This window comes from Colossoma macropomum, unplaced genomic scaffold (genome assembly GCF_904425465.1).
Source record: "Colossoma macropomum unplaced genomic scaffold, Colossoma_macropomum, whole genome shotgun sequence".
NCBI lineage: Eukaryota > Metazoa > Chordata > Actinopteri > Characiformes > Serrasalmidae > Colossoma > Colossoma macropomum.
In genome coordinates this window covers 15,946,656-16,090,834 of record NW_023494794.1, presented here as the reverse complement: position 1 = coordinate 16,090,834, position 144,179 = coordinate 15,946,656, and the positions used below count along the sequence as shown (strand labels likewise).

At 39.1% G+C, this 144,179-nt stretch overlaps 3 protein-coding genes across 3 annotated transcripts; 1 reads left to right on the top strand and 2 right to left on the bottom strand.

The window, feature by feature from the left end:
• The first annotated feature begins 30,312 nt into the window (after window positions 1–30,312).
• Window positions 30,313–89,676, top strand: acaca (acetyl-CoA carboxylase alpha). Its single transcript, XM_036580364.1, has 54 exons — window positions 30,313–30,510; window positions 32,525–32,774; window positions 38,931–39,063; window positions 39,609–39,747; window positions 40,222–40,331; window positions 40,543–40,624; window positions 40,721–40,819; window positions 42,007–42,113; window positions 42,228–42,338; window positions 42,464–42,673; window positions 43,134–43,304; window positions 44,193–44,354; window positions 44,533–44,696; window positions 45,130–45,277; window positions 45,543–45,646; window positions 45,787–46,014; window positions 46,646–46,796; window positions 46,896–47,030; window positions 48,552–48,698; window positions 49,692–49,880; window positions 50,857–50,957; window positions 51,137–51,225; window positions 53,149–53,273; window positions 53,614–53,727; window positions 53,917–54,030; window positions 54,580–54,669; window positions 55,051–55,169; window positions 57,182–57,205; window positions 59,986–60,129; window positions 60,804–60,906; window positions 61,416–61,523; window positions 62,043–62,099; window positions 62,294–62,338; window positions 62,527–62,568; window positions 63,931–64,146; window positions 64,533–64,688; window positions 65,358–65,582; window positions 66,936–67,091; window positions 67,863–68,009; window positions 68,699–68,968; window positions 69,203–69,300; window positions 69,733–69,853; window positions 70,099–70,209; window positions 74,563–74,706; window positions 75,491–75,611; window positions 76,873–76,969; window positions 78,184–78,280; window positions 78,736–78,871; window positions 79,372–79,549; window positions 80,619–80,731; window positions 84,426–84,580; window positions 85,317–85,487; window positions 86,683–86,819; window positions 87,822–89,676. The coding sequence occupies exons 2-54, from the start codon at window positions 32,554–32,556 to the stop codon at window positions 87,946–87,948; spliced, it is 7,062 nt and encodes a 2,353-aa protein (XP_036436257.1). The 5' UTR covers window positions 30,313–30,510; window positions 32,525–32,553; the 3' UTR covers window positions 87,949–89,676.
• A 1,893-nt stretch (window positions 89,677–91,569) lies between these two features.
• Window positions 91,570–113,655, bottom strand: aatf (apoptosis antagonizing transcription factor). The gene is made up of 12 exons (XM_036580363.1): window positions 113,542–113,655; window positions 111,744–111,920; window positions 110,695–111,168; window positions 109,680–109,817; window positions 107,782–107,896; window positions 106,250–106,478; window positions 105,716–105,880; window positions 104,132–104,215; window positions 101,422–101,489; window positions 101,039–101,119; window positions 99,494–99,565; window positions 91,570–91,935 (listed from the first exon to the last, which is right to left on the bottom strand). Exons 1-12 carry the CDS (start codon window positions 113,624–113,626, stop codon window positions 91,890–91,892), a joined length of 1,734 nt encoding a protein of 577 aa, XP_036436256.1. The 5' UTR covers window positions 113,627–113,655; the 3' UTR covers window positions 91,570–91,889.
• Window positions 113,656–116,957: 3,302 nt separating this feature from the next.
• lhx1b (LIM homeobox 1b) lies at window positions 116,958–126,902 on the bottom strand. The gene is made up of 5 exons (XM_036580990.1): window positions 126,733–126,902; window positions 122,521–122,747; window positions 122,119–122,393; window positions 119,340–119,505; window positions 116,958–117,340 (listed from the first exon to the last, which is right to left on the bottom strand). Exons 1-5 carry the CDS (start codon window positions 126,900–126,902, stop codon window positions 116,958–116,960), a joined length of 1,221 nt encoding a protein of 406 aa, XP_036436883.1.
• Between the last annotated feature and the right edge of the window lie 17,277 nt (window positions 126,903–144,179).

Below are 144,179 nucleotides of genomic sequence, written 5' to 3'. Positions count from 1 at the left end.
AAACATCACATGTACGCCAACTTGGCTCACCAAGCCTCCTCTCCGCAAAAATGAGCGCATATGCCCCATTAGGCTCCACATGGCAAACAGAGGCCATGCCCATACAGGCAAGTCTGGGCCACAGAGCTCATTAGCTCATTGGCTGCTCCACCCTGCAGTAGAAAGGACCTTCTGCTCCAGTCCAGAGCCTGGGAACCAAGGACAAAGAAGGAGGTGGAGAAGAACCTTCATGGAGCCCATTCTGGGGGATAATCAATCACCTGAAAGCGCAATCAGTCAGACATTTCCCCAAGAAGTGATTGTGCTGGCAGTGTCTAGAGTTCAGCAAGGAGTCGTTTATTACAAAACAACAGGGTAGTTAACGAACCAGAGGAAATAGCTGGTCTTTCAAGAGGCGGCTCTTGTAGGAGACTTTTATTTTGTAAAGTGACATTTAAAGGCTAAACAGATTAGTTGCGTATGTGGGAAAAGCACACAAGGAAACAATCCTTTGCCCACTTGTTGCTACATTTTACTTGTTATGTTCATTGTGTAATCTTCTGTCAAGCATGTTGTGTTTGCATTTGTAGACCTTCGTTCAACTGTGATGAGGCCGTTCCACAATGAAGAAAGAAAAAGGTGGGTCAACGGGGCTCAACATTAACGCTCGTCCACTTGTCCAGACAATTGGAAGTTTGTGCTGGACAAGTGGATGATGAATTTACTTATCCAAACTAACAGGCTAGCAAATTATTTTACAAACTAAAAGCAGAGTATACTCTTAAAAAAGAAGGTTTCTTTAGTACAGGGAAGTGGTTCTATTTAGAACCATGAGTTCTATATAGAACTGAAATGGTTCTTCAAATTGATGGACAATCTGTCGTATATTGTTCTGTATAGAACCTTTTTGATATATTGCACCAAAAAGGGTTCTTCTATCATTACATGCTTGACCTTGTAACAACAGCGGAATCTTTTCGGTGCTATGTAGAACCATATACAACACATTCTCCATCAGTCTGAAGAACTATTTTACTATGCAAAGAACCATTAAATACAGAGCCCTGCTGGTGATAAATTAAAATAATGAGTGGCCACAACTTAGTAAGGCATAGGGATGAGATCCTAATGTGTGGCCACGACTTACTAAGGCATGGGAATGAGATAATTAAGTCATGGCCACGACTTAGCAAGGCGTGGGAACGAGATCATGCCTTGCTGAGTCGTGGTCATGCATTAGGATCTCATTCCCACACCTTGCTAAGACATGGCCATGACTTAATTATCTTGTTCACAGAAGGCCTACTGATTTCTGGAGCTGAAAACTACTTTACTACTTATTCTTAACCCCTTAAAATCCCAGGCATATTACATACCAAGGCTTATTATTCAGTGACTACAGGAACTTCAGTGCAAACTGTCTGAGTTATTGTTAGGTTATAGAAGTGTGTAATAAAACTTTAGGGCCTTTTAAGGGGTTAATTTTTAGTTTCTTTTCTTTCAGTCTCTGCAAGTAATACAGTCCCACTTTGTTTCGTTGTTAAGTTTTAGATGGAAACAGAAGGATTAAATTCTTGAAATGTCCAGTAGAAAATTGGCCAAGGAATTGTTTTTCTTAGTGGTATATAAGTAGATATAGCTAAGCAATCTCTCCTATTGGTTAGGGCTTTGAGAGCTGAAGGTTTAAATATATTACTGTCTGTGAATAAGAGCAGCAGCCAAATCGATGGGTTGTTAGAAATGGAAAACAGTGTCAGCAGCCTCTCTATTGAAAGAGTCACTGTATGCACAATATGCTAATACGTCAGTCACAAGCTTCAAGTAAAACATGCAAAATGGAATGCCTCTTAGAAGCTTCACATGTCTGAGTTTAAACTAGAATGACCAAAAATGTTTACGCGAATTGCCGTTAGCTTAGCGCTAACAACTACTCGAATCCCATAGAGATGCTAGCAGAAAATAGCATTATCATGGAGGTGTTTTTCCCTCATGTTTACCAAGTTTTGACATTTATGGCTCTAATTGAAGGCCCAGCTCTAATAGTCATTGTTCTTCAGTAATCAGTACTGAATGTAATTTTATGGCTATTTGTATGTATTTATTTTTGATGGAGATGCAAATTTTATAGGTTGTATGGATTTTTTGGATCATGTGTTATGAAAAACCTGTGTATGAAAAGAATGTAAAAAATATATATATATATATATATATATTATATATATATATATATATATATATATATATAAAGGGGAACTGGCATTTTGGGGGATTTTTGGGGCTTTTCTTACATTAGTGACAACCAGCTAGCTCATATCAATCTTTATATTATCCCTTAGGTGTAATGTATTTTTCCACCAGCCCTTTTCATAAATCTATATCCAAACTGTAAGTCATTTTCAGCTCCATCCTGCACTGCTGTATGGTGCATGTCCAGCCATCAGAGGTACAAACATGAGATAAGAAAGAGTTGTAGACCCCTGGAGGAGCACTTCTGCCCTCTGATGCTGAGCTCCTCTCTTGCCTTCATAACTCATCATTGACTGAGGGGGCTGCTGTCAGCCCCCCTCAGATAAGACAAGACATAATCACCTGGCTGGATCAAAGGTTCTGCACAGCCCTGGACAAAGAACTCACATGTACCAAAGCTGACATACCTACAGCAGGAATGACGAAGACAGGCAGAAACTGATGAGTATCAACGGGACTTAGCCAGAGGCTCTCGTGTCCAGCCACTGGCCTGAAGCTCTGGAAGACCACGGCGTGGCTGAACAGTGGTACAAGAGTGCAGGAATGGGAGCTATGCCGTTAAAGCAAGGTCACGCCTGTGCTTTCTCCAGTGGCTCCAGGCACTTTGCTTAAGAGTGTCATGATCAGATAACCCCAACGAAAGGCTGCAGGGCGAGATGGGCAGGCCAGTCCAGACAGCTCATCCTGGCTTGCTTTTCTCAGCAGCATCAGTTAAAGGGAAAGTTTAGTGAGAGTTTTACACAATTTTAACCTTATTCCAAATGTAGCTGTTCAGCTAAGACATGTTCAGTGTTTGAAGGTTGTTTCTTTAGAGTTACAAGGCTAATGTAGCTAACAAGTGATGGAAGCTAATCTTTGATTAGCATCACATATGAATCATGCATCTAAATTGTATATTATGTTGTTAAATAATCTCAGACTTGCTTATGTGGTTTCTGGTATAAAAATGGACAAAACTATAGACAAAGTTCAGGCTTAAGGTCAAGATATCCACTACTACTATTTTTAGCAGTGGTGGACCATGACTATCAGAGCTAGGCCTTCAGTTCAGGCCATAAATGTCAAAACCTGGTCAAAAAACAAGGATCTATAATAATGCTAATTTCTGCTAGCACCCATTTGGGACTCTAGTAGTATGTTATTGCTAAGCTAACAGCACTGTATGTTAACATTTTCTGGTTGTTCTAGATTAAACATGGAAATTTCAAGTTTATGAAGACATTCCATGTTTTATTAGAAGCCTGTAACAAATATATTAACATATATTTTACTCAAGAAACTGACAATAAATAACACATTTTTTATGTAGCAGTTTTAAAGAGACTCTTTCAGTAAAGAGCCTGAGCTTCTGCTGTTTACCTTCTGACTGAAACCCATTTGTTGGGCTGCTGCTCGTACTGGCACTCATCAATGGTGATCAGTAATCTAGGACTACCAAAAGGCTTAGAATAATATTCTTTCTCAAATTTCTCACAAAATTCGGCCCAACCATTGTAAATCAAAATGTGATTTGTTGATTTTGCTGTCACGTTTTAGTTATGCTTGTGGCTAATCTGTCACTTTAGGCCTTCAGCTTAGCTCCTAAAGTCCTATCCAATGGGAGAGCTGGCTTAGCTGTGTCTACCCCAAAACTGTGGAGAAAAGGATTTTAACCCTGTTGTTTTCAATTAAAATGTGATAAACAAACAAGAGCAGTACTACAGTACTTAGTTTAGTTTTCAGCATGAATATATTGTATCATATACAGACATTTATTTATGTATTTATTTTGGTCTCCACAAATCATGAGGTCTTCTCTGAAGGACTGGAAGGCACTGAGGGTTCTTTGGTTTTAGCTAACATTTCAAAGACAACAGTACATCACACAGTGTCAGACACTACATAAGCCAGTCTAGCAGCGATTATGTAACTGTCTGTGGTTCGAGGCAAGTGTGAAATGATTTAGGTATTCAGTTAGCCTTGTAGCTCTAATGCAAAACTAAAGAAGCAAACAAGACACCAAACGTCTCTTGGCTGATCATTTGGGATAAACTGTGTATTTTTTTTTACAAACTATTCCATTAGGCACCAGTTTGTGTGTGTGTGTGTGTGTGTGTGTGTGTTTGAGTCCAGACAGCTCGACCTTCCACGCTGTGCCACTTGACATAGGTTAAACACACCGTGTGTGTGTGTTTTTTAAGAGTGTGTTTGTTTGTTTAGGGTGTAGAAGTTAAGCATGTAGGCTCATGTCATTGTAACAGTTGATGGTGATTGGTGGACCTCAGCAAAACATGAAAGAGCTAAAGAGCACACACACACACTCTCACACGCACAGACACAGTGAAACTGTGTGTCTCTGACACGTCTGGACCTGCATTAAATTTGACACTGAGAGTCCAACACTTCTATTAGTCCACTAAACCAGTTTTAACACTGCAGTTAAGCTCTAATTAGCCTGACATGACACTTTAATGACACCAGCAGTCTGAAAATGGAAAGCCATTTGTGTGCGTGTGTGTGTGGGGGGGGGATGGTGGGGCAAGCTTTGGGATGTGTTTACTTGCTTGTTATAGAGATTACAACATTTATCTGTTATCTCTTAGATTACACTGACAGGGTGGACACAGCGAGAGCCCACCATTGTTATCCAGTGAAGACACACTTATCTAGCGGCCGGACAAACCTGCAAAGCCGAGACATTCAGTCTAGAAGGTGTTGAGGGGTGTCGTGTTATCAACAGTAACTGGTGGTGCCAGTGGTGTGTGAGTGTGTGTGTGTGTCTCATATCACAAGCTACTAGACTTTAGCACTTGTTTTGGCCTCATGTTAAACTTTTTTAACTATTGTGTAATTAAGCCAGACAGTGCAGGGACAGATATTGCATGTAGTCAAATACCTGTGAGGAGCAGACTGGACAGCGCAGATTATCCACTCTAATCCAGAATACTGTCATGCACCTGCATTGAGCCTTCGTAATCTCATTCCAATTTGAACAGGCTAAACATTAGCAATCTGCTACGGATAACACAAAACCTGTACGGGGGACGACAAAAAAGAATGTTGAGTGTTAATTCATCATTGGATTGTTATTAAGACAAGCATTCCCTTATTCCACAGTCACCGAGTTGTATGACTGATAATGCACTGACCAACTGGCTGTACATTTGCAAACCACATGTAATTACTGCCTTGTAAATAATCCTATAATTAGAAGAACTACTCATTTATTTCTATGTATTTGATGCTGAACATTTACATTAGTCAACTGAATGTGCTGTGTGAAGGCAAGACACTACAGTCAGAAAGATGCTGCATCTATAACATGCTTTCTCTTAATGTGTCTATATCTTTCATACATTCTTAAAAAAAGATGGTTCTTCAAGGCTTCTTTAGTAAAGAAAATGGTTCTACATAGAACCGTGAATGCTCAAAGAACCCTTTCGATGATTAACCCCTCAACAAGCCAACAAACAAATGCTGACAGGCCCAAAGTTTTATTATACACTACTATAACCTAAGAATAGCTCAATTAGTTTGTATTGGAGTCCCTGTAGTTACTGAATAATAAGCCTTTGTATGAATGCTAAGGGGTTAAAGGGTTCTTTGCATCATGAAAGGGTTCTTCAGAATGATGGAGAATGTGTTGAAAAGGGTTCTATATAGCACCAAAAGGGTTCTTCTATTGTTACGATATCAAGCTGTTACAACAGAAGAACCCTTTTTGATGCTATATAGAACTATTTTCAAAAGGTTCTATATAGAACTCATAGCCCCTTAACTAAAGAACCCTTGAAAAATCGTCTGTTTTAACAGTGTAAGGAAAGAATTCTGTGCTGGGTCTACAATGATCACAACAAAGAAAAAGCATGACATGCAGTGCACCAAAGTTTTGGCGTAAAACCTGGTATGCATCCATGGCGGAGAGGTACGTGCAGGTTGTTACAGGCAAAAAAGTCCCAGAAGAAAACTTTATGAGTATTTTTTTTACCATCTACATTGCATGTTAAACCTCATAAGACACAAGTAGGTTCACTGGTTACTTTGGATGAGAAATAAAATGGCTATATTTGCATCATAGACATCACAACTTGTGGTTCCTATGACCACCACTGTAAATAAATCTGATTGTGCATGAATGTGAGTTTCGCTCCAATGAAACCATTTTACACCAAACCACTCCGAATGATTTTGTTTACATCTTGACAACTAAATTATGCAGCAATTTTGAATTCCCTTTAAAATCTAGCAAAGAATCCTCTCCATACTCTCGCACCTCTATTGCCTAAAAGAGGCTGTTAACAGTGACGTTTCACACAAGATGGTGTTTTGATGTCTATTTGATCCGGTGCATGCTCAAAGCCAGACGCTAAAGCAAACACCCCGAATGCAGACACTAGGACTCCAAGTGAGGCATAAAGTAAAAGAAGGAAAGAAGGGGGAGTCCAGCCCTCGCTATAACAAACAGCTCCAAACAAAAGGCGGCCGCAGGCCCGTGTGTTTAGGCCTCTCACACATAGACACTCTCAAGTGGCACACAGAACAGCGAGCACACAGCGCCGTCGAAGGCGCTGAAAGGGCCTCTGCGGGAGGCAAACAGGGAACACAAGGCAGAGTGCATTAGTGCTGTTTAACCATCTCTCTCTCTACATCTCCAGTGGGGAGAGGCCTAGGCTAATTGTCTGGCTATTGTTTCTACCTCGCCTGAACAAGGGAACCTTCCTGAAAGCACAGCTGGAGAGAGTGAAAGACAGAGTGGGAGAGCCATGTTTGTTTTGTGGCCATTTTCTCTCGTTTCCCATACACTGTCATTGTGCACTGGGAGGGCCTTGTTGCCTTATTGTCCACTGGCACGGGAAGCCCCAAAGCCTGCAAGGCCGCAAGGCCAGGAGTCAGAGGTTTTGTTGGGACTCCACCTGCGCCGATACTGCCTCACATTCAAAAACAAATAATCCCTGTGCCCGAGGAGACAAAAGGAGGTGCACTAGGCTCTTTGCAAAGCTTTCATCCAAGCTACTGCTTAATGAAGTGCTGCATTTTTTGGCTCAAGTGTGAGCTGTTGTGGGTTTTTTACCTCCTGGGATACAATAATGAAGCGGCTCATTGTCATAATAGTACTGCACGAATTATACAAATATATATGTATACAATACCATATACAACAAGAACAACCAGTGGGTACACTGGAGGCTTGTTGCACTAGCTGTATCTAAGTTCAAACATAGGGTAGTTCTTGTAACATAATGTCTTTCTCTGTCTTTGTCTTTTTCTGTTTGTTTTGTTGTTTCTTTGTGCCGTGTGCTTTTGTTGTTGTTGTTGTTGTTGTTGTTGTTTTGTTCAGTGTCTCCTCCCTGGTCCGGCCCCCTTGTCATCTGCTCCACCTGTCTTTAGTCTGTAGCCCATGCCCTCTCATTTGTCCCAGGTGTTTCTTGTTTCCCCTCATTATATTTATACCCCTGTGTTTGCTCAGTCTTGCATTGTCTATGTTACCCTATTGCTGTTGCCTGTTTTCACTGGTCTACTTGTTAGGTTTGGTTCTAGTTTAGTTTTGTTTTCCTCTGTTTTGTTTCAATAAAATGATTTCAGTGAATTAAATAAAAGGAACTCACGCTTGCAGCCAGCCTCATCAGCTCTTATGTCACAGTTATAATGTAAGTTCAGGTTGACATATTACTTAAGCTAAGTAATGGCTAAATATGTATGCCTTCACCTAAACAGGTGTATGGTTGTATGCAAATGTTTGGGCACCCTGGGTGAAACTACACGTTTTATTCATTTTCTAGATGAAAATAAGTCAACACATTCTCTATACAGAACGCATGTTTTAAAATGCACATTTGCTATTTATTGCTGAATTTAACATATAGGGAAAAAAATAGTCATAAAATACAATGGCTGACACATCAAATGTAGTCTGTGTTTGTTTAAATATACATACAATTTTGAAAACATACATGCATTTGAAGGATAATGCTGATTTCCTCCTTTTCAATGGTGCCCACAAAAACTACTTTAAACTACTAATTGCTCCTCCTTGTGGAGAATCTTCAGCCTGCTAAACTGAAGTGAGTGTGAGTGTGTTGAGCTATTTTTATTATTACTTAATTTCATTTTTTTTTAAAAAATCAGAATTCAGTAATTTTGACAAAAATCCATTATAATATGAGCTGAAAATTAGTTCATGAAAAGATCATTTGTCTGTCAGAATAATGACATTCATTGAAGAATGTTTGACATCTTGATGCACCCTTTAAGCATGCAAATGGTTCTCTGAGTGTTCGTGGTTCCATATAGAACCATTGTCTTTACTAAAAACCCTCTTTTTTAAGAATGTAGTTTTAGTTTTATTTTTTATTTCCAAAAAGTCAGGTTTTAGTCAAGTTTAATTAGTTTTTAGTTTTAGTTAGCTTCTGTTTTTAGTTGGTTTTAAGTATTATAATATACTAATATTACTAATAGTATATATACTAATATTAATATTGTGTCAGAAATCAGAGCATAAATAGCAGGTGAAATAGGACTCCACTTGATATCCACTTTTAGACTATGCTTCATGCACCAAAAACACAAAAACATTTATTTCCCAAAAACATAGCAATAAAGGTACTAAAAACAGAACCAATTTTTTGTTCCCCAAAGGACATTTTAGTTAAATAGCTAAAACTGACCTTTTTAAAAGAACCATCTCTTGAAAAGTTCTTTATAGAACCAAAAGTGGTTTCCCCTATGGCAGTGCTCCCAAGAACCCTTTTTTGTTACCTTTCTTTTTAAGAATGGACTACAATTCACAATACGGCTTGATGTGCTAAATCCCCGTTTGGAGTATATAGTGCATTTTACTCCCAGCTTGTTTACCACTATTTGGCACAACCTTTCACATGCAGCCGCACTGACCATCTCCAACTGCATGCTTCAGTGCAGCTGTCAGCGATGACAGACCTGAACCATCAGCATCACTAACGCTAGAAGACAGTTCCAATAGCCCAGCTTAGCCTTGTAGGGAATGGAATGGTGTATATTCTGGCTCTTCCTTGTTAGGGACCCTAATCTAGGACCCATAGGGGGTGGCTCCAGAGCTGTTAAGAGGGTGCCCCACTACAATACACTGAAATAGGGGCTGCTATGGACCCATGTCTGTGAGTTAAACTGGGGTGAGCAATCCAAACAAATAGAGACTGAAGTTGTTAAAAAGTGCTTGGCCTCCTCATGGCTATGCTAGCTAACTGTAGTTTTATTGAACTTTTGATGAAAAACACAATACTTTTTATACTTGTATAAACAAGATTTAAAGAATAAATACAAAAGTTTGAACACCCCTGGTCAAATGACATGTTTTGTTGCTTTTCTGAGTGAAAAAAAGTTGATGCATCCCTACATATGGCAATAAATTAAGCTGTTAAGGGCATTTATTGGCACAAAATTAGGTTATTTGAAGTGAAACATTTTGTGTATTGTTGCATTTATACCAAGTTAACATTTCAGCTTAGTTCAACTGTTTTATAAGTTGTTAAACTCCATATTTAAGGTGTGTTTTAGACCCTTAGAGGGCAAACATAATAAAAATCATAACTGAAAAAGTAATTGTGACACAGCTCTGAAATTTTACATGGACGCATTAGCTAAAGTGAGGTTTTTGCTTGAATTTATTCTGACATTAATAAAAAAATTAAGTCGATGTTAATATTTAAACATTTAAACATTACATTGTATTTATTCATTTATTTATTTTTAAATGTTACTGGAACTGCGTATCTCATAAATAAACAAACAAAAAAAATACATTTCACACTCACCCACTGATTGAAGCCAAGCGATTTCAGAACTAAAACGGAATGGAAAGTGAGAATAAGCCACACACCCACAAATTGATTTCTTCTTTGTCCTTGTATAATTTGGCATTATTAACATTAAGTCCATTCACCTATTGTATAATCAATATTTCACCGCACGTGACCTGAAAGGCCTCATTCTGTTGTTTTTAACACATACACATGCACACCACCACTGTACAGGATGCTTGATTCTTATTATTACTAATAGTAAATATCCCTCAAACCCCCTGTTAGCGTATTAGTGGAGAGTATTACAAAAAAAAACACTGTGTTTTCTTATCAGCTACAGGGAAGCGCATTGCATGTCTATTGACCCCCCTAATCTTTTAATTAATCTTTAGGATTAAGCTTCCGAGGGGGTTCTAGAATCCCTAGTCAAGCCAAAAACTCTCAGTTCGCCCCCACAGACTGATTTACTCTAATGACTGGCCACTTTAAGTGCCGTTGTGGTGACCACAGTGGTCCCCCCCTGCTGAGCTAGTCCACCCTGACACCATCCGATCTAGGTTAGATCATTAGGTACTGTTTGGCTGATGATACTCCCTCAGTGTAACTACAGCTTATCACTTACTTAAAACAAAATAAGTCAGCATATAGTATAATATTCTACTAAATAGCTATAATTGCATATTATAACAGAAGTGGACTGCAGATTTGGTAGTGTTCTCTGAAGTCTGAAGTGAACCCCAACCTACATTTCTTGGGGGGTTATGGCTCAAGAAAGTTGAGAATCGATGCCATGATTAAGGCAGAACTGATGTTTTACAAATATTTTCTGCAAAGCCTTTTGATTTCTTTATTATATCTCTGTTAAAGTTATATACCTGCAAACTGTAGTATACTATTCTGAGGTTTGTGAAAATATCATGCTTATGTCAGATGTTATTATAATTAAAAGTGGGATATTATGATGTCCTCCCCACCCCCCTAAAAATACCAAGGCCTGCCCTTCAATAATTCTGCCAGCAGGTCTGATATCTGTGTATAAGTATATAAAATAACCATGGACACTGTTCAGCCATCTTTTAGCCCAACTATGCCTTGCCCTGAATGCTTTTCATGATACTATATGTAAATATTGTACATCCATAGATACTGTAGGTCAGAATAACTAGCTGAACTAGTGAAAGTGTTGAATTACAGTAAAATTCACTATTTATAAGAAATCAAAAGACTCATTTTACAGATTTTTACCATCATTGAGAAAAATATACTTTTACTGTTAATTTACAGATTTTGTCTGGTACATCATTCCTGGTATTACTATGGCAATGTTTGTGATTACTTTATGGAAGTATGTTTGTTCAAATGCTGCATATGCAGCTGACTTCAGCAGCACTTTGGTAACATTTGTGTAAGCAGTATAAACATTCTCTGTAAAAACTGTACCTCTCAGAGTACAAATGCTGTCACTGGGGTGGTCTGCCCAAGGGTACATCTTCACCTTTAGTTAGGGGACATTATTCCATAGTACCATAATCCATTGCAGTTATTTTTTAACTTTTCTACTAAAAAAGTTATGAAATTATAGAAATACGCACCTCTCTGCTTTGAAAGTGAATGAGTGTCGAGAGACACAATTGTCCATTTTCTAATTCTGTTAAAGCACTGCCCCAATCCATACGCTGACCCAAAATGTGGAACTAGACACAACCATATAATTTAAATACTGATTTTGATGTCTCTGTCACAATAATTACATATGGTATGCCATACAGGACAGGATGTTACATTGAAAAATAAAGAGAAGAAATGGAGAAAAGGAATCTGTGTCTATAGTCGTTATTTATGTCTATATTATTCTATTGACAGATAGGGCTGGGATCCAGTCTCCAGAACTGACAGCTTGGACAGCTACTTTGTCTGAATTGCTTTAAGTGATGTCAGCAGCCACAACAGCCAATCTATCCAACCTCATTTTTAAATATCCCTTCTACAGATTGCTGGAGACCTTATATGCCAGAACTTCTCTGAATAGAGAAATTCTGCTCTTTGCATAATCCAACCTGGCCGGCAAGGCTGGCCTGTTAATGTTGACGTTTAGGCCATGGTTACTTTGTGTCAAACCTGGGTCACTGTTGGGTTTAACACACAGCAGGCTCGATGGATATATACAATAACAGTGGTCTTTGTCAGCTCAACTTAATCCTAAACCTGCAAAAGGCAATCCTACAATTTGGCATGGCGGCTGGTTTTTGCGGTGTAGCTTCTCAGGATTAATTTCCTGATCAGGGATTAGCAAGGAGAGGCTCCTTGAAGGAATTAGACGCTTAAAAATCTGTTACTCAGTCTGGTACCAAATCCAATTAACATGAGCATAATGGTAAATGCCTCAGTGTTATATAGTTTTGTTTTGTCCTTTTCTTCATAAAATACAGCGTATAAATTTGACAATGTGGAGAATGTGATTTCAACATGATTACCAAGAATTTGTGGCTGTCATTTGTTTATAAGACAGTTTTGAATGAAAATGAAATAATAAACTGAATTCCTAAATGTTTCTAAGCTGGACTCTGGGCCTACAGTGAAATGAACAATGCTATTAGACGGGCATACGGTCATCAGTGGCTCCCAGCAGGCTGCTAAACTCTGCTGGATTAGCAGGACTTTGGGCCTGGGCCGGCTCATCCCTGGTCCGATCAGCTCATCTGTGCGTTTGTCTGCACTTAGGCCGTATAAAGGGGAAGTTCAGATGGCTAACATATACACATACAGTCTAGAAGATCCCTTACTTTGGCTAATTCTCTATCTGCCAAACTCAAGCCATGGCTATCAGATATGCTCAGTAACAGACAGATTAAGAAGATCAGATTAGAGTTAGGCTGCTCTGACTCCTGCAGTGCTACTGTATTCACCCTGTACTTGTTGCAGGCATCACTCCAGGGAACCAAGTTAAGACAATGTAATTGATCCCACAGGCCGGCTGGCGATGGCAGGCTTCCATGGCATAAATGTATTAGCTTCTGATTTGAAGAACGACACGTTGTGGAGTCAAAACACAGCAGCATTTGAAAATAAATAAAAAATGATAGCACACTGTCGATTAATATGCTAGATGTGGCCAGTAATGCAGTATTAAAACATTGCATTTGTGGCAAAAATCATGAAGGCTCAAGTATTAAGTGACGATGTATTAACATCACACAACATTAACCCAAGTGACACACAATAAAAGTGCTCCGGGCCACTTTAGCTATGTTGATTGCTGGACACAGAGGGCCTGGCCAGGGACAAACATTTGGTCTGACAAGTGTAGGGAACCAACATCGAAAGCCTGTAGTGTACATACAATACAGCACAACATTTATGGCCAGGAATATGTAGACACCTAAAAAAATCATACCTATATGAGCTTGTTGGGCATCTCATTATAAAACCATGGGTTTAATATGGAGTTGCCCCTCCCCCCTTTTATAGGAGGCTATAACATCATCCACACTTTTGCAAAGACTTTCCAAAAGAGCATTTGTGAGATCAGGCACTGATGTTGGATGAAAAGGCCTGGCTCACAATTGACATTCCAGTTCATCCCAAAGGTATTCAATAGGTTAAAGTCAGTGCTCTGTGCGGGCCACTGGAGCTCCTCCTCACCAAACTAGTCAAACCATGTCTTTATGGACCTCGCTTTGTGTTTCACAGTCATGCTGGAACAGGAAAGGGTCTTCCCCAAACTGTTGCCACAAAGTTGGAAACATATGATTGTCTAAAATGTCTTTGTATGCTGTAACACTGGAATTCAGGGGACCAGACCAAACCCAGAAAAAAACAGCCCTAGACCATTATCCCTCCTCCACCAAACTTTACTGTTGAATCTATGCATTCTGGTAGGAAGTGTTCTCCAGGCGTCCACCAAACTTAGATTTGTCCCTCAAATTGCCAAATACTAAAGTGTGATTCATCACCCTGGAGTCCAGTGGCAGTGTGTTTTACACCACTCAAGTCACCTCTTGGCATTGTGCACAGTGATCTTAGGCTTACATACAGCTTATGTACAGCTCATTGGCAATGGAAACCTATAACCTCCCAACGCACAGTTCTTGTGCTGATGTTGCTTCCAGAGGTAGTTTGTTGCTCTTAAATGCATTCATATTACAGTAGTAGCACTTACAGATGACCAGGGAAGATCTAGCAGGACAGAAATTTCATGGCTCCCTATGACAGTGCCACATTTAACACCAGCAGAACCCAAAAGTAAGATGTGAATGAAAAGAAAAAGAGGTAAGAATGAAAAACAAACTATTAGTAATTTACATTTTGACATCACATACTGTCAATAATCTTTTGTCTGTCTAATGTCCCAAACTAGATTTTTCAGTGGGATTCTTTCTAAAGCAAGTTTTTCCACATTACTCCATCACAGTTGGCTAGCTATGCTACTCTGGGATTCATCATGACTCTGTGGGCCAGCATAAATACACACACAGAAATAATACAAATTTCGAGATAGTTACTAAATACAGACTAATGCACAGTGTTTCCAGCCTTAGAGGAAGCTCTGCACCACAAATGTTCATATCAGCTTTCAAACACTGGCAGTCTTCAAAAATATTCCTTCACTGAGCACATAGCTGTGTGTATTACTGGAAGTGACCCAAAATGGTGCAAAAGCAATAACAGCTGTGTCCTTTTTTCTCTGAAATACAGCAAAATAGAGCTGCTAAAGTCAACCATTGCACAGCTATCCTAAGTGCTTTCTGTAGCACTCAGGGAGGGGAAACAAGAATTCAGTTATTATTCACTTATTATTGCATATATCCACTTCATATTTACACACATAATGCCTTTTGACTTCATACATATGAGCAAAAAGTATGTATTAATAAGCATAAACAAGGATGTTCATAAGCATAAATAAAGATAGGGAAAAGTATTTAGACACTATGTCACACATACACGCTGTGAAAATAACACACATCCTCTACAGAGAACACACTTCTGCACCTTTAAAGGCACAATCACTGTTTATTTTCTGAGTTTAACTTATCGGAGTGAAAATTAAACATAAAATAAAAAATGTACAATAATGTTTGCACAGCCTACACTTTGTGTTTTGTGTAATTTGACCAGGGGTCAATTAGGCTCTTAAATGTCAAACAGGTAATTGTCACTGTTAGCCATTGTCAATCCGAATCTTATAAACTTCAGGGTATTTATGCAAATACGCTTAAGCACGCGTCACTGTAGCATCTACTACCTACCATATTAGTGGCTCAGTGACAAGAGGGCAAGGCCATGGGCCTTTGACCTTTTATTTTATTATCTGAGCATGCTAGCTGGGCCTGCGGAAATCAAAACATTGCTCCGTGTTACTTGGCCAGATTCCAAGCAACTTCGGGACACGATATTAAGAAATAACAGAATGTCACAAGTTGATCTGATGTGTATGTTGTGAGTTAACACAACCAGCTTTTGCCACAAGAATGGCAGGACGGTGTCCTTAAAACCTGCCTATCATGCTGGATCAGCAGCGTGGCACTGTGGATTTTGGGCACTGACAGGTGAAAAGTTCAAAGCTATTCAGCTTGACAGGCTGGGATCCTGAAGGATCCTGCTGACTGGTATTCCTGAAATACACATAGTCCTGCTTGTAAGACATGAGGCCTTCGCACACCAAATTGCTTGAGTTTTCTTCCCATTTATGATTATGTTTAAAATATGTCTTATTTGGCAGTCTAGATAGTCTAGGCCTGCTACTTTAACAAAGTCACTTATCTGGGGAACCATGTGGTATATAACTTTAATGGAGGGGTGGGGGGCTGAGTGGACTTCTGGGGGTATTATTTTTTCCTTTTTTTCCTTTGTTTTACCATTTTTTTGCCCCAATAAAGTTATTTTACACTTGTAACAACAATAGCAACAAAATAAAACCAGAAGGGCAAAGTCTGTTGCTATAGTATCCCAGGTGGTTGCTAAGGTGTTACTAGGACATTGCTATGATATCCCAGGTGGTTGCTAAGGTGTTGCTAGGGCACTGGTATATGCCTTATAACTCCACTGTAAATAGGTGGAGTTAAACAGCTGTAGGCTGAATAGGTAGATATTTGTAAATATGATAAAATAAAGTCATTTGATTGCCAAGCTGCTGAGCGACAAGCGTATTTAACAAAAACCTCGTTATTGCACTGACTTCAGCAAAACCGAGACGTGAGTCCCGACACATTAACCGGAGGTGACGGCTGGCATATGCCACACAGCATCATTTACCCACACCCCACTAGATCCATGTCATTCCTGATGTCTATCCAGTCTCCAATCACCACATTGCTGTGGGTGTGGAGGGGCAAATGAAGCTCGACGTGCGTCAGTGCCCTGCCTCGCACGCCCAGGCCTGAATGTGCACCCGGGCGGAAATGCCCATCGCTCAAGCAGCCAAACGGTGGGACATTAAAGGCCAGTGCTTCCCTGACAGGAGCCCATCCATCTCACCACCGGGCACCAGGGGCTGGCAGTGACTGGTGTGAGAGAGGCCGTCACCGAAAGGAAAAGGCCAGTAGCCCCAGGGAGCATGTCATTCGAATCCTATCAGAAAGTGCCACTCGATTCAGTTTGACAGCTTACATATGTGCAAAAGGCAAACCTGGCCGCTAGCGAGGATCCTGTAAAAGCACGTGAGAGCACCAGCTAAAGGGGTGAGCTGAAATGTCAGAAAACGGATGCATTTCTTGTGTTTTTTATTTGTTCTTCCTCTACCTGTTCAAGACTGTAAGATCAAGGCATGCTTTGCAGTCAAATGGTTTTCATCAAGCTGCGTGTCGTGTGAGTGTTTGAGAAAGACTGCAGCAATCTTGTTTCTGTCAAGGACATTAAGCCTCATCTGAAAGTCTCTCTAGCACCACAATCCATCTGGCCAGTGTGCAGAGTCAGTTCTGATACAGAACAAAACCGATTGTACATCTAGAGCTTTTTCAACATAATTTAATCAACATGGTGAGGACTGTTGTGGACTTTAACACAACAACTCAATTATTAGATTTATTTACAGCACTGTGCAAAAGTCAGAGATCATCCTTCAAGTTTAGTCCATAAAGTACAAGTTATGTCATATGATATTTCTTAGAAGATGAAATGAAAGAAAATGAAAAAACAAGATTTTCCAAAATGGATTTCAAAAAAGAAAGAAAGAAAATGAGACCTCTAACAACCCTACAGTGCAACACCCGGTAGACCACCAAAACTGTCCCCATCAGATAAAAATGCAAAGCTTTCATCTTTGAAAGAGAGGAGAAAATCAAACTCCACTCTTGCTTCAGATCTGAAAAATCCACAGATGTTTCTGTCTTTAAAAAAGTGTTAAAATAGATTCAAACACGAAACAACTGACTTAAATGTGTCACAAGAACTCTCTAGCCCAAATGTTCAGAAGTCGCTCTTATTCAGTGATTTGACACCACCTTTTGCTAACGCCAACATTTACCAAAATGTCAGTACACTTTTAATAAACTTCTGACATAAAAGCTGGATCACTTCCTTTTTTAACAGGGGTAATTGAATCACACACACACATTTAGCTGCATATCCTTCTGGGTCGCGGGGGGAGCTGGAGCCTATCCCAGCAGTCATCGGGCAGAAGGCAGGATACACCCTGGACAGGCCGCCAGGGCCAATTGAATCATTATTTCTCTAAAAAATCAGCTAGTTGAAAATAACACACAGCTTGGCAGTTATGTGACGCCACTTCACATTTTTTTATTCTATTATATTACAGGTTGTCCATCTGACTGGACAGTTATTAATACTGAGATGGGTCTGGAGGTTCATAGCTTTGTGCCAACAGATTGATACATCTTTATCAAATGGATATTCATTCATTCCAAAAGTGCAAAAGTCAGAGACCACCCTTCATTTATTTTTTTTCTGTGAAAACGGACATTAGGTACAAGTTATTCATTTTTCCTAAAGGTGTTCTAGCACTGAACTGTTTCCTTGAACACCTTACCTAAATCATTAAGAGCTGAATATTTCAATGCGTTTGAAAAGTAGAGCACGTCTGTGGCTTTGACCTTCCTGCTGCTGCTCACCCAGCACTGTTGTCAGAGTGCTCAGGCTTTCTTTCTGGACACTATCAGTGTCCTTTACCTGACCTTCGTCTGCTGAAAGTACAAGCTCCACCACATTCCCCTGACACTCTCCAAAGCCCATGCAAAAGCACTAGGGTGAACATCATAGAAATCAATTCTATTGTGATTCCTTTCCACCATGGGATGAAATGTAATGGAGTTGAAGGTGAGACTCATCATGTCTTCTTGTTGGAAGAATAAGGTTTTGTATGTGTGCTTTGTAGTACCTGCCCTCTGTTTTTTGGCCTCAGTGGTGGTCACTTCTTTGACGAGGGCGAGCTGTCAAATGTAAATGTGATGCAGTCTGAGTGTCCTGGCCTAGATTCACTGAGGTGGAAGAACAGGGTGTTCCCCCTCAGGTCCTCCTGTCGCACCAAACGAGGCCCACTGAGGAGAGCGGTAGACCTGTTCTTTCTACTCTGACAAGTGGGTGGGGACACCTGAAGTAATCATTACCAGAAAACAATTCATATTCCAATGAATTGTCTCTGTGAAGACATACTGTACTACAAAATGATGTACTAATATGAACATTCTTGTCCAAAACTGAAATTCAGGACGCACTTTAATTATTTATAAAAATCAATCCAATTAGTTTCATGGGGCAAAACTGGGCATACAATTGAACAGTTAACATAAAATAAACTTTTCTAAAATGATTACAGTATGCACAGTATATGCATATGAAATCCAGCATCCTTGACAACTGGGAATTGTTGGTCATCCAAGGCGATGAAATCCATAGTTATACTTTGCACTTTCATTGATGTTTTTGTTTTTTTAGTAATTTTATAAACTGTGGCTACAGATAGTGTCAGTGCGATAGAAGGAATTTTCCTTTTTGCTTCTGTTGTTTTCCTGTATATTGAGGAGATTGTTGTGCTTTCAGATGGTGCATCAAACCTTCAGTGGAGAAGTTCTTGAGGGTACTCCCTCCTGTTACGAACAGGGATTACAAATCAGTTGTCTAACGTCCCTTGTAGAAACTGTAACATGGTTTCACATGGTTGATATTTTCACCATTAATTTTCTGCTGTTCACACATCCTGACTGGTGGGGGAGAGCTAAGGAAACAAACAGCGTTTTAATATTTTTATTTTCATTTGCGTTAAAATGATCCGATTTTGACACTTTGCAATAAGCCTAATGTTTTTAACTAAAATATTTTCAGTAGCCAAAATTTGAGGCGCATCTATGGAACTACAAGGAGCTAAGATTGTTTTTTCCCACTGTTTTTCACATTGTTAGCACTGTTTAAACCATTCTATTGATGTTATGTTCTATGTTCCACACTAGTGGTTCCTAATCCTGTTTGGAGTACTCCTGTTCAGCATATGTTGGTGTTTTCTTTGCTTTAACACACCTGATCCAACAAATCAAATAATAAACAAATCTTCCCTGAGTTAATGTGGGAAAACGGATTTATAACACGACAAAATGAGAGCATCACTGCAAAATGGAATGTGGCACAATGACCATTTTATCTTGATTATTTTGTTTTCATAATCGCTGGAAGCCAAAATCGTAATTGAAAATAAAATTTGATTAATCGCTCAGCCCTATTACTGTTAGCTCTACAGATTTCCCCGCTAAGCTCAAATATAATTAACATCATACAATTTTTGCCAGATGTCCTTCTTTATATCTTGGGTTTTGGAATTGCAACTATTTATTCTTGGAATCAACAATGGATTCCCATCACTTGGAAACTTGGAATTCCAAAATTTCTGTAGTCTAATAACCGTAACGAAGGGTATTCCAAGATCAGGACTGGGAGCCACTGCTATGTGCACAAATCCAAGAACTCTTGCATTCAAAGTCTGAAATGCATTGGCATTAACCCCATACTTGCTTGAGGGTCTATTCTCAGCTTTCCACACTAACAGCAGAACCTCCAACCTCCAGCAGGGCAATCAAGGACTTTCAGCAGTGTGAGCATTCAGCACTGTGCACCCCCCTCCCTCCTTCTAGAAATGGGGTGCGTTTGCTCTTTCCCCCTTTATAAAATCACTGCGGTTTTCCTCTTGTTGCAAGGGGCAGAGAAGACGGCAGCTCTCCAGAGACGGCACTGATCTAAAAGCCGTCGGATTCTGCCGAGCTTCCCCTCCTGTTCCTGCTGCGTGAATTTTCCCCTCCACTGAGCGTGGTCCAGGCACAATCTTCACTGGCTTGGAAACACGGTGAGAGGGTCAAGTACAAGTTCTTCTCACAGTCAGCAGGAAACTTCTCAAGGCAGTGAGTTGAGGGCTGGGCCAAGCATATACAGGCAAAGTGAAATCACAACTATGTCCTATTCCAGTCAGTGCGAGGCATAGGGATCTTACCTAAATGGTCAGCACAGTCCCTCACTATTCAGCTTTCAAACTTCTTGAGTGGAAAAATATGACTGAGGAAGTATATCATGATCTTTGCACATGATTAGAAATCAGCTCTTGCTCTTGTCAAAGCATCCAATATCCATCCCTCCTTCCTTTTGTTGCTCTGTCACCCAGTCACTTGAAACCAAGAGATACCCAAACACAAGGAGAATTTTGTACTAAGAGAATGGCAGCTGGAAAGAAAGTGAATAATTGATGGTGAACATTGTGGGATGCAGTATTTATCAGTGTGGAGCTTGAGGCCTAGTGTGCAGGGAGGCTGTAAGCGGATCTTTGGGGGAAAGTGCAGCGGCCATTGTCCTCAGAGCGCGGGTGCTCTTGGGTGCGCGATACCTTGCCGTGTCTTATCGCTGCTCCAGTGAAAGCAATATGCTAGACACAGTGTTGCCGACACTGTGCTCATTCACAACGACTTAATGGGGGTTTTGAAGAGGGACTGGAGAATGCTGACATGGTGTCATAGAGCAATCAACAAGCAAACATGTCAAGAACTTCCTCTAGATTTCAAGCATCTCACATATTTCTTTTTCATGTGTAATAAAGTCACTGAAATCTGAACAACTGAAAAAATGTTTTTAGATCTGTCTTATCTCTCTTTTATTAAGTACCTTTCAAATTGCACATGATGTATTTCAAAAGAAATTTTGAGGTACTAAATCACTGTCGTTTGTTGCTCTCAGTAACACTGTATTGACCTGTGGAAGATCTCCAGGGTCCTCTTGTCCTGAATTGTAGACAGGCACGTTGAGAATAACACTAACTTGCACGCACACCAAGGCCCTCCATTCATCTGTTAACTCGGTACCGATCTTTGTAATGGATCAAAAACTTTCCACGGCTAGGTGCCATTGAGTCTTTTTTGACACTTTACTTTGGTACAACAGCAAGTGCCATTGCACTATGGCTCCTTATCTCAGACTGCTGATCCATTCTATTTAGTGGGCTGTAACAGACCTTTGCCTTGCAACACAATGCTAACAAAACTTCCTAAAGGTAAAAGCTGCTATCGCAAATCCTCAAGTAACAAACCTTTAGGTCTTTTAGCCCTCCTTTCCCTATCTCACTTTCTTTATTTCGTTTGCGAAAGTGAAAGCCTATATCCGCCAAAACAAACGTTAAGCTATGGCGTGTGCTTGGCCTACAATAGGCAGGGATCAAGCTGCCTTCTTAGCCCACATTTCTCGGTGGAAAGCCGCGGCTCTGGTTACTCCCTGTGCTCCTTCTTGTTTGCCATTAAATATTCCGATGCGATATAGAGCGGAGGTGAACAGGCTGCCACTCACGCGGGATAAAGCAGTGGGCCCAATGTGACAGGTAAACAGAGAGAGCGAGAGGCACGGCTAGGGTTACGGCTGTGCTGAAGCCGTGCCACCCTCCGTCTCCGGTTCCCCACAAACGACATGGGGAGGGATCGCTTTACCCGCGGCTGCCACATGAAATGGTCCGGTCCAAGTGCCCTGCCTGCCTCCGTGATGGAATGATTACTTATTCATGGAAAGTTGTGGGGAGGGGGCAATGTGTTGTGAATGGGGGTCCTTGTTGTCGGTGGCGGTGCAAGCCACGGCTGACATAAGGGTATCTATTACCTGCCCATTCTAGGGCCCTGGCCCCTCTATTGCCTGAAATACCTGAGCTGGGCTCAGCCCTGCCTATGAGTGGGAAACAGGCCTGGAATGCAGATAGTCGATCTCCGTCGCACCCTTCGCTCTCGGCGTCGGTTTCCATCACAAACATACCAGACTGGACACAAATTTTCGCAAGACCGCCCTACTTCAGAGCACCACTGTGGTGGTAGCAAGGAGGTGAGGAGAGACCTGCTCCTGTTCCAGAGCTCTGGGGCTGTGGCCAGCAGGTAGATGGACGGTAAGATGACTTTATCACACTCTCTCCAGCCCGCCCAGGTAGCCTGACACCCCACTATCAGCCTGGGAGGATAGAAAGTTCCTCTGTGCTCTCTCTTGCTCTCTCTCCTCTGTTGCTCCAAACACTGCCACCCTGACACCAGAGAGTCTGTGCCATGTTTCGACCGTGTGAAATCTCACACTGCCTGCTACTCAGAGGGCACAGGGCCTCGGCCGTGCTGGCACAGGCAACCGTGTCCAAGCTGCCCTGTTCGAGCACCATCTTATTCCAAACCTGAATGTTAATCAGTATACAAGACACCTCAAAACTGACCTCAGGCTAGCATAAGGACACCTTCCACCAACACCCACATGAGCAGCCTTCATCATCCAGGTCCCAGAGCTACCATTCCACAAAGCACCTGTCTGTAATTTCCCCTCCATTCAGTATTTATCAGCCAGCCCCCTCTCTCTTTGCACCACTGCGAAGTCGGACGAACGCTTTAATTAAACTGGAGCCGCACATCAAAAGCCACATTCAGGCATGTCAATCAGCGTCTGCGGGACAGGGTTGAAACCGGAGTCTCGGTCACTCCCCCCCCTCCTCTTCTTATCGCAGCACAGCAGGACCGGCACCCTCTGCTCCCACTGTAACAGTCCGCCAGTCGGCAGGAACGTGTAACCGAAGTCACCCAGGAGTCATTGTGCTGGTTGTAAGCAATATGTTCCACTGTGTGACGGCCGAGTACATTAACACAGATTCTTTTCACTCTTGCGCCCTCGTTCCCCTACCGGTGCTTGTGTTATGAGCCGTTTGATTTCCAGGAACTCCTAGCCAAAAGCTGGTGGAGGTGTGATACGGGTTCTTTGGCCACACCAGGGCCAAGTGCAGGCCTAACGTTACTGCTGCCTAATCCATCTCGAATGCTAATCATGAATCAAGACTAGCAACGGCTGCAGGCGCTGGAATATAGCCATGACAAAAGTTTTCACCAAGGTCTTCTACAAAGTCACCTGAACTTACCATGGTGCTTTCATCAAAAATGTAAGACAATTAAATTATGAAATTATCAAATATAAAGCTATTTTTGACACATTTATTGCAGACACCACATGTGGAAAAAGCCAAACAGGGTTCATAATTACCAATATAACACCAGGTATAGGTTGTGGTTGGCATTTGATTTATATTTAAAAGCAAATGTGTAGTTGTACACTTTAAAATCCAAAGTAGTAAATTAAACCTATTAAATAATGAAGGTTTGCACAGGTCAGATTACCTAAAGCTATTATTACAGGCGCAGTGGACTTTGCTGACCTCTAGTGGTCAAAATTATTAATTGAATGGAGTTTTTAAATGTGTTGTGCCAGTAATGGTTCTGGAGCAGCCCTCCTACTGCATATTTTAATTTTTTCCATGCACTAAGACACATTTTAATCTCGTTAATGTCTTGTTGATTGCCTGATGATTTGAATCAGGTGTGTTTAAAGCAGGGAAAATACTAAAATCTGCAAGGGATGATGACTTCAACACCCGGAATTGTGTTCTATATAGAACCATGAGCACTCAAAGAACTATTTAAATGCATACAGGGTTCTCTGCATGGTCAAATTGTTTTTCATTATCATTTTTTGTTTTATATAATTCTTTAAAATCCTTTAAAAAATGGTTCTATATAGCACCAAAATGGTTTCCTATTGTTGTGAGTCGAAGAACCCTTTTTACTAATAGTTTAGCTACAAGCAAAATTCCATACTTCTGCTCTACACAGCACACCAAAATAATCAACCAGATGTTTTACAGTGTAAAAACCTGTTGAACAGTAGACAAAAAATATCCAGATGTCATATTACATCCTGTCAAAATCACTGGCCAGTAATATCCAGCTGCTGTCCTGCAGCGAGCCACAGGCTGGGCAAAAGCTCAACTTCGGTGGAAGAAGCTCATTATTTGTTAGCTTGTTGGCTAACTAGCTAGTGAGCTACTCAAGTTAACTTGCTAGCTAATGTGTTGATGAAGTAGCTTACACTAACATTAGAAATATGCTTGGTTAAGTGGGTGTTAGCCAACATGCTATCCAGCTACCTGAAGTGTTGCTGAGGTAGCTTTCACATATGTTAGGTAAACACAAGGTTAAGGACAGAGTTATTAGCTTCTTCGTCACCCACACAAGCTAGCGTAATTCCTCCGTAATAATAAAATGGTTAGTTTAGGGTTACTTACTCAGCCACGTTAGCATGGGTTAGGGTCCCAAATAGCAAGAGGATGAAGGGCCACATGTTGGCCTACTGATGCCGGCCCACTAGCTTTTTGCTTAGTGTTTTCCAGGAAGCTTGCGGTTAAGCAGATTATTAGACAAAATGACACTTTTCATCACTCATTTTGCACTTACAGTCCAATTTACTTCCTATCTTTCTTTCATTATCCTTTGTAAATTAGTTTAGTAAATAATTTTAATCTAGCACAGCGTCAGCAACAATACTTTCAACAAAATGGTTTTATGTTACGCCTAGTTATTCAGTTTTTTCTCTTAATTGTTTTTGTCTTAGTTTTTCTCTAAATTAGATTTGTCTTAGTTTATTTTCCAAAATAAAAGTCTCTGTGCATTTAAAATCTGTTTGAGAAGATTAAACACTAGATGTTGTACGCAGGACATTTTGGTGGTCTGAGGGTGGACCAGCAGTGGCACAGAGTCAGCAGGGTGCCAGCCTCATCAAGCCAGCAGACTGATAAATACTTGCTATCTGGGGATAACATTTTAGGTTTTGAAGTTATGATTAAGATTTGAAGATTGAAGATTTAAAGATATTAAGATTTTAAGTTTTAAACTGTGTAAGTGTAATTATGCATGCATACCTATTTGTACTAACTCAGGTAAAGTTAATACAAACTGCCTTACCAAAGCTTTAGCTCGCTAGCTAACTTAGGTCGCTTGCTAGATAGCTGGGGCTTCTTCAGGCAGTGTTCAGTTGTTGCCCATCCTGGGGCTTGGTTTTCAGGGCTGCAGCCACTGGACCAAGCAGGTTTCAAGTAAGTTTAATAGATTATTATAATTTATTTTTGTCATAATTCTTTCAAAATGTAAAATACATTTTTTCACATATGTCCAAAACTTTCCACACTTGCTTGAACTCCACATTAAGTAAGCAGGAGAATAGTCTACAGCTTTGAATGAATGTGTAGTAAATAGTGCTTAACTGTAATGTTTTATATAGCATCTACTGCTACTTTGTCGTCGTCATAATTTACTGACCTATTCATACAAGTTGGTGTGTACATTTAAAAAAAGGTATAGAAAGCAGTTTGATGCTGAGGAGCTACAGAATCATAAGCGGCCACTGGATGTCAGTGTTGGTCTATTATTCTCCTTTGAATTCAGGGAAAATTCTACTGCTGTTGCTGGATGGTGGTCCCTCTAACTGCTCTGAGTTTAAATAAATGTGTAAACATATTACTAAATCATGGGCTTTGGATATACAAAGTAAACACCCATGCTGATGAAATGTTACCCAATCAGAGTTTCTAAATTCAGAGACCATTCTGTCTACAGCATCTAATCCAGGGGTATCCAGTTTTATCCGCAGAGGGCCGGTATGGCTGCAGGTTTTCACTCCAACAAAGCAGGAGGTCACCTCATGAAATGTTTGAAGAGCAACTGATTAAACAAGTTATTAAACGTGTGCTTCAGCTTGTTTGGAGTGAAAACCTGCAAGCTGACCCTTTGCGGGTGAAGACTGGACACCCCTGAAAAACCCTGCTGAAAAAACCCAGAGGAACCATTAAGTGTTTCTGTTGTTTCAGGAGATATTGTGATAAATTACAGCAGGATATACTTTATTTAGTATGTCAGTATACTGACCAGGCGCGACCCAGAAGGATAAGCGGTTTAGATGTGTGTGTGTGAGTATACTGACCAGTATTTCTAGGACACTAAACAACTGCATGCATTGTAAAAAGACAGATTTAGACCACTTATAGAGACCCTGTGAACAACAACAAAGTGTATGGTAACTAAATAAACAGCATAGTAAGAGTTTAACAGCTTCTCTTATATCCTCTTATTGTCTTATTTAATCATGTATTTTTTATAAAATGAATAACAATAATAATAAGTAAACTGCAGTTGTGCTGTCTGTTTTACCTCGGTGTTCTAACCCCTCCCCTTTCACCCCTCGTTGCTCGCTAACAGCTCACAGAATCACAATAACCACAGAGAAAAGAAATATAGCTGCTTTTCCAACGCATGGTACAGAACGACTCGACTCTACTTGCTTTTTTTACCAGCTACTTTGTTTTCCACTGCAGATTAGTACTCCCTCAATGTAGCTGGTCATCATAGCGATGCTGCATGAAACTGCCACGGCTTGAAGGCCAAGTTCAGAAGAGGCTGATGGCAGCAAGACAAAAGACTGCTGAAAAACCAGGGGAGTTTGGGAAATACAACATCAGAGCTCAGATGATGAGACTCTGGTTGCTCAAAGGCAAAGCAAGAGGGTACACTAACCTGGTAGCTAGCGTTAGCATATGTGTTTAGCGATTCTCTCTGACCAATCAGTGGTCTGCAGTGTTTATATGTCAGGTATCAACTCAGCTCACTTGGAACCTCAATGGATGTGATACCAAAGTACCCAGTACCAGAAACCTAATTTGCCTAATGGAAAACTAAAAAAGGCGAGTAGAGTCGAGTCAAGTCAAGTCAAGCTGGTACCATGTATCTCCATATATTTGTTTTTCTTATGGGCATTTTACACAAGGAACAGTCAACAGTGCCCTAGTAAATCTGACAACAGATTTACTAGGACACATTTAGTAGATGCTACAAAATCACTGTACTCATTGTTTTCAATGGCCTGTTTAAAATGTGGTATGACTGTTTAACTGGTGAATTCTGTCCATTCCAACTCAAAACGGTGAAATTCAATGATACATGTAGTGTTTCATGAAAATGTATTTATATACTATGGTGTTATACAGTACTTTTTGCCATATTGCCCATCCATCATTGGTGTAGCTCATAGATCAGTGTACCAGCATGTCTCAGACAGTATGTCAGATCATCAATAGAAACTACAGTTCCTACCAGTCCAGTTCTTATTTTCACTTAACTCATTCTTCTCTCTACTCTCAGCTGTTTCACTATGGGCGCGTTGAGTCATCTAGCTGTTCTGATAGACGCAGGTTGTAGCATGTACCATAACGTAATACCTGCAATCATAGCACGTTCAGGTTACACAGGCTCCACCGGCTTTCCAGCTTAGCTTCTTCAGGGGCCAACTATGAGCTCTCTGCTGCCTCCTCTCTGTTTTGAATCATGGCTAATCTGTTTAAAAGAAAATAGTATTTTTTATCTGTTCCCAGTTTTATCTGCAGAACAGGTGGTGTCTGGCTGATTGCTGACCTTTAAACTGAGCTGTACCTGAACTCAAAACTGATGTTGCACAAATGCAGACTGATATTTCATGATACTTCATCAAACCATTTACCCAACAGTTGGATCTGAGCGTGCTGTCTGCATGGCAGGTCAGTGTGGACTCAGGTCAAGGTTGATTGCAGTTTACTAAATAATCTTATTCCAGTGAGTGACATTAGCCTTGCATGAAAGATGTTGTCAGTAAAAGGTTAGAAATGTCATTTCATAAGTTGCATATTCATTAACCCTTTAAAATCCCAGGCTTATTGTATACTAAGGCTTATTTTTCAGTAAGGGACTTCAATGCAAACTAACTAAGCTATTCTTAGGATGTAGAAATACGTAATAAAACTTTGGGCCTGCGGGCAGGGCCTGGACATTGAAGGGGTTAAAGAAATTTGTATCTGGATGTCTGAAAAACAATGTATCTAAGGTATTTAAGGGAGTTGTTAAGAAATGTATCTGCCATGTAGCTCGATTAAAGAGAAAACACAATCTGTGGGCTAATTTAAAGGAAAAACTAATGTTAACGATGAATACAAATGAGTAGCAACTTCATGCTAATTGGTGCCTACTACCCTCCATTCATTGTTAGCCATGTTAGCATGCTGGGTGTGTCTGTTGTGTTAAAGATGCGCTGTTCACAATTAAATGGCTGATGTGCATCTTCATTATTATCTCAATGCTCAATACTATTACTCAATTCTGAATGTAGGAATGTTTAAACTAACTTGTTTGATCACTCTGAGTAAATTCCTCATCACAGCCAAAAGCTCCACAAGAACAAAATCATCTTAAAACTCAGCTAACAATACTGTGCAAAAATCAGAGACCACTTTTTATTTATTTAATTTCCAAAATGGCCATTATGTACAAGTTATTTATTTTCCAGCTACAGGAAAAAGCAGAAACAACATTTAACAGATCTCTACACAGAAACTGCAACAACTAAATATAAGCATTTTTTTCAGTATTTATCCAGCCATGGTCTTTATAACAGCTTCCATTCTTCACAAGATTCTTGCTCTCAGTTTTTTCTAAGAAATCTGCAGGGATATTCTTCCACAGCTCCAAAGTTCAGTCTTAGAAGTTCTGCTTCTCACAATCCAAGTAATCTTAGACACATTCATGGACTCTGGGTTGGCCAGTCCATTGTCGTCTATGTCCTTTTCTCAGTAAGGGCTTCTTGACAGCTACACAACTTTCAGACCCATAGTGTTGAGTTGTCTTGTCACAGTGGAAGGATGGACAGAAACACCTGTTTCAGATCTGGAGCAAGAGAGGAGCTTGATATTCTTTCCAAAGACAGAAGCTTTAAGTGCTGTTTATCTGATGGGGACAGTTTTGGTGGTCTGCTCTACCAGGTCTTGCGTGGTTATTAGAAGTCCCATTTTTTCTGTATATTTTACTAATATTTATATAATTAATAAACTCCAGTTTTGGAAACTCGTGTTTTTTAAATAAATGAGGGGTGGTCTCGGACTTTTGCACGTCTGCAATGAGTGAATATCCATTTGAAAAGATGTATCAATCTGGTTTTCACAAAACTATGAACTTCCAGACCCATCTCAGTATTCATAGCTGTCCAGTCAGATGGAGGAACTGTAAAACTGGAATTATATTATATTATGTGTCACATAATAACTGCAAAGCTGTGTGTTGTTATCAACTAGCACCCATGTGTCAAACACGAAGCCCGCGGGCCAAGTCAGCCTCATGGCACAATCCTTTCTGGCCCGCAAAATAATTTTAATGTTCTATTAATAATAGCCCTTTTCACAATGAGCTGCACTACAACCCCCAGCATGCACTGCTACATAATGTGTGCTCTGACACCACTCCCCCAATAAAAATGTATAGGAAAGTGGTTACATCACCAAAGGAAAGATGGCAGGTGTGTAGTTCATGCAAATAGGCAGTTTTAAAAACCCTACCTCCTTTAAAGATGTTTAACCTTTATCTGTAGCTAATGTAGCCTATTGTTTTATATAAACTGCTTCTTTATATTTTTAAATGATTTTTAAATAGTTCAGGTATTCATGTAATATTTTTAACATGACCCTTTTAGTGGTTGAGTTTGACACCCCTAAACTAGCGGATACTTTTTTAGAGAAATAATGATACAGCTACCCATGTTAAAAAGGAAATGATCCAGATTTTATGTTAAGTTTATTAAAAGTGTACTGACATGTTGGTAAATGTAGCCGTTAGCAAAAGTGGTGTCAAATCACTGAATAAGAGACTTCTGAACATTTAGGGCTAGCGAGTTAATTACCTGTGTCTCCTTAAAAAAAGTTCGTAAAAAAACATTATGTGCTTCTGTGACACATTTAGGTCAGTAGTTTCGTGTTTGCATCTCTTTTACGACTTTTTTAAAGATAACGTGATGTACCTTTAATGCAAAACGCTTCTGCTGGGATCAGACCATACTGGGCATGAGCACGTGGACCCGGCGACTCCTCTATTCATTGGTCACACCTTCTTTCGTAATTTGCATGGATAAACCCGCCCCCCCCGACCGAGGCGTGCGATCTGATTGGCTCCCTCATGCGGCGTGAGTCCGTGCGGCCAAGGTCAGAGGTAGACGTCCAGAAGTAACCCCGCTTCTGTCTCGGCATCACGCCACCGTGATGTTGCTGTCAAAGGGGGCTGCGGAGTGAACGTCTCGGCCGACTGTGACAGACTAGTCGCCGTCGGAGGATTAGATATGCTATTAGCGCTTTAACCACATAGAAGAGAACCCCGTCGGGATCAGCACATCAGAATTGCTTGCCGACTCTTTTTGCACGGTAAGTGGATGAGGGGGCTGCGTTCCAATATGTGTACTTGTGTTCTAAGTAGATCACTAAGCCGGTGCCTGGAATTCGGTCCGGTCATTCGACCACTGGGTCCAGAAATGCGTACTGGTGTTCTAACTAGTGCTTAGCTATGGCGTAAACTATGGTTCCCATTGGGTCTTATTGGCTTCATACTAGTAATGCTATAATGCTCGTGCTGTAGTCGCGATTACGCTTCAACAAAGTGCTCTAATTAGAACACTAGCACGCATATTGGGACGCGCCCCAAGCGTATTACCGGTGCTAGCATGCTAGCTGGATGGTGGCTTTCCTCGCCCATCACCGGCGTTATGCGGCAGTGTTTAACACATGTAACTACAGAATGTCCGCCCACTGTGGCTTCTTTCATGTGTAGCAGTGGCTAGAAAGCAGGTTTTGGAGTGACCATGAAAGCTATGTGCTCCTTTAGTATCTCAGGAACGACATAAACGTGATTTCTAAACGTTTGACAGTGAACTCGCGCTTCTTTAAGACACATATCTGAATGTGCTGCCGTTGTCAGAGGCGCCAGATTGTAACTGCTGTACGAATTAAGGTGGAACGGGAAAATTCAGACAAGAGTCTGGTGAATAGGAAGCTGACATCGGCCTGGTCCGTAGCGAGGACACGCGTGTGTTCCTGCTGTGTCTGTGTGGACGAGTTTGTCAGGTTGAGCGAGCTGGTTTTAAGGTGTGTCCGGCGGTAAAGCAATTGTGTGTGCAGTGAGTTGGGAATACTGGTATCGGTAAGCAAGCAGAGGAGACTTTACTCAAAACTTAGCGCGGACACTGAGTTTGAACTGTCACCTCATCTGCTGTGATGTAGCAAAGAGCCAGGTGAGTTAGTGTTAGCTTAGTTAGTTAGTTAGCTGTGTTTGTTGTAGTGCTGGTAAGCAGAGTTGGCATAAACAACCCTGAGGTAAAAAGTGTTGTCAGTGCTGTGGAAAAATGTCTACCTGTAGAGCAAAAGTAGGTCCAAATAAGTGAAAACAAATGGAAATTAACAAATAAATAAATGAAAACTTTTTTCACTCAAGTATCAAGTAAGAAGACACTCCTGAAGTAGTTAGTTACTGAGTTCCCAGTAGAACTGCACTGGGATTTCTGAATCCATCCATCATCTGTTAGCATAGCAACTGAAGTTTGTCAGGCCTTAATCTTGTCTGTTTTGGATCTATAATAAAATGATAAAGCTCTAAAAGTGAGCAGTCTGAGCAACAGCAAAGCTGCTGAACCAACAGAACAATAAAATTAAACAAGAAAATTAAAAAAAGAAATTGGGAATTTAAAGTGAATGACTGACTAAAATGGAACTGAGGTAAAAGTACACGTAAAAGAAGGTTCTTCAAGGGTTCTTTAGTAAAGGCAATGGTTATATTTTGATCCATTAACTCTATATAGAACCATTTCATGCTTAAATCGTTCTTTGCGTGGTGAAATGGTTCCAGGTTGATGGACAATGTGTTGTATATGGTTCTGTAGAGCACTATTTTAAAAAAGGTTCTTCTGCTGTTGCAAGCTTAATATCGTAACAGTAGCAGAACCCTTTCTGGTGATATATAGAACCATTTTCAAAAAGGTTCCATATAGAACCATATACAGCACAGTCTCCATCCATCTGAAGAAGCATTTCACCAGGCAGAGAACCATTTAAGCATGAAATAGTTAAACATAAAACTCATGGATCCGAATAGAACCATTGCTGTTATCAGAGAACCCTTGAAGAACCATCTTTTTTAAGTGTGTGGAATTTATTCTGCTTAAACGCACTGCAGTTTAAATAAGTACTGTTATTTGAAAATAACCATGAAAATGAAATTTCTTTATAAATAATAAATAAACTGTACAGCCTGAGCAAAACTGGTGAAGTATAAAAATAGGTTAAAATAACACTCTCTTTTTCTCTCTCTCTCTCTCTTTCTCTCTCTCTCTCTCTTTCTCTCTCTCTCTCTCTCTCTCTTTCTCTCTTTCTCTCTCCGTCTTTCCAGTATTTGGAGCCTGCCAGTGTCGTCCGGCCATGGCAGAGCAGGACCCAGCTGTAGATAAGCCTCCGGCCTCTTTGGCCTCTCACTTCACCATCGGCTCCGTGTCGGAGGATAACTCTGAGGATGAGGCTCTGGGCAAGTCAGGGCTGCCCACGGAGGAGAAAGAGCGTTCCCTCTCTCCGTCCTCTATGAGCTCAGACAGCACTTACGAGATGGGATTTGAAAGCCTTGATGGACCGTTGCACAACATGAGGTCAGTGAAGTTTCAGATTTTGTGGCATGTTGCAAAATGGGGGCCAGATTACCAGAAAAAAACCCAAAACGTTCTTAAACTACGTTTTAGGATTACACTTACATGAATTTGGGTGGATTCAGATGTTTTGGGACACACGTCAAAGGCCTTGGATCATAGAGCTATTCTTACAGATGGAGATACAGATAGATATAGTGGCCCCGAAAAATATTTGGACACTAGTAAACTTTAATGAAGTTCAACAGATTGCCTAATCAAATGTTTAAGAAACTGATGGTAGATTGTTTGTGTGGAAGGAGCCTGGAGTACAGTTCAGACCAGACTGCATTAGGGATTCTGTAAAGCACAGAGGTGGAAACGTTAAAGTCTGGGACTGTTTATCTCACAGTGGTTTCACTGATGGCATCAAAGCATCAGTTGAAACTGTAATTAAAAAAAGAATTTCTTAAACGTTGGCCTCTTAGCTGATGGGACCGAATACATGAAGTCGACCCATAGAACGTGCATCAGAATGTTCCTAAATTATAAAATTTTTCCAGTTTTTTAGTATGAAAATATACATAACTGTTAAATGCACCAATGTGGGAATCGTGGGCCGTTACTGATATCCGATATTTGGCATGTACCCATCTGCCAATGCCGATACGTAAACAATTACAAAATGCAGGAATTGGGATCAGCTCCACCTGGATTACCATTATGGAGAAATGTAATATTTATTTGAGGGTTACAAATACGGTAAAATGAACAGCCCAGCGTTCACAGTCTGCCTAAACATGCTACTCAGGATAGAGTAATTATGTCATCAAAAATCGGTTTGAAATATCAGTCACACACTGATATTCACACACTGATATTCACACACTGATATTTCCACTGATGCTGGAAATATAAGCAAATATCTGATATCTAGTACCGATACAAGTATATTTCTGATATCGTTGTGCATGTCTTGTTAAATATCATTTGTTTTTGCAATGTTGGCCTTTTGTTTTTTCTCAAATGTGCTCTTAAGAACATTCCCAAGAAAAAAGAGCAACCTTCAGAACATTTTTCAGGAATAACAAACATTCTCAACTTTTATTCCTAATTTTAACTCAAAACATAAGAAGAGAACAGTGAAGAAAAAGCAGAGCATTGTTTTAAAAAATACTCTGTCCTTAGATGCCTGTCTGCATGTCATCACTGTTCTTGGCCGTCTGATTCAGATTCATTTAGATAACTTGCTTGGAATTTGGATTGGCATATCTGTGGTGTTTCATCAGGTTTAAATTGCATCGTAAAAGTTCACTGTAAAAGTTCACTGTAATTCAGTGCATAGTGAATAAGTGTAAGTCTCAATTCTGTTACGTTGTGTTGTTGATTTAAGCTGATCGGAGTCTCTGGAGCAGCACACAACCTGTCCTCTTTTGAAATGATTGATTTTCCTTGTATAGTATGGAAAAAATACCTGCAAATATGTCATTAGCTGATCTTATTATGAAGAGCGTAAATAATGACTGGATAGTTTTCTTCTCCACTTATTGATACCCTTTTGATCTAAATGCGGTTTAAACAAATGGCTGAAAGTTGAATTGTTTTTATATTAAAATTGCAATTTGAAATTGCAAGGGTTGCACTCTTAATTATAGCCTACATTATCAAGAAGTTTGTCTTAACAAGTTTGAATTGGGGCAATACAACCAAGACTTAACTAGCAGTCTGGCCCAGTATTGTTCAGCGTTCCTAAAAAAATGGCTGTTCTGGCCTTCTTGGCAATTTTGGGATTTTTCCCCAAATTTTCTCCCTAATTTAGTTGTATCCAGTTTCACCCACCAGCCTGAATCTATAATGTACCAAAAATGATCACATTTAAAATCACTATAACGATATTTCTCAGAAAAATCACAGTTACGTGTTTTCCTCACATCATTTAGCCTCGTTTAAACACTTAGAAAACACAAAGTTTGAGTGCTGACACCACAACAAGTGGTATAAAATAAATGGGCTTTAGTTTTTCTCCCTGGGTAACAGTCGTTACATTAGTTTTTTAATTTTACTAGCTTTCTGTTTAACACTATTTTAATTAATTTGCTTTATTTTAGACCGTAAAAGAAAACATGCTCCTTTATATTGAAAGCAGTTTGAAAATCTAGGTGTCCCTTAACATTTGCTGGGCACTGTATATGTCCAAGTGGAAACGTGGAGGGCGGCAGTGTAAAATGGAGGATTGAGAGTGGTGAGTTCATGGAGGTGAAGTCTCCCTCGTTAGCCCCCTCTCTGGTTCGCTGGTGTGTGTGAAAAGCCTTGGCTCAATGTTTCCGCCCACAATCACACAGGGCTTTTCTGTATGAGCAGAACTGCTGCAGCTGCAGCACCGCTCTTCCCCTCCCATTCACTACCATTCATCAGAGTTGAGCACAGTACAGTGCTCAACTCTGAGGAAACTGTGTACAGTGCCAGTCAAAGGTTTGTGTTTTTTAAAAATTCTTCACATTAAAACCGATCGTTCCGTTTAGCCCACCTTTGAGTTGATGCACTTTTGCACACTTGTTGTCTTCTCAGAACTGCTATATATAAAAATATAATACTGCGCACTATATTTAATATCAAGTCAAAATAGCCATTATGTACATGTTATTTACTTTAGGGAAGAAAGCAAAAAAAAAAAGCCTAACAGAAAATTCATTAGAAGCCTCAACAACTAAATGTGCTTTTCATTTTTCAGTAGTGTGTCCACCCTTTGTTTTATTACAGCTTCTGTCCTTTTCAGCAGACTTGCTCTCAGTTTTTCAAAGAAATCTGCAGGGATGTTTTTCAACACCTTCAAAGTTCAGTCTTAGAAGTTGGTTGTTTTTTCTGCTTCTCATGATCCAAATAAACCCAAACACATTCACTATGTTGAGATCTGGACTCTGGGGTGGTCAGTTGATTATTCTGAGAACACCAGCAGCTTTTTGTTTGATTTGCAAGTTTTTTTTTTTTCCTTTTCCTTTTCTTAGTAAGAGCTTCTTGACAGCTACACGTCCTTTCAGACCCATAGTGCTTGAGTTGCCTCACAGTGAAAGGATGGACAGAAACACCTGGGGATTTTTTTCATGTCTGATGAAAGAGTAGAACTCGATTTTCTCCTCTGTCTCACAAATAAAAGCTTTAGGTTTATCTGATAGTGATCGTTTTGTTGGCCTGCCAAGGTCTTGTGTGGTTGTTAGGAATCCCCCTTTTTTTGTTTTTTTTTGGACACACCTTCTTTTTTTCACTTATTTTTTTGCGTTTTCTCTTCTTTATGAAAGTGGATCTAATCTCTAATCTAAAAATTGAATTTTTACTGGAAGTTAAATAAACAAACCATAGTCTGTTGACTTTTGCACAGTACTCTACATTCCCCTATTGCAGTAGCTGTGATAAAGCTGATGGAACTTAAATCTTTATTTGTTGATAATCATTCGTGTTGTTTGTTATGTACTGACATTTCATCTTGTAAATATAATAGAAATTTTAGTCTGTGTGGCTCATAACAGATGGTTGTGCTGAGTGAAGAGAGACGAATGTATACATTGTGGGGGGCCAGCAAATGGTGCTGAAACTGCCACTGAGAGACAATAGGATCCGCCTCTCTCATGTGTTGCTTTCCTATTGGTTGGGAGGAGGAGCTGCTGTGAGGGATTGGAGGAAATATGTGGAGTTTTTTCCAAAAAGCGTGGTGGTGTGTATGGTGGGGGGAAGGCGTGTGCTAGTGGGCTGGTGATGATGTAACCACGCAGTGTCAGGCCATACAGAATTCAGCCAAACACACACATGCACACCACAGCGCCAGCTCACATTCCTAGCGGATCGGGAAGATTTTTCTGCCTCCTCTTCCCCTTCCTTGCTACGTGTGTGGTACAGGCTCCCCAACCACCCTGTAAAATGGTTTCTAGGAAGTGGCACTTTAGCGGCTATAATCAGAGCTGGGGTTAAAAATCATAGCGGCAGGCAAACGGATGCATTGGACCAGCAGAAGTGCTGCAATATTTGCTATGATGTGTAATATGCTGGATGGTTTGCACCAGTATAGACTAGTTTTTAAAACAATAGTTTGGAGAAAAATCTAATGTATACAGTTTTGTCCTACCCCAAATGTAGTCGTTTAACACTACATATAGCATCTGAGGTTTGCTGCTTTAGTGAAGCTGTGCAGCTAGCGTAGCTAAGAAGTAGAGCTGTAATACCAACATGCAGTGGTTAATGCCAAAACAAATTTACATCAATCAATATACCTGATATCATAACACTCCTTTTAACAAATTAATTAATTAGCACTGTGCAAACTACATGCCTAAATCAAAGTACAAAACTGACCACTCATTAAACTAAGCAGCAAAAACAGCCTGTTGTGAGTTCAGCCAACGCATTTACAGACAGTCATATGCAAAGATTTGAATACACCTGTTCAAATTACATGGTTTATTGATTTTCACTCACACTGGAGTTATAAAGAGTGTGACTGCTTTCTTAAAGAGGCATGATAAGGGGCAGCCAATCTGAACAGCTCATTTGCAGTCTTAAAGGCAGAGTAACAGCAACAGCCTGTTTAATTATAAGGAAAGAGGTTGAAAATGGCAGTGTAAAAATCTGTTATGCCTATCTTTCACACATAGACTCGCACAAACATCATAAGTGGACCTCAGGGGGGAAAAATGACATAAAACAAGAGAGGTGTAGGATATGAGCCTATGAACTAATCTCAGATAGACTTGTTTGTGTAGTTTCTGAGAACATTACTTTATAACTCGTGGCTTGACGCAAGTATGTGATGATGAAGGCAGTCAAGTTGCACAATACTAATTGGTGCAGTACAAGATTCCATCACTTGTTATCTACAGTATCGTAGCTCCAGTGAGTAGGTTAAGAAACACACTTCAGACACTCTTGGCTTGGTGTCATGACTGAGAGTTACCTGTTCAGCAGCGTTGGGCAGGAGTCCTTTTACAGTATCAGAACTCCATTAAATGCTATCTATAGCCCTCTGTATTGATTGTAACATTCTCATGGGGTAAAAAACAGGCCTACAGTAATGAAGTCTGTAGAAGTCTGTACAAGTGTTCCCAGCTGTGATGGATGTTGCCTTAATTATCACTCCGCTACATCTGAAGCCCTTATTGGAGTGGTCATCATTGAATCCTGCTGCACTGTAGCCCTGAAGTTATGAAATATATCGCTGCTGTTGGAACAAAACCTTACATCTCCAAAATGATAACTTTACAGGAGAAGGAAAAAACATACTTTTCTCTTAATGTAACTCAGTGGAGCCAGAATTGTTTCCAAGTCATTTTGGGCCGTTTTCTGCGGTCTATTCATCATGAAATTTCAACACAATGTGAAGGACAACAGGCATTTTCAAATTATGTCAAAAACTGAAAAACAACAAAAATGGAGATGTTTTGTTCTGACAGCAGCGATATACATATTTAATATGCACATGCTGCTTCCTCTATACAATGGAAAACATGGTTCCAGTTGTCTTGCTTCAATGGCAGGTCAGATCTTCTTGTCTAGTGGCCCTGCTGTAAATGTAAAGTAATGAAAATCAGTGTCTGACACCATGATTGGCTAGCTATGGACAAATAATGGATTTTTTGTTTTGCGTGACCTACCATGGAGCATCTAATAGAGAGCTTTGATTACGTCTGCAGGGCGTCGGTGTAAAGGGGTCACCACATTGCAGAAATCTCATGATAATAGCACAGTGTTAAGTTTTGTGAAATATACATTTGCAATTATTTATCATTATTTTATTTGACCAGTGCTTAGGGCCTAGAGGCAAATTTACTCTACATTATGTAAGAATGAGATTTTTCAGTGTTTTTAGAAAGCTTCATCTTTTAAATAACCCATGCTTTCTGTAGGTCATAGTTTTATTTAGAGTTACATAGAGTTTATTTTTTGAGTTTTACAAGGGAGAGTTAAGCTAAAAACTAAAAGATCAGGTTTCTGTCAGTGCTAACTAGGATAATTTTATGAAGACAATATCATTTTCTCAAATGAAGGCCTTCTGAACAGTTCAAATTTTTTGCTGTATTCCAACTCATGATATAGAATTATGGAGAAAAAAGGGGGCTTATAGCGAGTCCAGGACTGGTTTTAGAACCACTGTGCTAGGCTAAAGTAAATTGTGTTGAATTTCCTTTCTTCAAGGCCTAGTATGTCAGGGCTGCACCTGGTGAAGCAGGGCAGAGAGCGCAGACGTATAGACTTACAAAGGGACTTCACCGTGGCCTCCCCTGCTGAGTTTGTCACACGCTTTGGAGGAACTAAAGTCATCGAGAAGGTAAATCAGGCCACCACGTGTGTCCAATGAGCTTTCAGCATAAAAATCTGATGTTTACTTTTTCATTTTGCCCTGGACCTGTGTCGTTAATGTACAGGAAAAATGTGGGCTTTACAATTTCTGCCTCCAGAAGCAATCTCGAGACACTAAATATGTTTAGACTTATTGACTACATTGTAGGCATATTTTGTTACCTTTGAAATTGATATTTATTTATTTATGTAGTTAGTAAGTGAAACTATTCCTTTAAAGGAAGATGTGAACTAAAGGTGTTGTTGTGGCCAACAAATATAAAAGCTAATGGCGGCCAGTTGGTATAATCTTGGTTTAATTATGCTGACTGGCATCTGTTATCTTTTATTTTATTGTTAGCCATGTTAGTTCAGTAATACATAGTCCAGTTTTACAGATCTGAGGCCAGCTACATCCTGCTAAAGTGACATTGCTCAAAACTGGCTGTAAATTAGCACTTTTACTCTCAATAGATAATTAACATATCTGCATTTTTAACACCCTTAATTTAAACACGTATTTTGACATTGTAGGTGCTCATTGCCAACAATGGCATTGCTGCCGTCAAGTGTATGCGCTCTATCAGGCGCTGGGCTTATGAGATGTTCCGAAATGAGCGGGCCATCCGCTTCGTCGTCATGGTCACCCCCGAGGACCTAAAGGCCAATGCAGGTGATTTAAAAATTGGAACTGAAATATTTTGCCGTTCATAACACCATGATAAAGGATGTGGTTAAACAGGCAGCACTTCAGTGGAGACTGGCTTTGTTGTCGGCCTAATTAATAGAGAAAGGCTCTGCTCAGTGAGGTGGAAGCTGGATAAGTGCTTCCATGGATGAAAAGACGTTCAAATGTGTATAATTCTGTCACTGTTGTATAATCATCCTTAAAAAACAAAAAAAATCATCATTTGCACTTTATGCTCATTTCAAGTTAACCAATAGAAAGTGATGCTGATTACTTTGCATTAATGTACTACACATTTTAGAGCATTTCATTTTTCTCTTTCTCCTAATAAGTTACCGTTTTGGAGATATGAGATTTTGTTATGATAGAAGCAGCATATTACTGTTATAGAGAATATGAATTTTTGCCTTTAAAATGTTTTGAAATGTGGTGAAGTTATTTCATTTGTGATGTCCACAGAATACATTAAAATGGCTGATCATTATGTACCCGTTCCTGGAGGAACCAACAATAACAACTACGCCAATGTGGAGCTTATTTTAGACATTGCCAAGAGAATTCCAGTTCAGGTACTTAAGACATTTTTATTCAGTAAGACTGATTAGATACAAGCTCATTTACAGTACATTTACTTTTACTGTAAAATGCTGTGGAGTTGAAGTAACATGGCTGAAATATGTCAAGATTGATGAGATTTGATGTCTGCTTTGCTTGCAGATGTGTATTGCATGGTTAACATGTTTTAGTTCAATTCTCTTTTTAACCTTTTCTTCACTTTAGGCCGTGTGGGCTGGTTGGGGTCATGCATCGGAGAACCCAAAACTTCCTGAGCTGCTTCACAAGAACGGCATCGCCTTCATGGGTTCGGCTCCTCAAAATATAATTGTTTCACCTGTAGATGAGGTTTTTGTGTTATGTTGGTGTTAAAACATCCATTCTGGCTATTCTTAAATCTCAGGTCCTCCCAGCCAAGCAATGTGGGCTCTAGGAGACAAGATTGCATCTTCCATTGTGGCGCAAACTGCTGGCATCCCAACTTTACCATGGAGCGGAACAGGTCTGTCCAAGCTCCCCCTTACACACCCTGAATAAAAGCAAATGCCAGTCCACTTAATGGGGCTGCATGATATAGACAAAAATATTTGTGCTGTGATGCTTCTTTTAATCTATTTAAACCCAGTGGGGAATAATAATTATATAATGAATTAAAGATTGTTCAGCATTATTTTGACCAAAATGAAGACACTTAACATGAAGACATGTACAGAAACACTCATTTGGAGCTGTCACTGGTAAAACTCCTCACATCACAATGTACATAAGACACTGGTTAGAGGGCTCGTTTGCATACTGCAGCCCTCTTTAATATTAGTGTTCTTAAGGCCAGTATCATGATTATGATTAAATATCGATATATTGTTCTGCCCCATCACTTGCCCGAAAGTGCTTATGTAGCTAACAGACAAATAGAAGTGAGTGGAGAACTGTTAGCAAAATTAGCTATTTAAGCAATAGAACACGAGAGGGAGTGTGTTATCGCGAAATAACATCACGGCTGTGATTTGGTCGCAGAGATTATCACAGCCGTGATGTTATAGCGATAACGCACAACTTCGAGTGTTCTATTGCTTTTATACAACAGTTAAATAAATTAAGTAAGAAATACGATAAGATAAGAAATAAGATAAGAAATGTCATTTAATATGTTTTAATGTCAGCAGTTCCTTCCGCCTAATTATAGTTCCTTAACAAGCAGTTCGTTGCTACGTCAGAGTAACGAGCTCTGCTCTCTCGCTGAACATCTGGCAGGTCATTCTTCAACTCCATACACAGACCAACTGACAGTTTGGAAATTTAGTGTAGTCTCATCTTCAGAGTCTGACCAAATCGTCTGTCGGTCAAATGTGATCTTAAAAGTATCCGTTTTCTGTTTGTGGCAAAGTAACAAGTAAAAACGTTCAGATGGCTTGAGCGTCTCCTACAGCTGTCAAAGTCATTGCTTAGCAACAGCGTCTCAGCGGAGTGATACAGTGTTTGTGAAAAACCCATGATGTTATGGCGAAATAACAGCATGGTTAGAACAATTCTCAACCAATCAGCTTGCGTGGCTGGAACTAACTGTAATTAAGGCTAGTACTGATGAAAAACACTGCTGTCTAGTTCAGATCTAGCCATAATTGGATGTCCATAGGATGAATGCTGATGAGTGAATAGGTATTCATGTCTCCATGTGTTCTCCTACAGGGCTAACTGTGGAGTGGTCGGAAAATGACCAGAAGAAGCATATCATCAATGTTCCACATGAGCTCTATGAGCAGGGCTGCATCCAGGATGTGGAGGCTGGTCTCAAGGTAATAAACATTGTCACCAGCAGTGACCACTGCACAAGTAATTTACATCTTTGTGGTGTTCTACTCTTAGCCATTAGCTGCTAGCATATCTCAGTAGTTTGATCTTCCTGGCAGGCTGCAGAAAAGGTGGGCTACCCCGTGATGATCAAAGCCTCAGAAGGCGGAGGAGGAAAGGGCATCCGCAAGGTCAACAGTGCTGATGACTTCCCCAACCTCTTTAGACAGGTCAGTGGGCATCTGAAATCGAGATCTAATCAGGACAACAATGTTTGCATGAACCCAGCTGCTGTAATACCATATGCAATAAATCTTAAAATCTAATGTTTTCTTGGCTAATTGTCACATTCCAGGTGCAAACGGAAGTTCCCGGCTCCCCCATCTTCGTCATGCGTCTAGCTAAGCATGCGCGCCATCTGGAAGTGCAGATCCTGGCTGATCAGTACGGCAACGCCATCTCCCTGTTTGGCAGGGACTGCTCCGTACAGCGCCGACACCAGAAGATCATAGAGGAGGCACCTGCCACCATCGCCACCTCTGATGTGTTTGAGAATATGGAGAGGGTATGTGGCCACAAATCTTACCACAGTATATTTTTGTCTGTATGATTTTAATATTACGTTATCAATAAATATCCACACAGTAGCGGATACATAACCTTTTTTAGCTGTCTCGCTGGTTTATACTGTTGTAGGCGAATGGCTATTTACACGAGTAAAAGAAACGTCACCATCAACTGTACTGAAGTGGCATAAAAGTTATGGAATGTTTTGTATTTTATTTGTTAAAATACAGGTTTTCACTTAAAATCAACAAAACGTGCATTTTTGCAAACAACTGTATGTATCCATTGTAGCAAAATGAGTTTCTTTTAAATGGAAGGAAATGGTTTTAAATGAAAGGAAGTGGTCTTTATGGTTTGCTCCTACATTACTAGTTGATCATACTGCAAAGTACTTAAAGCAGCCAACAGGAATAAATGCCTTACTATTGTACCTTTATGCTGTTTTGTGTTTCTCTTAGTGTGCAGTGAAGCTGGCTAAGATGGTGGGCTATGTGAGTGCAGGCACAGTGGAGTATCTGTACAGTCAGGACGGCAGTTTCTACTTCCTGGAGCTGAACCCACGTCTGCAGGTGGAACATCCCTGCACCGAGATGGTGGCTGACGTCAACCTTCCTGCTGCCCAGCTGCAGGTGTGTGTGTGTCTGTTCTCTGTTCTGATCTGTTTTTTGGATGTTTTGTATGTTTAAGGTGTGTGTGTGTGTATGTGTATGTGTTATCGTGAAAAGTGACGCATACACAGCACTCAGACTTGCCACCTCATTTTTCAAGACACCTAGCATTAGCCTTAAATACCGCTGTCTCCACAGCAGCCATCAGAGCAGAAGCTTTCCCCATACACTCATACAGTCTGTGTAGTATGTAGGTCACTCGGGCCGCTGCTGAGGACAGTGGGCTACAGGGCCAGTCTGTGTGGGGGAAGGGTTAATGCTCTTATGCAACACACTTGGAGACTGCTGCAGTGCAGCAGAGGCAGAGAGAAAGGAATGATTGCATAATACAGTGAATGAGTAAGAAGGAAAAAAATACATGAGAGGAGTAGCCCATTGCATTTTATGTGTACACTACCATAAAATGTTTGAAGTCACTTATTGTATTAAAAACTATTTTATTGAGTAAGAGCTTTTACAGAGGTATTATAAACTAGAAAACAGAAGGTATTTTAAAGTACTTTAACATTTTAGGAGGTATTAAGTGATATATATTATACTGCAGTCGAGAATTTATGCTCATTACTGTCACATTTTCTGCCTTGAGATGTAATCACCATGTTTGAAGTATGAGGCGTTCTGGATAATCATTTTATTATAACTTAATTCTTGATGTTATACAGCTTTCTCAGTCATTTAGCATCATTCTGAATGCCTTTAAAATCTCTCAATTTTTACAGCTTCCTACTTATTATTATTATTATTATTATTATTATTATTATTATTTTAGATAAAAGAAATGCATTTCTGCATATTTACCCCACTTGGCAAGTGTTATCTAAAGCTTCTGTTTATGTTAATGTATATCAGATTGCCATGGGCATCCCTCTGCACCGCATCAAGGACATCCGCATGCTGTACGGTGTGCAGCCATGGGGAGACTCCCCCATTGACTTTGAAGCACTCTCTACCACCCCCTCCCCACGAGGACATGTCATTGCAGCACGCATCACCAGTGAAAACCCAGATGAGGTATGTTAGCGACAAGTCTTGGTCACACAAATTTGGCACTGAACACGCTATATAGTTTCTATAAGTATTTTGTGCATCCCGTAAGTAAAAAGCTGGATGTGGGAAATGATTCAAAGATTGAAGAGCTGTGTAATAATGTATATGTTGTTCTTCCTTGACTTCTTGTCCTCTGCTACAGGGATTCAAGCCCAGTTCAGGGACGGTGCAGGAGCTGAACTTCCGCAGCAACAAAAACGTGTGGGGCTACTTTAGCGTGGCAGCCGCTGGCGGACTGCACGAGTTTGCCGACTCTCAGTTCGGACACTGCTTCTCGTGGGGCGAGAATCGTGAGGAGGCCATCTCGTGAGTACACGCACACCTTCCAGCAACACCCTGGCGTCCAGAAACTTTTCTTACTGCTTCTGTCCTACCCCTCCCTTCCTACTGCTCCCCTCCTACCCTGGATAAACACAGAGGAATTAAGGAGAGGAAATTACATTCTAAATTCTAGTGCCATATTCTTTACTCTGTACACTGCAGTGTTACAGTGAATCCTTTAATTGTATCTCAAATAGATAATTACAAGCCTATGTGGATTTGTGGGATCCTGCTGGTGTGGCTTTCTTATTTCAGTGATGCACATAAAAGTGATCTGAGTTTTCATAGTTCTCTTTGTAGAGAATCAGCAAAAGACAGCTTTATAATGACCAGCAGAAACCCTGTTTATGATTTACATTGCGAACTAAGAACTTATTTATTTATTCATTCATTCATTCACTTATTCATTCATTCTCAGGAACATGGTGGTAGCTTTGAAAGAGCTGTCTATCAGAGGAGACTTCAGAACGACAGTGGAGTATCTGATCAAACTGCTGGAGACTGAGAGCTTTCAGCACAACAGCATTGACACAGGCTGGCTGGACAGACTCATCTCAGAGAAAAATGCAGGTGCAGATGGACTGGACAGTCCAGCACTTATTCTAAAATAACATTTGTCGTGTCATGGAGAGTCGTATTAAAAAAAAAAAAAAGTTTTTTTGAATTTGTGGTTTTTAATTATGAAATGTTGCTTCTTTGAATGTGGCATGTGAAGTAAAAGTCATGCACCATGATTGGTGCAGTAGGATGGCAGAGTAGGTTAATTTCTTTCTCTCTTTTCGCCAGTCTCACTCACTTCATTCCTTTTTTTTTTCCCTGTATCACTACAAGGCTGAGCGGCCGGACACTATGCTGGGCATAGTGAGTGGAGCACTGCATGTGGCGGATGTAAACTTCAGGAACAGCGTGTCTAATTTCCTCCATTCTCTGGAGAGGTGATTTATATACCTCTCACTATGAGGTTTACATCCCAAATAATATTTGCATCCCAAAAATTTATACAATCCCTTTTTAGAATCATGTTCCAACCCAGCAAAGCTTCCAAATTCATTCCTCCCCTTCTTTCTTACTGTAGGGGTCAAGTGTTACCTGCTAACACACTGTTGAACACAGTGGATGTGGAGTTGATCTATGAGGGAACTAAATACGTTCTGAAAGTGGCCCGTCAGTCTCCCACCTCTTACGTGGTCATCATGAACAACTCTTCATCGGAGGTGGATGTCCACCGACTGAGCGACGGCGGCCTGCTTCTGTCCTACGACGGTAGCAGCTACACCACATACATGAAGGAGGAAGTGGACAGGTATAGCAAATGTCCTGTAGTTATTTTTGCTTGATTATCCGGGATAGACAATTGGCAACGTTACCAACTATTGACAGGTGATAATTGATTAGTTATTAATACTTGTTAAACAATTTAAGATAAGCTGCCTGCATTACAAGTCACATGCATCTTTTCTCCTCTAACACTTGGTTAAGTGTTCAGCTTTGTACTTCCGAGCAGAACACAGCACGGACATTTCCACATTCCAGGTTAACAAATGCAATGTATCTGTATGTGACATGTTCAACAGACATGATGGAGCACTGAGACAGTTTGGCTGGCCAGTAAAATTACCAGACCTTAATCTCAGTTCACAGGAGCAGAAAGTGAAATGCAGGAATAGACACACATGCAAGCTCAGGCTGGAATATGTGGACAGTTAGTAGAAGAGTGGAGAGGGACTTTCTAGAGTCTAATCCTTTCCTGACAAAATTGATGCAGTCATTAAGGCAAGGGAACACATAACCAAATTTTAGAAAATAAATCATGCTTGTGACTAATTTTTGGTCTTATGAGCTAACTGTAATTAGTAATAATGCATAAATTGTCTCAGTGGTTTTCTGTGAAGTTTAGATGAGTGTTTTCAAGCCTGTACTTTCTGTTTCTTTAGGTACCGTATCACTATCGGTAATAAGACCTGTGTGTTCGAGAAGGAGAACGACCCATCCCTGCTGCGCTCGCCCTCTGCTGGCAAACTTATCCAGTACACCGTGGAGGATGGAGGCCATGTGTTCGCAGGACAGTGTTATGCTGAAATTGAGGTATGTGTGTGTATGTATGAGATATTTGTGGATACCTGCAATTTCTTGGAATTCCATATGACAGTTCTGGCAGTGAATTTGTGTGTGTATGTATTACAGGTGATGAAGATGGTGATGACACTGACTGCAGTGGAGTCTGGCTGCATCCACTATGTAAAGAGAGCAGGAGCCGTGCTGGAGCCTGGCTGTGTTATTGCTAAACTGCAGCTGGACGACCCCAGCAGAGTCCAACAGGTAGGCCAGTGTTTGTGAAGGAGACAGAAAAAGATTTGTGGCCCTATGAATTTAACTAGGGTCTTTGAACTTCCTGTTGAAAAATATATGATACTAAAATTAAGTAGAATTAAAACTAATCATGCACCAAAATAAAAGTCCTTGGCTGAAACTGAAATTCAGGATGTTGTGAGTCAGAAACCAAATCCCAAAACAGTGGGACCTTTCCTTTTATTCTGTATATCAAGCCATGCAAATGATCATGTTTTCAAGTGATCTCAGATCTGTAGTAGTGAACTTCTTGGGTGTTGTATCCCTGCTTGCCATGCACAGTGATTATAAAGCAAGTTGCTGCTGCTCAAATAGTTTAAACGTGTGTGCTGACTGGCACAGGAAAGTGAAGGGAACAGTGTTTATAATCGCTGTTTCCCCCCCCTTTTTTAATATTACAATTATTTGTGAAGTCTTAGATTTTGACCTTTCGTTGTAGATTATTTAGTCTTTGTTAATTTTGGTCAAATTTTTTTGTCCATTTTTCTTTTGGCTGAAAACCCAAAGTACTATTTTTAAAAACATCTTCAGGTGAAAGTTTTCAGTGACTAGAATGTCTGTGTATCCCCAGTTATAGTGACACACATTTTTTAGATGTATATGATTTTTGATTCTGTGGTCAAGATTTGTTTCGATTTCCATCTTTTTATGTTTAGACAATGTCTTGATTCTACAGAGCTCTACTTATGAACTACACAGACTGGTTTGGCTTATAAAACTTCACATTTTATTCTAAAACAAAAGATTGTAAAATATCGTTTTATAAAACTGAGCTTAACCAATAAAAACTAGTTAGGATGCAGTAGGAGTGGGTAACTACTGTTACACCCTTAACGTTAAGGACGTAATGTTTGACTCTTGGCCTCTTTCTGTAATCTGTTTATGAGGACAAGAATTTATATTACTGTCTATGAAGAAACATTAATTAATATATTGTGAATTCAAAATTGGCCATGACTGGCAACAGGAGAAAAACAAAGTCTACACTCGGTGATATGGGCATAAAGTCATAAAACGCTGTTGGATCATTGTGACAATGTGAGATGTGATTCCAAAAGTTACAAAAGAACCATTCAATGTTGTGCAAAAGAAAAGTAATAAAATACTAATAGCTAATTACATCACATCTACAAGCACATATTGTACACTGTAAGGCTGAAAATAGTCACTGTACTTAACTCCTTAAAAAGATCATTAAGGTAATGCAAGTTCATCGTAACAGTAGCCATTACTGCTTTGTACATTTTATACAAAACACAGAGAGTAAGAATAGTCATCACATTTAAAGCATTGTTTACAGGTTAGCAGCTCAAGCTGTGCTACCTTTCTGGCAATTTATGTATGTCATTGTGGTGCTGCACCTGCAGAAACTGCACCTGGTAATTTCATCTGTCATCACAGCCTTAATGATGTGTTTATCATTAAAACGCAAATAAAGATTTGATTTTTCATGCATCCCTAGTCTGTGCTTACTTTGTGTGTATGTTCCAGGCGGAGTTACACACAGGAGCTTTGCCCAGTGTCCAGGCTGTGGCTCTTAGAGGAGAGAAGCTACACAGAGTCTTTCACAACACTCTTCACCACCTGGTCCACATCATGAGTGGCTTCTGCCTGCCCGAACACTTCTTTAATGCCAGGGTAAAATACTCACACATCCCTGTAGACACACACATAATGACTGGCCATGAGAAGATTTACTCAGACTACAACTTCAGAGTCTCAATATAGTCTGCCTTCACACTTGCCTTCATGTTTACCTGTGCTAGTCTTAACAGTGAGCATTATTACTTACTGGGAAATAAAAAAGGCATTTTCCAAAAAACAAGCGATTTTTAGTACTGTGCCTTTACAACTGGTTTAAGATAAATGAATTCTGTTTGATAGGCTGCTCTGTATTGTGCCTCATTCTTAAAGCACTTTATTACTTCAGTATGAATGGGTGAGATTAAACTGCTGTAGGCAGAGTAGGTGGATGTATGTAAATGGGTTCGTTTTTGTGACATCACAAACAATAATTTCAAATTAATTCAAAATGTTTGCATTTTATTTTATTTTATTTTGCTACTGTGAAACATGAGTGCTATAATGTGCTATGAACATGACTGAGTGGTCTGAAGTAGGGCAGCTAGTCTATATACAACAGCAGAAGTTAGAAAAGATGTTTCTCCTTTTTCACTGTTACTAAGACAAGCCAGCATGTTTCCACATCATCCACTGAGCAGAAAAGAATTTACCTTGAGTATAAGACGAAGACCGCCTGTCATCTGAGGTTACTATGCTTTTAAATGCCTGAGGCGGGTTTTTTTTTATTTATTTTTTTTTGCATAAAAAAATATTTTTAAAATGTACCTCATTTACTACAGTTTTTTTCTATGGCACTATTCTATTAAAATAGATGACGGACAAAGTAATGTTACATCACTTCTCAAATAAAAAAAAATGAATCTTGGTGGTGGCAATTCAGAATGTAAACTACATGTAAAGCAGAGGTTCTCAAGGACTCCCAGACGGTCCGTACTGAGCTAAAACGTAGAACATGTGAATGTCCGATTTGGGCATCGCTGATCTAAAGAACTGAAGACTTACGAGGTTTCCTTTGACTGTGATATGATTCCGTGTGTATTCCCTCAGCTGAAGGAGTGGGTTGAGCGGCTGATGAAGACTCTGCGGGACCCCTCTCTGCCCCTGCTGGAGCTGCAGGACATCATGACCAGTGTGTCCGGCCGAATCCCCCCTGCAGTGGAGAAGGCCATTAAGAAAGAGATGGCTCAGTATGCCAGCAACATCACGTCTGTGCTTTGCCAATTCCCCAGCCAACAGGTACACACACATACACATTTTCATGTTGAAAACTCTTTGGCTGTGTTCACTACAATTGGCGTATTAGTATCAGTGAGTATCGATAATGGACAGATGTCAACAGAAAATGCTGTATTGGATATCAAAGGGGAAAAATGACTTATGAAAGTGGCACAAAACAGATCAGATTAGATTACAGATCAAACAGATCAAAATTAGATCTGTGTTGTGTGTTTTGTGCCACTTCAACACTGTAATGTGAACATAGCATTTCTCCTCTCGGCCAGTCGTTGACTGTAGGATGTTAACCTGAATTATGGAATTATCTATGAATTTTCCTGCTTACCTTTTTTAAATTGAGAAGAACATCATTTAAATTGCACACAGTTTATTATATTGTGTATATTTAGAGTCCGTAGTTGGTCTGTTGACGCACAGTTTGAGTTACCCATCCTCTAACCCAGTATTTCCCACCCCTTGTCCTGGAGGTAGCCTGCTCTGCACATTTTAGTGCTTTCCCTGCTTTAAAGGGAAAAGCTATGTTAAGGTAAGGGATTGTTAAAGAGCTATTTAGTGTCCTGGGACCAGGGAAACCATTAACATGTGCAGGGCAATGTGCCTCCCGGTCTTGGATTGGGAAACACTGCTTTAGCTCTTCATCAATGTTTAATTTCTGACCACTAAAAAAGAAGCAATCTGACCAATGATGAACTACTGATGGTTCAAAGGGTCAAAGTAGGAAAATGTGTTGATGCAAAAAAATAGAGGCATTAATCATTTGTAATAAAATGTTCAAGTGGCATCTTCAAAGGAGACACATGCTTGAATTGGACAGGCTCCCACAGCATTTGCCTCACTCAGTTGGTGCCAATGGAAAAAGAATAACATCTCTATGATCACCGAGACCCACCTCTTCCGAACGCTGGTCCTACCAATCCTTCTGTATTGATTGTGCTCTAGTGACTGACATTCTTCTGTTCTCTCTATTCATTGTCAGATTGCCAACATTCTGGACAGCCACGCTGCTACACTGAACAGGAAGTCAGAGCGTGAGGTTTTCTTTATGAACACCCAGAGCATCGTGCAGCTCGTCCAAAAGTCAGTGCACACACATACTCTTTTATTCCAACACATATTGATTAGCCATTTTCTTGAACCGATATTTAATGTTAGCACCATAATTTATTTAATATTGTGCACCATTCCTTTTTGGATATATTTGGATTTGTGTGTATGTCTGCACCTGTGACGACTTATGACTTATCTCTTCTCTTAAGGTATCGCAGTGGTATTCGGGGTCATATGAGGGCAGTGGTGATGGACTTGCTGAGGCAGTACTTGAAGGTGGAGGTGCAGTTCCAGCATGGTGAGATCACCTTCTTCAGTGGTTTTTAGTAGGCTTTCTTATCTGGGGAGATTTTAGGAATTTATCCTTGGGGGTGCTCAGCCCCCAAAGAAAGTGTGAGATTTGCACGATCAGAAATACTTCCACAACTGAATGCAACAGAGCACTAATATTGTGCACATTTGTGTGTGTGAGTCTATGCATGCATGTGCAGTACATCAACTGTCTTATAAAAGCATGTATTGTTTTCATGGTAGTTTGTAAATCCAATATATGAGAATTGATCAATCAGTTACTTGATCACCAATACTTCTGATTTGAACAACACAGGACAAATTCTGTGTGAACTTTATTCCCACTGACAATAAGAAAAGTTTTAGTTTTTTTTTTTTTTTTTTTCTATTCAGAAGTCAATTTTCCCTGACTGTCAAGGCCATTAAGGGTTATTTAGCATTAGAATGCTGTGGACTGTAATATCTTGCTATTGCCCATTATGAGCGATGAAGCAGTGTAACGAGCGATTTGCACAAACTAAACATTAGACTTATTGTCTTTAACAATGTAAATTTGAAATGTAAAGGCTACATGTCATCTAATATCAGCATCTGTAGGTTTATTCTTGGTTAAATGTCCTTTAAAACATCAGAATGCATAAATGCACACTCTTGACTTTTCGGCTTTACCTTTACCTTTTTGAATAATGCACATGCCATTCACGTGATTTGTATAGATTTTAAGTGTTTTGGAAATGGGGGAGCCTACTGCTAGTATGTTATCCTGCCTCTTCCCCAGACACAGCACAGCAGCAGATTATGGTCATTATTTGGCAATCCTATAGTTATCAATATCATTATGTAACAATCATTACCAATCAGGCTTTCATTTAGTTCATTTTGTCAGTAAAACACGTTGATTTCTGTGAACGTCAGTAACTGCTATGAGAGCTTAGCAACATTTACAAATTACATCAAAAGTGGCAATCATTGGGGCCCAAGAATGACACACAACACAAATGATGAGCAAAGTTTTTAGAATGGCCTCTATTTTTAATAGATGTGTGATCTTAAAAGAAGATTTATACTAAACATTTGTTGCATACCATACCGAGGCCAAATGGTCGTGTGTGCAAAATTTAACACAAAAGTCAAAATACCTAGAAAACTGTACAATTTTTTGACATGAATTGTATTTGTGTGGTTGTTGAACTCAAATGAACTAAATATCTCCATGGCAGTTACTCTGTTTTAGGCTAGGAATGAACAAGAATTTTCGTGTTAAAATGCCCAAAATTTTCTTCTAGTGATGATGGTACTAGGCCCCACTACAGGGGATTGGTTTTTGAGCCGGTCATCCTCAGACATGAGTTTATTGTCTGAGAATGAGTGGAGAACTGTAGCGCTCTGAGAACCTGATCAGTGCTGAGAGTCGGTGTGCGGCAGCTTCAGTGTTTGACAAGTCTGGTAGTTCACATTGTTGCATTTTCTTATTCTTATACGTTTTGTCCTCTGCTTTTGTACTTGATTATACATGCTGCAGAGCTCCAAGAGGTCTGAGCCAAAACAACTTATGTTCTTTAGCAGGCAGAGTGTTGTATTTTGAAGAATATTTCAAGACAGTTACTTTGTTGGTTGTTTCGAACAGTGCTGCAATAAAAGCAAAAAGCAACAGATCACAAAATGTATAATTTTGGGAAGGAATGACAATTCTGGGGGGCCTGTGATGAAAAAAGGGGGCTGATACTCCCCTAAATAGAGTCTAGAATCACCCTTCTGACTCTCTTTTACTTTGGTTTTGAGGTGCATTTCCTAATCTCTCCACTTGAGGGCACCCCAGCATCATAATTTCGTTGCAAGTTCTTTTCCACTTACTGTGCATGTTTTGTAATATTTCTCAAGGGTATTTTTTTGTGTGTGTGTGTGTGTGTGTGTGTGTGCGTTTCCTCAGGACACTATGACAAGTGTGTATTTGCGTTACGTGAAGAGAACAAAGGGGACATGGCCAACGTGCTCAACTACATTTTCTCCCATGCTCAGGTCACTAAGAAGAATTCTCTGGTCACTATGCTAATTGTGAGTACCCATTATTAACCTCACACATAGAAGTGCATAGAGAAAGGTGTAGGTATTTCCTGTTAAATGCAGTACATCTCACTATCCACTTAATTTCATATCAGACGAGACAGATGTTAATACCAGGTATAAACAGGGCCCAAGATTCTCAAGATTCTTAGCCCAGCAATTTAGATCATTTTGTAAATGTCTTGGATTGAGAGTATTAGGAAAGTGTTTCTTTGGTTTAGGAACTTGCCTTAAAGTAGCTATTGCTGACCTACACACTCTCTCTCTCTCTCTCTCTCTCTCTCTCTCTCTCTCTCTCTCTCTCTCTCTCTCTCTCTCTCTCTCTCTTCAGGATCAGTTGTGTGGGCGAGACCCTACATTGACAGATGAGCTCATGTCTATCCTTACTGAGCTCACACAGCTCAGCAAGACCACCAATGCCAAAGTGGCATTGCGTGCCCGCCAGGTACACACAAAAACATACTCAATAAACATTTCAGAGACTTTTAAATAAAACAACTGTAAAACATGCAAACACTCTTTCTTTATATAGCAGGACTATCAATTCAGACAGTTCTCTAGGATTACCCCAAAAATGTGGGTACATGATGTACGGCTAGCTTAGTTGCTCATGCCTGATCTTGACTCTGTTCAGGTGCTGATAGCGTCTCACCTGCCGTCATACGAGCTGCGGCACAACCAGGTGGAGTCCATCTTCCTTTCAGCCATTGACATGTACGGACACCAGTTCTGCATCGAGAACCTGCAGGTAGGTCTAACGCAGGGGCATCCAGTTCCAGTTGTAGAGGGCCAGTGTCCAGCACAGGTTACTGATTCTTCTTCTGTAACACACCTGCTAAACCTGGTAACAAACTGCTGAGCTGAATCAGTTGTATTTAAATAGGGAAATCACCAAATTGTGCTGAATAACGGAAACTCTTTAATATAGGGGTGGTGAACTGAGGCCCAAAAAACAGCTTTTGGCGATCTCCCTGCTCAAACGTTCCCACTAAACTTGCCAATTAACTGTTGAGTTAAATCAGATGTATTTAGGCAGGAAAATCACCAAACAGTGCAGGAATTTAGCCCTCCAGGACCAGAGTTCCCCACCCCTGCTTTAATCTAAAGCATTCGGCTACCTTGTTTTGAGTGAATACTAAGGTGCCCACCTGCTGGTCTCTTTCGGAATTTTGCCAGGTGTAATTGTGAAATTTAAAGGTCCCTTAATTAAGTCATTGATTAATTTCACGAGCAGATTGTTCAGGCTTGATTAATGTAATGTCAAAAACCACCCCCCTTTAATTTTATTTCTGTCCAGAAACTGATTCTGTCCGAGACATCCATCTTTGACGTGCTGCCCAATTTCTTCTACCACAGCAACCAGGTGGTCCGAATGGCTGCTCTAGAGGTAAGAGGAGATTCTGACATAATTTGCATGCAACAGGACCATCAAGAGATTAGAAATGGGTGTGGTTATTTGAACACTCAGATATCCAAACTTGTCTTAGTGTTTGATAACCTTAAGTATTTGAAAAAGGCATAATGAAATAAATTGTGAGCTAAATTTAAATTCTGTTTTATTTAAAAATGCATAAAAAGGCAAAAAATATTAAAATGCCTGTATCTACTAGCATTCTGGAAAAAGCACCTCTGCTTCACTCAAAGTGCAAGGGTCTGTATGTAGGTCCACATTTCAGTTCCTCAGTCTCATTACAATACATAAAATTAATGTAGTTTTGGATAAAGCCTGCTGTTTATGCAGTTAAAACCTTCCTTTGCACTCTGTCAGGTGTACGTTCGGAGAGCCTACATTGCGTATGAGCTTAATAGCGTCCAGCACCGGCAGCTGAAGGACAACACTTGCATCGTGGAATTCCAGTTCATGCTGCCCACCTCGCATCCCAACAGGTGCCCCAAGACCACCTTTCTTCCCTAAAGCTCTACCCACATCCCATCCCATCCCATCCTGTCTCATTCCATACTTGGCTATTGGCACTGTGGAGGAGGATTAAAATAAAAATGGAGGCCCTGTGAATTTAATAATATACATCACCAGTTCTGTATACACAGAAGCCAGTCTCCAATAGAAATCTCCTCCACTGTTCTGGGTCCTCTGCACCATCAACTGCTCTACCTGTGCAACATCTATACAATATATGTAGAATATTTTCTCTATCTCTGTTTTGTAAAAGGGTGTTTAAAAAGAAGAGTGGTGTTCAATACTGAAGTTTCTATTTCAGAAAGGCTCTAGACTAGCCTTGCATCTACATCTGGTAGACTTTGCATCAGAACTTTAACAGCACTTAAAAAAAAAAAAGGTAACCAGTAGGATTTGTGCCTGCTTAACATATTGACTCTGATTGGTCGCTTAAGCACTTCCCTTCCTTGCATTGCCTCTGCTAAGCACAGCTGAAAGAAATTGTTCAGCGAAAAATCAAATTTATCAGCCAAAATGTTTTTTGTGTCTGAACTTTTGCTTCTTTAGTTTTGCACTGAAGCTACAAGGCTAATGTGGCTAACATGCAATGAAAGCTTATGAATGGGAGGAATTAGCATCATGCAGACTGTATGTCTACCTCACACATTTATCTACGTTACACATCGTTTTTGAGCAACCTCAAGTAGACTTTTTTCAGTGTATGACACTTTTGTTTTTACAGTGTCTGAGAAAATATATAGACTAACATAAAGATTAAATGCTGATCTGATTTTTATGTTTTTTGTTTTTTATGTTTTAACTGTAAAATGTGTCAGGTTTGCTTGTTTTCGCGAGCAAATAAGTGTATTATCTTAAACTTTACTACTACAAAATACAAAGGGTAACATGCACTCATTGCCAAAGACATTTTAGTAAGAATGTGACTGCACTTTTTTCTCTTTTCACTAACTAGACTAATAAACCAAAGACTGGAATATCAACCACTCAGGAGAAAATGAGTGTGTAGAAGATGATGAGTCCTCATGAGTGTCTAACATTGCTGTAGTGCTAACATTAGCTTATCTGAAGAGGTAGCCTCCATCACTGATCCAGGACATGAACCTACTGATTTTTATTGCTACTGTTGAATAATAAAACATGTTTTTAAATGTGTTCTTCCACAAGCTACTATACTCATAATACCATGCTGTAACCTAAAAAAGTAAGACCACAGGCCTTTGTTAATTTCTTTAAAAATTTTTTTTTCCTTTTTCTTCCCTGTGATCAACCAAATATCCGTTCATTAGCTCTGAAAGATACTCGGATATCAAAATTAGTCATAATTCTATATGGTATGCCATTTATACAATGCTAATTGATGGTATATAAGCTTAATTACTTGTTGGCTACATTAGTCTTGTAGCTCCAGTGCAAAACTAAAGAAGCAGACTTCAGACACCACACGTATTGGCTGATCTACTACATTTAAGGTAACGGGGACAAACTGCAAATTTGATTTTTCGCAAAACTCTTCCTTTTTTCCAAATGATTTAGTTCATGACATGAAATACCAGGCAAAGCCCGCCTTCAAACCAGTGTCATTTTTGCATGCCTCACTGTGGACCTCTTGAATCCCGTTTTGTGTTTTGCCTCCTCACTCTTTGTAAGCAGGAGAGTGAACGAGGTTCTGATTCTGTCATGTCGTCTTAAAATACTGTGAATGACGCCATGCATTTACTGCATGCATGTGTGGGAGGAAGCAGTCTTTACTGAAGCTTGTGTGTGGCATAGAAATATGTAATAGAGCTCAGTTGACCTGATCAGTTAGGTCACATGGTTTTGAACTGTTGGAACATTGTAACGATTGACAAATTTAATGTTTAGCATAAAATGTAGGTGATTTTTATACATTACAGCCACACAGAACCTGACACTCAGGACTGCTTCTTGCCACTTTTGGCCTGACACTAACCGATCAGTAATCAATGTTATTTGATTGCAGAGGGAACATCCCCACTCTAAACAGGTATAGTACACATTCTTTATACTGTCAACCAATGTCTAGCTTTCTGTACAGAGTAGTGTAGATATTTAGAGATACTAGATTAGAAGAGGCAGCATGGGCAAGCACTGCTCTTGGAAGAAACTTGAATGTCTACTTTATATCTAGTTTCACTGAAGCTTGTCTGGGTGTTAAAGCTTTCTACAATGTAATAGTGTCTATGCACCATGCAAATATATGGTGGCTGCACAATATACCAATTTTCAGTGTTATCACAATATTGGCTTTTGCAGTAGTAATACTGCAGTTTTCTGGAATATGCAAATGAGCCTTTAGCTAATCCCTGAATATATTCGCATGCTGTGAGTATCCTGACCAACCTCAGAAGTTTCATATGAGTTTTTTAGGTGTTTGCAGAATTAATCAAAAATAGAGCTGTCAAATGATTAAAGTACTTAATCACAATTAATCATATTGTTTTATGGTGTTAAATTTGTCTAAAAGCAGCACATTTTCTTTTAGATATAAGAGTGGACAAAAACACCAAAATATTATTAATATTTATTACTTTCAGTCATTCAGTAACATTATTTTCATATTATGAGTGCAGGGTTCACTTGAACCTGAACTTGAAACTCATATGACTTCCGTAGAATGAATTCAGTTTCCAGTTTTCATCACAGGCATCCAGTGAGAGCAACAGTGGCTGCATGTTCCAACCAATGAGTGTATATATCATAGGTAGACTCAATAGTTCCAACTCGATTTTAGCCTCTCGACTCTTGCTGACATTGCTTGTGTTGTTACAGTGGAGACTCCTGACAGGAACTATTTCTTTCCACTTTGCTGTTCGTTTTGTTAGTTTGCTGCTTGTTCAGTTATCCTTAGGTTTCCCGCAAGCACTGTCCAGCGATAGTCTGCCGAAGGTGATGAAGGTTTTGCCTTAAAAGTTGTTTAAAATCTGTATTTAAATGAGATGACTACAGCTGCAGATTCTGTCATACATGCAAAACATACGTTTTATCAAAAAATATTTAATGAAATTTCAATTTTAAATTAAATTTCAATTTAATATTAAATATTTTTAAAAATGAACTTGCTTAAACATATAGCATGTGAGCAACTGGGCTTCACCTTAGGCTACTAGGGATGATTTGAATTGTCAAAAGAGAAATGCATTAAAAACGTTTAAGAAACAAATAGTGCTGTTAATGATTTATTACGTGAATGCATTATTAATGCATAAGCTTTCGTTACATCCTGAAACAATATGCTCATATGATAACAAACATTTCATGATCCAGAAATAATTACATAAATAAATAAATTTATAAAATAATTATATATGTGGGTGTCACCTCAAGGTCTCATGTCCAACAAGTAAATCTAGTATGATAAGGAAAAAGTGACAGAACTTGTTCTGATTGGTCAAGAGAGATGAAATGTATTTACACTTTGGTGGAACATCTAGCAGTGCTCATTTAATTGTTTTTCACAGCATAAAATTTTGATACAGATTTGGATTGTTACAAATCAGCAGTCCCAGACTAGATATAATATGATACATGATAAAAAAAAACTCACTTTGTAGCCCAGTAGTTTAATTAATTTGATATTTTTTGAGATTGGTGATCAGACAAGCTCAACTCTTTTGGGGAATTTGGTATATGGACATTAATGAGTTCACTCTGAGTATGAGTTTGCTGATGCTGCCACTAGTCCTACCTTTAAAATGTATTTCTCAAAATGAAGACTACAGCAGGAATCTGACACTAATCTGCAGTAGCATGGCTTATTGCGCCACTCTCAATGTGTACACACTGTGTGTGTGAGTGTGCGTTTGTCATTAGAAATTGTTGTCCAGATCATTTTGTGTCCGTTAGTGTGTGTGTGGGTGTGCATGCTCTGAATACTCTGATGTTAATTTAGCGCTATATAATACAGCCTAGACATCATGCTGGGTTTGAATTAAGAGTCTAATTATTGTGTTTAATTGTGACGTGCTCCCCACCAAATGTGACTGTTTGCCAATATTCTCTCAGGAAACTGTCTGTACCGCTACTGGACTACAGAACTCCAGCTAGCAGCACTAATAGTAGAGCGAGTGATGCTAGCAAAGTTAAAGCTTGCGCAGCTACAACTAGCGACCAGGCCGTGAATGAGGACAGGTAGAGTGAGAGAGTTCACTGGATTAGCTCTCTTTTAAATCACAGGTTAGCTTAAAGGAACACTGCACTCAAATATGCTAACGTTGGTTAACTTTGAATGGAAGTTAATGAGCCATCGTTAGCATTCGTGTATTAGAATTTGAGTGAAGAATTTCTTTAACCTCTGGGTGGTAATGTAGGAAGGGGTAAGGAAGGAGCTGGGCCTCTTTTTTGGTGAAATGTGGATCTTCTTGGACATCGTTTTAAGAGTGCTTTGTGGGTAAGGGGTTTCTTGGGTGTCATTTCAACTAACCCCAGAGTTACCCTTTTTTTGTGAAGTTTGTTTTGAAGAAGTCATGTGATTAAGATGGAACATTTTTACTGGTTTACGAATGTTTTACCTTTCACGTCTGATTTTGGGAGAACATATAACACCTTTTGATGTTTACTTATATTTCCTTTTTCTTTTTCGAATTGCCTCCTTACAAGCTGACCCAGCTTTTTTGAGAACTTTTAAGACATTTTCAGATTTCTAGCTGATGCAGCTTGTGAGGACACAATACTGTTCTCTCAGCTTCTCCTGAGACAAGTGCCTGTACTGGCCATGCTGTTTAATAACGCTATATGTGTGTTTGTGTATGTTTGTTGGGCTCTCAGAATGTCCTTCTCGTCCAACCTGAACCACTATGGGATGGTTCATGTGGCCAGTGTGAGTGATGTTTTACTGGACGCTTCCTTCACCCCACCCTGCCAGCGCATGGGAGCCATGGTGTCTTTCCGCTCTTTCCAGGAGTTCACCAGGTGCGTGTATGTGTGCATCTAGGTTGGTATTAGGAAAGTGTTGTTTCCCTGTTGAAGTCTCCCTAAATAAGCTGTAATAAAGACTGAGGGTAGACACACTAAGTACTAAAAAATATGTGGGATTTAGTTGTTGAGACTTCTGTGTCATTTTCTGTTGAATACATTTTCCGCATTTGCAACATGAATGACTTGTTCTTAATGAGTGTTTTGGCTGAAAATGAAATAAATGAATGAGTGGTGTCCAAGTTTCGCATAGCACTATGGGTAAACATTGTAAATCAACAAACAAAGTAAAAGATGTGTAGTGGGTGTTGTATACAGTCACACTGAACATATTGAAGATGTGAAATATCTGAACATGTGAAATAATTACTGTTTTTATTTATAAAAAATATAATATATATATATATATATATATATATATATATATATATATATATATATATATATATATATATATATACATGGCTTTATTTTATAGACTTAATAAACAGTTAAGAGAGCAAAACACCTCATTTCCGTGAGTTAACATTAGATTAAGCATTACTGGAGGTAATGGAAAGTAAGTAGAGTGATGAATAGTGTGTGTGTGTGTGTGTGTGTGCGCGCGCACTTGTTAGCTCCTTATCACTTACAAACTTGATTTTGTATATTGTCTGTTTTTTCTCTCTCAGGAACATTAAAGATGTCCTCAGTTGTTTTTCAGACTCTCCCCCCACCAGCCCCTCCTTCCCTGAAGGGGGAAACCCTGTGCTGTATGGTGAAGAAGACAACAAGGTGAGACACCTTCAACTCTAGCTTTGATGCACAGCATCTAAAGAATCCCCTAATGTCGGATGCCCAAACCAAAGAATGCCCAAATGTCAAATGCCTGAAAGCAAAAAAATGGCCAAATGGCACAAATCAGGGAGTGCCCGAACATCAGACACCCAAACTAAAGAATGCCCAAACATCAGACACCAAAACTAAAGAATGTCCAAACATCAGACACCAAACTAAAGAATGCCCAAACATCAGACACCAAACTAAAGAATGCCCAAATGTTAAACTTCCAAACCAAAGAGTTCTCGAACTAATGAGTGCCCAAATGTCAGTAGCCCGAACCAAATAATGCCCAAACATCAGACTGCCAAACCAAAGGGTTCCCAAACATCAGGAACATGCCCAAAGAATGTTCAAACCAGCGAATGCCCAAATGAACTTATGCAAAAAATAACCGAACATTAGATGCCCAAACCAAAGAACATCCAATACCAATACAAAGTGTGGTTTCTGTGTATTTTTAGAGCACTCTGGAGGAGCCAATCCACATTCTGAATGTGGCTATTAAGACGGACAGTGACATTGATGATGATGGCCTGGCTGCCATGTTCCGGGATTTCACCCAGTCAAAGGTGAGGCTTCTGACTAAGCAAAATATCCAGTTAAATACACTGACTGTCAAATGTTTTTGTGAACACCATGCCTTAGTGAAGTTTTTTTGAGTGAAGTTTTTTTTAAACAGTATTTTTCCTGTTACTTTTCAATTAAGTAAGGAAAATACTATTATTTAATCATTTGGGTACATTTGCCTTCAACACTCATGTTCAGCATGCTTCATGTTCAGAGTGTCTTCTTTGGTATGAAAAGAGCAGGCCTAAATAATGATTTGACAGTTTTCTTTTCCACACTGTTGTTAAAAGCATATATTTGCACTCTTTTTGGCCCAAAGGTGTTTTAAAAGTTTGACTGTCAGGAGTGCTGACATCCCAACAAGTAAAGAAAAATGGCAATATCTGATTAGATGTGTATTTAGTTTGTTATGTTACTGCAAAAAAGAGTTTGCTAGGGGTCTCCAAATCTTTGTAGGCTCAGTGTTTTCACTACCTGCCAGATATAAAGTCCTTGAGTGGAATTTTTTCTCTGCTCCACAGAAATCACTGCTGTTTGAGCACGGCATCCGAAGGCTTACATTCCTTGTGGCTCAAAAGGTACGGCTATCGTTTCCATCAGATGTTTTAGCATGTTTTTTCTCTCACTGTTCATTCTTTGACCAATGTCCAACCTTTACTAAAGTAATGCAGTAATGTCCAGAATTCAGACTGAAATTCCCAAATGTAGCTGTTCCACTGCATGTCTCTCTTTCTCTCCCCTCCCATTTTGCTCTCGATGCCATTACTAACAGGATTTCAGGAAACAAATCAACTGTGAGGTGGACCAGAGATTCCATGTAAGTATTCCGGCTCTCCAAGTAAGGAACAGCTCACTCCTATCCCCAGCTTGACGTCCAGATTGTCTTGATTGTCTCAAATGGTCTCAAATTATTTAAATGGATTTTTAGACAAGCTGCCACATGAACCACATGTATATGCCATGTAACAAAGTCAGCTCCTGACATTCTATTTTGCCCCCACACAGAGGGAGTTTCCCAAATTTTTCACCTTCCGTGCAAGAGACAAGGTGAGTAAATTCAATTCCATCATGATTCTGTAGCGAGCAATTCATGCATTGCCAAATCTCAAATATTGTCGTTAATGAATTCAGTTAGATGATTTTGCTCCAATTTAGAATTATTTAAACAAAACAACTTTGAACCATTTACACTATTATGTAGGGTGAACTCCCATTTCACATTTTGCGGGACATTCTCAAAATGTCCACTGCACTAACAAAACACTGTCCGTCTTCAAAGCTCCTTTTAAATTGACCTTTTTAAATATGTATAAAATATGCGTACATTCAAAATCATGTCTCACTCCAACTGTTGTGGTGATGGAGCCAAATAGAGGAAACTCCTAAGAAATAAGGAGAAATTGTAGAATTATATAGCTTTTCAAAAGTAGCCTATAGGTTAATATAACCAAATAACATAGCATCTTCAGTGTTTTAATTTAATGCAAATCTGTGCACTGCTTGTTTATATCCTCCCTTTTCCTACATGAGATGTATTCTAAGCTGTTCTCTATAGGCCTGCACTTAATAGATAATATCCCATACTGGCAATTTACAGCAAGTTCATAACAAAGTGCTGTGAGTACTGTCTACATCAGTACCCTGCATTGTCCTGCAAAAGCGGCTATGCTGTCCTTCAATTGAACCATTCTTATCTGGACACCTTACTGCAGTGGAGTATACACAGTAAAAATGACAACACACCAAGCTTTTTACAATTGGAAATCACCCAAGAAAATGAGCCAATACTTATTGTTTATTATTAAAATTGGTTATTAATTGATTCTCCCATGCTAAAATCTATTTTGTTGAATTGCAGCATACAGACTGACACATTATGATGCATCAGTGCATTGTATACCCCAACTGCCTTACATTTAGATTTTAAATTACTTGGTGTATACACTCATATGACCCTCCCCTGCACAGCTTTTCTTTGTTCAAATAGAAATAATAAACCCCTGTAGAAGTTAGAATAGGCTGGCATGTTCTTCAGATGCTTAGACTTTCTCTGATAGGCTCTCGATCATGATCAGTGATGGCTCTCTTTCGTCTCCCGGCTCTGATAGTTTTCTAAAATGGTTCCACCAAAGCTCATTACTTTAATGAACTTTTTAATTATTTTGCCCATTTGAGAGAGATGACATCCATTAGCTAGCTGTGATTACCTACATTTACTAAATCTAGCCTGCTATTAGTGCTGGGGGCCACTTTCTGCTCCTGTAGACTCACTTTCTTCGAATTTAAAATAACCAATTTCACCCTCTTCTGCTTAATTTTTTTTTTATCCCCTTTACTCATGTTTTCACTATAGTTGAACATATTCCGTTGCACAATTTGACGCTTTTTTGCTCTTGTGTATGTGTCCAGTTTGAGGAGGATCGTATCTACAGGCACTTGGAACCTGCCCTAGCCTTCCAGCTGGAGTTGAATCGCATGCGGAACTTTGCACTGACTGCCATTCCATGCGCCAACCACAAGATGCATCTGTACCTGGGAGCGGCTCGCGTGGAGGTGGGCACTGAGGTGACGGACTATCGCTTCTTCGTACGCGCAATCATTCGCCACTCTGACCTCGTCACGAAGGTGAGCACACGGCAGGATCTTATAAACAAATTTAAATGTATAGTAATGTAAATGAATTATATAGTCGCTGTTGTGACAAAACCTCACATCTAAAATAATAACTTCACAGGAGAAGGAAAAAACATGCTTAACTTTGAAAGGAATTTATAGAACTTTTTTTTTTGCAGAATTTGTATTACTGTAAGTTTTAGCCATTGTAAATAAGATTTTTTTCAAATACAAAAAAAGACTTGGGGATCCAAGATTTTTTTCTGACAATGACAGTGCAGTGGAGGTTAGGTTAGGTTTAAGTGTAAACATAGCAGTATCTGTCTATTATAATATACTAGTAAATGAGAAAACCCCTACATATAACATACACATGCTTTAACTGCTCTGCTCTGTAGGAAGCCTCTTTTGAATACCTGCACAATGAGGCTGAGCGTCTGCTGTTGGAGGCCATGGATGAGCTGGAGGTGGCCTTTAATAACACCACCGTACGCACAGACTGCAACCACATCTTCCTCAACTTCGTCCCCACCGTCATCATGGACCCCTCTAAGGTTATAAACTACAGTCCTTTACAAACTTCTTCTTGCCTGTTCTGCTTTTGCAGCTGTTATAATGATTGTAGCTATTGTATATTTTTTGCTGAGTCTCTTCAGTTACATATTCAATATGTGAACTTATTGAGATGAACATATGTATAATTTGTTAATAATAATTGTTATTTTAGTTAATATTAACTTACATAGTTATTAAAACATCTAAAACAATGTTTGGTATTTAAATCGTATTTCAATGTAAATTATAGAATACAATAAAAAGTGTCTAATTTAGATTTCAATATAAATTAGAAGCTGAACATATTAGAGGTGTTTTCTTTCAAATATTCCAAGAACAGTTTTTTTTAATAAGAGGATATTTAAAAATAATGTACCTTGTTATTTGCATTATTTTTATCAGTATATCTCCTTCAAAAATTGATCAGCACAGTGCAAGCATTCTTGATGCTTCACAGCTTTCTCAGTCATAGGTTGTTGAAATATATTATATTTTATTTACAGTTTCTTTGTTGTTATTTGAAACCTAGCACCATAATCATGCACAGTTATCTGCAACCAATTTAGTTTATATTATTGAAAACAGTAATTGAAAAGTGATTTAGTGACTGACTTTTAAATACTAGTTTATATAAATATATGTGTGGATGTGTATTTGTGTTCCCTCAGATTGAAGAGTCTGTTCGCTCGATGGTGATGCGGTACGGTAGCCGGCTGTGGAAGCTGCGAGTTCTCCAGGCTGAGCTGAAGATAAACATTCGTTTGACCCCTACAGGCAAGCAGATTCCCATCCGCCTCTTTTTGACCAACGAGAGTGGCTACTACCTGGACATCAGCTTGTACAAGGAGGTCACCGACTCTCGCACGGGACAGGTGGGGCCCAAAGACCGACAGGTGGGGCTCATGCGTCTCTCATCCCATTAAAACCCATACATACAAACCATCCAATAAAGACTGTGGGACAGAGCTAGTTGCCTCTAATAGAGTGCTGACCGTTACCCTACTGTTCAAAAGTTTGGAATTATGCATCATATCAGTAATGTTTTGTTGTATATACTGTAATAGCTGAATAATTAATTAGCTAGTAGCTTAAAATATTACTACACACTAACAGGCTTTTATTCCATAATTCAAGAATTTGTCAATAATATTGTAATTATTTATAATATACTTTTTTAACTAATAATTTTTTATTAAATAAATGTTTTTTTAAGATCACCATTTTTGAGATTTGATCACTGCTTAAAATCAGTTATAGCTATATGCATCATTCTGGATACAGAGTTTTCCTTCAATGATTACCGCAAATTATTTGAAACCTGTAAAGTTGCATGTGATTTGCATATTGTGAATCTACAAACAAATTGGTTTATATAATTCCAAATGTTTTAATGATGTACACTAGTGTTCAGAAGTTTGTAATCAGCTTTCAGTTATATATTGAAATAATAAAAATTAAGAAATTAAAAATTACATGTCCAGAATTATTAATTATTGTAGAATGATTGACAAAGCTGTATAGAATCATGAATGAAGTTATTAAAATGTAATTTGAATTCATCACATTTTAAAAGCTGAGATCAAATATCAAGGCAAATAATTTGACAAAAAAAATAGGTAGAGGGATAATTACAGTATAATATTTTTCATTTTACTCTTGAAATATTCTTGAAATATTCATGAAATATTTAGTTAAATATATCCATCCATTAAATCCACACACAACCAGTTATTATTGTGTATAAAATAAGAAAACTTGTAAGTATGGCAAATGATTCCAAGCTTTTGTACAGTGATGTAAATGTCCAAATAGTCATTGCCCTGCAACTGTGTTACTGTTTAGTTTGTGGCCATAGTGTAGTTTTGTCTATGTCTGAATGGAGCTTAGGGGGGTGACTAGGTGACTGTCCTTCAGTCTGATATCATAGTTTGCATCCTCATTTCTTTTTCTGCAGGAGACAGGGTAGGTTTCATCATCATGTTGCGTCATGTCTTTTATGTTAGAATGCGCCCTGTTATATTTAAACTTAACTAACTTAACGTCAAGCAGAAAAAGTGACTGTTTTTTTGACTGTTGGAAATCTTGCTAAGAGCTTAAACACTTGCATCCATACAGGAATACCACGTTGTTCCAACTCAGCCACTGTGGTTCCTGATCATGCACTGCGTGTTTGTGTATAAGGGAGGGGTATTGTATGTTTATTCTTTTTCCAGCTTTAAGACTTGTCTCCTTGTCTGCTCTTCTAGATCATGTTCCAGGCCTATGGAGATAAGCAGGGTCCTCTGCATGGGATGCTAATAAACACTCCCTACGTCACCAAAGACCTGCTGCAGTCCAAACGCTTCCAGGCGCAGAGTCTGGGCACCACCTACGTCTACGACCTCCCTGAAATGTTCAGACAGGTACAGTGTAAACTCATCAGGCTTGACATGGACATTTTAGCTGTTTGAATATCGTCACTGTCCAAAGAAAAACATGTTTCTTCAGTTTTTCTGATTTGTATTTTTCTGCATCAATCAAACACACAACCTTGATTTACATTGTGTGACAATTTCAGAATGAATGGACCAATAGAAATGCTCCAGAATCACTTGGGATAAAATCTCTTTACATTAACTTACATTAGTAAAAAGTAAAGAACGTTGTTGTCTTCTCCTGAAAAGTTATCATTTTGCAGATGCTTGTTTGTCTTTGGACGACCATGAAATCCACATTGATAGTATTTGAATATTTCAGTGACGAAATATATTGTGTTGTTATTAGGCATGCACTAATATGGGAGTTGGGGGCTGATGCTGATGTCCACCATCTTTCACACCTTTCATATATATATATACATGTGTATATATATATATATATATATATATATATATATATAATATATATATATATATATATATATATATATATATATATATATATATATTGTGTGTGTGTGTGTATGCGTAAATCATATGTACAGCATCGGCAGATATATGAAAGATGGTGGACATCAGCATCAGCCCCAAACTACCATATATATCCCAAATATATTTAATACATTTGTAAAATAAAGGAATATAACACATCTAAATACAACTCACCATCTCTCTCTCTCTCTCTCTCTCTCTCTCTCTCTCTCTCTCTCTCTCTCTCTCTCTCTCTCTCTCTCTCTCTCTCTCACATCCATACAGGCCCTGAAGAAGCTTTGGCAGTCTGTGGACACATATGCCCACCTTCCAAAGTGCCCACTGCCCTCTGAGCTGCTGACATTTACTGAGCTGGTGCTGGACCCACAGGGACAGCTGGTGCAGATGAACCGCCTACCCGGGGGCAATGAGGTCAGAGCAGTGTGGTTAGACAGTCTTAATAATAATAATACATTTTATTTATAGAGCAGCTCAGTGCTTTTACAGTTGAACAGTAAAATTTAAATAAAACAAAAACACAACAAAAATAGGAAAAAAAAAAATGAAATTAATTAGGTTATAGAGATACATTTTCAAATGAATTTAAAAATGTAAACTGAGATGGTCATCATTATTTTGAACCTTTTCAGTATTGCTTTTTAGGGCATAAAGGGAAATTCCACAGAATTTTCAAAATTTCCACATAATTAAAATAACTAAGGTGCAGACAGTCACTTAGAGTGATTTAATAGTAAGTGCTCCATTCTAAAGAAACAGACGCAGTTTTGCTGGCTGGTGGTGATGGGAACTAGGTGTTCAAAGCGATTATTGCCTCTAAAAGTTACCTCTCAGAATGCTATTACAATGAATGGTTATGACCACACTGCCTAATGACATACATTTTTTACAATCATTTTATGATAAAAAAAAAATGATCAAAATTATACTTACTATTAGCCAACAGATGTCTTATGGTAACAAAACCTTTTCAGCTATTTCTTTCTTACTTAACTGAAAATTACCACTGAGAAAAGCCAAATTTCAAAAAAAAGAAGTGTCCTCAAGCTTTTGTCAGGCATATAAAGTGTTTAATTATATGTTTTTTTTTTTCTGTACTGCAGATTGGAATGGTGGCATGGCGGATGACCCTGCGGACTCCAGAGTACCCTGCAGGCCGTGAGATCATCGTGATCAGTAACGACATCACGCACAAGATCGGCTCGTTTGGGCCGCAGGAGGATGTGCTGTTCCAGCAAGCCTCAGAGATGGCACGTGAAAGTGGCATCCCACGCATCTACATCGCCGCCAACAGCGGCGCACGCATCGGACTAGCCGAGGAGATCAGACACATGTTCCACGTGGCCTGGCAGGACCCGGCTGACCCTTACAAGGTGAGCAGAGAGACGCAAATGTGTTTAAGCATATGGGTTGTGGGAACTGGGAGAGGAATACCAGAATCAGAGTCTGTTAGACTGATTGGAATCCAAGTCTGAATTTGTGCTTGAAGAAATCTTTCCTTCTGAGCTTATTATCCTTTTGTAGATACAACAGTGTTTTTGTACAACAGTTCTTCTAAATAGTCCTTCAGCACCCAATAGTTCACTTGATTTGCTTGTATCTTACAGGGATTTAAGTACCTCTACCTCACACCTCAGGACTACAAGAAAGTGTCAGCACTAAACTCTGTGCACTGTGAGCATGTGGAGGATGAAGGAGAATCTAGGTGAGGTCCAGTAAACATAGCTCCTATTCACCTACCGCTTACAAACACTACAAGCTCTGGTAAAGCTTAACATAGATTTTATAAAGGCTGCGTAGAGAGTATTATAGAGCTAAGTAGCAAAGTACATGTTTATAAAAGCTACGCTTTCTGTAATAAATACAGACATTTACAAAAAGAGCAGCCTCTGTATATAATATGCATGTTTATGTAGGGTGCGTTTAGAGCAGGGGTGCCCAATCTTTATCCGCAGTGGGCCAGTGTGGCTACAGGTTTTATCTCCAAGAAAGCAGGACCACACTTTAAATAACTAATCAACTTGTGGTTGAACAAGTCAAATTAAGTGTGCTTCTCTTTTGTTTGGAATGACAATCTGCAGCCACAGCCCTTTATGGCCGCCTGATTTAAAGTGTAATAAAGATGTTGTGTGTTCAGGTATAAGATCACAGATATCATTGGAAAAGAGGAGGGTTTGGGAGTAGAGAACCTAAGAGGCTCAGGAATGATTGCTGGAGAATCTTCACTGGCCTATGAAGAGATCATCACAATGAACCTGGTACAGTAGAAATACACCCACACACAGCAGCTGAATGTTTTGCCGCCTTCCTGAAATGCTTATAATTTCAGCCTTTATTCCTCATGTTGTCATTTTCAGAATGTTTAGTATTTTTGTTTGTTTTTAATGTATTTGTTCGTTTGCAATGCACTTAAATAAAAGAACAGTTAAATGAAAGGAGAACAAATAAGCAGAATAATTTATTATAACTGTGTTACTCATTCTGTGTCTGTACTGGTGTGCAGGTGACGTGCAGGGCTATAGGAATAGGAGCTTACCTGGTACGTCTTGGCCAGAGGACCATCCAGGTGGAGAACTCCCACATCATCCTTACTGGGGCTGGAGCTCTTAACAAGGTCAGTGTGACTGGCCTGAGTCGTTTCAGACTGACCAACGGCAATGTTTGTTGGACGTGTGCTGTAACTTTGAAGGGCCCATATTGTTGAAGACTGACTTTGCTTAATTTGAAATAAGAGTTCAATATAGTACATAAACACTGTTAAAGTTTCAAAACATACCACTCATTCCCCAGTCCATACTGTCCATATATGGAAACTAAGCTGCGAAAACAGCCTGTTTTAAATGTATTGTTGCTGTGAAAACCAACACATTTACATATTTCCACATATACATATATCTGTCTATTTAGCTTACAGCAGTTTAGCTTTGCCCACTCATGCTGAAGTTAGGAGTGTTTGGACTGCTCTTTGAATGCAGCACAATACAGGACAATTCACAATACAGCCAATGAGAACAGAGGTCATTGACATATATCCGTCTAAAAGGCTCAGTAACAGAAACAGCCTGGTTAATTGTAATAGACAAAGAGAGGTTGGAAAATTATGAATTATGGCTGTTTTTGGTACATAAAACTGCACAAATATTACAAGTAGACCCAAAGGGAAGAAATAAAATGCAAGACAAATTAGGATATGGTCCCTTAAACATATTAAACATTTCCAGACCTGGTAAAATAAACAAACACGTAATCATTTAACTCAAAATTACAATTAAATAGCAAAATTTCCAAACAGACCTGTATGTTTAAATTTTCTCTTTTCAAGCAGTTGTTTGTAAAAACAATCTAATGTCCACTATTTTTCGCTTAAATATGGTCAGGAAATCAAGATATGTTTGGTGTCTGAAAAGTGCTTTTTTAGTTTTGCACCAGAACTATGAGTCTAATTTAGCTAACAAATAATGGAAGCTTGTTAGCACTGTAAGAACTGCATGCCTGAATCATCATACGCTTGCATACTAACCAGCCATGTTGTTGAGAAATCTCTCATAGACTTTTGTGGTTCCTGACACTGTATTACATACTGTTAGCTGTGAAAATGGACAAAAGTACACTGCATAGCTAACAACAGTAGTGGCAGCTGCCTAGACTGAATTTTGACCATATGTTTGTCCACTTTTTTGCAAGGCTATTTCTTTAATATACTCCTGACTAGCATTGAGATGGAAATGTATTCTAATTGGTTTTGGTCTTGGATCAACTTGCATAGCAATTGACATAGCAAAATCATTTTCCCATTAAGTCTCTTCTCATACAAATGGCCTCATAACTGTTTGCTCTGAAAGAGAGCACACATGCATAAATTACGTCGCTGGCCGCCTGATAAGGACAGTTTAATTTGCTCCTGTTTTAATTGTGTCAGTAAATTCGGTCTGCAGCGTGGTGACAGTGTTGAGTTTTTTTTCCCCCCCATCAAGCTCTCTCATCTATGACCCAGATAGATTGCTGTTTAATTCATGCAATTAGAGTGTCTGCATTTTGATAGTAATATCAAGGATTGTTATGAATTGGTCAGGAATATTATGAAATTAGTTTCTGTTGGACAGTGTCTGGGTGTGTCTTTGTTTGTATTTTTTTTTATTTTTTTATATAGAGACATTCCATTATTGTAGTAGGGAAGAGGCCATAAAGGACAGGCAAATTGGACAGTATGAAGACGACTGATATTATTGTTTGCATCAATTAGCAAAAAGCAGCTTGTTATAAAGAAAGCTATGCATCATGTATAGTGGACCAGCAACAAAGTGTACATTTTCATGATCTCATTAAGCCCCAACCTGCCTTCCTTGTCCATTCCTGGTCCAATGATACTAATAAAATGAGAAGCATTTGCACACAAGTATTTGTTTGCTGTGTTGGGCTAGGCAGAAAAAAAACAAAACAGTCTGAAATAGACCTGATCAGTAAAACACTATCAAATACGATTGAAAGGAGTTGTTTTCTGATATCTATAATGCATGGTTGAGGTGTGTTTGTTTTTTTTGTTTGTTTTTTTTTCTTTCAAACAGATTATTTGTTCTTGAGGCAAAGCATTATAATTAGCAGTAAAGCAGTTTTGTACCTAGGTGGCAGTCTGTACATTTTAATGCTTTCAGTGTTGAATTTATGGAGAGGAAAGAAGGCAGTCAATTTAGGAAAAAACTCAGAACAAAAGGAGGTCGTGGCCAAACAAGTCATATGTCCACTGCAGCATGGTCTCTGTTTTACTTAAATCAGATGCCTTTTGTTTTCTTCAGGGTTCCAAATACAATTCAAGCTTAAAATTGAGAATTATAATAGCTAGCAATAACTATGGCTGTGCAACACATTAATATATATTGTGATTAGATTTTTGCCAAGCTCTAGAACAAAATGTGCATTTTTGTTCATGAACACTTTCTTTTTATGTATCGTTCACATCTCCGTGATTACTGTAAGGCCCAACTCTCACACGTCTGTGTGGCGTGAGCGACGCGGAAAGTCATGCTTTTCATTTTGGTGCCCATGTTAACTTTCCAGCGATGTCAGCGGCAGAGCGTCCCAGATGCCACATTGAAGCAGCACTGCCTTTAGAGAATAGACCCAGTGCTATTTTTTTCTGTGCTCGTCACGCAGTAATATACACTAAAATAAGCCATGAAAATCTGGGAAAATTAAATAGAAAACTGTATACAAACTTCAAAACACTATTCATTAGTTTAATTTAATTCATGATGAAATACTAGTTGAACATTCTGTGCTGCAGAAAGATTTCCCGGTTGGTCTACCAGGCTTGAAACTTTTGCTTAATGACAAGTCAGAATGCTGTCAAGGACAAACAAATACACCGTGTACTTTAATAAATTATGTTTTTATTGAGCAAAGCGACTGATTTGGCCATTTACCCGTCTGGAAACAGGAATGTCTATAACTTTCTTGCTGCTTCGCTCTGCAGCACAAACGCTATACGTATGAAAGGCCAGCACGTTCGAGCTGTAGCGCTCACGCTGCCGCATCGCTCACACCACGCAGAAGCAGTATGTGTAAATAAGGCCTAAGCCCCCTCCTTCTTTCTTTCTTGAGTCGTAAAGGTGCCATAGCACAAATAAAAACAGCCGTGTTGGCATTGAATTTGCTTGATGCCTCAGGCAGGTGGAAAAAGACATCATTATTAAATCACATTCTGCATTTGTCCTGTTCCTATTTTCCTGTTTCCTTTCCCATTTAATGTAAGCAGTGCCAAGTGCCTAGTCCACTGTCTACTGATCATACCACTGTGTGTTCTGAGCCACAGTAGAGCATGACTAGGGTGATTCTTGCATGATCACTGGATCTTCATGGTATTAAAAGAGTAAAAGATGGAGAAATGCATACAGTACTGTGCAAAGGACAGACAAGACTCTTCATTTAGTTAATTTCCAGTTAAAACTGTCATTAAGTACAAGTTATTCATGTTTCAGAGTCAGGAAAAAAGCACGAAACTTTTATTTAATTAAAATTACACAGAAGCCTGAACAACTAATATAATATCAGTTTTTTTCAGTATTTAATGTGTCCACACTTTACCTTTATTACAGCTTCTATTCTTGCTGGGAGACCTGCTTGCAGTTTTTGAAAGAAATCTGCAAGGATCTTTTTCTACACCCTTCCAAAGTTCAGTCTTAGAAGTTAGTTTCATTTTCTGCTTCTTACAATCCAAGTAATCCCAAACACTTTCAGTGATGATTTGGACTCTGGGGTGGTCAGTCCATTGTTCTGAGAACAGCGGCAGCTTCTTTGTTTGGTTTGCAAGCGTTTTCCCTTTTTGTCTATTTCATTTTCTCAGTGAGGGCTTCTTGGCAGCTACACATCCTTTCAGACCCAGAGATTGTGTTTTTTTTTCGATCTGAAGCAAATGAGGATCTTGATTTCTCCCTAGCTTTAAGTGTTGTTTGCCTGATTGTCACAGGTTTGGTTGTCTGCCAGGTCCCCTTTTCACTGGATCTTGCATCATTTTTGAGCTCTGGTTTTGGAAACTCCTGTTTTTTTACTTTTATACTTTCCTTTTCCTTATGCAAGTGAATTACCTTCTAGATAATCTTCTCAGAAACATCTGAAAAATGTGTAACTTAATAGGGGGTTTGACCGAAATTGAAATAACTGAAGGGTGGTACATTTAATGTAAGTGTATTTATTGTATGTAAATGGGCAAAAATACTTGATGTTATTTATATTCTGTAATTTCTTAAGTTTACATTTTACGAATAATCAAAGGTTCTCTCCTACTGCAACTTGCATAGCATTGTATCGTTGCACTTCGTCCTTCACCACTACAGCATAAACATACACTCCCTAGACATGAACTCTCTTTGCTGTTCTCTCCCTGCAGCAAAATAGTGTTTGGAAATTGACCTCTATGTCTCTTTAGAGAAGTTAGTGTGTTGATGTGCTCTGTTTTGCTCCTCCTTTGTAGGTGTTGGGCCGTGAGGTGTACACCTCTAATAACCAGCTAGGAGGAGTGCAGATCATGCATAACAACGGAGTCACACACACAACAGTCTGTGATGACTTTGAAGGCGTTTACACTCTGCTGCAGTGGCTCTCCTACATGCCCAAGGTGAACACCTAACCAATCTGCTCCTTTTGCTATGTTATTACACATATTTATGTGTCTCTGTTTATGTAAATTATAATTCTTGTATATTATGATTCCTAATAAAGTATGAAGGTTAATCTTTAGAAATCTAGAGGTACTGACATTTTGCCTTACGTTCAGTTTACTGTACATAATGATTTAAATGTAATCAAATATTTATTTATTTATTTATTTAATCACATAGAGAGGTAATGGTTTATATAACTAATTATGTTGTCTGCATTTCCAGCTTTTTCATGTGGAAAAAAATCATTCTAAAAATTGGTCTAGAATGTGTTTTGGAGTAAAATGTTTCATATAAGAAAATAATCTTCCACCAACTGAGCTGTAAGTGATCCTGGAAGTTCGCAGTATTCCTGCCTTAGCAGAGCAGGGTACTTTGGATGGGCTATAATGTTTCATCAGACGGAAAAGATATGCCGGAGCTAGACCATTAAGATAATAATAAATTATCTCCTCTTCTATTTACAAACATAGTCGGATTTATGGTTTAGAGTATGTAATTGTGACTGAATTAGTCTTTTTTTGAAGATACTTCATGAACTATACATCATAAGGGACCTACTATGGGATGGTTAACGTCTTGTCAGTTTTAAATGGCTTTCAGTATTGCATAATTAAGTGATTTAAAATGAACTGCGGTTTTGTCATAAGGCTAATCTAAATAAATGTTTCATAGCAGTTTGATTAGTGTCCAATACTGAATGGAGATTGTTGAAATAACCTACTGGCTGTTTCCTTTCAGAACACGTCAAGCCCCGTGCCGTTGCTGGCGGCCAAGGACCCCATCGACCGGCCAGTGGAGTTCGTGCCCACCAAAACACCCTATGATCCCCGCTGGATGCTGGCAGGACGGCCCAGCCAGAGTAAGTGCACACACATTTTAGTAGTGCTTTGTCAAAGGTTTCGGGGTAATTCGTCTTCTTTTAAAATTCGGTAACACTTTATTTGAACCCTGCTACATAACACTGACATAGCCATGCCATAAAAATTTTATGGCAGATGTCATATGCTGTCATGGGTTGTAGTGTCATGTTACTGGTATTTATGACAGATTCCATGATGTCTGATGTCATGACAGCCGATATCACATGCTAATTTTTACCATGTACTCTAGTGAGCCATCATGATCTCAAACATTTATGATTTCTGTCATGACAACTGTAAAGACCCTGTTATGTTATTAGACATAACCTGTCATGACAACTCAGGACACATGTTTATGGCATGGTTATGTCAGTGTTATGTTGCAAGTAAAGTGTTGCTGATATTCGCCTTTTTCTTTTCAATGAACAAAGCATAAAGCAGCTGTGTGCCAGTAGTTTGGGTATGTTTTACCTTCAATACCTAAACCTTACGTTCATCAAAGAGGCTTCCTTGGTCTGAAGACCAGAACGATTTTTTTTCCAGACTATTGATAAAGTACATAATGAAACTCTCTTGGCCCAAAGGAGGTTGTGATATTGTTTTGTTGGTTAGTTTCTGCAAACCGACAAAGAAAACATGCTCATCTGTATTAAAAATGTTATGAGAAGCCAGCTGGCCCAAGCATATGAGGGGAACTGTTCAATCACATTGAATGCATAGTGCACATTCAATTTTTTTGCTTTAATCCTGTAGAATTTATAGCATTCGTTATTGAATTTTATTAAGTGGGGCAGTTTTCCCAATTACTTTCTGTAGGAAATGTTAAAGCATTTGCTTGTGAATCTGCTATTTAACTGATTCACTTTGGAAGCAAAGCAGTTACTTATGTGGCAGTATTTATTATAGGATGGTGTATATAGCCTTTGTTGTAGGGCAGGAGTTATACACAGTCTGCAGCCATCTACAAGTACATGTTGTTGAAGCTGGGCTCCAGGTTCACAGAGATAAGTCTGCGATGGATGGCCCACATTTACCACAGAGAGTTTCCATGTCTGTATAGTTACGGCAGAGGGGAAGGCTTTGGCTAGAACTGAGCCCATACACAGCATATTTGAATGGTGATTTCAGTGTTTATTTTGTAGATGAAAATAATGATGAAACAGTTTATGACTAAGATGACAAAAAAGGCAACAAAAAAGCTGTACAGACATAAATATGATGACCCACACTCTCACACGCTCTCTCTGTCTCTAATTGCAGATCCTAAAGGAGCCTGGGTGAGTGGTTTCTTTGATCACGGATCCTTCATGGAGATCATGCAGCCATGGGCTCAGAGTGTGGTGGTGGGCAGGGCCAGGTGAGCTCCAGCTCATTCCTTCATCACTGTATACCAGGGATGCGCAACCATAATTGGCAGATTTTTGTTTCAAACACAAAATTGGCCAGTTTATTATTTTTTATTTTGGCTGATCTGTATTGGAATTTTGTGGTGTAAATGACTCAGTTATGCATAATTATGCATGACTCATTGTGCTAAATAGCCAGTTTCCTCTTTCTTTCAGTAAGCATGCTGTGTGATTCATGGCATTATTTAAATAGGCATTTTTGGTTTACAAATTTGGAATGCCAGTTTGGCCCGTTAAAAAGCAAATAATGTCATTTTTGTTGGCCAATTAGGTCGTAATGAAAGTGGTACTGGAATCGGCCATAAAACCTCATGACTGATGCATCCCTACCATTAAAAAACTACATAAGCTTCACATTGTATATAGAAGTTACACATACAGATCCATTTGTCTATATTCACTGTTATGATCAGTTGTCTGGGGGATACTGGTTTTATTATCCTTGGGAACATAATATGTGCTTATTTATTAGATGCTACAGCCAGTATGTCAAAAATATGGGCCAATTACAGCTATGTGTCACCTGACCTCAGTGGCCTCTGACCTCAGTGCCTCGAGGAAGTCATATTTTAAAAGCCAGTCATCAGTCTCAGGCAGAATAGCCTTAGGTTCAAATGCATTGGCTTTTGAAATAAGCACTATTTACCTACACTGGGTTTTTATTTTTCTGTGGTACCTTCAGATTTGATTGTAAACTTTGCTTCTCAGTAAAATATGTAGCCTTTTTTATAAAGACAGTTTAAAATCAAAAAACGTTCTTGAGTGCAAGTAGTAACTGGGCTACAGTAATGTGTGAACATCTAATCAATGTTATTGATAAAGTTTCATAATCATTCATTTAAGAAAGACATCCTTTCAGACAAATGACTGTTTTGGGAATACAGTGACAACAAGTGTTTATTTGGTGTGCTTCACATGCTTCAGTGTAGGGTGATCACAACCCACTCAGACAAGTAAAAATTGGTTGATCACCAGAAATCCATACTATAGTTTCAAGAATTACCCTGACTGAGCAAAACAAGCTCTAGTTATGATAAGGCATATTGTATATCTATTGAAAATATAATGAACAAATTAGTCAATTATTCATTTCCTGTGGCTCCAGCAAATAGTATTCTGTTGCGTGGGCTTCTGTTTATTACATGTTAGTCTTTTTGGTTTTCAGGTTGGGCGGGATCCCAACTGGAGTGGTTGCCGTGGAGACCAGATCTGTTGAGCTGTCCATCCCCGCAGACCCAGCAAATCTGGACTCAGAGGCCAAAGTAAGACACACAGACTCACTTTTTGGAAATTGCGGTCAATTATGATTAATTATAATAATAAACACTTAAATAAGTGTTTGGCCAAATAATCTTATTTTGGCCAAACAAAAATCCTCAGACAATTTTTGAATCTAAAAAGACATATTGGAATATTGTTTGTATTGTCTGTAAAAAAAAATGAGAATTATTTTTTTTGTGCTAATGAATTTTGCCTGCTTGCACCATCTGTATTTCACTACTGAGTGAACAGTTCCTCCACTCACATTTGTGAATTTAGTGTTTTTCTAAGAATAATTCTGAATTATACCAAAAAAAAGGTTAATCTCATCATACGGAATCATGGTGAAATTTCAGATTTGTATCATTTCCAAGAGAATCATAATCAATCTGAACTGTGAGGTCAGAAATTTACACCTCTGCACTGTGCTGAAAATAAGTGACTTGTCCCACTATAGATCATCCAGCAGGCCGGCCAGGTGTGGTTCCCCGACTCTGCTTTTAAAACAGCTCAAGCCATTAAAGATCTGAACCGGGAGGGTCTTCCACTCATGGTGTTTGCCAACTGGAGAGGCTTTTCTGGAGGCATGAAGGGTGAGTCAGTTAACAAGTAAATACGAAAAGAAGAAAATCACATGGTTTATTAACTGTTCAAATGCCTAGTGTTTTCCTGGAGCGCCTCCAGCTCTGTATATTTTGGTGTTGAAGTTATACTTTATTGATTTGCTTGCACAGGAGATTGGTAATTTTGCTGCCTAATAATACCCAGTCTGGGGCAGTGGGTGGTTAAGTGCCTTGCCCAAGGGCACAACCACTAATATACCCCATCAGTCCTGGGATTTGAACCCGTGACCTTTTGATTCCCAGCTCACTTCTCTCACCTCTCTGCTCTGGTCTAATCACACCTGTTCCAACTAATCAGCTAATTAATACTAAAATGCGCAGGACATGCATGCTCCAACCCCTGGTATAGACAATTTTGGTCAAAACGAAGACAATAAGGCTTTATAGTGTAGCTGGAGTCACCTAGAGGTTTTATGGATTCTGCAATCGATTGTGTCATGCATGAACTTAACCCCTGCTGTCACCCACAGACATGTATGACCAGGTGCTGAAGTTTGGGGCATATATTGTGGATGGGCTGAGGGAGTATAGGCAGCCTGTGCTGGTCTACATCCCGCCACAGGCAGAACTGCGTGGAGGATCATGGGTAGTGATCGACCCCACCATCAACCCACGCCACATGGAGATGTACGCTGACAAAGACAGCCGGTAAGAGCCATTTATGTGTGTGTGGAAACTTTAGAGCTTTGCACGGGTGCTTGAGTATTTCATTTAACCATTCGAGGTGCCAGAACTCAAATACTAAAATCACTGTTTGTGTATTTGTTATGTTCTAATACAGACAGACAGAGAAAATGCAAATGTTTTGAATATCTCTGGTCAAATTGCATGCATTGCTGATTAACACATCCTCTACAGAGAACAAACTTAATTATGGCATTTTCTGCTCATTTTAGTGCACAATCTTTATTTATTTGATGAGTTTCATTTTGGAAACAATTAAACATAAAAAATAAAATGTGCCTTAAGTTTTGAACAAGTTTAGTTTTAAGTTTTTTTTTGTTTGTTTGTTTTTTTACATTAAAATGTGCATAAATGTGTTCTCACTTAGAAAATCAACAAAAGATATAATTTGATGAGGGGCGCCCAAACCTTTGCATACACATCAACACTTATTATATTAGAACAAAACATGAGAAACACAAGCAGATGTAACTCAGTGTAACTCAAGCTGTTGTTAGCTAGAATCAGATCCATTATCTAACTTAGATGGATGTAACTTTTTGAAAGTTTTGAAAGCTGTTTTTTATGGTGTTTCTAAAAATGGAGTTATAAAGATTTTACATTTTTATGACTGCGTCAAAATCTGCCCTTTGTCTAATTGTTATGGAAGCCCTCAAGGGCCATGGATTTGCATGTTTTTTTACTCAGTTTTTCCGTGATAAGAAATTTTCATGTATTTTCTCAAGAACTCAAGATATATGCCATTATCATGACATAAAAAAGTTTGAGAAACCAACATTCATTTTAATGTGATGACAAATATCGCAAGATCTTGAGAAAACAAATGAAGACTCGTATGAAAGTATGTGAGTAAAACAAAAAAAAAAGGTAAATCCATGGCCCTTTAGGACTTCTGTAAATTGTACACATCAAATGCTAAAATATAGTTTGCTGTTACATAGTTATTCTAAGTTTATAGCTAGTTATTACTCTTTAATTACATGGGAATTAAGTCTACATGACTAGTTGTAAATAAGGACCGCATGTTGTGCAGTGGTGGAGTGTTGGAGCCAGAGGGCACAGTGGAGATTAAGTTCCGCAAGAAGGATCTGGTGAAAACCATGAGACGTGTGGACCCTGTTTACATGGGCCTGGCTGAGAGACTGGGTGAGTACAAATAAAGATTCATGTGTTTATCAAAACTCAAGGCCATATAAGATAATATATATAAATAGTCATTTGTGGAGTTGTAGATTTAAAGAGTTAGGAACACAAACACAATAAATGCAGTAAAAGAAAGCGGTTCATGACAGAAATGTATTTAAAATAATGAATAAGGGATGCTGAAAGAGAGACAGACACTGTTTTCTGTAACATTCTTCCTCTTAACCCTTAAGTCACTGGACAGGACACACTACATAGCACAAAACATAGCTTCCAAAAATTCAAAACCATCGCTTTTAATGAGGCGCAAAAAAATGCTGCTAATATTCTGTGTTGACGTGTGCCGCCGCTCAGCGTCTTCCGGCATGTAGTAGGTGACATGTAACTTGAAAGTTACATTTGAAAAAGGCAATCAATCTAATGTCTTTAAGATAAACAGACAAATGCTAAACATCTGTTGCCTCAGCTAACATTACAAGTGTAGTCATGTTGTAAGTTTGAAAACAGTGATTTTGTGGGGTTAGATAGTTGATACCAAATATGGTAAGACTTTCAGCATAATTTAGTTTATTTATCCTACTAAATCTATATGAGTAGCTTAAGATTCATTTAATCATTTAATGACCCTCACTTTGATGCCTTCTTACAGCTGCTACATGATGCACCATCTGGCTCATCTGGTGTGCAATCATTCATTCATTCATTTATTCATTCATCTTCTTAAACCACTTGATCCAGCTAGGGTTGCGATAGCAATAGGGAAAGCAGAGAATTGTAGACAACCCTGTCCCCCTCATTCTGGGCATCCCGAGCCGCTCCCAGGCCAATTTGGAGATAAAATCCCTCCAGCGGGTTCTGGGACAACCTCGGGGTCACGTCGTAGTCGGCCGTGCCTGGTAAATCTACCAATGGGAGGCGGCCAGGGGGCGTCCTAATTAGATGCCCGAACCACCTCAACTGGCTCCTCTTAATGTGGAGGAATGGAAACTCTACGTTGAGCATCCTCCCGGATGACTGAGCTCCTCACTCTATCAAGCCCGCCAACCTGCAAAGAAGGCTCATTTCCGCCACTTGTTACCGTAATCTCTTTCTTTCGGTCATTACCCAAAGCTAATGACCATATGTGAGGGTGGGGATGTAGACTGACCGGTAAACAGAGAGCTTTGCCTTATTGCTCAGCTCCCTCTTCACCAATACAGTACGGTACAGTGACCGCATTACTGCTGCTGCCTGTCCCAGCCTGCGGCCAATCTCACAATCCCTCTTCCCATCACTTGTGAACAAGACCCTGAGATACTTAAACTCCTCCTACCTGGGGCAGGTCCTTTCCCCTTACCTGGAGGGGGCATGCCATCCTTTTCTGGGTGAGGACCATGGACTTAGACTTGGAGGTGTTGATTTGCATACCAACCATTTCACACGCTGCAAACTGCTCTGGTGCACGCTGGAGGCATCCATGCAATGTATCCAGAAGGACAACACCATCTGCAAAACGCACAAACACCACCTTCTGGCCTCCACACGTAATGCCCTCCTGACCTCGGCCACGCCTTTACACCCTGTCCATGAATATCACGAACAGGAGTGGAGACAACGCACAACCTTAGTAGAGTCCAATACCCACACTGAACGAGACTGACTTAAAAATAGGGACCACCAACCTGGTCTGCCAGTCCAAGGGTACTGTTTCCGAGGTCCATGCGACATTGCAGAGGCGTGTCAGCCATGACAGCCCCGAAACATCCAGAGCCTTAAGCATTTCCGTGCGAATCTGATCCATCCCGTTGCCACCAAAGGGCTTGCCAACTACCACAGTGACCTCCACCAGGGAAATGGACTCTGACACCCCAGAAGCCTCTGGCCCTGAGGCATGCATGTCTCTTGGGTTTAGGAGTTCCCAAGTGCTCCTTCCACCGACCAACAATATCCTGATTCAAAGTAAGAGTTTCTCCTCCCCTGCTGAGTACAGCTTGTGCAAAGCCACTCTGACCACTCCTGAGTCACCGAACATTTGTCCAGAACCTCCTTGAAGCCAACTGAAAGTCTTTCCATGGCCTCTTCAAACTCCTCACATGCTCTAGAGTTTGCTTCTGCCACCACTGCTGTTGCCCATCTGTACCTATCTACTGAGTCGGGAGTTCTCCTGGCCAACCAGCCTCTAAAGTCCTCCTTCTTCAGCTTGGCATCCTCCCTCACAACTGGTGTCCACCAGGGGGTTCTTGGGTTGCCACCCTGACAAGCACCAACAAGCCTATGCCTGGCGGCTTCCACAATAGAGGTTTTGAGCAGGGTCCATTCGGACTCCATGTCCCCTCCAGCACATGAGAAAAATTCTCATAGAGGTGGGAGTTAAAATCATTCCAAAACAGGGGCCACTGCCAGTCATTCCCAGCACACCCTCACTGTTCGCTTGGGTCTGCCCAGCCACCAGGCACTCGTCATTGAACACTACCCTCAGGCCTGGCTCCAGGGGTAGATCCCGGTAACCCTCTCCTGGGGCAGGGTACACGAGATATTGTGTCCATTTTGGATCATCTTAGTCTGTCTCTTCACTCCAGATGTGTTTGCCTAACTAATTACATAGTTTATCACATACTGAATTACATTTATGCTGCTCAAAATGTAAAGAATGTTTTTTCCTTCCACAAAACAAGACTGTGCACACAACAACAGCTTGTCGTCAAATTCAAAAACACAATTAAGTATATCTTCTCCTACTTACAAATATACAGGTCGTGTTAAGTTTAGAATGAGCACTGTCAGAACAACCGCCTTGTAATAACAAGCTGCAGGAGAGAAATAATAAGTTTAAAATTACATAATTTCTTTGTTATCATTGGAAAAAAAAACATGATTTTTAAGAGATAAATACACTTAGAGATACTCTTTTTGCCCATAATGACTGTGCTGCTTGTTATCACTCGCTGTGCATGTGTGCAATGCCATCACCTGTTTTGGACCTTGAACCCCCATCTCCTCAGAGACACCTGTCAATCACGCTGTCCGCAAGTCGATCTCATTGCCATAACGCTTGGAGCTTCTCCTCACCCCCTCAGTCAGCCGTGTACAACCAGAGCAGCCCATTGACCAGCAGGCAGCCTCAATGATCAACTCTGACACAGATCAATTTCTAACAGGAGCCTAGAGCAAATCACATGAGCCTGTAGCCACTGCAGGGTCCAGAAGAAGGCCTGTCCAATATTATGCCTCAAGCGAATGTATGACACTGTCATCTCTGGCATTTAGTAAAAGGCCCATATTTAACTCTGTTGAGATCATTTTACATTTTAGCTGACAATTAAATGCAAAAAACAATTAAATAAAATTCATTTATTCACTGTATGCAGCTATTAAAGTAAAGCCTGAAGTGGTCAAGTTGGCTGGTTAGCTATTTTGCTTCCTAGCAGTCAATATAAATAAACATACGTCACTTACGGCTGTCTTCAACTTCTGTTGCATTGTCTGCTTCCTACTAACTGATGAAGATACACCCAATTCACATTCTGTTTAGTGTGACATAAATTGTCACAGTGTTACTGGAGTGCAAGATGTACTGTTCCTGAAAGTCAGAGAGCAAATACATTGCAGTTTATTCAGTATATGTCAGCCCAATCAGATCAGAGGTCCTTTACACATAAAAATAATGAAGTTGGACTATCAGGATTTGTCTTATCTGTATGTGTATCTGCTTATCCAGGCACCCCAGAGCTGAGTGCGTCAGATCGGAAGGAGCTGGAGACCAAACTAAAGGAGAGAGAGGAGTTTCTTCTTCCCATCTACCATCAGGTGGCAGTGCAGTTTGCTGACCTTCATGACACACCAGGACGCATGCAGGAGAAAGGAGTCATTACTGTGAGCATTTGGTTCTTTTCCATTCAGATCCATTCTGTCCACACCGAGCATCTTAAAATCCTTTAAATAAATTAGTATATATATATATTAGAAAGTTTAGATCTTGCTATTAATCACAGTTCATCCACTTGTTGTGATGTCAGCACTCACCAACACTCAAGCAGTTTAGTTATTTAAACCACAGTTGGGTCAAAAGAGTTTTAATATGTGCTTTAAATCAATCTTAAACCAACATTGACATTGTTTTACCTTTTTAGTTTCCTGGTCAGTGTAAGCACAATTTATCATCTCATTTAAAGACAGAATTTCTGCCACCTCTAAAAGGTCTTGTGGATTTTAATTACATTACTGTATACCAGGGAGCAAGAAAAATAACCAGTAATATTATGTTTAAAATCTAACCCTCGACCAACCATCACTGAGTGAAAACGCACAGCTTCCTTAGAAACCTTCCCTGATGCTGTTACACTCAGAAATACATCATAGTACAGAAGAAAATGCTTTATGAATGCTCCAAAATATTTGCTGTTTTATGTTAACAGTTTGTATTGCAGGTTTTTTTTTTTTACTTAATTGGAAAATAACATGGAATATGAAACATTACCAGGAAAATTTCACAAGAAGACAAGGTGTCCCCAAACTTTTAACAGGCAGTGCACCTGGAGAACATAAACAACACAGTTGGCTTGTCTTTGCTTGATCGGCCTCACTCTAGCTGTGTGTGTGCTGTTGACAGGACGTCCTGGAGTGGCGAACGTCGCGGCAGTTCTTCTACTGGCGCTTACGCCGCCTCCTGCTGGAGGACACAGTGCAGAGGAAGATCCAGAGGGCCAACAGTGAGCTGACCGACGGCCAGGTGCAGGCCATGCTCCGCCGCTGGTTTGTGGAAGCCGAGGGTGCCGTTAAGGTACGGAAAAACGGTTTTAAAGGGTGGGTAATTTGAGCAACGGTGAAATGAATTGTGGTAGGGACCAACTAGTATGATCTTAATGGCATGATGCAAACTAGTATGTCATAGTGTTGACCATGATTATTAATATATACGGATATCCAAACTTGTTCGTATTTGTTTACTTAATTATATTTACATTTATGGCATTTGGTAGATAGTCGAATTCTAATTTTATCTAGTTACAGAGAAGGTGAATGTTGCGTTAGGAGTGTTGCCCAAGGATTCTATTAGGTGTAGCTCCTGCCCAGGCAGGGAATCAAACCCTATTCTGCTGCATGGAGGGCAGTGGTGTTACTCGCTTACTGTAAGTGTAATGTTATTGCATCTGATATCTTGTGATAAGCGATACAGTAACATCTAAAACGTTATAATGGAAAATCATTTCAAACAAATAATGACAAATATATAAATTTGCTTAGTCTGCTGTTCTAAAATAAACAGCCTTATAGCATAATACCAGTGGTAAAATGCTAATTGTGCCCTACTAGATTTCATTTAATATTAGCAATGTTAGCCTATTGGGCCTTTATGTGGAAACTGAGAGTCCGTTTAGTTTTTCTACCTCCATATACATTCAATTAATCTGATATAGCAAACTGCCTATAATAAAGGCTATTATAAGCTCCTGTGTTTCAGTCCAGCTAGGCCTGGGCAGGAGGCACACAGGGACGCATGAAGAGGTCCTGGAGCATTGCCAAGCCCTCGAGGCAGCTCCAAAGTATCTGTGGAAGACTGTGGCTGAAGCAGCTAATGCATTAACCCAATCAGAGGCGACTATCTTAAGCCGCAATTAATCTCCTCCCTGGCATGCGCAGATAGGAGAGCAACATGCTGTTTCTTAATTAAAAGCAAACGGATTAAAAATGATTAATAAAGGCTGTTAAATGTTCCCGCCGACTAAGAGTGCAGGCGCTTTTTTTTTCATAAGGGACCATTAACGGGCCGACAAATCTTCCTGAGTCCGGCTTTGTTTCAGATCAGCCTGGTTTTATCTGTAAAGCGCTAATGATTTTTTTTTAAGCACAGGGAAGAGATTGTGATGGGCTTTTTTCCAATACAAACATTCTTCAAAAGGGGTTTTATGCTGGAGAATATGACAGTTTGAAGACGTGTTTGACTCAGTGTTTATAATTGCTTTTCACTCTCTCAGGCCTATTTATGGGACAGCAATGAGGATGTGGTGGAGTGGCTGGAGAAGCAGCTGACAGAGGAGGAAGGTGCCAGATCAGTCATTGATGAGAACATTAAATACATCCGCAGGGACCACATTCTCAAGCAGATCCGCAGGTAAAAGCCTGTTCCTCCTGTGTAGTCGCCGATGGCTTTCTAAATTGTGCTTTGATTGATTCGTTTAAGGTGTCTGTTAAATTTTTTTTTCTTATCTGTCTTTCTCTTTATATCAGGGAATAGAAAAATGAAAACCAAAAAAATTTTTTTTTCTCTGAAGTATTTGACTAATTCCACTTAGATTATTATTACAGAGAAATCTAACATTTCAGGGTTACAGATGCAGAAACCTGGATAAAATGCAGACTTTTTAGCGTAGTAGCCAAGCGTCACTTAGTGTTCTGCTCTAAAAGAATAAAGTGAGTATCAGGAAAAACAGCATCAGACATTTTCAACAGAAAACTACACAAATATATATAACAAATAAAAAAAATATATATATATATATATATATATATATATATATATATATATATATATATATATATATATGTATATGTGTGTGTGTGTGTGTGTGTGTGTGTGTGTGTGTATTTTTTTTTTCTTTGTATTTAATGTGTCCACCTTTTATCTTTTATTGCAGCTTCCATTCTTCTTAGTAGACTTGGTTGTAGTTTCTCAAAGAAATCTGTAGGGCTGTTTTTCCACACCTCCAACGTTCAGTCTTCAGATCATTTTATGAAATGTACAATTAAGTACATTTACAGTACAAATTACACTACAAATTACAATTACAGTACAAAGTACAAATTTAGTACAATTTTTAGTACAAACTCCAGATTTCCATACTTACTTTTTGACTTGATTTGTTGACATTCCCCTTCCTTATGCAAGGGGTTTATCTTTTATCAGAATTTCTCAGAAATATCTTCCGAATAACCTGTACTAAAAGGCTGTTTGACTGGAAATTAAATAAATGAAGGGTGGTCTCTGACACTTGTGCAGTACTGTATCTTCATTTCTGTGGATACACACTACGTCTATTTAGTTATCTGTCATGCTGTGTTATGGTAATGACTCTCTCTCTCTCTCTCTCTCTCTCTCTCACTCTCACTCTCTCAGCCTGGTTCAAGCCAATCCCGAGGTTGCTATGGATTCCATCGTCTACATGACCCAGCACATCTCCCCAACTCAGCGGGCCGAAGTGGTGCGCATCCTCTCCACCATGGATGCCCCTGCGTCCTCTTGAACACACTACACACACGCCGGGGCTTTTTTTTTTTATGGAGCTGCTGGAAACTGGACAAGAGGAGCCAACATGGACTACTGGAACTTTAGATGCGACTCTGTTGGCTATGATTCTGAACAAAACAGCTGTGTAAAATCATGTAAAGGCGTTTTTGTGGCACTCGTCTCAGTGCTAATACATCAATATGATGTACATTTTGAGGGACAAAGTCTTAAGTATGTTCGAATTTGTGTGATTAAGCTTTGCATTTATTAAAATAAGTGCAATTTAAATAGACAAAACAAAAAGAAATTCTATGTGAAAGTCAATCATTGGTGATATAAAGTATTTAGTTTCATAGAGTTTCATATTCACATTGTAGAAACGCACATACTGAAGAGAGAGGATTCCTGTCAAGAGTAGCTTTTCATATCTTTTCCTTAAAAATAGCAATTTGACATTGCTGTTATCTTAGCTAACGCACTTAACAGCTTACACAATGGCCAAAACATGGCCAGTTGAGGGCCACTGCTCTTATACTCTGATCTAAGTACAGCAGTGTGCTTTCTGTCTGATAGTCTCACGGGGCCAGATGTGATCTTGTAATGAGAGCCTCTGAGGATGACCATGAGAAGTTCTGGGCTAAAGGCGTGTGGGAAAGAGCCCAGACTAGAGGAGTTTTGGGGGTGTGTTTACCCTTTTTAGAGGCTGATTTTGCTGCGATCCGGCACCAGAAGTTTAAGTTGTCCCCAGATGTTACAAAATCACATCTGGCCCTGTAATGATGAATGAATGAGGTCAGAAAAAACAATCTCAGATCAGAGCAAAAGAGCAAGTTCCTTTAACTGGGGCCAAACTGGGTGCACATGTAGCAACCCTTAACTTCCACACACACTACTTTTCAAGCTTATTACAATCGTAACCCAACACACCCGTGAGTGCACCTTACCCCACCTCCCCAACCCCAAATCTAGTTACACACTGGTCACACAGTGTTTTTTAGTGTTATTCAGCAGAAGCAACTTGTATTGCTTGTTTGCTTATTTGTTGTTTTGGCCTCCTTGGTAACCACCAAAATCGTGTTTTTTTTTTTGTTTTTTTTTATGTGTAATACTACACGCACAATAAGGTGTTTTTTTTTAAATATAGCTAATTTATTAATGAAAAGTTATGGTTTAAAAATAATAAAAACAGATAAACCATATGGGATGCTGTAGTTAGATGCTAAACTAAAACTGGGTAAGTGTGCTTTGACCTTCGCACTAGAAACATAGGACCAAAGCGAAGGTCATTATTGTCTAAAACAAAATATAAAAGTGACTTTTTTGTGAGTTACATGCTGTACACTTTGTGATAAAACATTCTTCTGTTAGAGAGAAGTGATGGGGGGAAATGGAGTAATCAGTGATATGAGGTGAGTGATGTAGGTCATGTGTGCTGATGGAGGGAATGAGTGCTGGGGTCAGTCCACTGTTGTGTACGGCATTGTGAAGGTGGCAGATGCTGCTGGAGCGTCTTTAAGTTCAGCACTCGTGTAGTAACTACTTAATGGTGTGAAAGGTCAGAGGAGACGCGTTTGTCTGAAGTTTGCTTTGACCTGGATTGATGGTGAAACTGCTGAGCCTGTCTTACCTGTCTGAGACCCTCGACTAACGTGTTACTGAAGAGAGCAGGGGCTGGTGTATGTTTACTGTGGCTAACTGGAGTTGCCTCTCAATATAACTGAATAAAACCAGTTTATTAAACCTCTGAAGTGTTACTTTTTTGGGGGCTTCTAATGAATTGCTATTCTGGCCCACCAGTGCCATTTAATGAGAAATAATACATTTCACAAATGTAACATCTATAAAAAACATGAGCTGAGTATTTCACTGCCTACATTTTTCTAGAATTTTCTTTTACTCCTCTATTGATCTGTGTGCTTTTATGTACCAAAACACATCAGATTTTTGCTAAATTAATTATTAGATGACCATTTTCCATTCTTTGTTTATCCTTTGAAATTAGATTGTTTCAGTTACTCAGGCCTTTAGAACTGATATGTAAATGACCTCTGTTCTGATTGGCTGTCCTGTGTTGGGCCTCATTTAAGAAGCAGTCCAGACTGAAACACACCGTATAACCTTTGTGACTGGGTGGAGCTGAACTACTGTAGACTGAGTTGAAAAAAAAAAATGTGTGGCTTGGTTTTCATTTATGGACTGTATGGACCAGAGTGAAAGGTGCACTTTTGACACTTTAAAGCTGTTCAAATACTGCTTCAAACTATTATTACAAAAAGCCAAGGAAATTTAGATTTTCTGACAAAGTTAAATAAAATTAAAAGTGTGCAACTGTGAAAAAAGTTTAAACATTCCCTGAATAGATTTTACACTGTTCATTTAAGGTAAATATCCACTTTCTTGGCTTGAGGCTTGCACACAGTGTAGTGCACCAGACAGCAAGTTAGCTGTGGTTTTGAGGTCACAGCACAGGTGTGTTTGGTTGCTTTTGATTGGTCTGACTCATCTGCAGGCTGTTCACAAGCTCAGTGTTATTAGATTAAATCTCTGCACTTAAACCTTAAGACAATGTTATTTATAATACAGGCTAAAATTGATATCACAGCGCTCGTGATTTAAAAATTGCACTCTTTCAAATAACGATTTTGATATAAACAATCAAATTTACAGCCCTAATTTAGGAATGCAATCTGCACGATAATTATGCTGTGTTCTAACTCGGAATTTCCAACCTCAGACTAGGAAAAAACAAACAAAACAACCTCAATGGGGAATTCCTACTTGGAAAGTGAGGAAGAAAGTACCACTTCTTTACCTGCAAATGAGATTCAAGTAGGATTTGCTTTAGATCAATCAACATTAAATACAGTAGCCGATTAACTCCATAATACTGACCATAATGTTGGCTATTTTGAGAAGGTGAGTACATCATGAATATTCATCAGTCAATTCAGTCAGTCCCCAGTTTGTAGCCTGAATGTGCTGTGACTCACTTCCAAGGTAAATGCAGATTAGCTTCCAATACTTTTTAGCTACATTAGCCTCGTAGCATCAATGCAAAAGAAAAGAAACAAACATGGCTTGGCTGATTAACTACATTTGGGTTAAGCAGGGATTTTTGCAAGTTTGAATATTTTTTGCTGATCAATTCCCTCAAGTTCAGTCTTAAATGGCTTTAAATTAACTAACACTAGTAACTGACTGTAAGAAATAAGGCATTGCTAAAAAAAACTCCTGCATGCTTTCATTCAATTTTAGCCACATTAGCATTTATGAGGCAAAACTTTATAAATGCTAATGTGAAAAACCTTAGCTCCTCACCACATCTGTCGCTCTCATGCTGTTCCTCAGAGCCCCCTACTCCTTCACAGACCCACCAACAAATCAGGAAGCCAAATTGAATTGCACCCACCCAATACCCATCACAATTATTGCTGCTACAATAAGTACTGCAGTAATTCGGGTGGAGTAATTGGAGATGTGGTTTTCTCCGGATTCTGCAGCACCCCAGGAGAACTCGCCTCAATCGTGGAGAACAGAGCGTATTGAGGCCACCGTGATCTAGAAGCCTCACGGAGTTTGCTCAGCTCATAAGCTGTCAGTTACGCTTGGCCTGAAGTTTACCGTGAGGAATTAGAGGTTTCATATTTGCTGACAAAACAGCACTTTTAATACAAAGACATATTCAAAAAGTGACGTTCTGCGGATCAGCAAAAGTACAAAGGTATTTTCACAGAATAACAATTACATATCAAACAAAACAAGCAAAGTCATTTTCTCTGAGTCCCAATAATTCCGCCAGCTCACAGCAGACAGCAGCAGAGACGTGACAGTCCAAACCAACATGTTCACGCATAAACGCATCCAGGGGAGGGAGGCGCACGCACAAACTAGCGGACCTGTCCCGGGTGCAGGAAAGCTCCTGAAGAGAAGATTCTCCATCGCTGCTTAGGGGTGACATCAGTGGACAGTCTGAGATCCAAACAGAGATCGATACAGCTCTGACCTAAACACACAGCAGACGGAACAAAACTCATGTTCAGGTTTCAGAAAGATTTTAGTGTTTCACAGCAGCACAACAGCAACATTATTAACATGGATGGCAACACTTTGTTTTAACGAACACATTTCAAGGTCTAGTTCTTTGTTCAGTGAAGCCCATATTAGTCATAACTGTTTATTAACTGTGCATTAAGCTTTATTCATAATGATCTGTATCAGTTGTATTATACGTAACTATTCGTTTTATATATATATATATATATATATATATATATACACACACACACACACACACACTTTACACATATATTCCTTAAGTTTCTAGTTCTATGGACCACATCTTAAAATATTAGTGAATAAACTCTAGAAGTCACCTGATGCTATCTAGAACCTCCAAGAAAAAAGGAATAATGTTGAAAATTATGCAATAATAAGAATTTAGATTATTAATTTATGCTAAATAACTTGCATAACAATCGACAATTACCATCCTTAATGTTGTGTATCGTTACAACTAATAATGCAACAGCTACAGACTTTCACATAACACACCTCAAATACAGATACAGGTAATAATGAATACAGTGAATAAACCATTTAGAAGTGTCTAAAATTGAACAAATAATTCTTTAATAAAGCAGATGTTCAACTTGCATTTAACTAAGCATCTATTATCATTTTCCTAAACTTGACCCCAACACTAGCATTAGCCTCAACCCGAAACCTAAACCTAACCCTGGTCTTAAACGTTACCTTATATAACAAATTCATATAACACTGTAGAGAATCTGAGTTTTATTTGGTAGGTGGTTGGTAGGGTATCTATAGGGGGGGCTATCCAAACAAGGCAGAACCAAAACTGGCAATATAACACATTCAATTTAGGCCCACTAGATCAAAAATGAAACATAATTGACTTTTAATAGCCTTATTAGGCAAATTAGCATTAGCCTCTATTAAAATGAATGTGTTGTGACCATTAAGATAAAGTGCAAGCATTCAGTTACCACTTCTATGTCACATGGAAACATCAAGCTTTCATTTTTCTTATCACAATTCAGTCCAACCAATCCAATAACCAGTATGTTGCAGATAACATGAAGAAGAATGAATCCGATCAGATTCTAACACATCTAGCTTTAAATCGCAGCACAGCTTGTAGCTCAATTTTACAACGTGAATGAAAGTAAAGTAGAAGCCAAATGTAGCCTAAAATTAATAAGAACAATGACAACAATGAGGAACTAACTGATTATTTTAACAGTCTTGTACACAATACCGTTATATCGTCCAGCCCTACGTACAAGTCATGTTGTTGACTATGTGCATCAGTATCAGCTGATACTTTTTCGTATCGGAAAACAAAAAGTGGGTACATCTCTACCCATAACCCAACCTCAGAATGTAGCACTACAATCATAATCCGGTATTTTCTCCATATCTGGCAACCCTGGAGTGCAGTGGTAATGAAATTTGCCCAGCACAACAGGTTTATTAAGAAGAAAAAAAAAAGTCTTACAACACTCAAAGTTGAAGGTTAACACTAAATGCCTCCCACCTTCTGATCCGATTTGCAAACCAGATTTAATGAAAGCTGGGATTTCTCTTATATCTCTTCATCCAATCATAATGTGCCCCGACACCATTCCAATCCAAGCTGCACTGAATAACACTAAGACTGACCAAAGCTCAAAAGGCTAATCTTAATCCCAAACCCCCTCACTTTCACTCACACAATACAAAGACACAGAGCTACACAGCTTTTTGTCTGAATTCGTGCATCAGGGCTGTCTCCTCTAAGGCAACTATTAGACCAATCAGGTCACAGCTCTAGTTCAACTAAGATTCTTTCAGTCGACTGCATTTAAATCTTCCCTTATGTATTTAGACTTTTATTTATTTGTACACATGAATAACTGCTGAAACTACAGTTTGACCAATATATCGATTGGCCAATAATATTGGCCGGTGTTAGCGTGCAAATAGCTATGTTTGTATCCAAAGGTACTTTTTTTTTGTTTAAATGCTTCAATGCTTTGCAGATGTGTCCTATGTACATGGAAATCAGTGGTAATATTTTCTGAATGTCAACAAAACGTTTTTCTGTTCAACTTTAGGGGAAACATTTTTAATGATACTGAAATGTGAAAAACCTACGTTGGAAATTCTTTTTTTTTTATTTTTGAGGAAAACAATTTAGTGTCATGTGACAGATTTCCTCGAATGCCTTTTACGTCACATTATCTCTCATATAACAGTCCAAATGACCAATGTCTTCATCAGTAAGTTATGTGTCAGGGAAGCCAAAGGTACACAAACTGTGACAAACATAAGCTAACAGATGGAAACACATCAAACACTACTATCAATAAACTAATTGATTATTTTTCACTGCTAAAAGTCAGTTTGATGAAAAGAAAAAAAAAAGCTGCTGGGCAGCAAAAAGCACATTTTATTAATAATACTTTTTCTCTTTTATCGCTACCAATTTGCTCAGAAAGTCGATGGAAAAAGAGCATTGACATTAGGCTGAAACCTTACACAAGTAAAGCAAAATAGGAGTCACCCTGATTTAACTGTATGGAATTAATATAGTCAGAACTGATCAATCGGGATTACAAAAGTGCTAGTGCTGCAATAGTCATCTTATTTAAAACTGAGTTTGTGCTGTTTTATAAAAGACACACAGCCATTGACAGTCATTTTTAAAAAGTTACAGCTGAAAACTGACATTCACACAAGTCAGTAAAGCACGTCGTGGACGGGGAGAATATAATTAAAATCTAAAATATATCAACTTATTTCAGTTATAGGAATTTTTACCCTCTTAAAAACTGCAACCAGTGTTGTCCACAAAATTTCCACATCAGTCATTCCCTGAAACTCCAGACGTGTCATCAGACAAAAGTTTGGACCATGGGAAAAATAAAAAAATCGTGCTTTCTGGACAACTAAGAAAATCCTTAGTCAAGCACAGGCCCAGAATGATTGTATTCATGATGAAGCCACTAGGTGGCAACGCACCATCTACCAGCACCAGGTCATACAAGGAATCATACCAGGAGTCGCTTTAGGATCCTTCCACTAACCTTTAACTCCTAAACAACTGCAGCTACGTCCACACTCTCCATTCTAAATTATATTCAGACCGTGAAGACCGTGTGTAGTCTGCTGCTTCTGCCCTTGTTCTCTCTTTCTCTCGCACACACACGCACACAGGTGGGCCTTAATGTCCCGAGGGGTCTTGGGCCAGGCTAGCAGACAGCGTTTAATCCTCAATCCCTGTTTGAAATGCACCAGCAGTGGCAAGGATTACAGAAGCCTTCTGATTATCATATAATGCATACATTCTTATTCTGACAGAGCACAGCAAACGGCACAGAGCGAGAGAGAGAGAGAGAGGGAGAGGAGAGAGAGAGAGAGAGAGAGCACTAAAGAGAAAAAGATAGAATGAAAAAGACAGACAAGGTTGAGAGAGAAACAAGGGAGAAAGAAAGAGAATAAGCTCTAAAAAAGGAAAAGAACGAGAAATATCGAGAGTTGTAGCTTCCACTGAACTGCTGAATTCTATAGGAAAACTGAAGCAAAAAACTATGCAAATAAGCTGAGTTTCCATTGGCTCAACAAAAATAAAACTCCACATCACCTTAAAAATAGGGAGCGAGTTTACAGACACATTTTTAACGTAGAGCTTCTTGTTTTGTTTAATTTATGACTGTATTATATATAATAAGAGCAGGAACATAAAACACTCACAAATATAACGATGCAAGATCAGCTTTTACTGTCTAACATCAGTGTGATTTTTTTATAAAAGGTATGTTTTATTTCTTCATTAGTTCAATGGTACCTGCTGTCTTCTCTCATGTTTTGTAGCTAATGAGATACAAAAACGCAAATAACTAATCAATAAAGTCACTTCATTCTATATTCATTTACATGATTGTGCTTCCGTTGTAATTTATTATTCCTTACGAATGTTTGTCAGTTCTAGTGATTATCAGATTTTTTTTCCAACACAGTTTCGATCAAGTCTTTGTTTTTATTCAATATGTCAAAATATACTGAATAAATACAAACACATGGACAGAAACCCTACTAGAGACAGAGTGGAACAGGAACACATGCAAAAACCAGTCAGAAAGAAAACAAGTAACAGTGCACGACTCAAAACCCAGCCCAATGTTCAGCATCCGTACTAAACGCTGAAGGATGATCTGAAACCCCCCCTATGGAATACCTATAAAGAGAGAGGACCTCCCCTCCCCTACACCGCACATTAACATTCATGGGGCCAGTGGTGCGTGTCGAGGGGGGGGGCGACTCACAGCCGCTGTTCGGATACACTGATGGGGGAGCATAGAGTGTGTGTGTGTGTGTGTGTGTGTGTGTGTGTGTGTGTGTGTGTGTGTGTGTGTGTAAAAGGTCACACAGAATCCCACTCCTGAAAAGGTCAGTGGTCAGCTATATCAGACAATCACCATACATCATTGTTATTACAGTACTTCATTGATAACTATGTGAGAGAGAGAGAGAGAGAGAGAGAGAGAGAGAGAGAGAGAGAGAGAGAGAGAAAAGAGATAGGAAAAGAAAGAGTGAAAGAAAAGAAAGAAAAAGAGATACAGAATGAAAAAGCAGAAAGAGAGAGAAAGAAAAACAAAGGAGAGGGAAAACGAGAGAGAGAAGACAGGAAAAAATGAGAGAAAAGAAAAAAGAACGAGAGAGAAAAAGAAGAGGGAGGAGGAGAGAGAACAAGCATAAGAGAGTGAGAGAGAAAGTAAGAATGAGTGAGTATAAAAGTGAGAGAGAGAACGAGAGAAATAGAGAATGAGAGAATCTTTGGATTTTTTTCATATAAATCACTGTATGCAATTTTGAATATTTACTAAACTAATTACTGCCCTTTTCCTGTCCCAATTTATTAATAATTCATAATAGACTGATTAACTGATTGTGGAAGTAATCATTAGTTGCAGCCCTAACAAAATACGAATATCATCTTAGACTTGATATTAGCTGATACTCGATATTAAAGCACTGAAACAGGAAACAGAGGAAATAAACTGGATCAATATCTTCCTTCAAAACACTGTTTTCAGCACAACAGGAGAACTAGTTATCTAGCCTACAGATGAAGGTAACATGTAAGCTAGATACAAATACACACATATACACTACACATTCTGCTGTCTTTGTTGAGATCTTTCTCTCTACATGTTTTCTCTCTCGCTCGCTCGCTCTCTCTCTCTCGCTGGATGAGTGTGCTATGACCGTGACCACCAGGCCAGATCTATCAGTCACCTGGGCCTCTTCATAAATCCTCTCAGCTCCGGCACCCGTCCTCTCTTCCTAATCCCCCTCTTCACTCTTCTCCTATCCTGCCTACCTCATTCATTCCTCCAGCTCTGCGTTCTCTCCTCTCGCTCCCTCGCTCACCCTCTCCAACCGCATCTCAACACATCAGTGCAACCCTTGAAAATTTCCCTTGATATAATTACAGTGAGAGAGAGAGAGTGTGCATAGAGAAGTAGCGAGTAACATTTTCTGGCCACGTCTTGCCCAGCAGCAGGGGTCAATCAATCTGACGGTGTGACGGACTGATTCGGCTGGACGTCCGCGATTGGCTTGGTGTGTGGAGAACTGAGTGGTTATGCTGGAAAGCTTGGCGATGCTGCATGACTACTGGCTCAAAGAGAAGCAAACAAACTAAGAGGAAACTATAAACATATCAGGCTTAAGAAGATTTTATCGTATTGTGATTATATTATTTGACAATACGTCGCAACATGCTTTTCTGAGTGTAACGTTAGCATTTTAAAAACAATGAACAACTGTGTCGTTACAAAGGGAGCATAATTAGTCCTGTTTTAATGAAGTGAACTGCTGAATCTTTGTGCTCATACTGTTTGACAATAAGACTGTTCTTTGTTTTATTATTCTATGCTTTTTTTGTACCATTTTCACAGGTCACAGTTTTCAAGCTAGAATCAAAAACTGTACAATAGAGCCTACATTGTAATAGTGTTTTTTAGTTAGTAGACATGGTTAATAGACATTTTAAGAAAATGTGAGAAAATGCGAATCTAACCATCCACAAATGAGGACAAAAAAATGCTGGTGCATTCTGTCAGTTACAATGATGCTAAATACCATGATGCCCATCACATATCATGAAAATGTCTCTAAGTGTTGTGATACTGTATTTCTGTGACACACCCTTCAACAGAGCTCTTATTACACACTACAGAGTTCTACACAATTTCTCAAAACAGAACTTTGCCTTGTGTCAGCTGCTGGTGTCAAATAATGTTTAAAACATACATTAAAAAAAAAATACGAAATTGATTACATTTATTTTATTTCCAAGCTACACACACACTACTTGAATACCTGTTTAAGAAAATTAAATCTCCATTTTCTGCACGATCCTCCAATGCTTTGTCCAATCCTCCATCAAATTCTTATGTATGAGGAAAAGTTTTTCCATGCTCACAGACCATAAACTGCACCAGTTTCACATAAACTTTTGCCAATAAATTTGGTTTTGCTATTTCAAGTTTGTATATATAATCATTTGGGACAACAAATGACCAGGGAGTACTTGGTGATGATCAATGGAATAAGGAAGAAAAGTAACCAATACGGACCAAAAAAAATATATATAACTCATAAATAAAAGAATTTTCAAAAGTTGGCCTGACAATCAACCTTACCCAGTAGTTCACTGCTGGAGGTGCTCACTTGTAGGTCTGAAGATGTATTTGGTACAAAACAACTTCAGTATTTTTAATGGATGTCTAAGGGGAATATCTTTCTAGTGAATTCACTACTAGGTAGTGGTACCAGACTCCCCTTGTACATGTGGCTCCAGCCTGAGAGGCTAACAATGACCTGACTGTTGGTCATTTGGTATGGACACTCATTCAGGGCATAAAAGAGTGTGCAAAGAAAAGCGGATAAAGTCAAATTAAATGATATTCAAGTTTGTGTCTTTTATTATTTATTTTATTCTTTAACCATTGTACTTGTATCACAAGCTAGAAAGCAAAAGCGAATTCTTAATTCTAACCAACTTCTTATTTATTTCATTCTTATTTACTGTTTCATATGTCAAAGTGACAGCAGCAAAACTGCAAAAGTAGACTTAAATTACTTTCTTTGTGCCTCCACAAAATCAAATTAAAACCCAAATCTCAAAATTGCGAGAGGGAGCGAGTGTGTGTGTGTGTGTGTGTGGTGTGCTAATGAATGCATATCTACAGAGAGAGGGAGAGGGTGTTTGATTTGCCTGTGCTCTGTTTGAGGGGGGATTAGGGTTAGCTGACAGGCAGACACTAAAGACAGACAGAGACAGACAGAGCGCTACCATTAATTAAACACACACACGCTCCTGCCTTCGTCCTTTGCCGCGGTTCTCCTCCGTACCTCAATACAACACACTGTTAGCAAACAGCGCTGCTGAAAGAGCAGAATACAGAGCTATTCTGATAGACAGGCAATGCTTAAGGAAGTAACGCTAAAAGTACACCTGCAAAAAAGGAAATCAACGAGGTGTCACTCACCGAGCCTCATCACTCATGGTGCTGTGGTCAATAGGAGCCATAAAATTCATCAGCTTACTGTGGATGTGGAATCTGATGGAAACACATACAGTCACATAGTAAGATGAGCATGTTGGCATTATAATGAGCCTAAAAATCACTGCTAAGAAATGTTCGTTTGATTGTTTCCCTACAGAAATACATCAATAATTAATAAGGATCAGCATCACAATTCCTAACTGGATATCCCAAATATGCCTCAATATGAGTCAATATTTTGTATTTTCACAGATAACATACTTAAATGACATACTTCAGGTAAATTAAGGTTAGTAAATCTAATAAAATACTAGTTATGGACCCAAATGAACATTTCTGGCTGAAACTCAAGACACACTAGGCCAAAAAAAACAAAACTGAAAGAAAGGTGTTTGAGTGGTTTTGTCATTTTTGTGTGTTTTTTTTACTAAATGTAAAAAGATTAATGATTACAAGGTAATAAAGAAAACACATTATTGATAAAATCTACTTTCAATATAACAAAACTAAGCTGACAATCAACAAAAACAGTTGACATGAAATCAACTCAGTAAAAACGAGTGGTCATTTTTCATTCATTTTTTTTTGTAATACTTTGCACTGATCCAGTCATTCGGGATCAATAAAGTATCTAACTATCTATCTATCTATGTATCTATCTATCTATTTGTGCCGTTGTGTGCGCTGGGCCTTTTCCTTACTGCTTCTGTTTTGAGTATCGAGTAGGATGTTGTGTTTTCAAGTGGTACCAAACATGCAATGGATGAGTTGTCGTTGTACTGTCTCTGGATACTCGGGACAGACAGTCATTACAAATCTCTTGTCTAATGTCCTTCATGGTAACCGTGAAAAGGTTCCAAGCAGCCAACTTCCCCAACGCCACCCCTAAAACCACCCCAAAACCACCCCCAACCCCACTGTTGATCTGCCACTGCTCAAACTGTTTGAATGTGTCTGTGCTGACTGGTGCAGAAGAGTGAAGGTAACAAATAGTTTTTCAAAATCACTCTCACTTTCATCTTCATTCAAATGACTTGGTAAGTGTTCGCTTTTGACACTTTCTTGTAATCTTTTTTTTCCCTCTTTCAACTGAAAACCAAAAGAGCCACTTGTGACTTTCAGCCAAAATGTTTCGGTACATCCCTAGCAAACAAAGTAAAATCACTGCACAAACAAGGATTTGCTCTTGAAAGCGCTGCTTCTGGTTTCAAGCACATCTCATTGAAGAAAAAAGAAACAAAAACGGAAATAAAGGAGGCCTTGCACTCGTGTAAAGAAACATTTCAGAGTCATGCCTATCCTGAGACCAAGCCAAGCCAAAATAATGTTGCAACCATTCATTTGTGGTCTTGAGACCGGTTTTGAGTACTACAACACTAATAAAAGACACAACTGCAAGCAACTGGATGCAAATAAATGAATTACAATTAGATTCTACAATACTGCCACTCTAGACTGGATTAAGTGTGAAAAGGGTCATTCTCATATTCCATTTTACATACATGCCTTATAACGAAACATATGTACCTGATTTTCCTGCCCTTGCTGGCTTTTGTGTCTACTTTCTTTTTGATCTTACTGCGAAGTTTTTGGATCGCCAGCCACTGTCTGTGGAGAGAGAAAGTAAGTTAGACAGAAAATAGAAAGAGAGTAGCTACGTAGAAATACACGTGTACACGTCGTTTCTTTATCATGGATGTAGCTGTTCGGCAGAAACAAGTCAGAGTACTTCTTCACGCCAGTTAAGTCACTGTCGGCTACAGCTTAAGCTCAGCTTTCAGGTAAATGTTTTTTTTTTTAGTTGTTTTCCTTCCATCAGAACAAGTACTTAGTTACAAGCACCCTCCCTCCTCCTAAGGACGGGGTTTGGTCTTCAGTTTCATGCACATGCAGACATGCATGTCTCTTACCTGCCCATAGCGACTTGGTCATTAGGGTCCGCTGCACTTGTCTTGCGCTCAATCAGCTCTCGAAGAAGCTGGAACAGAAACACAAAAGAGCAAAAAGAGTGTGATCTTTAGACACAACACTTTCAAAACAGTCAGGCATATGAGGAAAGTATACAATTAGGTGGTCTTTTTTTTTTTTAAACATCACCTTCACGAAGTGAACACTTACCAGGAAAACATGTTAACACAGTTAAACCTGAACTAGGGCTGAACGATTAATCATTTTTACATCAAAATCACAATTTATAAAGACAGTAATTTTAATTGTAGCCCTTATCATCAACAGCACTCACTGTCTTAAGTGGGGAAATTTAAACTGATAACTGGCTGTAGATGAGTCAGACCAGCAGCTCTCAAACTTTTTTTTTTTTTAGACTAAGGCCTCCTTTGTAGACACTGTCACTAGAGTTGAACGATTCGAGAGAAAACACATTTTAAATCGCAATTTCGATATAAAAATAATTCATCATTCAGCCCTAAGTGCCACCGCGGCTCCTCTATGTCATTACTTTCACTGAATAAGGAGGACCATGTCTTACAGAACCCTGTCCATTTTGCTAGCCATAGCTGACCTGCACATAAATACATGGTGCTGTTCTTTGACATGACAGGTAGCTCTCTAATTTAGTGGGCGAAGCATGGCCATGGATTCTGATTGTTTGGCACACATTTCATTTTAATAGCATTTAATAACATCTACTGTTTTTAAACAAGTATCACTTATTTTAGACATAGCAGAAGCAGATTTAATATAACAACAAAATTAAAGCTTATTGAGTATAGATACAACTTCTGAGATCTTTCTGCGGCCCCCCCAGCAGACCACGGACCTCAGTTTGAGAACCACAAATCAGTCCCATCGAAACCACCCATGCGCTGTGTACCGATTTCATGGCAAAATATCAGGCCTGGACATAGATTTACACGAAATAATCACAAAATAATCACAATTTAAATTACACACTGTATAATTTAAAGTACTGGTCAGAAAAAAAGCACAACTACACATCTTCCCTCAAATCATTTAGACCAAAACAGTAAACAGCAGAAGTTTGATATAGTAAAGAAAAACGAGATGTTCAGGAAGTATCAATATAGTACCACTGGTGAGTGATTTCAGTGTGTATTAATGCTTTTTTAAAATGTTCGGTACATTTTAACAATTCAATAATAACACCAAAAATGCGCACAAAAATTTGCTCACTGACGTCATGACAAAGTTTTATTGGTGTTCATGTTAAACTGCTGGCAGCACAAGTGGCTAAGCCTGTTTTGCCCTTCTCTTTGACTTAATTCCTCTATCTGTTGTCTCCCTGAATGAGGCTGAGAGAGAGTGAGCAGCAGCACTGTCAGGATGACGCTCACTGATAAAAGCTTAGAGGAGTTTCCTCACTGCCATCCATCACTCACTGTCCCCAGAGGCCACCAACACATCCATCTCCTTTCGTGCAACACAGCCACAGCCACACCCAGCAGCTGAGGGATCTAAACTACATTTCCCAGAGTGCACCTATGCAGAAAGGGATTTCTCAGCCTCCCATGCTACACATTCTTCTTTTGCTTAAGACAGCACTACCAGGCTACACACAGACACATCGCAGGTTCAGATTGTAAATACTACTAACGAGTTTACTGCTATTGTTTCATGCGGCTGCTACAGCCATTAATGTGGCTTAAAGTTAGCAGTGTACAGCTTTCTGTACAAAGGCCTGACCGATAAACTAGCAAGACCAGTCAACATTTGACACAGATTTATTGGTATTGGCAGAAATTCCACCAATCAAACACAGATACTTAGAAGTGGCTTGTTTAATATTATAATGAAGATACTTCCCTAATATGAGGAAGCTTTTTGTGTGGATTCTAATGGTTTCAAGATTTCAAGCCAGTCTTTACAGTGACAATTAAGCTGGCAATAACTGAATTATCACCTTTATTACTGAAATATAGGCTGAACTAGTAAACATTTTGTTACAATAACAAAATATTTTGAATTCCTCCTCATCCTTAGTATAAGGAAATCATAAAAAAAAACTTTATGTGAAGGAAAAATCACAAAAAATAAGAGCTAATTATAACTAACCCAAACCAAGAAAACAGCGACCAACTCTGGGAAGCTCTGCCCCTGTGTTACAGTTTTTTAAGTTATTTAAGATCAAGTTTTTGCTGTTTGTTTTATTTCATATTTAACAATTCACAGCTGACAGCTCAATCGTATCAGTCAGTAAAGCACTGTTTAACTAAAACTATTTTTGTAATTTTTACATATTCATTTATATTGGCTGATATTATCTGTTACCAGAATTAAATTCAGCATCAGCGACAACACCGTCATGTCCGTCAGACCACAGCCTGTACATCTTCGTCAAGCACTGCTGTTTCATAAGGCATGGCAAGATCTTCCATTACTCTTTGCTTGCCTATAGACGACGGCCGCTTCAGATCCAGTCTCCACAGAGAGGAGCACTTAGTTCTAATCGTCAATAAGCCCTAACCACAGAGCCTTCATCCATCAGCCCCACTGTGAGCGGACATTAACCCCCACATCACCCCAGCATGACTAACACAGCACTGACACGATCATTTCAGACAGATAACATCCATTCTTACGCCACTATTTCTCTTCAGCTCTTTCAGAGTGAAGAGGAAATGAATGAGCATGTGCTTTTACCTGGTGATAAAAGTCATCATCGTCAAAGATCTCCTCGTCCAGATCTTTAAGATGCGCGTTAGCTTTCAGTGGTAGATCTGCTGCCTAAATGGGGAAAAAAGAGGCAATGAGACTATTTTTAATTTGTATCAATTAAAAGCGTAATTCACAGAAAAGGCTGGAAAATATACATTTAAAAGAAAATCACACAGAAGCCTCAACAACTATAATATAATGTCTTTTTCAGAATCTATGTTTCCACCATTTTCGTCCATTCTTTTTGGGAAACTTATAGCTTTTTTTAAAGAGATCCACAGGGATATTGTTCCGCACCTCCAAAGTTCAGTCTTAGAAGTTGGTTGCATTTTCGCGATCACACCCAAAGTACTCCCAAACACAAACACATTCAATGATGTTGAGGTCTATATTCCATTGTTCTGAGAAAACCAGCAGCCTCATTGTTTGATAAATACATCTTGATCTTCTCAGCAGTGTGCTTGGGGTCATTATCTTGCTGTACATTAAATGACTTCCCAATCTAGCGCAGAGGACACTGCATAAAGTATTAATATCTGTCTGTATTTATCAGCCGGAAGGATAAGCGACTTAGAAAATGTATGTCTGTGTGTGTATTTATTAGCATCCATGATGTCATGAAAACAAATCATGATTTATGATTCATGAGTCATGATTCATGAAAACAAATCACCAAATCCAGATTGTTCTACATCTCCAAACCTACACTGATCCTCCACTATGCTTGACTGATGGTTGAAGACACGGTTTAAAGAGCCTTTCATTGCCTCAGTAGTAAACTGCCTTTCTGTAAAGTTAGACTTCTGTCCATGAAACCTTACTCAGTATTTGAGATGTCCAGTTTCTGTGATCTTGTGCAACTTTTCTGTCCTTTTCTCAGTAAGAGCTTCTTGACAGCTACACATCCTTTCAGACTCATAGTGTTGACTTGTTTTCTCACAGTGGAAGGATGGACAGAAACATCTGTGGAGTTTTTTAGATCTGAAGCAAGAGTGGAGCTTGATTTTCTCCTCTCTCTCAAAGATGAAAGCTTTAAGTGCTTTTTATCGAAAGGGGACAGTTTTGGTGGTCTACCGTAATGACCAAGTGGCTATGGGCATCTGTGTCATTTTCTACTGAATATGTTTTGTACCTTTCTCCCTTCAATGACACTGAAAAACTAATTACATGAAAGGCCATTGTGACTGGAAATTAAACAAAATGCTGTGTGGTCACTGACTTTTGCACAACACTGTATATATAAAAAGACAACAGGGATCAGTCAGCGTGATCTCAATCCTAGAGTTAATGTTTTATTTGTAACATAAAATACATCTTTTATCAAAATAAAGTATTTAAAAAGCAGAACCGTTAGATCGTGCTGGTATCAGTACTGGTACTAGGTATCAGCCGATACTTAAGGATCAGATATCCCTAGTTATCAGCCAGGATAAACACAGACACAACCAGTGTAACACAACCCTTTTAAAGGGAATCTTCATCTCTAAAGACTGATTTGCAGAAATTTCCTCATTAGCCTGGGTATGACCAAGTTCTGCGGGTGTCTGTATTTTTAAAAGGAAGTCTCACCTCAGGGTCTGTGGAGTTGGGCTGTGTATTTTGAGTGGTAGGCTCTGGTTTGCCCAGCACTCTGTAGTCGGACCTGCGTGTCTGTGTGCGTTTGAGTAAGCGTTCCTTATCCATCAGCACCTGCTCCACCTGAGTCAGGATGTTCCTCTCAAAAGCTCCAAAGCCCTGAGACCGAAAAAGAAAGGGAGAGGAATGAAGAAAAGAAAGAAAGAAAGAAATCAACACACATATAGAAGCAATTAATATGAATTTCAGAGGCTCTTAATGTAATTTTTAAAAGACGTTTCTTTTTCCTTTTTATCTGCTTTTGTTTAGTTCATCCATTTTTCTGTAATTACTTCCTTTATGTTCCATTTAAATTAAATCTATTTTTTCCTGTGTTCTTCATTTTCTATATCATTTTCAATGACGTAAATCATTTTGAACTGTTCTATTGATATACAGCATTATTTTCACTATTGTTATTATTATTAATATTATATTAAAAAAATATATAGTGAAGCTGGTTTAACAAAAAGATGCTGCTGTCTTTACCTTATTTGTCTTTCCCATGGTGAGCCGCGTCTTATCGTACCATTTCTGTAGGGTGGCGTCTCGGTAGGGCCGGAAGTCTGCAAAACGCTTGGCCATGAAATCTGGATAATCTGCCATGTCCAGCTTCCGTTTAGGAGGTCTGTTTCGATTTGTGCGCCCTTCTTCATCATCACCTTCCTCATTTCCATCTTCATCACTCTTAAGCTCCTCATCATCACCTTCAGCTTTACTATTTGAGGAACACATGCAGAATGAGAGACCTATGCTACATAACCTAGCTTTAACAATGCTTAGTGAATAGAAAACCCATTATACTTGCTGATATTAATCAACATCAATACATTTCACTCAAAGGCACAGCATTCCTGGTTTAAGGAAACTTTGAATAAACATTTTTGAGAAAAAGCATACCTTAGAAGTAAGGCTGCAACAATTGGTTGACAAAAGGCCAATCATGGGGAACAAAGTCAATGTGTCATTTGTTTATCCTCTATACTGATACAACAGTTAATTCAGACTGAATGCAATGCTCTAAAGAAAGTGTAGGGGGTGATATGACCTTTCCTGTTTTACTGCATCATAAAAGAAATCGTTTGCTGCACAGACAGAACTTTGAATGATGGAGGTTCTGACTGGTGCAACATGAGAGATCAAAAAGCTTGATTAGTTCATTAATCAAATAATAGTCAACAGAGTAATTAATTCTAGAAATACGTATCAGTTGAAGCCCTAATTAGAAACACTAGAAACTGAGCAATACTGACCACAGAGCTAAACTAGAGCAGTGAGTGTTGTGTTAAAATGGCCTGCAACACTTTATTTGAAGGCAACCTATATATAGACTTCATAACACAAGCATAAGCACTGAAAAATGCATTTAAAATGTATTTACTGGAGCATTCATGAACAGCTTATGTCACTATTCTGAAGATGACATGATGTTTAATGAAGTAAATGACATTATATTGACATAAGTCACTTAGACTAAAGCCAATGGACATTGGTTCCATTCATAACATTGTTATGAAGCATCATTCCCATATAACTGAACATCTTATTTCAATTCAATAGATTTATAGGGATATAAGCAATTAATTTCATCCATGTTTTGTGAATTTCCCTGTACCACTTTATTTTGAGAGAATTTTTTTCATAAAACTGATACAGAATATGGTGATCTTGTCTAGAACCCTGCCTTTTAAGTTCTTAACAAGAGTTTTATAAATGGAACAAATGTCCATTACTTTAGTCTACGAGGATTTATGTCAATACAATGTGATTATTATTTTCAAAACTATCTTATTTTTTATTCAGCTTGCGAATACTGACATAAGCTGTCTCCACTGCCCCAGTATTACTTTTAAAATATGTTATTCAATGCTTATTCATGTGTTATGTAGTCCTTTTGTAAGTATTCTTCAAATAAAGTGTTCTGAAATGGCCACTGAATGTTGGTACAAGGAAGTGTTCCTAAACCTGGCATCCACTGTGAATATGAAAAGGATGATGATAAAGTTCTCTCATGTCTTTACCTGTCGCTTCTCCAGGTTTTGCCCTGTGAGACCGCTCTGGTGTCGGGATTCTGATAAAGCAGCAGGTCCTGCAGCTCCAGTAGAGATCTCTGGAGAGCCTTCAGGGCTTTGTGACCTGGTAGAAACACAGACAGGGCTAATGATCAATGCTCACCAACCTCAAAGGGCAGACACATGCCATTATTTGACACTTCGCATTCTCACATATCAGAAACAAAAAACAAAAGAAGCAAAAATGGCAACTAGGCACAAAACCATCCTATCTACAAAGCCTATTCCTATGTGGCTGCCAACTTGACAATTCATGTCTTGAAAAACCTGCACAAACAAACCCGCTGCACAGCTTTCACCACTCCATACATTGACGGTTATTAATTCACGTCTTAAATCCAAAAGAGAAAAAAAGCAATCCTGTAATCCATTATTATGGAAAGAGAGGGAAAAAAAGATGGGGGAGGGCACACAGATCCCATCATCTTCAACGCTAATCAAAAGTACACGCGCTCAGCAAAAGCCCCCGCCCTCCCTGCCATAGCAATGCGCTGCTCACAATTCAGGAGGACGGCCCCACATCAATCATTCGCCACCGAGAAGAGCCAGGCAATAAATATGCAAATGAGGAGCAGCCAGTCTCTGAAAGCAGGGCGCTGTGCTTAAGAAAGGAGAGGAGCGCAAATGTATTAATTGCCCATAGCTGGAAGAATCCTGAGAGAATGGCTTATGATTCTAAAGGTATGTGGGATTCTAATGCTGGTGAAATCAGTTGTGCAAAAATAAGTAGGTCTTAAACAACCATAAAGGGAAGTTTACTAGCACAACGTAAATCCCTCAGTGATTACAGATACAAAAACAAGGCAAAAAAGCTTTAATTAATTAACAGCGTAGGGGACTAAAATAGATGCAAGTGCTGCTATAGACTGATGAGCCAAAACATTATGACCTAGTATGCTGTTGATCCTCAACACGCTGCCAAAACACCTCCAACTCACGAAAGCCTGGACTCTACTAGACCTCTAAAGGTGCTCTAAGTTATCTGGCACCAAAATATTAAGCAGAACCTTAAAGTCCTGTAAGTTGCCAGGTGGAGCCGCCAAGGACTGAACTTCTTGTCCCAGCAAATCCTACAGATGCTTGATCAAAGTGGATCTGGGGAATTTGGAGGCCAGAGCAATACTTTGAACAATGTGTGCAGAGTGGCAGGGTGCATTAACCTGCTAAAAGAGGTCACTGTCATTGGAGAATACCATTGCCATAAAGAAGTCCAGCCGGTCCGCAACAATGTTTAGGTAGCTTACACTCGTCAAACTAAGGTCCACATAAATGCATGAACCCAGGGTTTCCCAGCAGAACATTACCCAGAGCATCACACTCCCTTTACCAGCTTGTCTGCTTCCCACAGTGCGTCCTGGTGCCATCACTTCCCCAGGTATACATATACCCAGCTACTAACGTGATGTAGAAGAAAACGGGACTCATCAGACCAGGTGACCTTCCATTGTTCCAAGGTCCAGTTCTGATGCTCGCATGCCCATTTTAGCTGCTTTCGACGGTGGGCAGAGGTTGACATGTGCAGCCCCATACACAGCAGGGTACGATGCACTGTGTGCTGTGACACATTCCTCCCATAAGCATCATTAAAAAATTCAATGACTTGTGCCACAGAAGCCCTTCTGTCAGCTCAGACTATATGGGATAGTCGTCAGATGAGCACTGGGCATCCTTCAGCCCAATACTGATGAATGCACTGCACTGACCAACTCTTTCATTACAAAGAGAGCATTATTAGTCCTGTTTAATTTGATTTAGTGCAGGGCAGTATGTAAAACACCGATCAAAACTTACTGTAAAGCTCATTTTTGAGCATTTTTTTTATTTGACTGAATAAATGGTGCACTCACTGTTCTTCAGTGCTCCAGCATACTCGGCCCCACCCTTGCTCTTGAACTCTGGGAAGGTGTCTGGCTGGGGAAGCTGATTGGCCATCACAAGGGCTTTCTGCATTTTGATCCGTCCTTCAAGTGATAGGTCCCAGAGGGCTGTGGAAAGGCACAAGTAAAAACATTTTACAAATAAGAATCAAGGAAACTGAGGCTTCTGCAGTCATCAAATCAATGCTACCATATTTAAAAGCAGCAGCAACACTGACAATCAATGGTTTTATTAGTACTAGCAGTATTATGATTGGCTCCACTATTTCACTGCTGTCAGAAGAAAACCTTGTATCTCCAAAATTGGAACTTTACAGGAGAAGGAAAAAATCTACTTCACTTTAAATGCAAGACAATGGAACCAGACTTTTTTCCAAGTCGTTTTGGGCCGTTTCTTTTGGTCCATTCATCATAAAATTTACACACAATGTAAAGGACAACAGGCATTTTTTTTAAAACTATGTCAAAAAACTGAAAAATTACAAAAATGGAGATACGAGGTTTTCTTCTGAGGGCAGCGATTTACATTAGTTTAAGAAGTGTGATGATGGAAAACTGACAATAATTTCTGCCAGTAAATTAGACAAACCACCACATCTGCCCCAGTATTATTATAGGTAATACAGACAATGCAGTAAACCTATTCAACAGATGTGTGAAGCTTGACACCATAACAATCGCAGAACCCTTTTTGATGCTATATAGAACCCTTTTCCAAAAGGCTCTATACAGAACCATATACAACACATTCTCCAACAATCTGAAGAAACATTTCACAATGCAAGAACCCAAGAACCTTTAAGCATGCAAAAAGTTTTTAGAGTGGTCGTGGTTCTATATAGAACCTTTGTCTTAATTTAAAGAACCCTTGAAGAACCATCTTTTTTAAGAGTGACCTTGTCATATGCAAATTTTATCACATCTACATCTGTACTGTTTTGTAACTACACAATACACAAATCTATGCCACAGTTGATACACTTACCAAGTTGATTTTTCACTGCTTTGCCTTTTTGCACCTCTTCATCCACTTTCTCCTTTGAGAACGTCATCACAGCTCCAGAGTCATCTTCATCTTCCTCAACCTCATCATCCTCATCTTCCTCCTCTGAGCCTTCATCACTCTCTTCTTCATCAGTCTCACCTTCCTCCTCATCCTCACTCTCGCCCAGGTCATCCATGCCCTCGGTAAGCTTCCTGAAGTCTGTCTCTTTAGGGAAGCCTAAGTCAGTCCCCTTCATCTTGGAGACTAAAGCAGACATCTGCGAACAGTCACCATCGTTAAGGAGGTCCTCCTCGTCGTCATCATCATCATCATCATCATCAAAATCTTCTTCTTCATCATCTTCTCCATCTTCTTCCTCATCATCCATATCTTTACCAAAATCTCCAGTTTCAATATCACTCTCCTCCTCCTCCTCATCATCATCATCTTCCTCATCATCATCATCCTCCTCAGCTGAAAAATGCAAGCACATAAGTCACGCAATCATACAAAGAAAAACTTGTCAAGAATATTTAGTTTGTTGGGTGCACAAAACATTAAAACTGGACAATATGGCAAAAGTGTAATATCACGAAACATCATGAACATGTTTCATCACAAGTTTTTACAATACATCACAATATTTATTTTACTGACATCCTGAAAGGTTGGGACAGACAATGAAGTGCCACTTTAAAAAATTACTGAAAAACATTAACAAGAACTATGATTCCAATGACTTGTATTCAACATTTCACATTCTGTGCTGCTCTAATTATGCTGTCTTCATAATCAAACAAAAGTGATTTACAATGCTAATGATAAATACATTTAATATACATATAAAACATTAAAAAAATGAGAAGAAAGAAATCAGATGCTCCTGCAGTCATTAAATCAATGCTACCACATTTAAAAGCAGCAGCAACACTGACAATCCATGGTCTTCAAAATGTGGTAAGGTTCATTGCAACCTCAATATGTGGAATTACAATCTCAATACAAGACCTTTGCTCATATTGTGCAGCTCTGAGTGTCTTTTTCCATACCTGAACCCTCTAGTTCTTTCCGCAGCTCTTTGCGTGATGTTGCCTTGCCACGGTAGCGTTTATCCGTGTCTGCCAATAAAGTGCTGGCACGCTTCCGTAGCCCACTAGATGGGAGATCATCATTATCATCATCATCATAACCTTCATCAAACTTGTCTATGACTTTGGCTTTGGTCTCTGCAAAGACAGAAGCATTGAACTGCATTTAGACCACTTGTATTTTAGACAATGTTTGGAACAACCTCGAAATGGTACCAAGGCAGATGTATAACAACTTAAGGGGGAACAGATTAGACAATTAGCTGCTTGTATGTTTCTTGAACTCCACTGCAACAAAGGCAGCAACTGTGTGAGACACCAAAAAGCATCATACATGGGTCAAGTAATTACAAATGAAGAAACAGAGTTTTAGCTGGAAAAGCTGTGATTACTAGAGCACAATGGACTCATTCTAACAAAAAGGCATCCACACTTTTTATTCAAAATCATCATCACTATATCACCTCTCCTGTTAATACTCACTGTGCAATATATCATAACCTGCTGCTGTAATGTCACTTTCACTGTGCACATTACACTGTAATATTGCTGCAACTCCAACTTATGTCTATATTCATTGTGCTTTTAGTCTACCTCATACAACTCGGTGCCTGCTATCATGTAAATACAACAAATCTGTCTCAAATGCTATGTAAATATGCAAATAGATATACTTTATTTCTACTCTTATACTTAAATGTCTATTTTTATTTCTATTTTTTATAACTACATTGTATATGTAAGTATGTGACATTATATGTCTGGCTACTGAAACACTGCGATTTCCCTTCGGGATCAATAAAAAAAAATCTATCTATCTATCTATCTATCTATCTATCTATCAAAATGCTCAGTCCAGATGGGGAACCAGAGGTGCAGCAATGCTAAATAAGACGTATGTGCTGATACTACTACTGAATAAGTGACAAAGAATCTCAGGTTTTTTGTTGCATTAAATAAATAACTTATTAATACACTAAAATGAACTGAAACATCTGCTTGAGTCCCTTTTTATTGAAACATACGGGTTTTGTTTCACGTATTCATTCAGAGACAGAGAAGCAGAATACACAGCAGTTTGTATTGATCAATGCATGGAAAGACTGAGTATTTCTTAGTTCTTCACACTAAAAATCCCAGAAAATAGTGATGAATAAAACAAAGCGTCACGGCATTGCTGAATAAACTAAACATCTCAGTGATGAATCTGCGCGTTTGGACTCCAAATTCTGACCGGCCTTGTTTCTAAAGCCGTGGCATATAAATATTTTAGCATTAAAGAGTAGAAAATAACCCACTGGCTTAAGTTTAAGCGAACAAACCTCTCAGAAAAAGGAAGTTAAAGAAGTTCCCTAGCAATGTTAGCGACCACGATCAGCGACACGAACCTGAAGTTTACTTAGTATTGCTCAGCTTCTGATTCGAACTATCCGTTCCACCTTAAATGGCTTCAGTAGTGCAGCACTTACACGTTACTGCTGCACCATTTAAGGTGGAACGGAAACTTCGATTAAAAAGCCAAGTTCAGTCTCGTCATTCAGAAATCTTTCAGCTAACAGTCTGGAGGACTACAGGGCTGCTGGGCTGTGCAGCAAACACAGTTTTGTAAAAGCAGCACTGAAGGACCGGCTAACTGTTAGCTAAAGCTAAAGAGAGCCACGCGCACTCCAAATAACAGCTACGCTGCCCTCTGAAGATTCAGTTTCAGCTTATAATAAAGCTGCCACACAAGCCAGCGGACAAACAGCGTTTGAGACACCTTCGTCGTGGTCGTCCTCGGGGTCTGCGGCAGTCGGTAGAGGGTTTAATAAATCCTCCAGCTGCTGCGATATGGACGCTGCCATGCTGCTGCTTCAGACGCTCTGCGTCATCACTGGGAGCAGCCGGGTCGCACGTAATGTACGTCACTGTTCGAGCTGTTGACGCTTGACAGTGAAATATAAACGTTTTCAGGCAAAAAGAGCGAATTTAGTCACCTTTGGAAACGAGATGGACCATTAAACTGACTTTACCTCTTATTGACCAGGGTATATTTTGGCTTGTCCATCTGAATTTACATGACTAAATCGTAAGGCAAATTATTCAGTAACTGCATGAAATAAATGTAATTTTTTATTTATTTATTAATTTTTAAAGCTCCCCTCAAATTAACAGAACGTGTTTTATGATCATACACATATTGCTATATGCTTACAATTTACTGCTGAAAGCCAAAAATCTTAGACGCTCTTTGTATTATTTTATGAAAATAATTTTTACAGAGCAGATCACTGAAGAGACGCCATCTGTTTATCGTTTATAGCCCAGATTTGTGGGAAAATGGGTCGAGTTTCAGTAGAAAAAAATTTGTGAGTTCAGCTTCTTTTATTATAAGGGTTTAAAACTACATTACCCATCTATTTGACAGGAAAGAAGACAGTTACAGCTCTCATACGACACCCACCTTTTGAACGTAGCTTATGAGATATGAAAGTTATGAAGAATATGACGAAGTGCGTGTTGGAACCACCGGTGGTCTCAAGGAGTTGAAGAGGTTAATCCAGCCCTCTTTAAAACAAAACGCTATAAAAACGGTTAAACTTTGTGTGCACGATTTTTGTGTATATCCTCCAAACAGACGTATTAATGTATGGTACACTGTTATATGTAACTTATATTTTAATATGCATCTGATGTTTGTACTATGTTTTGCTTTCGATGAGAAACAGTAAAACATGAATGAAAAAAGGTTTTTAATCTTTCTGTTAGATAAGATAAGGAACATTTATTCATTTGTTTTTCAATATGTTTTCTGAAAGGTTCTGGAAAAAAATATTTAAATCCACTGAGTATTTATTCACTCTCAGAAATGGAGACACCATCTTATTAAGTGTGGTAAACTTCTTTATTCTTTTTGCCAAATATCATCTTCATAAACAGAACTTTAGCAACTCCATCTCTGAGCTGAACTGTCTTCTTTCAGAATTAACTCACATATTAAACTTACATAAAGAGCTAAAATGTAAAAAGAGCAATTTATGTTAATAAGGTATAAATAAATTTCCAGTATTCAAGAAATGTGAACTTCTCCTTTTTTTTTGTTTTCCCTTTTTTATCTCTCATTCTTTATATGTACAAGTGATCTTCATTGTTGTTTTTCTTGCTTGTGCTCATTTTGTTCTCTAAATTAATGCTTGATATAAAGTATTGTAGAATTATCTCTATTGAATGTATTTTCAATGTTTAAACTATGATGATATGCTACTTCTGCTGTTTTTTTTATTATCCCTCAATACCATAATTACAATTTCTGGTTTTTTTTTTTAAATAAATAAATAAATAGTCCTATAACTGGAGTTCAAAAGTACTGAAAAATGTAAAAAATAAGAAAAAGTTATAATAAATGTTTTCCTTTTATTATTATTATTATTTTTTACTTATGGTTATTAACTTCTGACTGACCAAAACATGTTGTAAATTTCACTTGGCTTTTCATTGTTTGACGAGTGATAGCCATTAACTTATTAACCATTAGCCACCAACTTATTATCCATTAACATTTGAATGTGATATTTTGATTTTGACAAATGAAAAAATTTGCAAAAGTTTAATTGCGACATGTTTGATTTGATTACTAGTGAAAATTGAATTGGTATGTGTGCAAATTCAATTCTTATGCAAGAACAGAAGTTTTACTTTGACATATGAATCAAATGCAGAGAGCTTTCACACTAAAATATAATTCCTGCTAGTTAGACTTTGAGTTTTTACAGGCCAAATTTATAGTTCTTCAGATTAAATTTCTGAAAATAAGAGCCTTTGTATTTAGTTTCTGTATGCAAACCTCACATTCACCTCAAGTTCACTTGTTTGGACATTTTTTAACACTTGACTGCCAACAAGAGTTAGTGCGGAGCTCAGGCTTAGTTGTTTGCTGAAAGCTTTAAATTTGGCACATGTCCATAAAGTGCACCTGTAGCCTTTAGCCTAGTATAAGAGTAGCTTGGCTGTGGCCATGGAGTCTGCTCGAAAAATAACGGTTGATTGCAGTAATTCCACTAATTATACTGTAGAAAACATTCCATTAAAATGTAATATTTAATAAAGTCTATATTTAGCATGAAATGTGACCATAGTATTGTAGTACCAGAACTGCACCCACAGATTAGACTATTCTCACATAACCTGAAAGACCTATAGATATAGATAAGATTTCAGAAAATATGCTCAAAAAATTCTACAAACATTATACTCACAGATTATATTATGCCATTCAGGTAAAACAGCTACTCAGATGCACTCATGATAGAAAGCATCATCAAGCATGTGAATTCCTATCAGCTTATGTATTTGTTTTATTTCTTTGTGCAAACACAATATCATACAAATTAGCACAGTGAATCACAACTCAAATTGAAATAGAATGAATAGAAAAGTTTGGTTGTTCGCTTGAGAAAAAAAGAAAGTGTTCTCCATCTGCACCAAGAGGTTTTTTAAAATAATGCTGATATTCAAACCCCTGAAGAAAATAGTCGTAAACAATTGACTGCTCTTTGTTCACTACAGGTCACAGCTGAAATCGTTCTCCGAAGGTAGACTTTGTCTTCCAGTTCAAGTCATTTTTCATTTCACATAAAGGGTTCAGAACTCTGCTTTCAGGTTTTCCTTTTGAAGGCAAACTCTCTGAGATTTGGTGGGAAAATAACCGCTCAGTTACATCAATATTCAGGTTGTAAGAGTGGTGTCGATATGGCAAAGCCTCAGAAGGCAAAGACTACTGATTATGATACATAATAAACTGATACATTGCAAACGTAAACACTGTCAGCTCCAGACAGCTGTTGTTAGATGCCCACCTTCTATTATACGCCAGGACAATCAACAGTGCTGCTGCAAGGTCGATAGACCCCCTTTCGACATTCATTTAATTACACAAATATAAATGAGCAAAAAAAGCAAGTAAAGTGGTGGAATACAGTGGCCTGTTTGTGTTTGTCGACATAAATAGATAAATATAATAAATAAATAGACATAGAAAGTAACAAATAAATAAATAGATAAATACATAGATAGATTAACTCATTGAAATATCCATATTAAGATCACGAACGAAAAAAAGTACATTTCCAGGCCGTCTTTAAACCTGAGTCTGTCTATCGGTGTGTCTCGGCCTGACTGTTCGTGAAAGCCTCTCGGCTACCACACAGTGCCTTCGCTCATTTCCGAAGAGGGCTGAGAGAGCTGATTGGTGTATCCGTTGGCGCCGAGCGAGGTCACGGAGGTGAAGGGGGCGATGGGGCCGCCCATGTCCGTGGAGAGGGTGTGAATGGAGGTGGGGCCGCTGGGCTCCGGACTGGGGGAGTCCCCGGGGTGGTGTGATACCATCTCCCCAAAACACTGGCTCTCACCAGCTGGATGATGAGCCGAATGGTGATGGTCCATGCTCCCCAGAGGGGTCCCCGTGGGGCCTGACGAGGGGACATAGCCGAGATCACCTGGAGTCTGAGCCTGTGAGGATGGAGGACCCTGGGGGAAGTAGTCATAGTTGCCTCCTGGTCCATAGTATTCAGTTTGATAATCTAGAAAGACAAAGAGTTGAGTTAGAGGGACTTTGCTATAGTTTGCTAGAAAAACATTTTTCTGCTAATTTTCTGCACAATTTCTTTTCATTTGCTAACTTTTACATACTGGAATAAAAATGAAGCACACAGTATAAACTGTGCCACAGTTTTTGCACAGGCAATTTTTGCATGTTTGATTTTTTCGTAATATGTTAAATTCAGAAAATAAACAGTAACTGTGCTGTAAAATGTGCAGAAGTGTGTTTTCACTTAGAAAAATAAAACATGACTAAAAGATTGGAACAAATGTTATGATGTACATCATTCTTTTCTCTCTTTTTTTGTTGTTTTTTTTTATTAATTTATTTTTGGAATCCCTTTCTTTAAATCCTATTCAGTAAATTGTTAGAAATGTATGTACAGAAAATGGGGATGGATGGACCAGTGGGATGGGGAGGGATGGGGTGGAAAAGGGTTTTTTTTTGTTTTTGTTTTTGATTTCCTGCGGTTCTGTAATATTGCAATAAAGAGCTGCTTGATTAACAGGAAACAAAAAATTGATCACAATAAAACAAAAAAAAACCAAAGCATGTCATTTGACCAGGGGTGCCAAAACGTTTCCATGCAACTGTATATGATGAGTATTGTTTGTAGCTTTTCAAACATTTCCATTCAAAAACTGTGATTATAAGAATTAATAAATGAATTAAACTTTTCAAATAGATTTCCTATGTTGGGTGCAGGGCATTCTGTACATGTATGTGTGTGACGCAAAACATTAAAAAAAATAATAATATTGTGCAGGAAACAGCAAAAAAACACACATAACAGCTAACAAACTTGTCATCAGTGTCCAAAAAATCATTTGAAAACTGCAGCTGTCCTTTACATGATGTGTAATTTGCAAGATGAATGGACCAAAAGAAACACTTAAAAATGACATAGAATAAAATCTTTTTACATTAACTTGCTTTAGAAGTTAAGAACATGTTTGTCTTCTCCTGTTTTTTACTTTTTTCTGGGTTTATTGATTTATTTATTTATTTATTTATTTATTTTTGGACAGTGATATTTAATGAACCAAAATACATACATAAAGATCTGCTTAAAGATTAATGAAACACAACCACTGAATCACATTGTATTGTGATTTTGTATGGTGCCTAACGTTAGCTCACTAGCCAACATATTGGCTTGTGGTGTGAAACTGGTGTGCTTTAAAGCAGCGGTTCTCAAACTGGTCTCAAACTGTATGTTTTTGCTCTGAGTTGTGAGCTGGGATTAAGCAAAACTGTAGACCCATCTGGAACTTTGAGAACCACAGCTGTTTAGTGTTTATATGCCACTAAAAAACCAGTTTTTTGTATCAGGGAAGACACCAGGGGGCCAGGGGGTAATGTCTCTAATATTGTACTTTTATAATGTTAAGTGATGTAATAAACTGAAAATGGAAACACTGGAGCACTTTTTCAGCCATTTCTAATTTCTGCTGTATCGCAAAATGAGCTGAATCGACACAAAACTCTTTTTCCACTTACTACTCATGTGAGTTGTGAATCATTACACCCTTGATGTGTGTGTGTGTGTGTAACCTATGTAAGCTTTTTTAATACATGTATGAGATATATATACTATAAATATTACTTTTTCGATTTATAAAATATTACAAACCTTACATAGGTTACATGCATACATATTTGGGGGTATAACATTTGGTACTTATTTACTTATTAATGACTTTATGCTAAGTCATTTTGGACCATTTCTATAAATATGGTCCAAAATGACTTAGAATAAAGTCATTAATAAGTAAATAAGTACCAAATTTTGCACTATAATCTACTGAAAAGACGCCATATTTAGGTTTTACTGACCAGAGGTGTTCAAACTTTTTCATACGACTGTACATGTATATACATGTATATAGGTATTTATAATATCTCAGACCATTTACAGTCACAGTACAATGCGCTGCAGTGCTGCACTGCGTTGGGAATCATGAGCAGAAGGCGCTCACCTCCGTAGTAAGAGAAGTGTCCGTTAGCCATGAGCTCTGGGGGCTCCATGCGCTCCCCCAGCGCCCTCATCCTCCTCGGGCTACGGAACAGCACGTGCCTGCGGGCGCCCAGCGCGCTCAGCTGCTTCATGCGCCGCTCCTTCGAGCGCCGGTTCTGGAACCAAACCTGCAGAGAGCAGAGCAGCTCAGAACCGGCCAACCGAACCAGAGCCGAACTCAGCCTTACCGTCACAGTAACAGCCCCGCGATCAGAGCATGTGAAACGGCAGCTTAGCATACATGAATAGCGTCATTCATTCTGAACGTACAGCCCATATGCGTGAAGACTGGTATGTAAATAGTACGCCTGCACCAAAACTTGCATATATGTATAAAGAAAAAACGGCCCGTATGTTTAAGTGTAAGGGCAAGACAAGAAAATCAGAGAGAAGCGTTCAGCGGGCTCTTACAAAAGATTTAGGTCCATTATTGCTGCAGAAAAAACAAAACACTGTTTTACTAACATTTACAGATAAGCTACTACACTGTAAAATGGTTTGTCAACTTAAATAAACATTTAGTATGAAATAATGCAAAGCCAATAGTTTGTTTAGATGAAACACTCCCTATAACTTCAGTGTAAATGGGCGGAGCTAAACTGCTGTAGGCTGAATAGGACATATGTAAATCAGTTGGGTCTTGTGACATCACAGAATCAATTCATTTAAAACAGGCTGTTTTTATGGTTAAGTTCCATATTTGAAATGTATGAACTGGGTAGTGAATGGTATGTTTTGAAACATTAACAGTGTTACTTCAGCATATTACTTCAAACTTCATTTCAAAAAAGCGATGGAGAAAGTTGTTTTCCATGACATGGACCCTTTTCACTCAGCCTGAAATCAAAGTGGACCTTTTTTACCTTGTTATTTCAGGCTCTTTGTCATACAAAACATGATTCATCACATATTTAAAATAACACATTTTTGTTTTTCCGTAATCTTCCATCAACCTATAATGACTTTTGCCCCGCCTCTTAAACGTCTTCTGCGTTTTGATTACGTCACCGTGCCTATTGGGCGTATAAGCATAATATTAACCAGTAATATCGTTTTACACCTCCCCTCACAGAGAGAAAACACTCCGCTAACTCAGAGACACTCCGTTGCTGTGTCCAAAACTAATCTGGGGTTCCCCCACTACAAGACGTGTAAATCCATGTACCCTAGCAGAGAGGGGAGACCCCCCTAATGCACTGTGCTGTTTGGGTTGAAGATTCACGTTTATCTTCTCTGAGTAGGAGCCCAGCTAGAGGGGTAACGTCTCCACAGACTCTTCTTCAGACCTGTTACAGATGTAAATCAGCTCTTCTGATATGTGCAGCCAAACCACAGACTGTATATCAGACAGTATATATTCAGTCTATGAACTCTTATGTCCACTTATAGTGGACTGACGTTCATCGTGTTTATGCGACGGAACCTAATGTCGCACAGTAAAGAGCAAACCTGTATGACGTAGTATCCGAAATCGTTTACATCACGAATTCTGTTTCCTAAAACAGCGTCCCACTGATCCAGACTTTCTAATGTAGGGTACAGTAATTACGTCACGATACATTATGATTTCCGCGTCACGAAAAAATAATAGTCATAAAATATTTAAAAAAAAAAAAATAAAAATCCTAAAATAGATGCTGCAAAAGAGGCTGACGCTGTTTGGAAACCACGCCCCCATGACAACACACATACCACTAATCCTAATCTACTTAATTTCAGAAAGACTTTTCGTGCGATTTACACGCAAAAATAGTTCTTTTTTTACATGTTAAGGCAACAAATCAGGTTAATTTGAATGAACCCATTTTTAAAAAGCCTGTTGTACTTAAAATAGACTACCGAACTATTTTGAGTTAAGGGGGACTTTTAACTGATTTCGTGTGTTCAAATGGGGTCTGTGAGTCCATTCAGCGTGCTGAAATTTAGTTTAGTGCGTTTCCATTGTGAGCTGGCGAGATTGGCACAGGAGGCAAGATTTTATTGGCTCCTGACTCTCTCTATTTGCATAATGGGCGTGTCTTACCCCGTTAATTTTTCACTCGCCATCTCTGTGTTGTTTTTCGTCGTAGGCTATGTTCTATTTGGCGATTTCCAAGTTTTTAGTCATTGTTTGGTTGTCCAGCTTCATCTCTTTTGGCTTTAAGAACATCCAATAATATGTTATTTCTTGCGAAATCTATCTTTGTGCAGATGATAAAGAAAGATTGCCCGAAGAATTCAAATCAATAGTAAAAAATCAAGTTCCGCAAATCTTTGTGAGTTTGAAGTAGAATAGCAGATTAAGTTCAATCAATTTTAGTAAATTATACTGGATAAAAATTGTTTTGTTTTGAAAGGAATTTAGTTGAGTGTGGAAATCTTTCCACAATTCAGTGAAGTTCAGGTGTTTTTCAGTGCAGGTCAGAGTGAATGTTATAGCACTTTAGGAAGCAAAAACAAATTGACAGCCTTGCGAAGGCCTTTCAGTATTCTTGTAAAAACATTATTTAATTTGTATTTAATTGATGAGTTAAAAAAAAAAACGCCCAACATTATCTGAAGTGATCCTAAAGGATTCCAAGAATCTTCGGTCAAATCAGACGATTACTGTAGATTACCCCAGATCTGTTATACGATGCTTATAGATGTCTATGGTGTGCTTAGCTTCTTCGGATCACGTGATTTTCCGCACGCGCCACAGTCTGTGCCACCAGCAGCTCAGAAGCACTGAATCCAGAAGTGATCTGCACTCGCGCTCTTACCTGAATGACCCTCATGTTGAGGCCGGTCTCCTGCGCGAGCTGCTCCCGAATGTGGCGCGTGGGTTTGGGCGTGGCCGCGAACGCTGCTTTGAGCGTCTCGAGCTGTTTGGCTTTGATGGTGGTGCGCGGGCCTCTCCGCTTAGTGCCCGCAGTCTGCTCGTCATTCTCCGTGCTGCAGGTCTCCTTATCGGACAGCTGACCAGCCTCAGAGTCCTTACAGTCCTCATGGACATCCTGCGGGTCAGGAGATAAACTAGGCTCACTGCACGCGGTCACTGCGGGAGAAAAATAACAGTACAGGTTATATGTAGGTTATATGTAGACTTGTGTATATAATAATGTGTCTCTGTGCTTCATGAAGCTTGAACATGTGAAGCTCTGAGTATTTCAGGCTGGTTGTACCTGAGAGGTGTGTGGAGTCTTTGAGTGCGGTGCTGTTGTTGAGGTAATCCTCTTTGCAGAGGAACTTGCTCTCCTCCAGGATGTAGAGCTCCTCTCCCGTGGACAGCTGTTTGTTGCACATGATGCAGGTGAAGCAGTTGAGGTGAAACACTTTACTACGTGCTCTGCGTACCAGGTCAGTGGGGGAGATGACCTGTGAGCAGCCTGCGCACTTAGTGCCAAAACGCCTGCGCACAGAAACAATGAGGTCAGACATTACAGCTCAGTGGCTGTTATATTATTTTAATGTGATCTTATATGTAATAACAATGTTACAATATGGCTACTTTCAGGATGGAAAATGCAACATAAGTACCACAAGACTGACTGACCCAGTGTTGAATTAATGTCTGCAATGTTGTATTAAACTCTACAGTATAGAATTAACACCTGTAATATCAAATTAGTCTCTACAGCATATTGAATTGACATCTACAGTGTTAAACTAAACACTACAATACTGAATTAGCAGCTATAATATTGAACTGAACTCTGCAGAACTGAATTAACATCTACAGTAATTAATTAAATCCTGCAGAACAGATTTAACACATATTGTTAAATTATTCTCTTCAGTAGCCTACTGAAATAACAACTACAGTGTTGATTTTAACTGACTAACCCTAACCCTATTACAGTACTGAACTGAACTCTGCAGTACTGAATTAACTTCTATAGTGAAAAATTAAGCTCTACAGTACTGATTTAACATTTAAAATGTTTAATTAAATGGATTTAATATCTAATATGTGTAATTAAACTCTACAGTACTGCATTAACCCCTACAGTCCTGAATTAACCTCTTCAGTATTAAATTCTAAAGTGTGGAATTCTACAGTACTGAATTGACACCTATAGAATTAAGTTATACAGTAGTGCATTAAATTCTGCAGTACTGAATTAGCTTCCAGTGCTGAATTAAGCTTTACAGAACTTTACAGAACATCTAAACTGTTCACGTAAACTTTACAGTATTGAATTAACATTGAAAGTCTTCAATGAGACTTCAAAGTACTGAATTAACACCTAGAATGTTGAATTAAACTCTACAGTACTGAATTAACACCTATAGAATTAAGCTATACAGTAGTGAATTAAATTCTGCAGTATTGAATTAGCCTCTAGTGCTGAATTAAGCTTTACAGAACTTTACAGAATATCTAAACTGTTCAAGTAAACTCTACAGTACTGAATTAACATCGAAAGTCTTCAATGAGACTTCACAGTACTGAATTAACACCTACAATGTTGAATTTAATTCTACAGTACTGAATTAAACTCTGCAGTACCGAATTAACATCTAATTCAGTAATTCAGTATTTCTGAATTACTGAATTAACACCTAAAATGTTGAATTAAACTCTACAGTACTGAATTAACACCCAAAATGTTGAATTAACACCTAAAATGTTGAATTAAACTCTACAGTACTAAATTAGTCTCATGTTAAATTAAGCTTTACAGTTCTGAATTACCATCTAGTGTCTAATTAAACTCTACAGTACTGAATTAGTACCTAAAATGTTGAATTAAACTCTACAGTACTGAATTGACACCTACGTTATTGAATTAAACTTTGCAGTACTGAATTAACGCCTACATTGTTGAATTAAACTCTACATTACCGAATTAACGCCTATATTGTTGAATTAAACTCTACATTACTGAATTAATCTCTACAGTGTTGCATTAAACTGTGCAGTACTGAATTAATCTTTACAGTGTTGCATTAAACTGTGCAGTACTGAATTAGCAGCTACAGTGTTGCTAGTTAATCTCAGCAGTGCTGAACTGAACTCTACAGCAGTGAATGAACATCTACAGTGTTGAACTAATAATCTGTACTGATGAATTAACATTCAGGCTACGGTGTTCGTTCAAGCCTAAATGGAACGGAACCTTTTTAAAAAAGAGTATTTAAAGAACCACATTAGACTACAGAGGAGAACCGTTTATCCATACAGCGAACAATCATTCAAATGGTTCTTTGTGTATTTATGGTTCTATATACAATCACTGCTTTCATTTAAGGACCATTTTAAAGGGTGTTAATGACTGGATAGCATTTAAATGAATGAGGGATATTATTTAGTTCACGTTCAGCACAAATGTTTGTATTATTATTATTATTATTATTATTATTATTATTATTACCGTTGTTGTTGTTCCTTTGTTTATATTGTTCATTTTTCGTTTTATTTTCTTGTATATTGTTTATGTATTTATGCACTTATTAAATTATAATATTAACTGCTCTGTCTGCTCGAGTCTCCAGTTTATGTGCAACAAAAAGCCCCATATTCAGAGACATTATTATCCCCCGCGCGTGCAGACCCCGCTCCATTGTTTTGATGGATTCCTTTAAGAAAAATCCTTTCAGGCGCGCGCGCCCTGTAAACGAGCTTTTATGTAAACGCTTTATTTTTTACTGAAACGGTTAAGAAGCGCGTGTCGCCCGCGCGTCTGCAGCTTTCCGCTCCTTAATCCACTTATCGCGCTTTTCCCACCTCTCGCGCCGCGGCGAAGGAAACGGCAGAGCGCGCGCCCGCCCGCCCGCACGCGCCCGTCCCGCGCTCCGCCTGACACTCATACCGTGTAAACAAAGAGCAGCTTTCGGCCCCGCGTCTCAGAACAAGCTGATAAGGCCTTTAATGATATCAGCTCACTGCACGCCCCTCACACACTCACACACACAGGACTGATCAGCAGCCTGCAGCTCTGATCCACCGGGCTCAGCCGGACTCAGGGTCAGTCACAGCACACTGACCTTCACAGCGCCCGGTTCCCTCACATGACTGTGGTTTTGGTAGATTTTAAAGTCTGGATCGTCCTCAAATTTATGGTTATATAAGTGTAATTTCAGGTATAAAATCTCTCGATTCTGTAATTCTCAGAGAGAGCAAGTGTTTTTTCAGTGGTTTGTACTGAATCATCAGACTCTCACACATTTACATTAACTATCATTAAAGCTAAAACTATATATATATATATATATATATATATATATATATATATATGTATAGCTAGCTAACGCTTAAATTAGATTACATTAAACGTGACGTAGAAGTTATAGTAAAGCTAGCATTAGAGCTAAAATTATATATTACATTAAGGCTAATGTTAAAGATAAAATGAGCGATTACATTAAGGCAACATTAATGCTAATGCGGAATCTAAAATTATGTATTATATTGAAGCTAATATTAAAGCTACAATCATATATAAAGCTACCGTTATAGCTGATGTGAGAGCTGAAATTAGATATTACATAAAAGCTGAAATTAAAGCTAAAATCCATTTATAACATTAAAACTAATGTTACACCTGTTCTGTAAAAATGTCCTTTCAGTATAATTCCTTCCTGTTTATAGAGAATTTTAAAAATAAACGATTTAACGACAAATAAAATGTGAAAATAAACAAACAAATATTTACAAATAAATGAATGAATAAATTAATAAATAAAAATCCAGTTTTGTAATTAATCGGATCACGTAAACACACCAGTCAAATCTGCTCGCACACTGGATGAAGACACAGAGCCAGGCCTGCGAGGGTGGGCTAGTTTAGAGACCCAACACTGATACTGAAGAATCTCTACAAGACCCCTAATCTTACAGTGAATCAGGATAATTACTGTAGTTTGCGTCAAGTATTATAGAGGAATATTAGGAATATTATACAGAGGTGTAAATGCTTTAGATTATAGGCTCTACAGCGCTTTACAACCCTTACAGTTTTTTAAGGGTTCTTTAGTAAAGACATTGGTTCCATACAAGACCCATTTGCATGTTTAAATGGTTCTTTGCATGGTGACGTGGTTCTTTAGATTGATGGAGATTAATATACAGAACCTGTTTGAAAATGGTTTATATAGCACCAAAAAGGGTTCTTCTGTTGTTGTGACGCCAAGCTTGTTACAATAGAAGAACCCTTTTTGGTGCTATATAGAACCATCTACAGCACATTCTCCATCAATCTGAAGAACCCTTTCACCATGCAAAGAACCATTCAATCATGCAAATGGCTCTTTGAGTGCTCACGGTTCTATAGAGAACCATTTTGTTTACTAAAGAACCCTTGAAGAACCATCGTTTTTAAGCGTGTAGTATTACTGTAGCTCTTTTTGTAAGTCTGTGCAGACGAGCTTCCCGTTGCGCGCGGTGGTCGTACCTGAAGAAGTCCGTCCTACAGTAGAGTCTGCCCTCCCTGGAGAAGCACTTCTCCGTTAAATTGCATTTGCAGTCGCAGCACTGCACGCACTTTGCGTGCCACGCGCGGTCCAGCACGTTGAGCAGAAACCTGTCCAGAATGGGCCTCTCGCAACCCGCACACTGGATCATGTTCGCGAGCCCCCCGGGGGGGCAGGACCACCGTTACGGCGCCCTTCGCAGAGAGGCGGATGAGGCAGGTTGACCTGCAGCCTAGCAGAAAACAGCCGCGCTCAGAGGAAAGAGCCTCAAATCCTGCATAGCAGAGCGCCCCGAGCCTGTTTCTCCATCAGCACCAACTCAGCAGAGCAACACAAACATCCAGCCTCGTCTGCAAGACACGTGCCACGCGGTCACCTTTCATCCAGTTCACCTCCAGTCTGCTTAAGTCAATAGGAGAAAAACAGTCGCTCCTCTCAGCTCCCCTCCAGAAAACAGCCCCACTGAGATGCTCCCGGCGTTGTGTACAGGATGGGCTCCGTCCTCGCTTGCAGCGCGTCAGCAACCGGCCCGCGCGTTCGGTTTTGTTGCACCCAGCCGCGCCAATCCTTACCCGCGAACGGAGTGACGTAACTTCGGACCCTATCCAATCAGTTTAGAGTCGTCTACATGACAATGCTGCCGTTCGGACGCTTGTTTTTCCCCACCTCCACCCGTATTCCGGCAAGCCACGCCCTCTTGCGCCCTACGCCCTTCTGTATCGCGTTGAGAACCCGCCCTTGCCACGCCCCCGCGCGCGGGGATTGGCTAGTAGTCCGAATAATATTTAAAAAAAGGTGCCCTGCTCTCGAACGCGTTCCGAATTCGATAAGCCACGCCCTCACGCGCTAGGATAGGCGGGGAATTCACGCTGTAGGCTGAGGCGGACTCCGTGTAAGGAAATACTAGCCAATCCTGGCGCAGGAGGCGAGACCTAAGCCCAGGAGGGGCTTGTCGGAATACGGGTGGGAGAAAAGAAACCCAACAGACTAATGCTGTCTCTTTTCTTTTAGTAGCTTTGCTCCGGAGCTGAGGAAAGAAGGACGTTTTACGTGGGGCCTGTTTGTTTATTTATTTATTTATTTATGTATTTATTTATTTTTCGCATTTTATTTTCAGTTTGACATCGTTTCGTGCTGTTTTGAGGTGAATTAGGCTGGTTTGCGAGGGATAAATATTTCCAGAGCTCAGTATACCAGCCTCTGCAGCGATTTCAGGTTAGATAGGGGTGAAAAGCACATAAAGCTAAGTGATGTTAATGTGGGCTAATGAGTAATTTGGCTAGTTTAACGCAGCTTACGCCCATTACAGACTGAATGAAAAACAATAAAAGGAAGAAATAAACAGTTCAGACACGTGTGAAGCGATTGTGAGTCATTTCTTGCCGTTTTGTTTAGGCTAAAGCTGCTTCTGTTAAAATAGTGTCTTTAACAAATACTGTAATGCTACAGTTTTAATGGGACGATTACAATTATGTTAGGATAAAACAGCATATCATGTTTTTGGTCATTCTGTAATCAGAAAGAGGCTTTATGGAGGAAAAAAGAAAGCTCAGTTAGAAAACTCAGTACAAACGTATTTAGCCGGTACAAACTAAAGAATAAAACACACAATATGATATCGTATAATATGATAAGCTTGGGATTTTAATTGCACTGATTAGTTATTGCTGCATTGTGGTCACTTAATGTAATTATTTGAAGAAAATTTATATATATATATATATATATATATATATATATATATATATATATATATATATATATATATATATAGTGCGACTAAAATAAAAGAAGGTGCTTGTTTCCTAACTGAACATACAAATTAAACATAGAGTGATTAATGCAGAGAAGGCCTGATTATAATACAGAGTAATGATTATAGTATAGAGTAATGATTGTAATGTACAGTAATGGTTATAATATGCAGTAATGACTATAATTTGGAGTAATAATTATAATATAGCCTAGAGTAATTATTATAATACAGAGTAATGGTTATAATGTGAAGTAACACCACCGTAATGATGATTAGGGTCAGAATGGAAGATGTTATCGCTTAAATGGCGCAAGTGTGCGTCTGTGTGAGCGCCAGATAGCGGACAGTCCGCACTGTGGAGGAAAATACACAGCAGCAGGAGCTGTTTCTCACAGATATCAGTAAAGCGCAGTAAAGAGTCTTTAACAACACAAACAGAATACAAATGTGTCCACACAGCTGCACCTGAATGCCTCACATGCACAGAGCTCATAAGCTGGGCTTTAAAGTATCTATCAGTGCACTAGACCGGTGTTACTGTTTTAACAAGTGTAACGAATTCAGGACAGATGATGGGAATTGACTGTTTAATAATAAATGCGAATCTCACGTTTACAAACTTTAATACTGATGTATTTTATAGGAAAGTCGAATTACGCAAAACCTCGTCTGGACAGAAGCGATATTGGACGAATTAGTGCGGAGTATAATTCGACACTGTTATAAAATCAATGAGCACATACAGCTTCTCTATACATTTACGCTGTAGGGTTTAAAGCGTCAGCTTGTCAGTTTGGCGCAGTTTGCTTGCGTATTTTTGTGCCACGAGGACGGTGGGACTTCATCATGTCTTTTAGGCTCGAGCGCATGTAAATAAATGATGTGAGCTCTTTCTCTCTCTCTCTCTCTCTCTCTCTCTCTCTCTCTCTCTCTTTTACGCACTTGAAAGGGGAACTCCACCGATTTTTTCAAAGTGTCTGCATAATTAAATCGCTGAGATGTAAACACAGTCATTCAGAGTGGTTTGATGTGAAATGGTTCGCTGTAGCCTGGAGAAACCCTGGAAAACATAGAAACCATTAAGTGCTTCTCTTGGTTCCTGGTGGTTTTGTAGTGTTTTTTGGCTTTTTAATTGGTTGAAATCATAATGTAAAGGACCCTAATGGTTTAACAGGTGACCAATGGCTGATTCTAAATTCACTTGATGGTTTCCTGATGGGATCTAAAAGTGTTTGAAACTAGTGGTCTCCATTGGAAATCATCAAGATAAGAACCTAATTGTTTTGCTTCCTAATGGGAATAGGCCTAATTGTTTCCAGTAGAGACCACTTGTTTCCTAATGGGATCTAAAGTTGTTCCACAGAAAGCTAGTAGTCTGTTGGAAACAGTGGGCCAATTCCTTCCTTTACAGTGGTGGCAGGGGTCACACTACAAATATAGCCATTTTGTTTACTATCCAAAACCACCTCAAGTTTGAATATGTAATGCTGATAGTGGAAAATAGAGGAGCATCCAGAGAAAATGTTTTTCTTTAAGGATTTTTTTTTGCCTTACTACACCCTGCATGTACCTCTCCGCCATTAATATACAAAAACTACATTTTAGGCCAAAAGCTTTTTGCAAAACTATTCGTAACCATTCTGTGAGCATTGTCTGGTTCCTGTCACCACCACTGTGAATGATTCTGAGTCAACATGTTTCCCTAGAATGGAGCATTTCACATCAAACCACCCTGAATGACTTTATTTGTGCAGAAGTTTTGAATAACACTCATAAAATAGATTAACAGGGTTGTTGGACTTACAAGATAAAATATGTTAACATTAAATAAGTGAACTTGTCTTTGAGTAACTGGTTTATTTCAAATGGACAATAATGAACAAAAGTACATTTCATTGAATGAAACCTGTTTATTTCAATCCAAAGAGAATTCCATTCTAATGAAACCCAAATAAACGAAGCTGCTCTGTCTCAGTTTTGTTCCATCTACAATTGAGCTTTATGTTGAGGTAAAGTCTGTGTATACTGGAAATGTGTAGCCTCATACAATGACCTTTTTAAACAATCTTTTAGCATATATCTCTTCTCTAAATAGTCTGGCAAAAGTAATTTCTAGAAAGATTGATGTGTCTGAACCCATAATGTTCATCAAATACTAGATAAACAGGTGAAAAGTACTCAGATGCTGTACATACAGTCAAAATCAGAAGCAAGTGTTATCCAATACACAGTGGCTCAAAAAACACACAACACTCTTAAAAAGGTGGTTCTTCAAGGGTACTTGAAGTAAAGACAAAGGTTCTATATAGAACCATGAACACTCAAAGAACCATGTTTCCTTGCATGGTGAAATAGTTGGTCAGATTGATGGAGAATGTGTTGTATTTGGTTATATATTGAACCTTTTTGAAAATGGATCTATACAGCACCAAAAAGGGTTCTTCTACGGTTACAAGCTTGACATCGTAAAAGCAGCAGAACCCTTTTTCGTGCTATATAGAACGATTTTTAAAAATATTCTTTATAAAAACATGTATAACACATCCCATCCATCAATTTCACCATAAAAAGAAGAATTTATGAATGAAATGACTCTATATAGGACTCATGGTTCTAAATAGACCCTAAGGAACTCTTGAATCTTTTTTAGAGTGTATATAGCATCAAAAAGGGTCTTCTATTGTTACAAGCCTGACATCATAAAACGGTAGAACCCTTTTTGCTGCTATAGGATCCATTTTCAAAAAGGTTCTATATAGAACAATATACAACACCTCCATCAATCTGAAGAACGATTTCACCATGCAAAGAACCACTCAAGCATGCAAATGTTTTTTGAGTGTTCATGGTTCTATATAGAACCATTGCCTTTACTAAAGAACCCTTGAAGAACCATGTTTTTTTAAGAGTGTACTATACTATACATAGTGTACTAATGAATGCAACACTAATGTTGGTGCACTATTAATATATGATGGTAGTACACAGTTTTGAAAGCAGTCTATGTCATAATAGGTCTCTGATGTCACGTCATATTCTGTAGTCAATGTCTGGTCCGTATTAGGAACTCTGGGTCTAAGCAGTTTTCCTCTATGGGGAAAATGAATGAGATTTTTTAAAATCACTACTGTGGTAAACTAAACATTTTCTAAAGTCCTCTGAATTACAAGGTTGTTGAGGAGTAAATAATGTTACATACATGCTAAAAAGCAAGCTAACATTCTTGCGCATTGAAACGACATCACGTAAAAGCAAGTCTACTATCACGCTTTAAACTATTATATAACAACACTGGCACTGCAAACTGTGAGCTACTACTGCCAAAGCAACTTAACTACCACGTTTGGAAAGGCTTGGTGGTTTGTGTTCAGTATTTTGGTGAAGTCAGTATTATGATGTCAATGCTGTAAACAGTGTCCAGTGAATCCAGAGGATCCAGTGAAATGCATGTACAGCAAAACGTATCAACTTTGGAACATTTTTGTTTATTGGTGATGGTGCAGATTTTCAAAAGTGCCTTTCATTTTGTCCATAGACAAGTCAGCTTTGACCCAGAGCTCTTAACACGGGCATGACATGAACGACAAAATGATGACACAACTTCAGAGGTCTATTCCAGTGGAGGGGCATGGCTTCTGTCAACTTTGAGAAGATGGTAGATAATACATTTTCTTGTCATGAACTTATCAAATGGCAAAAATGATTTCAAGCAATATGATGGAACACAAATTGCTTACATGACATATGGCATCAAAAGGTCAAATTGTAGAAGGTGTGGGGGGCTAGCTGTGATATTGTGGTCTGTTCGAAAAGTTCAGTGGTCACTTGAATGCTGTACAAAGTCAGCAATAGTATAAATCAGTGTGAAGAACTTAATACTCAAGCTCTGAACGCAACATGGAACATTTTGGACAGACTGCAGCTACTTTGGTATAATACCACAACATATATATTTTAATTTGTTTGTTTACTACATGAACAAAGTGAAATAATCACATTCATATTCTGTCATTAAGAATATCTGCCATCTTCTCAAAGTTACACAACAGATGCAATGCCTGTGTGTATCCTGGCATTATGAGTTTGATTAGTATCCAGTGTTCTTTTGCTCTGGATTTTGACTAGGTGTAGTTTGACATCCAGGTGTCTTTCTTCTTGCCTAATAGGCTGTCATTGCTACAGTGGTATTTATTTCCCTTTATTCTGCACTCTAACAATCAAGGTTCCACTCCAAACCTTTGGGGGTTCTTCGTGAATTTAGGATTATTTTAGGGGTCATTAATGTTTTATGAATCAGATTAGTAGATATGGTTTTCTGACAGGGCCACTGAGGCCAGTACTCAGGGGCATCTGATGACCAGGGGTCTTGGAGGGCCTCAAACCACAAGACCCCAAGATGGCTCAACTACTTGGGAAAACACACTGCAGACGTAAACATTAGATGAATGAATAGCCTGTGAATAAATGGAAATGACTAAATAAATGACATAAATGAAGAAATGACCTGCCTTGCGGGCCTCGCAAGGCCATGATCCCTCTATGCAGATTGAATTCCTTCAAGAACCATTTAATCTGGAGAAGGTTTCTCCAAGGACCTTAAGGTTTTTCAGACCCTTTAGACTCACTTCAACAAATTCCAGTAGGCATGGAGGCCCTCAGTGAAGACTTCACCTAGACAAAGGCTGTGAAGCTGAAAGCAGCAGGACTGTGGTTTTGGAAGCGTATTAACAGCACACAGTAATCAAACAGCAGCTCCCACTGTTTGTTTTGGGATCCCCACTTCATCTCATTAGCACGTGCTAATTGCTGCTAATTGGTCTTAACAAGATGAGATGGCAACCCAGCGGGACCAATCTCATTTGCAGAGAACACAATTGATTATCATTTGCCAAAAAGCATAGGGTAGGGGTGCACACGGGTGTGTGTGCTTTACTTTCGGAAGTAATTAACAGTTCATTTATGGTCTATCATGCATTTCTTTACCAATTAATTTTGTGTACACACTTTGAAAGGTCCTCTAAATGTTAAGGGTAAATATCTCCAGGATAAAATAATTACACTCGCCAAATACCATGTATACAGTCCCAGGTAATAGTGTTCAATAGGTCAGTTACAGTGAAGGGAAACAAGCACTCAGACACTGTTGATTTTTGTTATTTTGTATACTTCCAGAGTCCACTTCAAATATACACATATATTGTCTTTTAACTTTGTACTTTTGTACATTGTGGAAAAAGAATATACAAGAATATACGAGATGTTTGATAAGGGAAAAGAGTATTCTGGCACCAAAAATAAGCAAACCATCTTTAATCCCAAGGTTACAAGATTCCCTTCCCTGATTGACTCACAATTTCAAAATTCTTTATAAATCTTCAACAGGATTCGTGTCACTGTGTGGCTGGGCCATGCAAGCACCTTCACCTTCTTTTTAGAACCCGTCTTGAGTTATTTTGGCTGTACATTTGGGGTCATGTCTCGTTGAAACGTCCGTCTTCTCCGCAGATTCCACAGATGAGATTAAATTCTCCTGGCACATCACTCCAATAAAGTTTCTTTTGAGGACTCATAATGCCCCAGTACGGTTTGCATGGAAGCAGCCCCGTATCATGGTACTCCCACCTTCATACTTCGCTGTGGGTATGAGAAACTTGGCCTCAACCTTTCTTTCTCCAAATTTGATGAGCTGAATTATCGCCAAAGAGTTCTATTCTTGACTAGAATAGACTTCATTTGACTAGAGTAACAGCGATGAAACCTAATCAGAACATCACAAATCATTATAAGAGAGAAACATTGAAGGAAGTCCCAATGGAATCTCAATAAGCTGTACTACCATATTCTCTGTCTGGCATCCCCCATGCGCTCCTGCTGTTTCATCACCATGAAAGAGGGACCCCATGCCAGCAGAAGCCCTGGCAACCAGGAGAGGCTTAGCTGTAATCCCTATCGACAGGCTCTCTCTCGGCCTGCCAATAGTCCATGGATTTGTTTAAGGCAAGGATGTGGCTGTGTCAATCCACAGTGCTTGAGTCTTGGGTGGCATCCATATACTGTTGAATATCAAAAGTCGTGTGTGGACCAAGACGACAAGCATTTTCAGTACAACAGATTCATTCAGTACCATGTTTGCATACTCGTCATTACAGAGTAAAGAGGTAAAAGCACGGGGCAAAAAAATAAAATATAATACTTTAAACTCTGCTACGTAACATTGACATAACTGTGTCCTAGTTTATATTAACTAAGACGCTAATGAAGCTAGCTGGTAATTGAAGCTTGTGGAATCTATTTAACAAACTTTTGCCCACTTTGCACACATCTAGCTGTGTGATGATTTAAGCATGCAACTTTTATAGTGCTAATTGACCGTTTTAAGCTCCTATTATTTAGCTGTATTAGCATTGCAGCTCCAGTGCAAAACTAGTGGGCAAACTTCAGAAATCAAACATCTTAGCTGATCAGCAGTTGGGATAAGGAGAAAATTGTGTACATTATTTTTGGTTGAACTACCATGTTCAGGCTGCATTCTTCAAAACCTGTATGAAATGTATGTCATTTCAAGATAGTCTTACATCCATAAGGCCTTATGGCACATATTCATTTGATTTGATCACAAACAAGAAGACTTTCACATAAAACATAGATTCTATGCCTTTAGCCTTCATTATAATACACACACTCATCTTCTAAGTCGCTTGTCGTTAAGTTAAATTATTTCACAATTTTGGCAGATAAGAATGTTTCTTAAAACAAGCAAAATTATCTGTCAATATCTGAATTTTATTCATTTCACTGAATAAAATCACTTAAAACAAAAGACTAGAAAGTTAAGGAGCCCATATAATGGAAAATGAAATTTTCCCTGCTTTTTTAAATAAAAGAGATTAATGTAGTATGCAAACACTGTTAAATATTCAAAATATGCTCTTTATTCTGTCTCCAGTCCATACAGTGCATATATGGAAACTAAGATGCAAAAACACCGCCTTTTGAATTCATGTCATGATGTCATGAAAAGCCAAAATATTTACATTCACATATACCCACATTTTCAGCCTTCAGCAGTTTAGCCCCGCCCATTCACACTGAAGTTATAAGGAGTGTTTCAGCCCAGGCTATCAGAGCACAGCTTCAGAAAATGGTCCTGGGAAAATGAACTATGACTGTTTTCAGTACATAAAACCACACAAATAAGAGAACCTCAGGGTAGCATGGAAAGGAAAATGGAGTGTATGGACCCTTTAAATCTCAAAATGAGCAATATTTGATATATTGACTAGATTTAATCTGATTTCACTGTGTAGACGGTTGAGAGTTAATTTAAATGTGTGCAACCTAGGGGGTCCCAGAACAGCTGAATGTGCCCCTGGTAAGATGAAAATTGTGCACATTTTAATTTTTTGCATTTCACTTTAAATGTGGAGAGCTTTGCAAGGCGAAAGTGCAGTGTTGGAGGCCAGGCTATCTCAAAATGAATATAACTGGCATAAGGGAACCTACTTCCAGTGAAAACAAATAAACAAGCCAAAAACTTGGAGAATAAATTGTTTAGAGTCCAATTCTGCTCTGCTTCTGCAACGAGAGAGAGAGAGAGAGAGAGAGAGAGAGAGAGAAAGGGCCCTTGGGACCCAGCGCCTAGAGCATGTTGATGATGGAGATTGATGCGTGCGGTGGCGCAGACGGCCCAGACGCTGGGTGAAATTAAAAGGCTATTTTGTCGGGTTGTAAAAGGACAGAATGGTGCAGAGGGAGAGCCCCCCCGCCCCCTTCCCCCATGTACCTCTTTAGTGTCATCAAACCCTTAGGGACAAAAGCCGTTACATGCCTTTCACTCTCTCTCTCTCTCTCTCTCTCTCTCTCTCTCTGCAAGCAAAGTGAGCATTATCAGAAAGATAATTTGTCTGCCACATCAAAGCAACACTAATATCGCTGCTTTCATAAGAAACCCTTCAAAACAGTCACTTTATAGAAGGTATGAACACTCTTAGAGGCCCACATCACGGACTTCATGGATGAATGTAAATATCGTTAAAGTTTCAAAACAAAACATTCATTTTCCAGTCCATGCAGTCTATACATGGAAACTAAGCTGCAAAAAAAGCCTGTTTTAAGTTAATTGCTTCTGTGATGTCATGAAAACCAACATTTTTACATATCGCTGTTGTTGGAAGAACCTTGTATCTCCAAAATGATAACTTTACAGAAGAAGAAAAAAAACCTACTTTACTTTTAATGTAAGTCAATGGAACCAGACTTTTTTCAAGTCATTTTGAGTCATTTCTTTTGATCCATTCTTCATGAAATTTACACACTATGTAAAAGACAACAGGTATTTTCAAATTATGTCAAAAACTGAAAAAAATGGACAAAAATGGAGATATGATGTTTTTTTTATTCCGACAGCAGCGATATATTCTCCTATTCTGCCTGCAGCAATTTAGCCCCACTCTTTCAAACTTTATATTAGTTATAGACAATGTTTCAGCCCAACTGTTTTTTTTTAAATAAGGCACTATACAGGACAGCCAATAAAAACAGAGCTCAGTCTTGACGGCACAGCAACCAAAACAGCCTGTTTAATTGTTAGGGTACTGCATGCCGTGAAGAATTCTGCCTCCGTTACCTTTGCCAGTGCCTCGCCGCTTGAGGGGCGTGTCTGCCTACAATGCAGGACATGAATGAATCTCTGTCTCATGAATGCTGTCTTTTGACTCATCAGTAACACAGACATTGTCAGAGACTTCCTGACTTCTTGTGCTTCTTTTACTTTTGTCTCTGTATTGGTTTTGGATCATACAAAATGGGAAACCTAGACACAGCTGTTGTTAACATTACTTACATGTCGTTCAGATGGAACTATGTAGGCAGATCTTCTTTGCGCATGGACGATAGACAGTTGGTCTAATGTAATTTGCATTAGGTTAAAGCCAGCTCAACTTTTCTCGCCACTTGCTATCCCACAATCCCTCACATGCTTTTTTCACTACTCCCCATTGAAAAACTATTCTAAACTTCTCCTGGCCCAGTTGTCATGAAATGTTCACAGTCAGACTGTGAGTTTTATTTTGTTCAATAATTTGGATGGAATAGTTTATGGTGGTTTTCTTATGTGTTTTTTAGGCCTTTAGTTCTAGCTGTGTTTTGTAAAGCTGTTTTTCTGAGGAACTGGCTGTGTTTAGCACTTATGTTGTTCTCTACCAAGTTGTATGTGTCATATTGGAACAGGCCAATGAGTTTCTAAAGTGTTTCTGTTTTTATGTATGTATCACAATATCATCACAATATTCGTCTTTGAAGGTGAACAAACAAGTCAACATTCATAAAAGTGTTTTAATTGTATTTAAACGCTTTTTTATTGTTGCAGTTTTCTGACGTGTAGAAAGTTGCAGTTGTGCTGCACATTTTATCTCAGCATGACCAGAATCGAGAGAGAGTTGTTTTCATAGCAGGGGGTCCTCAGCCCATCCTCTTTCACCCCTCATTGCTCACTAGCAGCTCAATATTAGTCTATTCTCAAATGGCAGACTCACAGTTGGGTGTCCCATTTTTTGTTTTGCCATTCGGAGGTGTGCTCACTAGCTTCCTCTAGGTGCCCTTACTGCGCCACAAGGAACACAACGATGCGGACTCGGAAGTGGTGTGTTACTCAGAATTCCATCAGATACAGATGAGAACCAATCAGAGTGGATGGGTCAGACAGCTGCAAACAGCTGCCTAGAGGGGATGAGTTTGTTTGCAGCTGTCTGACCAACATGATGTGTCAAAATGTTTTTGTTTATTAATTGAACTTTATTATCCATGTAATCTAAATTTAAATACTGTACACAAGCACATTAGCTCATAAAAAGAGTACGACCGATACACGACATGCGCCACATGTAGAGCCTGCTTGTTGCATGAGTTTGTCCCAAATGCACACGTTTTAAATCTTGCACCCTCAAGTTCTCTGGGCAATAACAACAAATTGTGATGTATGAGAAAGACTATTTCACCCAGTGAGAGCCCAAAATATCCCAGTAACTCTGATAACAGGGGTAAACAGGGGGAAACATTTTATTTGATTACATTAATTCAAAATATGGGTTTAGCAGACAGAGCCTACAAACAATTCAGAGTGAAAAATGTGCAAGGAATAAATATTATGAACTACATCTCTCAGTTTACATACTTTTGGCAAAAATTGTGTTTATGTGTCATGTTGTATTGATGTTGAAGTGATGTACACATTTGAATAACATCAATGCTGTACATCAATGACTTCCAAAGATGAAACTCAACATAGCTTTCATTTCCCCAAATCTCCTCAGGCCATCCCACAGCAGAGGCGCCAGCATCCTCCGGCTGTGAGCGGCTAGTCTCTAACTACACTCCACTCACTCACTTATTGGGACATCATTTGCAGATCATTTATCCTCAATCTGAATTTAATTGACCGGGAGACCCGAGAGTGTGGACTGAAGGCCCTGGAGCTGAGCCCTGCCTCCGAGCAGTTGGCAGAGAATAGGAGCAGAGTGGCAGACTGCATGGAGGAGGGGCAAACTGAACACACGGATACGGGGGTCAGACCTTTGTCAAGTGGGGAGTGACGGCCAGCTGAGTTGCTTTGTGTCGTGCTAACAGTCGTCACAAGTGCATCTGTACTAATGTGCATTGGGGGGGTAGTTGACGGAACCAGAAGGCAACGATGGTAGTCCAAAGATACTCAGGCCAACATATTACCACAGCAAATTTTTTTAGCCAATCCTGATCCATTTCCTTTGACATTGAGAACTTGATAGAGTCCATTACAATATTTGTATTTTATTGGATAATATAGCTGGACAGTGCAGACTTCGAGCACATTAAAGTTAGCAAAATAATTTAGGTAAAATATGCTAGGCTTTCAATTATTTTGAAGCTGCACTTTGTAAGATTTGGGGATTTGGGGACCCCTCTGTCGGAAATGTGGAAATGCATGTAAGGTGCGAAGGAACATTTTGTAATGTCAGTTGTGTTTTGGGTGAATCTGATTCTGAAACTGAATCTGAATCTGATTGCAAGTGTGTTAAAAGAGTATTCAAAGAGAATTGGTCAAAACTTGGTGATGAACAATAATGTTAATCTTGCATTTTGAGATCCAAACAACGAGCCAGACCTCCTTTTTAAGCCTGTGCGTGAGGTGTTAATATCTGGGCTGTTTTTCCCCTAAAAAGGTTCCACACTGCAAACATTTAGACCACATGTTAACTCCTGAAACAGTGCCTCATTGCTACAAGCTGTGGTTATTGTCAGCTTATTGTCAGCGTTACCACAGTAGCATAAACAGAGCATGCAATGGGTTAAAACAGCCATAAGAATTTGAATCAGGGTTAATATGGATCAATATCCATGAATTATAATGCATCTGTCAGTCTATTAAAATATGCTTTAAATGGCTCTGATACCTCAAACTTTTCACCACCCCATTCCCTCTCATTCATTAGGAAATAAAGAATTGGAAATAAACAGAACAGCATTGTCCCTCTGTTCCATCCTGTCTCTATGAAGCTGACACAATCAGAGAAACCTCACTGCAACAGCAGCAGCAGAAACAGTAATCAGCTCCATTTCCCCTGAGATCACGACCCCTAGCACTGAGATAGCCTCTGTGGTCTCACATTTCATTGATTTCATTGAAAACTCCAGCAGCACGACTGTGTCTGATCCACTCGTACCAGCACAACACACACTAACACACCACCACCAAGTCAGTGTCACTGCAGTGCTGAGAATGATCCAACATCTAAATAATACCTACTCTGTGGTGGTCCTGTGGGGGTACTGACCATTGAAGAACAGGGTAAAAGGGGGCTAACAAAGTATGCAGAGAAACAACTACAGTCTGTAATTGTAGAACTACAAAGTGCACCTATATAGTAAGTGGTGCTGATAAAATGGACAAAAGAGTGCAGACACAAGGAAGTGTACTTAATGAAGTGGCCATTTGGTGTTTGTAAATGCAAAATCAGTGATCTCAAAATAAGCTGGTTTGGCAGTTTATATATTAAAATGAAATTTTCTGTGATGCGGGTGCTTTAAAAATGGCAGTCAACGTTTGCATTAAGTGAAAAATTCATGATTTACTCAATTTTGAAAAGCAAAGCTTTCAATTTTACATTAACTAATACTACACTGTAAATGCTTTTCCTTTCTCATATAAAGTTGACATTGATGTCAGGCATGAATTGTATTTCTGCCTGCAGGACGGTTTTAATGATGAATTTATTTGAAAAGAATGACCGTGCAGAAATGCGGCTCAGGGAAGTCAGACAGTTCTTCCTCTGCAGCCGGCTGGGAGTGTATCAGCTGGCCCAAGACCTGCCCCCTCTCACACCCTTCATTCACTGACATGTGCCAGGGCCCTCAGCCCAGCCCCCGGAGCAGCGCCCAGATGGGCTCTCACAATGGCCCCCCAGACTCAGGACAAGCTGGCCCAGCTCACGCCCGATTAACCCTCAATATCAGCTCCACAATGATACAGTGGCTCCCAGAGGCCCAGACTGAAGAGTGGGCGGGGCTGAGAGAAAGGTGCTTAGAAAGCGCCTTCCTATAGAACATATGAAGGCAGACTCATTCACTGGCCACTTTATTAGAAACACCTTCCTTGTAGCTACACCTTGCTGGTGTGTAGGTAGAGATAGTAGCCTATCTGTTGATGTGAAATGTGTCATCATCTAGCCACCACAGGCATAGCCTCAACCTTATTCTTATCTCTTAGGTAAAGGTCTTTTAAGCATTAACTGATGTCATAATAGCTTTAATCTAATTAAAACAACAATATACTTGATACATGATACTTATAAAGAGCTTCTCAAGAGCCTAAAGACTTACAATTACATCAAAAACAAGCAAGAAGACAGTAATACAGATATATATAACTCTAGGGGGGACCTTGGAAAGACCTTAAAAGAGGTCTAATTAAGGTTTGAGGAAGTTTATAGGTGAGGAAAAATAGAAACGTTTCTAGATTAGATTTGGAAGAGAGGAGAGAATCAGACTGTGTCATTTGCTGAGGGAGAGAGTTCTAAAGACGAGGAGCAAATCTAGAAAATGCTTGGTCATCGATGCTGGATTGAGGTATGGTGAGTGGGCCAGCTGAAGAAGGCCTGAGAGTACAAGTGAGTTTATAGGGAAGAAGACGATCAGACAGGCAGGAAGGAACAACACTGTTGAGAGTTTTGTATATGAGTAGGAGAATTTTTAAATGCATGCTGTACTTTATGGGAAGCCAGTGGAGATTTTGGAGAACGAGTGTTATGAGATGAAGTGAGAAGATGAGTATAAGAGATCTGGACCATCTGCAGCTTGTGAAGAGATGAAGAGCCAATGTTGTCAAGAAAAGGGTTGTAATAGTCCAAGCAGCTAGAAATGAAGGCATATCTGTTAAACCATTGTCTGTCAGCCCTGGTCCTGGAGGCCCACTACCCTGTACTTTTTACTGTTTTTCCTCCTCTCAACACACCTGATCCAACTTATCAGCTCATTGACATTAGTCCATTATTGAGCTAAAGTGGCCATGTTAAAGCAAGAAAGCACTAAAATGTTCAGGGCAAAGCCAGATGTATTAGTTGATAATTAGGCTACCATCACCTGGCTAACTTAACCTCTTTCTGTACGCCCTGTAGTGGCAATTCCATCTGAACAATGGAAAAACACTCAAATATTTTTAATCAATATAAACACAATATTTGATTATCTAGGCTCTATGTGGGAAATCCTGTGACTGTGTTGAGCTGCTAGTGAGCAATGAGGGGTGGAAGAGAAGGGGTGAGAACCTGCTAGATAACCTGTAGTGGTTAAACACAATGAAAGAGCTTGTTTAAATGCTGACTTGCTTGCTCACCTGTGAAGATAAAAATTCCAGTTCACTTCCTGTTTTGTAAGTCATGCACATTTTCATGGAAACATATACCGTCAACACTGTTACAAAAAAACAAATATTGTTCAGCTGAATGACTTCCAAAACCGGCAAACGTTGCATTTTATGGCTACTGTGAAAAAGGTTTAATAAAGAACAAAACAGAGTACTTGCCAATACTGTATGTTAATACATGTGTGTGTTAATGGTCTAACATCATACATTTAACTGGTCTTATCCATAACACAGACCCAGTGAACTCCTATCCATGACATAAACACATGGGTGGTCTATAGTGAAAGAGGGTTGTGTCCTGTAATAACTTAACTTCTTAGGTCTATGTTGATCAATTGCCATGATAAAGGACAGAGCTTCATATAAGAAGGCTCCCTAGGTGTTATTCATTGAGATGATGGCCTGGAAGAGTGTCGATTGGAGTATTGGGCTGTGGTTTGTTAGTCGATACAGTGATTGCATCTGTGAAGCTGTAAACAGTTGGGCAACCAGGCATGCCTTATGAGAGCAGAGTGTGTGCTGTAAATTGACTGGAGTGTGTCAGATGTAGATAAAATGATGCATTATGTGCAGGGTAAAGTATGTTTGTGTGTGTGTTGGGGGGTGGATGGGGGGAGTGACCGTAACATAATGTTCAGGCCATGATTTATCAGTTCCCTCACTAATTTCTACACAGCATGATGGAGTCAGAGAAGCAGTGCACATGTGTGCCTGTGTTTGTTTACATACATTTTAAGGACAGAAATTTAAACCAGAGAAAAACCTGCAAAGTGAGGGACATCTATGAGGCAATACATATGAGGCATGTGGTATATATATATATATATACATACATATATATATATATATATATATATACACATATATATATATATGTATGTGTATATATATATATATATATATATATATATATATATACATACATATATATATATATATGTATATATGTATGTATGTATATATATATATATATATATATATATATATACACACCTCACATCCAGACGAAAACAGGTGTTTGTGTATATGTCAGTTCTGGATGTAATGCACAGCGACTATAACCCATCTTTATAATCAGTGATGAATGTAGTCAGTGTATCCCTGTGCATGGACCACTGTGTATGTGTGTATGTGTGTGTATGTGCGTGTGTGTGTGTGTGTGCATGTGTGCCTGTGGGAGATAAGACAAAAGAGGAAAAAAAAGAGAGATAGAGAAAGAAAGGGGAGATCATCTCGTGTCCATATTATCACCATCATCCACCAGCACGCTAAAGCCCTACAGCCTCTTATCACCGGCCGCTGGCCTTCCAGCCTACATCCTGCCCCGCCACACCTGTCTGCTCTTTCAGATATGCTAATCAAGGGGCCGGCCTATTCCTGTCAGGGTCATTACCATGCATTAGCCTCCACTCAGCTCCGCACTAATCCCTCATCTCCATAATCACATTGGGGATTTCTCCTGCAGTGAATGGAGATTGTGGACCTTGAGTAAATATGATCTGCACTGATTGAATATCAGACGGTTGGAATGTGTTAACATCATTCAGACACACAGTGTGGATTATTCCACTCACGACACCGAGCGGAATTTTGAGGAGATTAATATGAATAAGCTTCAGAATGAAAGCTGCCATGATGTGACAAACTGTACACGTTCAGAGAAATTGTGTAATAATGAAAAAGACGTTATTTAAAGCTATTATCATACTACTACTACCACTAATAAAAATAATAATACTAATACTACTACTAATAATAATAAAAATAACAATAATAAT

What these genes read in the sequence shown, in the direction of transcription:
- acaca (XM_036580364.1), top strand. Translation starts at nt 32,554, where the DNA reads ATGGCAGAGCAGGACCCAGCTGTAGATAAGCCTCCGGCCTCTTTGGCC. An exon ending in GAACTAAAGTCATCGAGAAG is followed by an intron (nt 39,064 to 39,608) that starts GTAAATCAGGCC and finishes TTGACATTGTAG; the next exon opens with GTGCTCATTGCCAACAATGG. An exon ending in ATGAAGGAGGAAGTGGACAG is followed by an intron (nt 46,015 to 46,645) that starts GTATAGCAAATG and finishes CTGTTTCTTTAG; the next exon opens with GTACCGTATCACTATCGGTA.
- aatf (XM_036580363.1), bottom strand. Translation starts at nt 113,626, where the DNA reads ATGGCAGCGTCCATATCGCAGCAGCTGGAGGATTTATTAAACCCTCTA. An exon ending in CCATGGGAAAGACAAATAAG is followed by an intron (nt 105,881 to 106,249) that starts GTAAAGACAGCA and finishes TTTCGGTCTCAG; the next exon opens with GGCTTTGGAGCTTTTGAGAG. An exon ending in ATGATGACTTTTATCACCAG is followed by an intron (nt 101,490 to 104,131) that starts GTAAAAGCACAT and finishes TTTCTGTTCCAG; the next exon opens with CTTCTTCGAGAGCTGATTGA.
- lhx1b (XM_036580990.1), bottom strand. Translation starts at nt 126,902, where the DNA reads ATGATCCAGTGTGCGGGTTGCGAGAGGCCCATTCTGGACAGGTTTCTG. An exon ending in TGTAGGACGGACTTCTTCAG is followed by an intron (nt 122,748 to 126,732) that starts GTACGACCACCG and finishes TTCTGTGCGCAG; the next exon opens with GCGTTTTGGCACTAAGTGCG. An exon ending in ACACTTCTCTTACTACGGAG is followed by an intron (nt 117,341 to 119,339) that starts GTGAGCGCCTTC and finishes TTGTCTTTCTAG; the next exon opens with ATTATCAAACTGAATACTAT.